Source organism: Mytilus edulis, chromosome 3, assembly GCF_963676685.1.
Source record: "Mytilus edulis chromosome 3, xbMytEdul2.2, whole genome shotgun sequence".
In the NCBI taxonomy this organism is placed as follows: Eukaryota; Metazoa; Mollusca; class Bivalvia; order Mytilida; family Mytilidae; genus Mytilus; species Mytilus edulis.
Genome location: NC_092346.1, coordinates 57,452,928 through 57,561,749, shown reverse-complemented (window position 1 = coordinate 57,561,749; position 108,822 = coordinate 57,452,928). Strand labels below are relative to the sequence as shown.

The 108,822-nt window shown below is 31.5% G+C and overlaps 5 protein-coding genes across 13 annotated transcripts; 3 read left to right on the top strand and 2 right to left on the bottom strand.

Moving 5' to 3' along the window:
• Nucleotides 1–4,447: 4,447 nt before the first annotated feature.
• LOC139514391 (leucine-rich repeat-containing protein 73-like) lies at nucleotides 4,448–9,105 on the top strand. The gene is made up of 4 exons (XM_071303570.1): nucleotides 4,448–4,854; nucleotides 6,594–6,754; nucleotides 7,101–7,324; nucleotides 8,420–9,105. The coding sequence occupies exons 1-4, from the start codon at nucleotides 4,586–4,588 to the stop codon at nucleotides 8,960–8,962; spliced, it is 1,197 nt and encodes a 398-aa protein (XP_071159671.1). The 5' UTR covers nucleotides 4,448–4,585; the 3' UTR covers nucleotides 8,963–9,105.
• Nucleotides 9,106–16,913: 7,808 nt separating this feature from the next.
• On the bottom strand, nucleotides 16,914–32,289 carry LOC139516925 (tryptophan--tRNA ligase, cytoplasmic-like). Of its 2 annotated transcripts, none has more exons than XM_071307394.1 (9): nucleotides 32,062–32,289; nucleotides 27,905–28,013; nucleotides 27,278–27,397; nucleotides 26,697–26,879; nucleotides 25,887–26,100; nucleotides 25,117–25,290; nucleotides 20,424–20,564; nucleotides 19,377–19,738; nucleotides 16,914–17,269 (listed from the first exon to the last, which is right to left on the bottom strand). In XM_071307394.1, the coding sequence occupies exons 1-8, from the start codon at nucleotides 32,192–32,194 to the stop codon at nucleotides 19,580–19,582; spliced, it is 1,233 nt and encodes a 410-aa protein (XP_071163495.1). In that variant the 5' UTR covers nucleotides 32,195–32,289; the 3' UTR covers nucleotides 16,914–17,269; nucleotides 19,377–19,579. The 2 variants fall into 2 exon arrangements, with proteins under 2 accessions (XP_071163495.1, XP_071163494.1); XM_071307393.1 differs by having other exon boundaries at nucleotides 25,108–25,290; nucleotides 32,062–32,269.
• Nucleotides 32,290–32,329: 40 nt separating this feature from the next.
• LOC139516924 (WD repeat-containing protein 25-like) lies at nucleotides 32,330–38,976 on the top strand. 2 transcript variants are annotated; one of them, XM_071307391.1, is made up of 6 exons: nucleotides 32,330–32,461; nucleotides 34,514–35,453; nucleotides 35,777–35,946; nucleotides 37,090–37,227; nucleotides 37,718–37,858; nucleotides 38,741–38,976. In XM_071307391.1, exons 2-6 carry the CDS (start codon nucleotides 34,514–34,516, stop codon nucleotides 38,960–38,962), a joined length of 1,611 nt encoding a protein of 536 aa, XP_071163492.1. In that variant the 5' UTR covers nucleotides 32,330–32,461; the 3' UTR covers nucleotides 38,963–38,976. The 2 variants fall into 2 exon arrangements, with proteins under 2 accessions (XP_071163492.1, XP_071163491.1); XM_071307390.1 differs by having other exon boundaries at nucleotides 34,490–35,453.
• An 8,846-nt stretch (nucleotides 38,977–47,822) lies between these two features.
• LOC139516923 (atlastin-like) lies at nucleotides 47,823–70,914 on the bottom strand. The gene is made up of 13 exons (XM_071307389.1): nucleotides 70,724–70,914; nucleotides 69,050–69,261; nucleotides 66,056–66,190; nucleotides 60,108–60,212; nucleotides 58,064–58,114; nucleotides 56,076–56,138; nucleotides 55,095–55,187; nucleotides 54,722–54,860; nucleotides 53,856–53,983; nucleotides 53,362–53,418; nucleotides 51,887–51,958; nucleotides 50,612–51,043; nucleotides 47,823–49,618 (listed from the first exon to the last, which is right to left on the bottom strand). The coding sequence occupies exons 1-13, from the start codon at nucleotides 70,746–70,748 to the stop codon at nucleotides 49,523–49,525; spliced, it is 1,608 nt and encodes a 535-aa protein (XP_071163490.1). The 5' UTR covers nucleotides 70,749–70,914; the 3' UTR covers nucleotides 47,823–49,522.
• Nucleotides 70,915–71,124: 210 nt separating this feature from the next.
• On the top strand, nucleotides 71,125–103,038 carry LOC139514387 (zinc finger protein 541-like). 7 transcript variants are annotated; one of them, XM_071303553.1, is made up of 23 exons: nucleotides 71,125–71,242; nucleotides 74,271–74,944; nucleotides 75,188–75,413; nucleotides 77,081–77,501; nucleotides 78,197–78,454; nucleotides 78,867–79,069; nucleotides 82,106–82,208; nucleotides 82,829–82,973; nucleotides 83,381–83,487; nucleotides 86,600–86,764; nucleotides 87,387–87,845; nucleotides 89,325–89,561; nucleotides 90,071–91,454; nucleotides 91,968–92,052; nucleotides 92,849–92,898; nucleotides 93,212–93,298; nucleotides 94,255–94,358; nucleotides 94,759–94,834; nucleotides 98,079–98,167; nucleotides 99,464–99,715; nucleotides 100,421–100,564; nucleotides 101,705–101,883; nucleotides 102,356–103,038. In XM_071303553.1, the coding sequence occupies exons 2-23, from the start codon at nucleotides 74,320–74,322 to the stop codon at nucleotides 102,495–102,497; spliced, it is 5,541 nt and encodes a 1,846-aa protein (XP_071159654.1). In that variant the 5' UTR covers nucleotides 71,125–71,242; nucleotides 74,271–74,319; the 3' UTR covers nucleotides 102,498–103,038. The 7 variants fall into 7 exon arrangements, with proteins under 7 accessions (XP_071159654.1, XP_071159655.1, XP_071159653.1 ...); XM_071303554.1 differs by having other exon boundaries at nucleotides 89,328–89,561; nucleotides 102,356–103,029; XM_071303552.1 differs by having other exon boundaries at nucleotides 86,600–86,779; nucleotides 89,328–89,561; nucleotides 102,356–103,029.
• Nucleotides 103,039–108,822: the final 5,784 nt, after the last annotated feature.

Genomic DNA, 108,822 nt, shown 5'->3' with positions numbered 1-108,822 from the left:
GTCTCTCTGACACATTCCCGGTTTCCATTCTATATTCTATAGAAATGGTATGATGTACTTTCTGTTATTTTAGCATGTTCAATACTGCTTTAACTTACTCTCACATGTGCACATGCTGAAATGTCTCACCTGCGTTACTGACCATTGATTTTATGTTGAAAGTTTTAAAGATAAAGGTTTTACTACAAGTATCACATACACTTATCATTTTTATAGATTCATGGCAATGAGTTCAAGGTCTATTAAATCCTGTCAGACAGACGAGTACACCTTACAATTATTTCATTCACTAAATATAGTTAACCTTTTGCTTTTGGTAATTGAAAAACAGTCTCAAACACAAAAACTTAACGCTAAACAGTGAACCCTGAAAATGAAGTCAAGGTCAGATGATACTTAATGGACAGACATGTACACCTTACTATCATTCCATACAATAAGGTCAGTCAATCTATTGCATGTATATATACATGATATAGTACTTGAAAAATAGATCAAAACACAAAAACAAAAATTTACCAATGAACCATGAAAATGAGGCCAAGGTCAGATGCAGACCTAATCACATCACTTTAGTCTCAATCTCTGATCCATAAAATTGGGTCATTGTCAGGTGAACTCTGTCTGACAGACATATAAATGTTGCAAAGGATGATGACTTCAAAACCATATACCAAATATAGGTATCTTACTTCTCATATTAAAGGGATAATTCGCGATTTTTCACTTATCATCTTATTATGTTCATAATACCATAAAAAACATATTCACCAAGTTTTATTTTGATATGAAATCTAATAAAGAAGAAAATTGGGAATTATTAATTTTATTTCTTGAAGCTTCCTGACTTATGTGACGTAGTTTAAGTCTTTGATGCATGCCGGGAGTGAAAATATCTCATTTAAGTCTTGTTCGTAAACAATCTAATTACGCGATTTAAAGCGCATCGACGACTTTTGGTGTAGCTATTAACCAACGAAAAATAAGTGATAGCCATGCAACTTTTAAAATTAGATCGTGTGGATATTTTAAAACGAATTTTAATAATAAAATTAATTCATACATAGAACATTTTTATGATTTGTTTTGTACAAATACTTTAAACAAACATATGAAATTGACATGATCAATAGTGTATTAAAAATACATGTTTGTATTCTGACGTTTTTGCTTCATTACAGCAAACATTTTCACTTGCTTGTAAGGTGGAAATAAAATGTGTATTGTTTTGTGACACCTAAAGAATGTTGAATGCGTAGGTTAACTCAAGGTAATTAAAAGATTAGCATTATGTAATTCTAATCCTTTGATCCTCATTCAGTGAAATCTATGCGTCACGGTTCACTGGCATTCAGGTGTGAACAACATAATTGTAAACGGGACTCCGACAAAATTTCAGACACATGAATGTAAAAAAAAAAATTAAAATTAATTAACGGGAATAATAAGATCGCACAATAACTGGATAGCTGTTGTATATTTTTATATTTTGCATAAGATCACTTTTTAATGAATTATGACTTTTGATTACTTTAGTAACGATAAAACACTGAATTATTTTAATTGAAGAATTTATAAATAAAAATAGCATTCTAAACACGAGTTTATGAACTAAAAATTGTACTATTTCAAATAAGGATCGGCAGCCTTAAATATTTCAAACAGATCATTAACAATTGCAATTATATATTTTAGTCCATCCAAAGTGATCTTTAATTACCTATTTAGAAATTAATGTGCTCATCAAAATATTTTAAATCTGACAACACATGAAGACTTCAGATATTTAAAAAGAAAAATGTTTAAAAAAATTTACAGGAAATTAAAGGATCTAATTGGAATGGAATCGACAAATTACGAACAGATATGCTTTTCAAGTGTGAAAAACATCAACAAAATTTATACATAATCGGGAATATGTCCTTAAAATACTCTTCGTCTCACACCGTAACTATATATAATACTTTAGCTATTTGACCAACGATGTATAAAAAAAGACAACGAATTTAATGTCATCCTTCCCTATTTTTTAATGTAATTATAAGTCTGTTTCAACTGGCAAGAATACCACTAAAGCGGACAAGCAGTTTCTTTAAATTGCTGTCATTGAATATCTAGAGAGAAAATAAATCCCGAAATTGATTTGAAACTTTGATACTCTATAGTTTTCCCGGAAAATATTCACATCCCTCGGTATAAGTGTACTTCCAGTGGCGTATATATTACATGCATTTTGGAACAATTGTGACGAAGACGAATTTCTTCCTTTTTTCGAGAACAATCTAATTGAATTATAAATGTCCATAACTTCGATGAGCCAAATAAAGTTATATATCGACCTGTGTTTAAATCTCTTCTTCTTCTCCTTCTTCGTTTGGTATACAATAATCTATCGACATTTGATGATTACTTACTGTTGGCATACGTGGACTTTTCATTTTACAAAACTTTTACCCCAATTTACGCAAAATATATTATTCTTTCTTATGTTCTATGTATAAATGTATATATTTTAATTTACGCTATAGTTCCGTAACTTATAATCCAGGCGTATATACGAATGGTCGACAAGTGCGTACCTTTTTTTAAATCAATATATTTCTGGTATGTTCCAATCTGTCCTTCACCATTGACAACGAGTTATCAGTATATATTACATTTTACCAAATTTACTCTTGGATTTTTTTTTTATTTCATCAGATCTGTTGTTTTTTTTGGTATTATTTATATTTTTATAAATAATTTTCTTTTAACCAGAAATGTTATTCATAAACAAGCGTATATGTTTAGTAATGACTATATATTATATCACTTTCGGACACGCAAGATAGAGATGTATATTATACACCTAATAGTTCAAAATGGAAAGTTATAAGTTATCGGCCGTGTACACTTATCAATACACTAAGAAGTGAAACGATGCATGAATTTGCAAACTCGACAGGAAATCGCTTGAATACCTGGACGTGTCACCTCACACCCCCTACAATACCTTTGGGAGTAATACCTTTAGCCATGCGGGTGATCAGTGGAGCGAAGATCCTAATTTATTTGAATAAAGTTTATTACATAAAAGAATTATGAACTAATTAGATTGCCGAAAACAATTCAAGTTTCACGGAAGACTTATTTATGATTTGAAATTTTGACTTTTTCACTAATTCCTATATTATCAGTCTTAAAATAACAGATATTGTATACCAATATTAAAAAAAAAAAGAAAATTTTCCGTATCAAGTTAACTAGTCGGATAAAACAACCGTACGATTGACGAGATATCGACACGCAATTACGACTACATCGGGTTACTGTAGTTCTGGTCCTTAGACATATCGCGACTGCAAATCGGACAAGGTGACAAAATGGCCGACCGTAGAGAATTGATACTCTAAATTTAAAATCGATGGTGATCTCTTATCTAGCAGAATAAAACTTTAATACCTATGAATTTGAGCATTTTTATACAGAATAAACATAATATCAATTTTTGATTTTTTTGCGAAGTTTCCCTTTAAGTTAAAAATACACATCACTAAAAACCTCAAGGAAACTTGTCAAAATAATAATATGATGATTGATAGCATTTTTATGTCCAGTGGCAAATTAAATGAATTTCAGGATGCAAAGGTGTTAATAGTTTATAATAGGAAAATAAATAAACCCTGTTTTATTCATGATTGATAGACTGAGCAGAATTTTAAAGGTACCTATAGTTCACAATAAAGCATAGGCAGATCCAGGGGGGCATGCCCCCCCCACCCCTTTGGTAGGAAAAATTTGATTGATTATGTTGGGAATCATTGAAGCATGACTGAAGCAGGCCCCCATAGGTCAGTCCCCCCTTTTTACAAAAAGTTCTGGATCTGCCACTGTAAAGGTGTAAGTCTGAAGGAAGACATGTCACCATACCAGGAGTCCGACACACAGTTTTCTGAGTCCCAAAGTTGACCATTGACAGTCTATGCTCTTTCTCCTAATTATATTTTGTGCACTTAGCAGTAAAGTTGAGAACACAAAGGTTCCCCCTTTTGTTAAACAGGATTTTGAACAATAAAATAGACAAATAAATTGGACTTTGTATTGTGTTTTTTTTGCCATAAAAACTCAAATACTATCTGAAGCTTTGGGTTCAACCTCTTAAAACTCTTTATCATTTTATGACTGTATTTATTTTTTTTAATGGAAGAAATGTCTATTTAATTATTTTTAAAAAGGTTGTCAAGTTCTCCTTTATACAATAATTTAATGATCAAACCCTTATACCTGGTAACATTCAACATATCTTACGAACTATTTACTTAAATGTGAAATTGGACTTCACAGTGAACCAGTGTTGTCTTGGTGTATTTCATATCCACCGCCTCGACTGTATCAGTGGTCATGTCGAACCAGTTTTATGATTACTACCAATCAGATTGTTAGAAAGTCAACTCTGCGAATCTCTTTTGTTTACCTGAGTGACACAGATGGGCCGACACAGATGAACGGGCACCTGTCAAAACAATTACTACCTAATTACTTCATATGTTTATTGTGCGTATTGTGGACGTATAACAAGTAATATCTGAGACTGATTGTAAAAACTATGTCAAATACAATTCTCTTAACAGAACAAACTTTAAACGATGAACATTTACAAGATGCATGTGAAGATATTCAAAATGATGAGGTGAAAATTTTATCAATTCGAGACTGTAAACTGACATTTGCAAAGCTAAAAAACATTTTGAAGCTGGTTGAATCTTCAGAATCTTTGTTGCAGCTATGCCTGTGTATTGGAATTATAACAGATCAACGTCGAATCGACTTGTTATGTAGAACCATTAAAGCCAATCGATCACTACATGCATTATTGTAAGAAATTAATTAATTATTTATCTATCACAGTTTCTTACTCGACCTATATTAATGTATATGCCTTCACATTATATTGTTTTCATTATTTAACGTTTTCATGCTGATATTTTTATATAACTTTAATATATTATAATAATGGGGGGTTGTTGATAGAAAAAAAACCCAAGAAAATTATAAATTAAAATAGCAAAATAAGGGAAGAAAATTATCTGAAATAATGTAGGGTCTGCTTTCACTCTTGCTTAACATGCTTAAATTTATGCTATACTAACATATATTCAGGAGTCCTTAAATCTGTTCTTAGCACAGAAGAAATTGAACAGTGATTCATTCTTAAGACAATGAAATTCTAAAATTATATATTGTTACAAGTAAAGTTCAATGTCATTGTAATGAAATTAATTACATTTAAATTCAATGTAATTGACATGCAGACATCTTATACCTTCAGGTATTTCACATCCAATCTTTTATGGTAATTACAAAGCACAAAAATGTCAGTATTCACCTCAAAAGCTTACAAAACCTTTAAACAGACTTATTAAGAAGGGATATAGTTACGATACTGTTGTCAGGTCATCAATGATTGCATATTTTGGCTTTAATATTGATTCACTTATAGGGTCTTTGCATCAGAACTAAACACATTTATTTAAAAAACAGTTGTTGGAATGACACGGTTATGTTCTTCTCATATATTTTATGATAGTATGATACTAAACCCCTAACGGGAGGGATTGTGCCTGATATTCATATGATGAAGACATAATCTTTCAATCAGTTTAATTGAGGTCTGGAGCTGGCATGTCAGTTAACTGCTAGTAGTAAGTCTGTTGTTATTTATGTATTATTGTCATTTTATTTATTTTCTTTTGTTTCATCTTCTGACATCGGGACTCGGACTTCTCTTGAACTGAATTTTAATGTGCATATTGTTATGTGTTTACTTTTCTACATAGGCTAGAGGTATAGGGGGGGGGGGGGTTGAGATCTCATAAACATGTTTAACCCCGCTGCAATTTTGCGCCTGTCCCAAGTCAGGAGCCTCTGGCTTTTGTTAGTCTTGTATGATTTTTAATTTTAGTTTCTTGTGTATAATTCGGAGTTTAGTATGACGTCCATTATCACTGTACTAGTATACATATTTTTCAAGGGGCCTGCTGAAGGACGCCTACGGGTACGGGAGTTTCTCGCTATATTGAAGACCCATTGGTGGCCTTTGGCTGTTGTCTGCTTTATGGTCGGGTTGTTGTCGCTTTGACACATTCCCCATTTCCTTTCACAATTTTAATTGTAACAAAATTAATTACTAATTAAATATATTACATTTAAAATTCATTGTAATTGTAATGTAATTGTAATGTAATCAATTTAAAATCAATGGGCATGTACCTGATTTCAGGTCATTCAAAAGTGATTTGATCCAGGTTTTACAAACACATTAAAATACTTAAAATATTTTAATCAAAAGAAGATATACAAACTCTTTGGTTGCTGAATATTTTACCAAAATATTCATACTGACCACCTATATACATGAACATACAATTCCTTGCATAATAGTTTATAGTATCTTATTTTGGGGGAAATAACTAAATAGACCAAAACGATAATGGAAGGAACATAATAAATATCTCATCTGTATAATTATGGATTATAAAATACAAATGTACATGTAAATAAATTGATTTATTGGAAGTTGATTAACCTTATCAATTTTTCATGTTTCCATTTAGTATTCATGGAAACAGTATTGGAGATGCAGGAATGAAGAAATTAGCCAAAACACTGCTTCATCACCCAACCATTGTTTCATTGGATGTTGGTGATTGTGACCTTAGTGATGATTCTATAGAGACCATTTGTAACCTTTTACCTCCTCATGGAAAAAAGTCTGGTATGTTTTGTCCATGATACTTACTTATTTTAAGAGAAATTGGCTTTACACATACATGTTTGTACTATAAATAAAAAGATGTGGTATTAGTGCTAATGAGAAAACTCTCCATCCAAGTCACAATATAAAAAGTTAACAATTAGAGAGGTCAAAGTATTGCCTTCAACACGGAATCTTGGTTCTCACCAATCAGCAAGATATACTAGTCTACTTTTGTTATTGGGTTACTGTCTCATTCTGTAATAGCAATCTGCAAAATACATGTATTTTTTTTTAATACTTTCTTATGTTATTACATATATTCAATGAAACAATTACAACTTGACTGGTCCATTTTGTATTTTAGGTTTAATTGACCTTACAATGAGTTCTAATCCAAAAATAACAGAACAAGGGTGGATCAAACTGAGTGTTTCCATGGCAGCCAGTAGTTGTTTACAAGAGTTATATTTAGATTATAACATGATAGGTGACTTAGCAGCATCCTCTATGTTGGTTGGCTTAGCATCTCATAGTCAGCTCCAGGTTCTTGATTTGGAAGGAACTTGTATCACTGATAGGTTTGCTGAGGTTTGTAGAACTTGTATCACTGAGAGGTTTGCTGAGGTTTGTAGAACTTGTATCACTGATAGGTTTGCTGAGGTTTGTAGAACTTGTATCACTGAGAGGTTTGCTGAGGCTTGTAGCACCATTTCATGTAACACTTTTAATCTAGCTATAGCTGAACTATCTGATATCTGATGTTAAAGCATGTATTCAAAACTTATGAAAAAATAATGAAACTTGGAGAGAAGCTTTGTTTTGATCAAATACAAGCATGCATCATAAGAGCAAAATTCAAAAAAGTAATGTCTTATTTTTCTTCTATTTTCCACATTTTATTGATAAATGGACTAATCATAGTTGTTTTCTCCAAAAAATTAGAAAGTCTGGTTTTAAAATTTTCAAGTCCTCAATAACTTTAAATTTTCACTAAATTTTGAAAAACTTGGACAGAATCTTCCTTATGAATAATAATGATTACAATAAAGTATATGGATCATTTATTTTTTTTCATAATTTTTCTGTATTATTACAGACAATGGACTTGTTTTTGCTCATTCATCAAAATAGAATTAAAAACTTCAACAACCATTTTTTTAAACCTTCATGGAATGTTAAAATAACTTTTACAGAAGCTTCTTCATACTCAAACAAAACAAAACATATTACCCAGAGCTAAATTTGGAATTTGGTCATTTTAATTTGTCGTTAAATTTTTATTCTACTAATATATGAACCTTTCTGGCAGGTCAATGTTACACTTTTACATTGACAGCAGCATAACCCTTTGCAAATTTGTATTAGGTAATCATTCACATTCTTTAGTAAAGTCATGAACCTTGTAAAAATCTTTTAAGTGGAAATATAATATTCTTATTATTTCAGCCTTGGATTCAAATAAATATACAATATAAGTCATATACAGTAAATTAAACTGCTCTTTATTAGGCTACCTCATTTAAATGGAACTATAAAATAATTAGAAATTTATCATCAAGCATCTGTGAGCAGATCTAACTTTGACTTGTAATATAGATCAAATTATTTGTGTTTGAAATTTTTAATAATCAAATACATTCATTATCTGGGAATCTTAACAATTCATTTAATTTCTTGTTACAGTTGCTATTGTATCTGATTGAGAACTACCCAACAAAACTACAGAAGATTAATTTAGAGGAAAATAATATCAAATATAGATTATTAAAGTCTATCAAGTCAAACTTACTAGATGGTGAAACAGAATCTGAAATGTCAGAAAAATTTGATAATGCAAGTTCAGTGAAATCATCACCAAGTCATTATTACGAAACAAGTGATGCTGAACTAGATGAAACTACTGATTCAACAACAGAAACTATGGTCCAAACAATTGAAATCAAAACAAACCCTGTATTGACCGCTAAAAAGACTACTCCTAAAAAGAAAGGGAAGCGTAAACCTAAACATGAGGAGACAACTAAAAGTAGTGACTCTTTATGGGATGGAGATGAACTAATCGAAATAACAGAACCACCATTAATAAGTGCAATACCAACATTTAAAAATTTTGCCGGTGTTAATCTAGGTCAAAAGGTCAGTGTGTCATCAGGTCGAGGGACTTTACCAGAACAAGACTATTCAGATGAAGAACTAAAGGAAGTTAAATTAGATTCACTTTGTTGAACATGGTTAAACGAAGGCCAATATATCTGTCCCAAAATGTATACCTTTCTAAAATATATAAAATATATGTATGCTCTGTGTTGCAGGCTGTACATTGACCTATAATGGTTTACTTTTTTTTAAATTGTTATTTGGATGGAGAGTTGTCTCATTGGCACTCACACCACATCTTCCTATCCCGTACAGAAATTGCTAACAAAAGCACATAAGTTTCACATGTGAAGCACATGAGATGCAAGTAAGAATTGTATGCAAATCAGGTTGCTCATATGTGCAGTTTAGTAGTTCATATGTGCCCACAAAAATCTAACATAATGCTCACATGTGCAATTTAAACCTCAGGTGAGCTTTTATCATCCATGTTAGTTTTATGTTAGTTTTGTACTTTGAAAAGTTTTTCCATTCTTCTAACCATTCAAAACTAACCTACATCATTGCTCATATGAGCTTTTTCAAAATGACATGCTCAGTCATGTACTTCCTGTAAATTCAAATACATGAAAAGCATGCAATAAATGGAGGTAGATGGATATGGAAAATGTTAAGTCCTATATTGTGCTATTTGAAGAAAGGCATTGTTGAAATCTGATAAAACCAGTGTGGCTGTGGTTAATTATTTGTAAGTTATCATTTCTATTTCATTATTTTCATTTTTGTGTCAGATTTTGAAATATATTACAATTTTAAGTCCTTTATGGGAATATATAATACAGGTTGCTTCAAAATAAGTACTACATGTATAAAGATTTTTCCTTTTTAAACTTTTTAAAATACAGTACTTATTAATCAAAGACATTTAGTTTCTTGTGTACAATTTGAAAATTAGTATGGCGTTCATTATCACTGAACTAGTATATATTTGTTTAGGGGCCAGTTGAAGGACGCCTCCGGGTGCGGGAATTTCTCGCTACATTGAAGACCTGTTGGCGACCTTCTGCTGTTGTTTTTTTTCTATGGTCGGGTTGTTGTCTCTTTGGCACATTCCCCATTTCCATACTCAATTTTATTGTGTATTAGTTTTATAATGTAATGTTATGTTTTTAGTCATGATCATGATTATTGTTTAAATAAAAAAAAAAAAAATGATATGAAAATCATAATTAACTGACAATAATTAAAGAATAACTCTTTTAACATGATGTATCAGTTATTTTATTTTCAACTGAATTATTTAAGATTTTCATTTAAATTTGAAAAATATTCCTTTTTTAAAGCAGCCATTTTGTTTTGGTCAACTATAATATTCATGTGTGCAACATGTGAGCAACTGCTCATATGAGCAATCTAATAAAATGCACATGTGAAACAAAAGCTCATATGAGCAGTTGCACGTGAGGTTTTTAACATGCAAATTAGGGTAGTTTCATATGTGCAATTTTTTTGCTCACAAAATGCTCACCTAATTTGCATGTTAAAAAACTCGTGTGCAATCATGTTAGTTTCTAACGTGAGCATCTTATGTGCAACTTATGTGCAACATGTTAGCACTTTTTGGTAAGGGATATCTATATATGTTTAACACTACAGCAAAATATATGTTTTAGTTTTAATTTAAGTGCTATCTTATTTTTCACATTTTTCAACATTTGCCTGTAAAACTTATTATGAGAAGAAACTACTTACAAAAACTGGTCTATAGTAAATATATCAAGATATTGGAATTGTAATCTTTTGAAAAATAAAGAAATGGAATATGCAGATTTTAAATAAAAAAAGATTAAATTTAATGTTAACTTTTGATAAACAAAATAAATTCATCTTAATAGTCTCTACTTAAAGGACTCAATGTTCTAAATTTAATATCTTATTTAACAAACATAAATCATATGATTTAAAATGTTCAGATCATGAGCAGTGAAATCTAATAATTGAAGTTTTATTTGGACTTGCACTTGTAAATTAGGCACTTGGCTTTCTACTTCAAATGAGTTCTTAAAAATTTAATTTCTTTTAAGTCAAAATTGGTTAAAGTGTGGGAACTGTTTGTAATAATACATTTTGCTTTTCCACTAGTCATAAATGTTAGCAATGCTGTTGAAGGTGATCACTGTTTATATCTTATTTGAACAATTGCCCAACTACAAAAATGTATAAGGATAATAATAATAATAATAATAATAATCTTTATTTCAAGAGGGTATGCTCAATTAGTACAAACACTATTCTCCCTTGAGGCCCTCACACTCCACTCACAATGCAATTCACACAATTTCTTCATATCAAAGATAAACGTAAGAAAACATAATCAAAATTGATACATAGTCATTTAAATAATTCCTGGATTTTCAAGCAGTTTGTTTCAAAATTATTTATGTTTGACATGTGTCTTAGTGCTTCTGGTAGTTTATTCCATAAAGTTGGGCCAGAATATGAAAAAGATCTTCTAAATGTGTTTGTTCTTGCCTTTGGTATATTAAGTAATTGGGTAGTATTTGATCTAAGTTGCATTCTATTTTTATTTGTAACATAGGAGATTTTGTTAGACAAATATTCTGGGACAGATCCATATAAACATCTATGAACATATAAGGTCTTGTGGTAAATTACACGATCAATAAATCGAAGCCATGATAATTTTTTAAACATTGTATTAGATGGGGTATCATAAGGAAGTTCAAGAATAATTCTAGCTGCTCGTTTTTGAAGTTTATCTAATCTATTTGTATTTTGGTCACTGGTGTTTCCCCAAATTGTACAACAGTAATCCAAAATAGGGAGAATATAACCATTAAAGTGTAACTTTCGTGTTTCTAGGGGGAGGGATTTCTTTATCCTAGACAAAAGATTTAGCCTAGTACTGATTTTTGTGCACAAAGTGTCAATTTGGGCTGTCCACTCAAGATTTTCATCAATAAAAACCCCAAGGAGCTTTTCGCAATTAACATCTCTAATGTGTGAGTTACCAACAGTCAAATTAAGAACATGGTCTGTTTTTGCTAGTTTCTGTCTAGAACCAATAACCATAGATGTAGTTTTTGTTGGATTTATATACATCTTATTTCCCTTGCACCATTCTTCAATTCTTTCTAAATCATTTGTAATGCTGTCCTGGATGGTATTGAGACTATGACCTGTGCAGTGAATGGTAGTATCATCTGCATAGAGGTCTGCTTGAGATGAGGTTATATGAAGGGGCAAATCATTAATGAACAATAAAAATAAAAGGGGGCCTAATATGGAGCCCTGAGGTACTCCAGATTTTATTTCTAGTGCCCTTGACTTAATTGTCCCATTTTCCACTTGTTGGAATCTATGAGATAGATATGATTTAAACCAGTTACATGATAAATTTGAAATTTTGTAGCACTGCAGTTTTTGAAGAAGGATAATGTGATCTACCAGATCAAATGCTTTTTTAAAATCTAGGAAGATAATACCTATAATTTCTCCATCATCAATGGCTTTCAACCACTGATCAATAAGTTTTAGTAAAGCAGTATTACAAGAGTGGTGGCTTCTAAATCCAGACTGACTTGCATGAAGGAGCTTATATTTTAATAGGTATCAGTATAGGTGTTTGCAGACATGCTTTTCAAAAATCTTTGAAAGAGTAGGCAAAATAGATATTGGTCTATAGTTGTCGACAGTATCTTTAGGACCCTTTTTATGGCTTGGCATGACACGGCATTTTTAAGCTCAGAAGGAAATATACCAGTAAAGGATACTGTAAATTCAGAAGTTAGTGCAAGGTTTTTATTAATGCAAAATAATGCCACTTGATTAGTATAGTAATAGTTTAAATGAAGTTGTCAGTGCCATCTAGTTTTACCCTTGTCCATCATTCTGAAATTCTGTAATTCTGTAATTCCGAATTCTGTCATTCCGCAACAAACCATTATCTAAACACCTTCAGATATTGGGCTGATTTTTGGTATGTGAGTTAACCATGATGAGTTATAGATCAAGTTTAAGTTTTGTTCCGCTCCACTAATTTTTGCCGAAATTACGGACTTTGGACTTTGAGAAATTTTTGTAAATCACAGTTATACAGACTTTTTTTCTAAACGTCTTCAGATATTGGGCTGATTTTTAGTATGTACGTTAACCATGATGAGTTACAGGTCAAGTTAAAGTTTCATTCCGCTCTACTAATTTTTGACCAAATTACGGGCTTTGGACTTTGAGAAATTGTTGAAAATTACAGTTATACAGACTTTTTTCTAAATGCCTTCATATATTGGGCTGATCTTGGTATCTGAGTTAACCATGATGAGTTACAGATCAAGTTTAAGTTTCGTTCCGCTCCTCTAATTTTTGCCAAAATAACGGATTTGGACTGTGAGAAATTGTTGAAAATCACAGTTATACAGACTTTTTTTCTAAACACCTTCAGATATAGGGCTGATTTTTGGTATGTGAGTTAACCAGAAGTTGCAGGTCAAGTTTAAGTTTTGTTCCCCTACACTAATTTTTGACGAAATTACAGGCTTTGAACTTTAATAAATTATTGAAAATCACAGTTATATGGATTATTTTTCTATATGCCCCCAGATTTTGAGACTACCATAATGTTTATGTCCACATGTGTTTATATTGAAATTGCAGATTTTCAACTTTTTGGGACGGGGCCATTCGTGTCGCTTTGACACATCTAGTTTTAATATTCTCTATAATAATTTCTCAAAATCACACAAAATCGCAATAATAAATGCACGCAATAATTTCTGAATTTACAGAGAAATATTATTGGTGAGTCAGGTGATGCCCTTCTTTGTCAGCTTAACCTGCACACAATAAATGATGTATGATAGCATTAAGATGGTTCATTAGTGAAGTACATTTATTTTCCAATACATTGTAAATTGTAATGGATTACCCAGTCACACAAGTAGAATTGCCATCCTTTACATTATACAGAAAAAGATGAATGAAATATGCATCATGTACATTATTACTACCCTTAAGCTGATGAAGAAAGGCATAACCCCTTAAGCTTCATCATTACCTTTCATGTATTTGCCACATTTTTAAGACTAAAATAATTACAAAATGTACAATTAGAATCATGGTTGTATTTGAAGTTTATGTACATGTATTGATTAATAGAATGTCATGGTACCCAATCAAGTCAGTCAAAAGTTCTTAATAAATATCTTATAAGGACAGTAATTTTATCATCATAGTACTTCCCGCTATATGTTATTCTATAATAAATGTTATTTTTAACTAGTATTAGTTCAAATAAATGCAAATTTTCCAGATCTACAATATATTTCATAAGGCATTTTACTATTTTTAAAAGGGAGTTTGCTTCTCAGTTTCAAAGTAATTAACTTTTCAAGACACAGGTTGATATACATAGTAGATTAATAAAGGAATCCAAAGAGCAAACAAAATATATAGGTCACTGTGCTTGTTTTCAAGATATAAGCCATTGAAATATTGGCGGGAAAATATTCTCTCTAGACTTTTCATAGCTTTATCATTGACAAGTTGAAGTTCTAAAAAACTGTTAAAAAGTAATTAAAAATTTTATACTACTTTTACAGATGGCTAATAATTTTACATGTAAAAGATTTACAAAAAGAAAAATGGGGGTCACCGGGCAAATTTTTCCAAGGCATTCAAATGAATAAAACCAGAGGATTCCAAAAATCTGACAAAAAATCTAAAACATGTTTCTCTTCTGATTTATCAACTGCACCTGCAAAGTGGAAAGGGATTAATATAGGTTGCAAAACTTGTTTCCCAATCCACTATAATTAAATATGTTTAAACTAACTGTATAATGCATCTTGTTAGATATATGTGATATTTACTCTGTTATATTTAATGTTGTTTAAATGTTCCTATGTTATTCTATTAATGTTTTAAGATCTTTAAAAGTAAAGTGTTGAAAATGTGTTCAGTGTTTCAATTTAATTTTCATGTGATTATGTATAATACCATCTGTTTACTAATTAATATACATAACATTAAATGTCATCAGTTTTTTTTAACTGTTTCCCACTATTCCACAAGGAAGAAAACTAAAGAGCACATGCTGAAATGTCTCGCCTTCTTACTGACCATTGATTTTATGTTGATAGTCCTAAATATAAAGCTAACTGAGGTCAGATAAACCAAACGGGAAATACATGTACACCTTAAATCATTCAATACACCAAATATAGTTGACCTTTTGCTAATAGTTTCTAAGAAACAGACTTGACCATGAAAACTAAACATTTACCAATGAACCATGAAAATAAGGTCTAGATCAGATGAACCATGCCAGACATTGTTTTTTTTCAAATCAAATTGTTACTTGGATGGAGAGTTGTCTCATTGGAACTCATACCACATCACCCTATATCTATAGACAGACATGTAAACCTTAAAATTAATCTGTGCTTTAAATATAGTTGACCTATTGCTTATAGTATCTAAGAAACAAACTGAATCAGGAAAACTTAAGATTGACCAATGAACCATGAAAATAGATCATGGTAAGATGATAATTGACAGACAGACATACATACACATTTTACAATTGTTCCATACACAAAATATAGTTGACCTATTGCTAAAAGCATTAGAAAAACAAGCCAAAACACAGCTACAAGTCACACTGCAGGACTGAAATCACACCATGCTGGTAACCAAGTTGCTATCCTGGACTTTTCAAAAGCAATCGACAGTGCCACACAACAAAGTATTGCACAAACTAGAGAAATATAGTGTGAGAGGACCACTGAATAAATGGCTATAAATTTTACTGACTCAGAGAGAGATGAAGTTTGTCATTGATGAAGAGGAATCTGAAGAAGCTACAGTGAACTCAGGAGTTTCCACAAGGAATCATACTAGGACCTCTTCTCTGTCTCATTTTGCTGATGATTGTCTGCTATACAAAAATATTAAAACACAACGGTACCACACACTTTTACAACAAGATCTGGTAAATAGCAAAACCAAAAGGAAAATCAATCCAACATGCTTTGTAGACTTTGAAAGCACAAATATAGTTAACAACTCATTAAAAAACAACTTAAAGGCAATCGAAACAACAAACTGTAAAACTGAGAAATTTAAGAACTCATTCTTTGTCAAGACTGTGATTCACTGGAACCTACTGGAAGAAAACAAAGTGTGTGCCAAGTCAGTTGAGAACTTCAAAACAGCTCTCCAAAGCCATCAAAAGGCAATCTCTCTCCCGTCGAGTTAAACCCAGTATTGGTTCCCTCAACGTAATGATACAGATACAGAGAGCACAAAAACTTAACTATAACCACTGAACCATGAGGTGAAAATGAGGTCAAGGACAGATGACATCTGCCAATTGGACATGTACACATTACAATCATTCCATACATCAAATAGGAGACCTATTTCTTATAGTATTTGAGACATCGACTTAACCACCAAAACTTAACCTTGTTCACTGATCCATGAATGAGGTCGAGGTCAGACAAAAACTGTCTGACAGGCATGAGGACCTTGCAAGGTACAAACATAGCAAATATATTTATCCTATTACTTGTAATAAGAGAGAAATTAAGGATAATTAAAATGTTAACTTTTTTCAAGTAGTCACTGAACCATAAAAACAAGGTCAAGGACATGGGACATAATACAGATAGAAACGTCATATCATGAGGCATCATTAAACAAAGTATGAAGGATCCATTTCTTCTACCTTCTAAAATATTAAGTTTATAAGAGTTAACACTGCCTCTACTGGACCACTATCCCAATATCGAGCTTTCTGCAAAAAAAGTTGCAAGCTCGTCAAAAAACATCAAAGAGGTTAACAATAACATTTTCATAAAAAAATAAGATGTGGTAAGATTGACCATGTTCAGGTCAATGCATATATCCTTCCATAACAATGAGCTAGATTGAAACATGCTTATCAACAGTGTCAAATATTACATGCATATTAACGTCAATACAAAAGGCTGGGGTGCATTAAATCACAAGATTTATCAATTTTAAATTAAAATTCTGACTGATTAAATAATGAGAACAGTGAAGATTATTCATAGATTTATTTTCATACAATTCCATTGACATTTATAAATATTTCTAAAAAGCTAAATAATCATAAAAGACCATAAATCAATTATTACTTAATCCATCATGTCCATTTGTGAACCATTGAAACATACCCTTAGTTTGTGAGGGTTATGCTAGTTAGCTTGATCAGAATATCTTCTATAGAGGGTATGTCAATATTTTAATCATAAAATAATGATTCACATGCAGTTGATCTAGGATGTAAACCTTACTTTTTACATAAATCAATCCAGTAAAAACCTATAGATGCACAAGTTTCTCTAACAACTGCTGATGTTTTGCATTTTTACAGATATTGGTTAACAGAAACTAATTTTAATAAACAGCTGCGCCATGAGCGCATGATACGCCCGACGTCTTGCGTGGAAGTTTTATGCAATAATCATAAATAGTTTCTGAGAAAGTTTTAAGCAATAACCATATATTGTTTTTGAGACACGGCGAGACATGTGAAACCCCCAATCCTGTTTTTTTTTACAAAAAACTAAATATCACTAAAATTATATTTTGAATCAAAACCAAAAAGTATACAGATCTTTAGATTAATATAACAAAGAAGGGTGTAAAGTTTTAAGCAATAATCATAAATTATTTTTGAGATACAGTGCAGCATGTAAACAAGAGTGCACACGCTGAAATGTCTCGCCTTCTATACTAATCATTGATATTATGTTGATAGTCCTAAGTATAAAGCTAAGATTTAATACAACTGTCACATAAACATAAAGGTCAGATGAACCATGCCAGGCAGACATGTACAGCTAACAATGCTTCTATACATCATATATAGTTGACCTATTACTTATAGTTTAAGAAAAATAGACCAAAACACAAAAACTTAACACTGTGCACTGAACCTTGAAAATGAGGTCACGGTCAAATAAAACCTGCGCGACTGACATAAAGATCATTAAATATTTCCATACACCAAATATAGATGACCTATGGCATATAGTATTAGATAAAAAGACCAAAACTCAAAAACTTAACTTTGACCACTGAACCATGAAAATGAGGTCAAGGTCACATGACATCTGCCCGCTAGATAGGTACACCTTACAATCATTCCATACAACAAATATAGTAGACCTATTGCATATAGTATGAGAAAAACAGACCAAAACACAAAAATTTAACTATAACCACTGAACCATGAAAATGAGGTCAAGGTCAGATGACACCTGCCAGTTGGACATGTACACCTTACAGTCCTTCCATACACCGAATATACTAGCCCTATTGCTTGTAGTATCTGAGATATGGACTTGACCACCAAAACTTAACCTTGTTCACTGATCCATGAAATGAGGTCGAGGTCAAGTGAAAACTGTCTGACAGACATGAGGACCTTTCAAGGTACGCACATATCAAATATTGTTATCCTATTACTTATAATAAGAGAGAATTCAACATTACAAAAAATCTGAACTTTTTTTTCAAGTGGTCACTGAACCATGAAAATGAGGTCAAGGACATTGGACATGTGACTGACTGAAACTTCGTAACATGAGGCATCTATATACAAAGTATGAAGCATCCAGGTCTTCCACCTTCTAAAATATAAAGCTTTTAAGTAGTTAGCTAACACCGCCGTAGCCGCCGTAGCCGCCGCCGGATCACTATCCCTATGTCGAGCTTTCTGCAACAAAAGTTGCAGGCTCGACAAAAAAAACCTCCCCTGTTTAACAAAATATTCAATAACTCCAAAATAAAGTTTTGAATCATCACAAAAAAGTATACAGATCTTTAGATTAATATAACAAAGAAGTGTTTAAAGTTTTAAGCAATAATCATAAATTGTTTTTGAGATATGGCACAACATGTAAAAAAAAACCTCCCCCTTTTTTACAAAATACTCAATAACTCAAAAATGAAATTTTGAACCATCTCCAAAAAGTATACAGATCTTTAGATAAATATAACAAAGACATGTGTAAAGTTTTAAGTAATAATCATAAATCGTTTTTGAGATATGGTGCGACATGTAAAAAAAAACCTCCCCCTTTTTTACAAAATACTCAATTACTCAAAAATAAAATTTTGAATCATCACCAAAAAGTATACAGATATTAAGATTAATATAACTAAGAAGTGTTTAAAGTTTTAAGCCATAATCAAGAATCTTTATGAGATACGGTGCGACATGTGTAAAAAACACACCCCTGTTTTAGTTACAAAGTGCCGTTACTCAAAAAGTTTTAATCTTATTTTCACCAAAAAGTATACAGATCATTTGACCATCATAAGAAACAACTATTTTAGTTTCATGAAATTTGGATAAGTCGTTCTCAAGTTACAGTGCGACATGTTTACGCCGGACAGACAGACGGACAGACAGACAGACAGACGGACGGACGGACGGACGGACACCGGACATTTGTATACCATAATACGTCCCGTCAAAATTTTGACGGGCGTATAAAAATGCAGAATATATAATTAATGTTTAATTTATAATGCCTTCAGATTGAAATAAATAGACACATATCTGTTTGATAGGTTTTGAAAGTTATAGAATGAAGTTTTGACAGCATTCACAGCATACAATTCAAACTGTTAATTCATTTCACTATTGCAAAGTTCTTTCAATAAATAAATAGACATAAATCACACATATGGTCAATAATCAAATTTTAATTTTCTAGGTGTCATAAACTGTTTAACAATGTCGTCCGTCAGCTGGGACCTTCTTTGTCTATGTTCACCTATTATTTTCTGTAATATTTCTATCAATTCTTTCTTTAAGTAACCAGTTAAAAGTTCTCCACTTGTGTAGGTCTGCAAAAAATACATTATTTTATTTTAAGTGGTAAAAAGTTAAAACAAATGTACATGCGTGATTAATCTTCCATGGTGTATATGTACATGTAGATTTTACCACTGCATTGAGTGTGATACAATAAGATGTTTTCTTTTTATGTAATGTCATCAGACACAGTTCCCCTTTTTTGCAGGATGTCACAAAAGCAATTTCAGGGACAAGAAAAAAATAAAACCTCTTTATTAAATTTCAACCTATTAAGAATTGGGACAAACTAACCTCACATTGAAATGAAGAAAGTGATCAACTTATTAGGGAAATATAACTATGCTCAGAATCAGAGAATTTTTGTTAATGTTGGACTTTAATTGGTGTTCTTGTGTATTGGCTTTACACAGTTTCAGTTTTTTCTGACTGATTTTAACTGTGTGTTCTTATATTCATGATATATTTTAGTGTCTTGTTTAACAGAAATAATTACTTATCAAAATAACCATTCTGAAATAAATTAATCAAAATACTTATAATTAATATTTGATAGATACAATGCTGAAATATTAAACTTATATCAAGCTTTATGACATTCATCAATAAGTTTAAAAGTCCCAGTTCATACAAATTGATGGGGAAATGGTGAGATCTACAAAATAATATTTTCTTTTTAAAAATGATATTACCAGAAAAAGTAAATCATTAACTTACTTTCCTAATTTCCTCTAGTCTATTGTCATCTTCCAAGAAAAATGTTAAGTACTGGTATGAAACATCCACATCACAGTTGCCTCCCTTCTCCTTGTGTTCTTCTGTTGTAGTGCCACCACCAGAGAACGCATATTTATTTACCTGTAAAAGGTATTAATGCATGCATAATAATTTGACTAAAAGCTAGAATAACACAGGATGATGCAAGTTATAATAAAAAGACTATAATTTAAATAACTGTTGATGATTAATTTAAACTGAAGAAATAATAAACAGCTGCGCCACGAGCGCATGATAATCCTGTCGTCTTGTGTGTGAAGTTTTATGCAATAATCATAAATAGTTTCTGAGATACGGCACAACATGAGAACCCCAAATACTTTTTTTTTTTACAAAAAAATCAATTACTATAAAATTAAAATTTTGATTCATCTCCAAAAATTATACTGATCTTTAGATTAATATAACTAGGAAGTCTGTAAAGTTTTAAGCAATTATCATGAATCGTTTTTGAGATACGGCGCAACGTGAAAAAATCATACCCCTGTTTTAGTTACAAAGTCCCAAAACTCAAAAAGTAAAAAAAAAATAATCTTATTTTCACTAAAGAGTATACAGATCGTTTGACCATCATAAGAAACAACTAAGTTCTGTTTTATGAAATTTTGATAAGTTGTTCTCAAGTTACAGTGCAACATGTTAACGCCGAAAAGCCAGACGCCGGACATTTGTATACCATAATATTTCCTATCAAAATTTTAACTGGCATATAAAAACTCATCTTCTGGTACTTGTTACAAATTTCCAATTTATCTTTTTATTGATATTATCAGATTATTACATGGCATTTTTCATATCGCATGTATTATAAGCCCTAGGTTCAATATCAGCCCAAGAGCCGCATGGCTCGAGGGCTGATATTGACAGAGGGCTGATAATACATGCGATATGAAAAATGACATGTTATGATCTTTTTATCATATGCTTCAACAATGAAGAAAAATAACAGATTCATATATTGATCCTTTTACGTGGTTCACAAAAGAGGTGTAAAGAGTGAAAAGTTGGACGTCGGATGGACTTGGACCCCAAGATTAGTACATTCAATATGAAATATCTCTAGCATATACCTCAACAGAGAAGGAAAATATCTTAATATGGACAAATCGACAAAAAAAAAATAATTTAGCAATATACATAATGAACACTGTTTGGAATAGTCAACTTTTTTAAAGTAAAATTTCTAAATTATGTGTGAAACTTTTAAAAATGCATTTATTTAATAATTTTTTTGTGTTTTTTTGTGTGTGTTTTTTTAAAATTATTTTACACAATATACTTTCAAATATACAAATAATTGTTTTGTACACTACTTTGTAATGTTTTTCACTGAAAACGTAGCATTGATTGCAGGAATTTTCCGAGTATCACCGGAAAGCCATGCGATAATATTACGGAATGGCACATGACAACAATCGAAGCATGTGATTAATTTTTCATATCAGTCCGCTAAGCACCAATTAGAAAAATTATGGAATTTACGTTAATTTAATGTTAAATTTTCAGATGAATATGTTGTTCATTTCTTCAAGATTTCCATTTTGGATTATTATTTGCAATATTTGAAATCTATTGGTATCATTGTGCATACAATATTGGATTTATCTTATTTGAATTCACCTCTCAGACTTTTTATTTTAATTTTGCTTCTTAAACTGTGATTTGTTTTTTTTTCAAGACTTTATTGCCATGAAGGTATCAAGGAGGAAATAATTCATTTGAAATAATTTTAGAGTATACCTTGCAGTGTTTTTTTTTTGAAATCTACTATTATATTAGTAGGACTTTTGTGTATAAAATGCTGTGTTCACTCAAGGAAATTCAATTTTCATAAGATGGGATTTAGTTATGTTAAAGATTAAAAAAAATCAAAACTGGAATTCAAGTAGGATATATAGTGTGAGTTCATCCAACATGTTTCTGTGGCTTTAAATGTGATTTTAAAAACATTCATTATTAATTTTGGGATCTATTTCAAACTTATATAATTAACCATTTAAATGGGATCTTGGAAATGTTGAATAAATACAGTGGATAAAGTCTAATCAAGTGATAAAGTGAAAAATGAAAGTAAATATTCTAAAATATTCCTAACGTGAGGATATGTTTTAAGTGAATGTGAAATTGGAAATAGTCATTATAAAATTCTGGATCAAATATTGTTTTAATTTGAAATTTATCATAGGAAATGAAATAAAAACTGTGGATATAGTAAAATCAAGTGATATAGTAAAAATATGAATAAAATAATATTGCAAAATATTTGTAAAGTGAGGATAACTACATGTTGTATTTGGAATATAGTAACGGAAATGATAAAAATTCTGAATAATGTAAAGATTCTGCACCTGTTTAATTGGGATGTTTATCATGGGAAGTTAATCAGGATCTATGGATTTAGAAAAAAATCTAGTGACATAGTGAAAAATTAATAAAATTGGGAATTATTTAAAATCTTTGGAATTCTGGATGAGATGTCAAATATCAGTGTCAATAAATAGATAAGGCCAGACTTTTTTTATTATCTGTTTAAAGAGATCCGCCGACTCCACCTTTCCCGATTTTAGAATAAAAATAAAAGTAGTGCTTCTTACTTTTATTATTATTTTTCCTGCCGACTGTTACGAAATCCTCAGAAAAAAATAAAATGTGTTGTTCACGATACTTGCTTTCAGTCAATTTCGTTATCGGTAATATTTGATTTTTACCAAGTCAATGAAACAGCAATTTTCATTTAAAAGTAAAGAAATTCAAGGCATAAACGATATATTTTCTTCTAAAAGATTTTTAAGCTGGTGGCATGCTTTTACTTGTTACACGAGAGCGTACTGTACATTAAATCATTCTAACTTTCGGCAAAATCAGTTATTACTTCATCAGAACTTGATGAAATTAGCCTAAAGTAAACTTGTAATCCATGCATTGTATTGGAAACGTCATATTCCTTTCCAAATAGCGTATCAAACATCGTTTATTTTTGTAAATTTTTCTTCGCCGACATTTAAATTTGTAGAACTACGGATCGGAATCGGGATTTCATCCGCTATGACCGAAATCTGGATTCTTGCGATAATGACTACAGACGCATGAATGGCACTGCTGACAGACAAAAATTGATACTAAAAGGGAAAATTACGCATATCACACGCATTAACATACTTTTGGTTAGATCTTCTTGATTAATGTATATATTTCCATGTATAAGCATTGTTTCAATTTATAGGTTAAAGTTGCTTTATTCTGGGATTATTACACCAGAGACATATATACACATGTGTATATATATGTCTCTGCATACACTAAGAGGTTCCTGACTGGGTGACTGGTATATATATACATAGTGTATATGCAGCGAGGTTGATATATTTGAGTGGTGCCATGGCTCTATATTAGTGGAAATACAGAATCAAAACATAGTTTTTATGTTTATATTAATAGAAGGGTTAACCAGAGACATATATAAACTATATGTATTTATATTTCTCTGGGTTAATATACTGGTCTGTTCTCATTTCATTGTTCTTGTATTTTGATAAATTCTAAAAAAAAAAAAAAAAAAAAGTCACTTATAATGGTTTTATTTTTATTTTTAGTGTCGACTGGACCAATTTTGCACTTTTTTTTTTTTTTTTATTTCGCCCCCTCGACCCTAATTTTTTACAAATTTTCTCGTTAAACAGATAAAATAAAAAGTCTGGCCTAAATATGTTTATTCAACTATGATTTTGATATTTCAATATGCATCAACAATTTGTACAAGGAACATGTCAATAAGTATTCATCAAATTATGGAAATAATAAATTTATAAAGATTTCCACAAGAGCAAAAGCAAATTATATTGAGTTATCTCCCATTAGAAAAGGCCAAAGAGAGAAAAAAAGGAGTTTTTTTTTCAACAATACAAATGAAATAATGTAGTGATTAAAGTGAGTGAAATATTATGACTGGATTATTCGGGGTATTAAACACTGCTAGTATCTGGCTATAAAAACATTGAGATGAAGTGTAGTGCATTTTGGGCCATGCAATTTTAAATACACTGCAAGAAAATAACATATAGACATTCTTGTTTGGCTTGATCACTCCTAATATTTTAAATGACAGTAAAATAAAAATTTCTCTATTTCCATCTGAATATTGTTTCTTTGGCAAATGTATGACCAATTACTTCTAGGATTACACTCATTTCAATAATAAAAAGATTGTAATTGCAATGTTTATTTGCTTTACTTGTTTAAGGATTCTCAAACGAAAAACATTGAAAGTGATTTTTTTTTCTTAAATCAGAAGTTTTCAACAAATATTTATCAAATCTTTTACTGATTTAGAATTTTAGGTAAAATATAGATAAATCATATATATCAGGGATTTAAAACAATGAAAACCAAAACTTTTTTCTTCCCTATCAATTTTAAAAAGAAAAATCTTAGATAAAGAAAAACTTCATGAAAAAAGCACACTGTAAGGTTGGAACTGGTAAATAAAAAACTACAGGTAGAATCAAGGTAGATTTAAATCTAACAATACCAACTGGTCAATTTAAATGTCCCTATTGTATTGTCAATTTCAAAAACAGGTTGAGCTATAGGTAAAATTTTACAGTAACACCCATAGTCAACTCACTGTAGTTACCTTCGTCTTTATTTGCTTGTCAGTATCTGTTAAGAAAATAGATGAATTGGCATCACTTGCGCTCATTTTAGTTTGTGCACCTTGTAAGGCTGGGAAGAAAGTAGAGTGCATTAAAGCTGGCTTTATATAACCCAATCTTGGTGCTACATCTCTGGTCATTCTAAAGTATGGATCCTAAAAAATAAATGCACTTATGTTTATATTAATCTTTTCCACAAAATAATAAATAGATGTTGTTACTTTATATGACTCCCTGGTTCATCAGTACTTAGATCTCTTGAAGTCTCTGTTATAAACCAATTTTATAACTAAGATCTATGTAAAAGCTAGTATATAGTTTGATCACCAGCCAATTTGGTACTTGTTGAAAGAATGCTCTTTCTATTTATCCAATATCTTTTGTTCATTTATGTATGGATTACTTTTTTCACTGAATAATTAATCCCAATTCAGCAATTTTTTGTCATCTTTCATTACCACATGTTTATATCCAGTTTCTTTAGCAATTTTTTTACATGTATTTTATTCAACCCTCTAAGTTTTCGATAAATAACATTAATAAAATGTTTGCCAGTTTTTATAAAAAATAATGGCAACAGTAGTATACCGCTGTTAAAAAAAAGGGGGATTTCCCATACAAAGCAAAAACAACTTGGATACCTACTTAAGGAACTCATGTTTAAACAAGGGAGATAACACCAATGCATAACCAAAATAAAGAAGTGTCTTTATATATGTTAATCTATAGTATATTACAAATACTTTTTTACCTGATCTATTGCACAAGGGATGAGACAAGGAATATTAGTTTTGTTGTTGAATATCTGTGGAAATGATGAACTGAAGCTAGGTGCTGCTTGTATGGAAGGAAAACTGATCTTTCCTATACATGTGCTGTCATCAAAACCAAAAATTCCCTTCACTTGATTATATGTCACTAGTTTCTGTGTTCTTAACATGTTTTTATAAAAAGCAGGACTTTGTCTGAAAAAAAGGAAAATTTAAATTTAAATCTGAAATAAAACTTTCCCAAAACAAATTGTTCTTTAAATCTATTTTTAAACAGAATAGCAGGTGTACAACAACTATAAGTCCTTTAGAAGAATCTGTATATGCTTAAACCAATTCTGGACAGCCATTTACATTGACTTTGGGATTAACAAAGTAAGGCACAGATGAAACAAACAATTCAAAAAGACAGAAGTGATCCCTATGTGTTGCTGCTGTATCTCTGTCTGGCTACAAAACAAAATATAATGTAACCATGACCCCTGACGCAGATAACATCGCACAAGAGCAAACTACCATTTAGAAAATGGAACCTTTCAGCTTTCGGTAGTTAACTTTGTAATAATGGAGATGTAATGATTTGGATGTCAGTGAGAATAACAGTGTAATGTTTCACAAACAGTGTTACTATTTTGCCTTTAATTGCTAGCATCAACGGTGGATAGTTGTCTCATTGAAAATCATACCAAATCTCCTTATTCTTATAATATATTGATAAACTACTTTAATAAAGCAGTAACCTTCTTATATTTAAGTTATAATTTTACCATCCTTATTTTACATATACTTACGCTATATATTCTAAATCACTAAATATAAAGGTTTTCTCAACATCAAAACCTAAGGCAATTATATCCTTGGCATTTTCAAAGGAAAGTCTGCTAGCTTCTTCTAAAGTCAGATCTTTCCATAAAAACTTTTCATCATCTGTCAGCTGAATAACTAATGGAACATCAAATGCTTCTTGAAGCCATCTAAAATGAATTTTAAAAATCAGTAAATTTGTAGAGGAATATTTAAACATTTAATTAAATAGGAATTTGCTACTATTTGCTACAGCAATCAATCTTCCTCATCCAACAAACCGCATTTCTGTGTAAGAGCAAAGACTATTTGGATCAGATAGCAAAATAATGCATTTGCAATGAAAGACCTGTCCCCAATGTTACCTCTGTACTAAGCATGTTGGTTAGGTGCCAAGCTGGGTATATTGATATGAAAATTAACATGATAGCATCCTGAAAAACATTTATCCTTCTTTCCTACATATAAGCTGACACATTGACAGTGTAATTATGATAATATTGTACATTTACAATCACACAAATGTTTTAATTACAAAATTGTTCTTCTTGAATGACTAATATCTTACTTTGTAAAGATAAATGGTATTAAATGTCCAAGATGCATTGCTTCAGATGATGGTCCACGACCTGTATACAGGAAAAATGGTTTCTTCTGTTCAGCCAAATTTAATATCTGGTGCATATCTCTGAAATATATAATTGTTTTAGTATCATTTTTCCATAAATAATCAGAAGAATTATATATTTCCAGTAGTCTATAGAAAAGAGTTGTTGCTGATGTTATGTACCGATATTGAAAATGTGAAGACAATTTAACAAATATTCCTACATTTGAACTGTTCACTGAAATAGTTGTCATATATGCATCAGTATTTTTTTGTGTTGTCTGCATTGAATGGTATGTGTAAAGATTAGTTTTCACTTCTCAAGTTTTTATTAAACTGACATTCATAATCATCTTTGAAATCTATAAAGTACAGTTTAAATACAAACATATAATTTAGTGGAATTTATGACAAAACAACTCATATTGAAAATCCCCTGTTAATAGATAAAGGCAGATGTGGTGTGAGTGCCAATGAGACAACTCTCCATCCAAATAACAATTTAAAAAAGTAAACCATTATAGGTTAAAGTAAACATGTTAAAAAAATGTTTCTTGATTTTGGGTGATATATATAATAATGTCCTACCTTTGAGAAAAAAACACTCCCCTTTTTAGAAAATGATGAGCTGGTTTTCCAGTAACAGTTTCTATTCTTTTAATTAGTTCCTCGTCAACCTTTGAACTCCCAAATCTCTCTGAAAATTAAATACTGTATACATTAAGCAATCAAATCAAATTAAAGGATATTTCACAACAGCAAATAATAAATTTTCAGGTAGGTTCCAACTCAAAGCGGAAAAATCATCATTTTAAGTATTTTTAATATGACCTTAGGTGTGAAAATTGACCAAATGGTGTTTCTTTCTCATTCCATTATTATCTTGTTGTTCCAGCACCACCAGCAGTCCCTCCATACTACATGTAACTGGAGGAACATGTGACTTGTCTTGCTGGGGAAGTATTAAGAAGGGATCCCTGAGTTTTAATTGGAAATATAAGGTCAGAGTTATAAATAAAATGAAACGTGAATACACATTCCAATGCTCAATGAAGTAAATAAGTTGTTAAGTATTTATTTATTAGAAAATTTGAAGAAAATATCAAGATCTATGTGAGACATACTTGGATTGTCTGTTTTAATAATACATACGTGTTATCAGTTATCTTTTGTGAGAATATAAAATCGTAACAATATGCAAATGAGTTCCAAGAATCCTCAATGTGACTTTTGTGCACAAGGAAACCATGTGGTAGATTGAAAACATTGACATTTGTTTTAAATTGGAATCTGATCAAAGTTTGAGACAGGATATTTTTTCGCACCTGTTTCAGCATTTCAAATAGTTATCTTACGTTTCAAATGGTATCTATGCACTTATCAAGCAGATATTATGAAAGATTGAACATGCAACATCGTTTATTCGACCCAACATGCATTTACATATAAACATATACGTATAGTGTCCTGAAATATGAAATTTATTTGTATGAGGCTTAGAAACGGGGGAAATGCAAGGTTCTCAAGACACTATACGTATATTGCTTTTATACTGAAATCGATAAAAAAATTAAAAAAAATATGTAACAAACATTGTTAAAAAAAAGTGTTTGGAATTTCCCTATGAGCATAGTCCAGGCGGTAAAACATTAACATTTTAAGGAATTAGAAAGGGAAAATGAACTTAATTAATAACATTCAATTAACATGGTATATATTAAATTACCAATTTAAAGACATAACAAGTTTAAATTCATAAAAGTTTGACCTTTGTTACTACACGTTGTCATGGTTGTGACATGACGTTTTTGATGAAATACAGTAGTTCCGGTAAGTAGGCGGGGCTTATAGGTTAGTTGAGGTCATTGACGTATAAAGCTAACGTTTATACGTATAGCTTTATCTGTATAGTAAAATAGCTGATTGCAGTATAAAACGTTTTCTGGTTCATTCAGTCCATTTATTGCCAAATTAATTCTACAATGCCTCAAGGCATGGTTTGGGATGAAAGGGTTATCATAATTTAGGGGTATTGATAATATTATAAAGGATTTTTTTTTCAATCCATTTTTTGTGTGACAATTTACCAGAACATATTCTAGTGAATTAATAATCAAAAGCATCCACACTTAAACAGAACGAACAGTGTTTACAAGGGAGGTAATATTTTGTCGTTAGATTTTCCACTGGTATATGAGAATGCAAGGTATACCAGGGGCGGATCCAGCCATTTCAAAAAGGGGGGTTTCCTATCCCAGGACAAAGGGGGGGTTCCAATAATATGTCCCCATTCAAATGCATTGATCGTCCAAAAAAAAGGGGGGTTCCGGGGGTTGGATCCGCGCCTGTATACAACAGAACAATTCTCATCCCAATTCTATTTTAACCTAACATATGTACATATATGTATTGCTTAACCTAAAACTGTTCTTAATTTTTTCCAAGAAATTTAAATTATACATTTTACTTTTAAATGTACTCCATAAAGCATTTAAAATAGTAACTTTCTAAAAGACATTTGAAAGAATGGGCATCTAACATGTCCAAGTCATCACTTTTTATTGACATATTTCTCTCAAAAAGCTTTCTTTTAATTTTATTTTGAAGATATATATATTTCCAGATTGTATGGAAAAAAAGTGTAAATCTTTTTGATTGTGGAATAAATTTTATTTAAACATGTTTTAAAAAACCCAGAGGAATTTTAAGGGAAATAACTCCATTTATATTTATTTTGAAAATCATCAAATTTACCCCAGATTAGTTCTTGTTTTCTCCACCTTTCCAGATTTATATTCAGTGTTTCCCCTCCCCCACTCAGGTCAAAAAAAAATTTGCCACAAAAATTTTTTTTTCTTCCTAGAAGTAATTTGTTTCCTTTTTTGGAAAGTGCTTGAATGCATGTTAGTCTTAGATGCATGATTTTTTTTTATAAGTTGTTATTGGCTTTGAACTAGCTGTCAGCTAACTGTGAGTACTCTCAGATCTGTTCCTAGTGTCTTTTTGTTGTTTGGAAGTATGAGTACTCGGCCATGTCCATTTGTATTTTTGTCCATCTGATGAGTTAAGCCTTTTTCAACTGATTTTTATAGTTCGTTCTTAGGTTGTACTGTTATACCACTGTCCCAGGTTAGGAATCCAGCTATCATGTTTAACCCTGCCACATTGTGTACATTTATATTTGTGCCTGTCCCAAGTCAGGAGCCTATAATTCAGTGGTTGTCGTTTGTTTACATTGTATGGTTACACATTTGTTTTTCGTTCATTTTTTTATATAAATAAGGCTGTTAGTTTTCTCGTTTGATTTGTTTTACATTGTCCTTTCGGGGCATTTTAGAGCCGACTATGCGGTATGGGCTTTGCTCATTGTTTAAGGCCTTACCGTGACCTGTAGTTGTTAATTTTTGTGTCAATTTGGTCTCTTGTGGACAGTTGTCTCATTACCACATCTTCTTTTTTTTATATTGAAAGCAAAATGATTGATAATCTAGATGATTACCCTCAAATTGAGCACAAATAACTGATAAGTGGCCTCGACTGGACAAGTTAGACAAGTCAGACCATTCATGTGACCATGCTATGACATCCAGTTAAAAAAAAGAACCTGCTTTCCTGGTCTGTTTACAAAGGGTAGACCCCGTGGAAGGGAAACAGACCTTCTTTTAAATCTGGCCCAAGCCCAAGGTAATTCATATCAAAAAACTTTTACCTATTTATGAGGGTCTGGATGGGGTTAACAGAATAGCAAATAATGGACTAAAACTGCAGAAAAATACATAAGGGTTCCACCGAACCCATTGTCTCGCTTACTTTTGCTGTTAGTCAACAAAATCAACAAAACAGGGGGGAAAATAGTAAAAGTTTTCCTCTAAATACTATTTATTGATTGTAACAAGCTTTTGTCCAAGGTGGGTAAAAATCAAGGATGGTTTATGAATCTAATTTATGTTTTAAAATCTTAACTGAAGACTTACATGTATCTTATCTGGAAGAAAAAATAAGTCCATTCTAATATAAGATATATATATATATATGTATATACAGAAAAATATTCCTCTAACTGATATCTTTTGATCATAAGCAATGCTTCTGTCCAAGTTTGATACTATTATTATACAGGATACATGTACAATGTGGTCAAAGATATACAGGATACATATACAATGTAGTCAAAGAAAGTTATTAAAATTAAGTTTAACCACAAAGTGAATGTTAATGAAAGTAAACTTGAAGAAAAACTGAGTCCTAATTAAATAAATATTACATCTTGTTCGGTTCAGAGGGGTCCTGATCCCAGGCTTAAAAACATGAAATCCTGAGGTCCAAAATTTCAAGAAATTTAAATCCTGACATCCCGAAATTCGTAAAAAAGAATTTCCGGATCCAGAAAGGATCAATCCCAAAATCATGAGTTTTAAAACACCTAATCCCAACATCCATTAAAAGGTAATGCCCCCTCAAGAAACTATTTTGATTGGTTTGATCAGGAACATATATATTAACATATATATATATAGATATACATGTACTGTTCCCAGGTTTGATTTTAAATTATGTATTTTCAATTAAAAAGAACTAAATTCTTAATATCTTCTTGGACCATGATGTCAGTTGTATGATTAACCCACAAACACTGCCAAAAATTTATTGACAGTAATCAACTTCTAACATGTCTAACACCATCATGACTATGAACACTACTTTTAACAAATAATAAAATTAACAGATGTGCACAGTTGACCTACTGATCAGTTTGTCATAATCTACTCCTTTGTCTGAAGAACTCGCCACTTCCCATGGATTGACAACATCCTCTTCCAAATTTTTGGTTGTCATATTTTCTACTTTTTTCTCTATATCATTTGTTTCTTCAGTCATTTTCACAAGTAAAATTCCCACAGATATGTGTTTACATTAGTTCCACGTGTAGTCCGTCATACCGGTGTAACGACGATTTTCATTGGTTTACAGTCACAAACTGCATGTGAGCAAAATTCTGATTAGTTCAACATTACTTCCGGGTTATGATTGCATCATCAACAATGAATACACAACTTACAAATTTCAATTTATTGCATCAAGTTGAATTTTACCAAATTAGAATAAGACAATAAACTTTGAACTCTGAAATAAGCATCTCATGAGGTAGTGTTTCATTTCTTAAGATTAATAAATACTAATATGTGTACTGTAGTCTCAGAAAGGTTAAAGATATCCACATTGCATTTCAGAAATTCTATCTCAGAAAGGTTAAACAACCACTAAAGTGAGGGATAACCCCCTAAATAAATTCATTTAAATGACTACCCCTTTTGAGACAATTGAACTTTAAGTGATAATAAAAAAAACAAGATTTAAAACCACAGTATGAACATAAGGGCAAATATTTATGTTATTGTATAGGGACATGTCCCTTATATTTTTTTATTGGGGGTCCCTAAACTGATTTATACCAGTTTAATAGACAATATACAATATTTTATTGGCACAAACACATTTACAATAAATGGTAATGAGCGAATGGATAAACAATTTACAATACATGGTAGTAAAATACAAACAATTATATAAGATAACTTTATTAGCACTAACACATTGACAATAAATGGTTATGGCAACAAATTAAAGACTAACTACAATAACATATATATACAATGAAGGAGTGACAGTGGATAATTATGAGAGAAATATATAAAAAATAAATGAGAAGCATATACATGATATACATTATTACAAAAATCAAGTACCTTTTAATAATGAGTTTCTCACCAACAAGCATTCATTCAAATAGTTGACAACAATTTTTAATATTGTTTGGGAATTACTATTTAGAATTGCATACCTGCCAAGTTCTCAAAATGCCCATGGGGGTTTCGCGTGGAAGATGGCTGCCATACTCCTAAAAAACCTTCAAGGGGGCCTTCAAATACAGTGTAATGTTGTTTTTTGGCTTCTTGGTACTTTTATAAGCCTAAATTCATTGTAAAAGTAATTGTTTTGTTAAAATTGTGGACATAATTGCTCTTTAAAAAATTCAATTTCGGAGCCTCCATGGGGGAAATCCCCCGCAAATAGTGACAGTTGGCAGGTATGGAATTGATATAAGTAAGTTATATGATAAGGAAGAAAATTTGTTGTTCAATAGAACATTATTTAATTTTTTAATAAGGTTATCTCTCACATATTTATAGGAGGAACATTTTAAAAGAAAGTGAAGTTCATCTTCAATGTCTCCATTGTTACAGCAAAGACATACCCTATTCTGCTTTGGTATTTTTAGATATCGCCCTCTTTCAATAGATAAAGTATGAGCACTTAACCTCAATTTACATAATGTTGATCTATCACTTTTGGATTTGCATTGATCAACATACATATCAATATATATGTGAATAAAAAATTAAAGGTATAATGAAAATCTATTGCAATAGATTACTTCTTGCATTTAAACAATTTGTTATGAAAGAGGAAGATAGTTTTTAATTAACACCAAGCAATTGTAGCATTTTAGCTTAACTGAATTAATTGATTTTTTTTAGTAACTTTAAAATATTATATTGGATTATACATGCAATATATCAACCATATAAACACCATGCAATCAATAAATTGTAGCCAAAAAATGTTTGTTGGTGACCTTCTGCTGTTGTTTTTTTCTATGGTCGGGTTGTTGTCTCTTTGGCACATTCCCCATTTCCATTCTCAATTTTATATATACCAAAGGCAAAGGCAGATCCAGGGTGGCCAAGGCCCCCACTTTTGTGGGAAAATTTTTGTTGATTATATAGGGAATCACTGAAGCATGACTGGAGCAGCCCCCCCCCCCTTTTATGAAAAGTTCTGGATCCGCCACTGCATACATATATAAGCAAGCAATTAAGATCTACACAAAAAACACATGAAGGTTACAGCAAAAGCAAAGACATGTATTATATGTCTCTGGCTAAAGCTTAGTATCTAAGGTACATTTTGACAGTTGCAAAGTGGAAGTTATAAATCAATATTGAATTAAATAAACAAATTAAATAACCCAGAGATTATTTCAATTTAGATATTCATTCTTCCATTTCATTGGGATCATCTTGTTAATATTTTATTTATTTATACTATATACATGTAAATGTTTTTAAGAAATACTGAAAATATTCCATTTTATTTTTTTTCTTATTTCAGACTGTATCATTATACATTTTGTAGATGGAAGCATTAAAAACTTACGATGATGACAGTGACGATAGTTCCTCTGATGATTACAACGATAGTTTCCAAACTAAAAATTGTGGGATAAGAATAAAAGATGATGCCCCTACCATTATAAAAGATTCGTCCAGGATACATGTGCAAAAACTAAAACATGATTTCTTTAACTTACAAGAATCAGAAAGTGACCAGGAACCTGAAACAAAATCTAAGATCAGAAAGAAGGAGAATATAGAAATTACTGTGAGTAGTGGTGAAACTATAACTGTTCCAGACGGTCGTTTCTGGGATCCATTACCTACAGAAATCAAACAGTCAAATGATTTTGATATGTCTGTAAAAAAAGCATGTTCTAGGGATAAGGATTTTAGTTATAATTATGATCAGATGTCCTCAGGTGATAGCAGTAAAAGACAGGAAAGTAAAAAGTTAATTAAAACTGATTCAAACAATATTGATTGGAACAACTCTGAAAATTCAAATGCATCTTATGCAAGAAATAAGGTTAAAAATTTCTATGAAGCGAATGGAGTAGTACAAAAATCAAATGACTATAATAAAAATTGTAACATGGATTGTGGGAACTCTGACAAACCAACTATAAAATTATTTGATATTCATGGAAAAATAAAACCATGGTTACAAAGACAAAACATTAGTTGTAAAATTCCAAGGGAATGCGAAAAATCTTGGAAAGCTCATTCTGGTTCTGTTAGCACTTTAAAATGGAATGTAAAAAAATTTAGCCATTTATTGTTGTCTGTTTCTATGGATACCACAGTAAAAATATGGAATGTTTGGAACAGACAGGAACCTTGTGTTCGCTTACTTCACTTACACAGTAAAGGTGTTCAAGATGGTGATTGGAATACTTCTGGAACACATATCTTTACCTGCAGTTATGACAAGTCAGCTGTTGTAACAGATATTGAAACAGGTATGTTTTTTCTCACTGTTGAAGTCTGTATGGTTGCTTATAATTGCTTACTTCCACTTCATTTGAACTTTGGTGGATAGTTGTCACATTGGCAATCATACCCCATCTCTTTATTTTGATATTTACATGTACTTTGACCTATAATGATTTACTTTTACAAATTGTGATTTTGACGGAGAGTTGTCTCATTGGCACTCATACCACATCTCCTTAATATAGCTATACAATAAAAGCGAGAATAAGTTCTTTCACCATATCTTATATGCCATATTTACACTTGCACATCACTTGACATTCATGTTTATTGCATTGTTCTTTGACAGGTGTATCTACTATGAAATGTAAGCATAGAAATTTTGTAACATGTGGAAAGTTTCATCCAGTCAATGACAATATTTTCCTGACTGGTTCACTTGATGAAATAGCAGCATGGGATACCAGGCAAGGTGAAGAACCAATCCACAGATATTGCTACAAAGACAAAATAGGACAGGTACAAATGTATTATCATATTATAGAACTATTACACCATTGTCCAAGGGTAGGGGGAGAGTTTGACACCAACAAACTAATTTTACCCAGCCGACTTCTGTATATGCCTGTAATTTAATGGTTGTCATTTGTGGCTGTATATCATATTTGTTTTTCATTCAATGTTTTGTACATAGATCAGTACATTAGTTTTATTGTTTGAATGTGTTATTTCAGGGCCTTTTTTTAGCCTACTAAATGGTATTTGTTTTGCTTATTATTGAAGGCAATACAGTGTCAAACCTATAGTTATCAATTTCTATGTCATTTGGTCTCTGATTAAGAGTTGTCTCGACATTGGTAATCATACCACATCTCCTTATTTTTATACAAATACATTTTTTTTTAATTATTTTTGCAGTTAGAAATTTATTATCTTCTTCTATGTAGTCTACATGTATTTGGGTTTGATGTGTACTATATGGAGGTTTATTCATATACACTTAAACTGGAACAAATGTATCATAAATTTATATATATCTAAACATGAAATGTAAAGGATATCTTTTAATTTATATTATTTAATTGTATGTGATTAAGTTATTCAAACAGTTTCGTTACATTTTTCATATTTTTCTAAAAGACTTGTCAAAATTACTGATACAATGTCCATGTACATTGTATAAAAAGTAATTTGGATAGATGTACCTGCAGCAAAATTCTAAAGATCTGCTTGGGATTTAGATCAATTATCAAAGGAGCACTTTTATGGTTGTTTTTCATCTTGTCAATTATTTTTTGGTTACCAACAATTGCCCAAGAACTTGAGATTTACATCAAGATCATAACTAAAACATGGGGAATTACTTTAACTGCTTAAGAACAGCATGAGCATTTACAAAGATAACATTTCAAAAATATACTGGAGAAAAGTATATACTAGAACTCCTAAGTTTTCATGAAAAAAATGTGTGATATTTTGCCATAATTGTGAAGATCAAAGAGAAAAAAAAACCCAACAGTTTAAAGGCAAATGCTGCAAAATAAGCATCAAAATGTGTGAGTCTCACTCTAATAATAATTGAATAACTTGGCAGCCCTGCATATACCCTATTGCAATCTTGGACGAGTGCTTTTATTGTGTGTGGTTTTTTTTAAATTTCAGATGCAAGATATAATCTTCAGTAAAGATGGTAGTGAGTTTTTTTCAACAGGGGATCTAGTTAGTCGTGATTCATCTGACAGAAATATCATGGCTTGGGATTTTGATAATGCTGTGGTCAAATCAAACCAGATATATCAGGTCAGAATATTGATTGCTCTCATGAAAAAAATAATGTTCAAAATAAAATACCAGTGAAAAAAAAAAAAATCAAATAGTAGGGACCATTTTAGGGCCTTATTGAAACCTACTTCTTTGGTTTCATTTGTTCTAATGGACTCAAATAAGATTTTTTTTTTAAATTTCTACACATTGCCAAATATGGTGGCCAATAGATAGAAGTACTGGAGTCAACATTATTGCCTAGAGTAATTTAATGTTGCTTTTTAATTTGCCACCTTTAATTTTTGACACTCAACCCACCTAAAATAGCTCTTAGTAGACTTTTGAAAAAATGATTCTGTAATGTTTTAAATAGATATATATTTCAACAGCATCAATATATTTCTTTGTAATTATTATGTACTAGTAATATACATATACAGAGTATCTGCTCCTCTATATGTGTATAGGTTGATATATGGATATAATTGAATAAAGCTTTTAAATTTTTTTAATTTTTTTTTTGTAGGAAAGATACAGTTGTACATGTCTGAAGTTGCATCCAACAGAATCCAACTTTCTAGCTCAGTCACATGGAAATTATATAGCATTATTCTCTGCTTCTAAACCTTACAAGATGTGTAAAAGTCTAAGATATGAAGGGCACAAAGTAATCACATTATTATAATTAATTTCATACTTGCAAATCATTCATATGTTGCCATAATGGTAAAAAAAAGTCATATGACCTTCAATAATGAGCAAATACATGTACCACATAAATTGCTTTAAAAGCCTAGACATGACAATGTTATTTTTCATTATGCTTGGTATTCATTTGGAAATTTCTTTTGTCAGCAGATGGTGAAAGTTTATAAATTCATCATTTTTAATATCACAAGATGTCAGAAATATGTGGATATCTTTAATTATTTTTATTATTTATTATCTATGTTCTCAAATGAGAGAAGGATTTGCAAGTATAGAAAGTTACACATATGTCAAATAATTTCTAATGTAATGAAATTCACAAATGCAAAATGCAAATACTTGAGGTATTTTTTTGCTCAAAAATACCCAATATTAGTTTACTATGAGATAGTTCAAAGAAGGCTCAATATGCATGTAGCATGTAAATTTCAGTTAAGTATTTGTCATAAAAACGTTGCCAAAATTCTTATGCCATACAAATTTTCTGAGGTTGTCATTATAACATCATGATTTCATCAAATCTAAATTCTCTCATTCATGTTTAGTGAAACAATATTATGAATTATACTAATAACAAAATAAATTCACAGTCACAAATAGGATTTAGAAACAAGCAACAAGTGCTTCTGTTAATCTGTCTCCTTGTTTTTGTTTATAGATTATACTGGCCACAGAACACTGAAGTGCAACTAAAAACAAACGACAATGCAACATACATAGAAACGAACTATTAGATAACAACCGCCATTTGTTTGATGAAAATCTTAAATTATGTCATACTTTTAAGCATGAAAATTAATGCTTCATTTAATATGATGAAATGTTTGTTTTTGTTTTACAGCTTGGAGGATACAAAGTGGGATTTGATATATCACCAGATGGACGATATATTGTTAGTGGAGATTCTAAGGGGAAACTATACTGTTACAATTATAAAAGTGGACATTTAATCCAGACTTTAAATACTCAATTAGATGTTACTCTTAATGTAGCTTTTCATCCATTATTACCGTCTACATTGGCCTGTTGTGGATGGAATGGCTTTATAGAATTATGGCATTAAAATATGTTTAATTATTAGTTTCTTTCTTTTTAAATTCAAAGGTTATATGAATATGATGGAAATTAATGGAAATTGGGTATCTTACTTAATATGCTATTAACTACAGGCTCTGAAAAAGCTGTTTTACTAACCTAGATGTGTGCAACTAAAACCAGTTGTTGGCATGAGGCGGGTTATGTTCTTCTCATATATTTTATGATGGTATAATACTAAACCCCTAATGGGAGAGATTGTACTTGATATTCATATGATGAAGACATATTTTTTCAATCAGTTATATTGAGGGGTGGAGCTGGCATGTTAGTAACTGCTAGTAGACCTTTGTTAATTTATGTATCTTGGTCATTTTGCTTAGTTTCTTTTTGTTACCTGTTCTGACATCAGGCTGGGACTTCTTTTAAACTGAGTTTTACTGTACGTATTGCTATGTGTTTCCTTAATCTACATTGGCGAGAAGTATATGGGGAGGGTTGAGTTCTCACAAAACATGTTCAACCCCGCCACAGTTTCACGCCTGCCCCAAGTCAGGAGCCTCTGGCCTTAATTAGTTTTGTATGTTTTTTAATTTTAGTTCATCTATATGTTTTGGAGTTTAGTATGACGTCCATTTTCACTGAGCTAGTGCACATTTTTATTTCGGGGCTAACTGAGGACAACCTCCAGTTGTGGGATTTTCTTGTTGCGTTGAAGACCCATTGGTGGCCTTCAGCTCTTATCTGCTCTTCAGTTGGGTTGTTGTCTCTTTGACATATTCCCCATTTCCATTCTCAATTTTAAAATGTTAACACTTACAATTAAGTGCTAATGATTTTTTTTAATTTCTCTTGAATTTGACTGTATAACAACTTTCAATAATTTTTTAACAGGAATTCCAATGGAAAAATACTATGGCAGGGGAAAGATCCAAATTTTTTTCATGCAATAACTTGACTGAGGTTCAACCAATCTTTTCAAATATGATATGTTGTTTATCATGATAAGATTTAGCCCAAATTTGAAATTGCAGATTGTCTACCATTTAGAAGTTATGAACCTAGAATAATAGAAAAATTGTTTATTTCTTGAAATAATTTAATTTGGTATGTAAAGTGTCTTCTGATTGGCTGACATCGTTTTGTTTATCATATAATAGACACAATTTTGTCATGTGACCATGGCGTCATCAATGTTTTTTCTTGATTTATGCCCGTTTAAAATTGAATTTAGAATTAAAGTAATAACTGTAATATTTTGTCAGTTTATTAGAAATAACATAAAAAATGTTGTGCACTGTTAAATAAACCCGCTATGCACGTTATTAAGTGTGCACCACATTTTTTATGTTATTTCTTCATAGACAGAAAAATATTACAGTCATTCCTTAAAAAACTTAGGATAATTTTTTTCCATTTTTAAGATATTGTTTCTGGTGTAAAAATGACAACTTTAATATCCATTATTTCACTTTTGCAGTACCAGAGTTGTGTTACTTGATTGATTGTATGTTAATTCTGTGTAGTTACGGTTCAGCCAATCCATTTCTACTTGAATATTTGGTTTTTCATTAGATTTGGGTGGAATATCACCAAATCATAGTATGTCACATGGGGTTGCATACAAAAAATGGTAGAAAAAAATATTTCCTCGATTTCGACAGTTGTAAGTAATAAATCCTACATTTCATTGCAGTAAATGAGTCATAAAACTATATCTTGTGTGTTTTAAGGATGCATCATTTTTTTATTTGGTGTTTCTATAATATATGTTGGAAACTTGAGGTTACATGGTTACTAAAGCTTTTGAGGAAATTTGATTGGTTAGGTTCAAGTGATGGTTATTTTCTTGTATGCAATGAAATATTATGTGAAATTTTGTCTGAAGCCCTGAACAGTATAAAACTTTGCTGAATCCAAATATTTCTTTTTTTGAAACAAAAATAAATTCTACACAATTTTTTGAAAAGCACAAAGACTATTCTGGGAAAAACAATGGTGGTACAACAAATGTATAACACCTACAACATAATGGTAAATTCAATTGGTCCTTGATTAGTTATAAAATGTTACAGTATGCTGTTTCTGTGCAATTGTTTGAGAATGGTTTAACCTATACTGTTTCCTTGTGACAAAATGTAAGTCAAATTCAAATTGGATGTTTTTCACTTTGCTGCACAGGAATTGGTAGGGGCATAAACATGAGGTGTTGAGCCTTCTTGGACAAAATTCACACACTTGACAAAAATCAAAACCCTGAACACATGCACACCTTAAATATATGTACAAACAGCCATCAAAGTGAAAAATTCCTAGCTGTAAATTGTAGAAAGAGGTATGCGTGAGAACTAGTATGATATGCACCTCTACTACTCCAAAAATGACAAAGTTCAACTATCTCCCAAAAGAGCAAATATAACTGAAATCAAAAACCTGACCACATGCATACCTTCAATATATGTACAAGCAGTCAGCAAAGTTAAAACTTCCTAGCATATAAACTGTAGGAGTTATGTGGAATAAATTTATACCCATAATGGGAGGGATGGACAGATAGGGGTAAAAAATATGTTCCCAACTTTAAGTTGTGGGGGCAATACAAGCACTTATTTGATTTGATTTATACCCATAATGGGAGGGATGGACAGATAGGGGTAAAACAATATGTTCCCACATTTAAGTTGTGGGGGCAATAAAAGCACTTATTTGATTTGATTCCCCCCTCCTTTCTATTCTTTCCTGTAGTATGCATCAAACCTACACTATAAAACGCAAAAGACAAATTTAATTTACTTTTTATTATTTTCCTTTCAAATGTAACATGCAAATATACATATAATTAAAATATGAAAAAAACTGGTCATTACAAATTAATTTGGGTAGGTATAAAGAACCCTGTCAATAATTTAACCTCATTTACAAATACTAAGTACAATTAAATGACCTATTTTCTGCACAACATATAAATCTATGAATATTAAACATTTAAAAATGTTTCTTGTCTTAACTCATAACCTTATTGACAAGGATCTTGGCATCTATTATCTACACAAACCACTTCACTCTTACAATACAATACCACATATAGGTTTGGGTAGTTTAGTAATGTTTTACATGAGCTTGTTACTGGCCATGCTTAAATCTTTTCCCCCAAAAAAAGAAGTCGGGGGACAAACTTTAAACAATTTATTCATTACTTAGATTAGTTTGAATTTTCAACCTGTAGCAAAGCATTACTTTGTTTAATTAACAAATTGACCAATCAGAGTCAGGAATTTCATAGAAGCATATTTTTTTAAATTTAATTTTGACAAAACAATTTATTTTTTATTTACCAGAAATCAACAGAAATAGTTAAATATCTTTGCTTCAGACTGATGTTTATCTACCTATGATATTTGATTTTTTGCTGCAGCAAAATTTTATATGGCTATCTTTTGGGTCTGAAGAAAATACCATTCTTTATTTATATACAATATAAAAATACACAAGTTGACAAAAAAAATATCATAACTCATTAATTCAGTCAGAGAAGTTTTTCTCTTATACTTGAAAAGATCATATTACACAGGGCAATCAATATAAAAAAGAAGATGTGGTATGATTGCCAATGAGAACAATCCACAAGAGACAAAATGATACAGAAATTAACAACTATAGGTCACTGTACAGTCAGTGAACCTTCAACAAGTTCACTTAACCAAAAACAGTGGATCACTATGAAATTCCACAAATGTATAGAAAGTGTTGTTAAGCAAAAGCAAAAAAATACATACCTAAAAATAAATATATATAGTTCCTCAAACAACTTGCCCTATACTTTTTATACTTGCATTTCAGAGTATATTACTTCCATAATTTTTTGGGGTAATACCAGAGAAATTAATTATCAAGTTTTCATATATATATTCCTTTTTATGATTTATGACACCCATAGTATTTTCAAACAAAATATATATTTCCCCCAAACAATAATAACAAAATAGCGTAGCAATACAAAATTTCTTGAACAATCTCTTTACACGCATACAATATTGCTGAAAACATTTAACCTAATAATCCTCAAAATCTGAAACTTTAAAAATTTGCTGTGCTACTTTATTTTTTTTTATTTATTTTAAATCAATTCAAATGTGAAAATTTTAAAAAACTAGATGTATGAAAATTAAATGTAGAAACCGGGAATGTGTCAGAGACAAAAACTTGACCAAAGAGCAGAAAACAGCCCATTTTACACCGATTCACAAATAATTTTTTTCTTTTCAGATGCTTATACAAAGGACACAAATATTATGGGTTGCAATGAAAAAATCAAATGAGAAAAAATAATACAAGGATTCTTAAATTAAATATACTGCAATATAATTCATTGGTAAAATTTACAAAAAATATTTTAGGTGCCCATTTTTTCCAACAAAGTGTTTTAGACAAGTACTTGTTGCTACCAATATTACCATCCGTACTTGGAGTAAAACAACAATTTTTTATTTTATATATTCCACTTACTCTTGATTTTAACATCATTTATCGGATTATAGGTTTATTGCTCCCCATTTTTTTATACATTCAACTTCACAGTATTTAGTTTCAAACACAATTGATGAAAAACAAAATATTTACCAAATGTGCATTTGATGTAATAGGATTCTGGATATAGTTAACAAGTTAGGGGGAAAAAGAAAAAGGGAATAAAGCTAATATATCAAGAAAAGAGAATATCAGATAAAATATATAAAGAAAGAAAAGAGAATATTAGATAAAATATATAAAGAAAGAAAAGAGAATAAAAGTGCTTAAATATCAAAAGAGAATATTAGATAGAATATACGAAGAAAATAGAAATATGGCCATATCCAACCCCTCTTATTATGTAATTTGTGATACAGGTTGGCAGTTGTATTAATGTGATGTGCAATACTTTTAGGACTATAACCTCAACACAAACAAATGAAGGCTATTCCATGCATATCTATGGAATGCTATGAATGTTGCAACAAATCACTGAAAGAGATACAATTTTGCAATAAACTTTAACACCTTGATTGCAAAAAGTGTGGAAGGACAGAAAACTCTGCTTCTTAGAAGCAGGTTTTTAAGTTTACATATATTTCTAAATTTTATGTGATGATATCTAACCAGATGCTCCGCAGGGCGTAGCTTTATACGACCGCAGAGGTTGAACCCTGAACGGTTGGGGCAAGTATGGACACAACATTCAAGCTGGATTCAGCTCTAAATTTGGATTGTGATTAAATAGTTGACACAGCATAGGTTTCTGACACAGAATGAATGTGTTCTAATGAACTTAAAATTTTTGTTTTCTCTTAGAGCAATTCACTATGCTGTTGAATATTAATCCTCTCAAAAAAATGTTTGAAGAAATTTTCTTTTTTATTTATGAAATTTCAAATGAGAAAAATTGAACCCAATTTTTTTAATCACATCCCCCTTTCCCTTATTCCAAAACTAATCTCAATTAAAATTTCTAATGGAGTTTGCAACAATAACTACTCATTTAAATACATCATAAAATATTAAGATGTAAAAAAACTGCTTGTTATCACTGAATGGTAAAAATTATTTTAATTTATCAGTTGGTAGTAAAAAGTGAATATACATTGTATATTGTATATAACAAAGATTTAAGTTGATTCTGGACAAAGAAAGATAACTCCAATTAAAATAAAGGGCTGCGCTTTAGCGCATGATACGCCCGTTGCTCTTTTAACTTGTCTTTTATGCTTTAAATGAATTTATATGATCAACTAGAAATATATCTACAAATCAAAAGGGATGTTACATTAATATATTCACCAAAGTTTCATAAAATCCCCCTTTTTAAAGTATAAAAATTCATTACCTGAAAGTGTTAGTTATTGTCCCAAAATTGGAAAATCCCCCCTTTTTTAAGCATAAAAATTCATAACACGGAAATGTAAAATCTGAAATTTATAAAAATTGAAAGGGAGCTTACATCAATAGATATAAACAATTCACCAAAGTTTCATGGACATTGGTGAAAGCCTTTTTGAGTTATTGTCCGAAGTGTTGAAAATCCCCCTTTTTTTTATGAGTAAAGCCCCATAAATCCAAAACTTAAAATCTGAAATTTATAAAAATTGTAAGGGAGCTTACATCAATGGATATAAACAATTCACCAAAGTTTCATGGACATTGGTGAAAGCCTTTTTGAGTTATTGTTCGAAGTGTTGAAAATCCCCCTTTTTTTTATGAATAAAGCCCCATAAATCCAAAACTTAAAATCTGAAATTTATAAAAATTGAAAGGGAGCTTACATCAATAAATATAAACAATTCACCAAAGTTTCATGGACATTGGTGAAAGCCTCTTTGAGTTATTGTCCGAAGTGTTGAAAATCCCCCTTTTTTTATGAATAAAGCCCCATAAATCCAAAACTTAAAATCTGAAATTTATAAAAATTGAAAGGGAGCTTACATCAATAGATATAAACAATTCACCAAAGTTTCATGGACATTGGTGAAAGCCTATTTGAGTTATTGTCCGAAGTGTTGAAAATCCCCCCTTTTTTATGAATAAAGCCCCATAAATCCAAAACTTAAAATCTGAAATTAAAAAAAAACGAAAGAGAGCTTACGTCAATAGATATAAACAATTCACTAAAGTTTCATGGAAATTGGTGAAAGCGTTTTTGAGTTATTGTCCGAAGTGTGGACGACGGACGGACGGACAGACGGACGGACGGACAACGGTATACCATAATACGTCCCGTCTAAAAGACGACGGGCGTATAAAAAAATCTTGCTATTGCACAATATTTTGCAATTAGATATTTCTTGCTTACTATTCTGGACAAAGAAAGATAACTCTAATTAAAAAAAAATTTGCTATTTCACAATATTGTGCAATTAGATATTTCTTGCCATTGCGCAATACTGTGCAATTGAAAAGACTTGCTATTGCACAATACTTAATATAATAATTTTAGATCCTGATTTGGACCAACTTGAAAACTGGGCCCATAATAAAAAATCTAAGTACATTTTTGGATTCAGCATATCAAAGAACCCCAAGATTTCAATTTTTGTTAAAATCAGACTAAGTTTAATTTTGGACCCTTTGGACTTTAGTGTAGACCAATTTGAAAACAGGACCAAAAATGAAGAATCTACATACACAGTTAGATTTGGTATATCAAAGAACCCCATTTATTCAATTTTTGATGAAATCAAACAAAGTTTAATTTTGGACCCCGATTTGGACCAACTTGAAAACTGGGCCAATAATCAAAAATCTAAGTACATTTTTAGATTCAGCATATCAAAGAACCTAACTGATTCATTTTTTGTCAAAATCAAATTAAGTTTAATTTTGGACCCTTTGAACCTTAATGTAGACCAATTTGAAAACGGGACCAAAAGTTAAGAATCTACATACACAGTCATGACAGTTAGATTCGGCATATCAAAGAACCCCAATTATTCAATTTGGATGAAATCAAACAAAGTTTAATTTTGGACCCTTTGGGCCCCTTATTCTGTCTGGACCAAAACTCCCAAAATCAATACCAACCTTCCTTTTATGGTCATAAACCTTGTGTTTAAATTTCATAGATTTCTATTTACTTATACTAACGTTATGGTGCGAAAACCAAGAAAAATGCTTATTTGGGTCCCTTTTTGGCCCCTAATTCCTAAACTGTTGGGACCTAAACTCCCAAAATCAATACCAACCTTCCTTTTGTAGTCATTAACATTGTGTTTAAATTTCATTGATTTCTATTTACTTAAACTAAAGTTATTGTGCGAAAACCAAGAATAATGCTTATTTGGGCCCTTTTTTGGCCCCTAATTCCTAAACTGTTGAAACCAAAACTCCCAAAATCAATCCCAACCGTTCTTTTGTGGTCATAAACCTTGTGTCAAAATTTCATAGATTTCTATTAACTTAAACTAAAGTTATAGTGCGAAAACCAAGAAAATGCTTATTTGGGCCCTTTTTGGCCCCTAATTCCTAAAATGTTGGGACCAAAACTCCCAAAATCAATACCAACCTTCCTTTTGTGGTCATAAACCTTGTGTTAAAATTTCATAGATTTCCATTCACTTTTACTAAAGTTAGAGTGCGAAAACTAAAAGTATTCGGACGACGACGACGACGCCGACGACGACGCCAACGTGATAGCAATATACGACGAAAATTTTTTCAAATTTTGCGGTCGTATAAAAACTATGGATGATCCCATTAAATGAGTTTTATGATTAAAATATATTACATCAAATTTTATGTTCAACCGATAGTAAATACTTTCAGGTGAAAATACATGTAGGGTAGCTTTTAAGTTTAAAACAAATACTTTTTTCTCTAAACTAAAAAAATGTCTTCAAAATCTCAATTTTTGAACACGAATTGTAGGACAGAAATATGAATATGATGTTTCTATTCAAATTTACTGATAACATTGATTTGTTCCATAAACATAACTTTCCAGTCATTGAACACTGTTTAGAGAAAACACATTAGTTTTTAAAGATCCAAACTCCTTATTTACAATAATATGCACCTCATATATAATATATACAGTGAGCAAATAAACAGTCGTGGTTGTTATATCTACCTGAGAAAATAAAGTAATGTGAGATTTTATTTCCACCAAATGTATTTACACAACATATCACTGGTGTTTTCACAGTAAAACCACTTGGGTACTGATGGTAAAGATGGCATGATTATTATCTGCCCTTTAAGTATCCAATTAAAAGGGGTAGGTTTCTTACATATGTTTTCCATCCATGCAACTTGATAAAAAAAACCACTCTGTCCCAAGTTGGCAAAAATATTTAAAATATTCTCGTTCCAAAAAATCAGTTAGCCCCAATCGTTATTTTTCTTCTAAATACATGTTTCTCTTTTTCAATTGTAATGCCCATAGAAAAGCAACTGCTAGGATACAAACATAAATTCTATAACATAATTTCATGTTGTGTTTTTTATTTAATCCAGAAAGTACACACAAAAATCTTTGCCTGCTTTACTGATAATGTCTGAATTTTACATAGTAAAAACAGTTTCACAAAAAAATATAACAAAAATTGATTGCAAGTTATACTGAAACAGTCATGACGAGTATTTTTCCAAGATTTTTTGTGAAATTGATCCTTTGGTTTTACTAAAGGTACTACAGAAACTTAACATTGATCAGTTACAGAGAAAAAAAAAGTCCAGGTCAGATGGACACTGACAGATGAATAATACAATCATTTTGTCGACAAATACAGATGACCTTTGCACATAGTTGGAGAAAAAGATGCTATATGTTTAAAAATGATTATCTTACAATTAATCTACAAATGCTGAATTATATATGGTTATTCACACAAATTATAGCACCAAGTCATGAAGCTCTAAGGTAAGAGTTTATAAGCACTTTATATGATTGCTGGAGACCCCATCAATTAAATATCTGTTATAATAAAAAGAAAACATAACATTATAGTTGAAGCTAAATTAATTGTTATAACGAGAAATGTGTGAATGTCTTCACATAAAACCAAATGCAAATACCTGCTCTGTGATTTTTGGTTCTCAAAACTTTCTAATATATTATGCCTGAACTTCCAGTTATTATCTTATATTAACAATGTGTAAAACCCATCAAACTTCAATATGTTTTCACATTTCATATTTACAAAAGCAGGGTGTCTCAGTTCAAAGGGATACATTTTGGAAAACTTAAATTGTTCTACATCTAACTCTTTTGCAAGGTGGTTAAAGGGAAAACAACATATTTATTTTTTGGCCACCAAAATAATGAATTTTCAATTTCATTCTAACTTAGTGATACTAGTCTTGTTGAATAAGTACTAACCAATATAAAGTAACTGTTATCCAATAATTCAGAACAAGTTTTCATTCATCATTTTGTTCTTTCCATTTTCATAGAAAAGCAGAATGATATGAAAATGAACATAAGAACTATTTTTTAATTAGTGATTTTTTTCATCCTAAATAAATTACAATAATCAATATTTACAATTTAATTACACAAAAGTCTGTTTTTCAAGAAAACAAAAATGACAATGAATAGTAGATTTACAAAAATAAAATTTGAAATAATCACATATTACAACCCTAAAAATAGGCTGTGTTAAACATATATAACAAATAATTAAGCTAGGTGAGGTTATAATAGGAAAAAAGAAGAAGCGTCAGAATGCTTTTTAAATTCAACCCATAATATGTACATATTATAACTTTTTTGTTCTTTAAGCAATCCCAATAACTTTTTATTACAAAGTTGTAGATTTATTTCCTTAGTTTAGTTTTTCTTTGAAAAATAACTTCCAAGATTGGAAAATATCCTCACTACTTGACAAAACTTATCATTCAACATTTCAAAAGATTTCGCCATCATATACAAATTCTGATAATGGTAGCTGAATAGAATGATACTTTGTGAAAATTGAATCAAACAGATAAAATTATACACCTGAGAGTATTCTGACAAAATTAGTACTATAAATTTAATCAACGGGTATCGTTATAAAACCATTCACCATCTCTATTACATTTGTATAAAGTATTGTATAAAACAAGTTTATAAAAATTTTCAGTCACTTTTAGGTCTTGAATTCTGTCGTACTGCTTGTTTCGCTGTCTGTTTAATACCTTGCTGTACTGCTTGGGTATAAATTTGCATTAACGCCTGAAATAAAAAAAATTATGAGATCATATATATGTATTTTCAACTGTATTAAGATTTTTTTCCCAAACATTTTAGTCATAGCATAAAATATGCTTTATTTTGTGATGTTACACAATTGTTTTAGGTAAGGATGAAGGTTGGTACCTAATTAACATTTAAACCTGCTGAATTTGTTTGCACCTGTCCTAAGTCAGGCCCCTGATGTTCAGTAGTTGTCGTTTGTTTATGTGGTTCATAAGTGTTTCTCGTTCTTCATTTTTTTAAATCGATTAGACTGTTAGTTTTCCTGTTTGAATGGTTTTACACTTGTCCTTTTTGGGGCCCTTTATAGCTTGTTTTTATTGGTGTGAGTCAAGGCTCAGTGTTTTGAAGACTGTACTTTGACCTATAATGGTTTACTTTTACAAATTATGACTTGAATTGAGAATTGTCTCTTTGGCACTTTTACCATATCTTATATCTATTTCATCTAAATGAGGTTAATGCATGATGGATTTACATTACACAAAAAGGTTCTATCTCATGGAGTAGAATAATGCAACACCAACTACCAATAGTCAAATAAAATTACTTATTTAGTTTCTAAGAAAACTTAACAGCTATACAATTTAAAAATTAAAGTCAATGAAGAATAAGCAGAGCCTCATACTCATTCTCTCATAGCTTAAATGCAAGGGTACTTGTACAACAGCATATCAAATATCAATGGTGTAGTTGTGACCCCTATAAGTCGTTTATTGTAAATAGGGTCATAAACAACATAAAGAAGTCTTTAAGAAACACAAAAAAGTCTTTAAGAAACATAAAGAAAAAACTTCAATATCTTCAAACTCACTTGTTAATAATATATATTTTGATTTGATAGATTTTAAACATTTTTTGGTCTCAAAATCAGGGTGACAGTTCTTTTGCCTAAGTTATTAACCTTAGTGTTATGTTACATGTTTAGAGAATTTTACAACAAAAATGTACAGTAGTAACAAAACAATCTACCTTGTCCCAAATAACATTGGCAACTTGGTCAATATGTTGTCCTATCGATGCATGATCTCCGCTGTATCTACAATATATCCATGTTATCAACAGAATCAAGAAAATTCCAAGGGCCCAGTTCATCAGGCTGGCAAATGATTCTATTCCTATAATTCCAAAAAATCCTGACAGAAAATATGCAATTGCCATCACAGAGAACAACACAGCTGGTGTCCGTGCAGAACTGAAAATATTTTTTCCTTCATTATGACTTTTAAAGTTATCATTGGCCTCTTCAATGTCTTTCTGTAATTGTTCTTTATATATTGAACTAAATTCCTTGCCACCCATTTTCCTGGTGTCGTCAAACAAATCCATGGCAATAGTAAGGCATCTTATATGTTCTCGTTCTAGCTGCTCTGCATGTAAGTAAGGTTTGTCACCACCACATATCTGAAACAATGTAGGCCATAATCAGAAAAAAATCACATTTTACAGAAATTAATGAGTTGCATTATCTGGACAGTGCAAAAAATAAAACATGTATGTCTAAATCTTAAGCTGGTTAAATCAGTTATAGGAATAAGATTTTAAAATATCCCTTCATTAAGTTTATGTTATTCTTTTGTATAGAAAATATTTTTCATGTAAAATATGAATGAAGATATAGAATTGACCAAAAATGACTGATAAATTCTTATCTTTATAGAAACAAGAATGTGTCCTCAGTACACGAATGCCCCACTCGCACTATCATTTTCCATGTTCAGTGGACCGTGAAATTGGGGTAAAAACTCTAATTTGGCATTAAAATTAGAAATATCATATCATAGGGGACATCTGTACTAAGTTTGAAGTCGATTGGACTTAAACTTCATCAAAAACTACCTTGACCAAAAACTTTAACCTTGAAGCGGGACAGACGGACAGACGGACAAACGAACGGACGGACGAACGGACGCACAGACCAGAAAACATAATGCCCCTCTACTATCGTAGGTGGGGCATAAAAATCAAACTCAACCTAAGCACATTGATACAACATACAGGAAATGATTTCCTGGCAGATCTCAAAATCTCTTCCAACAGTACAACTGACCATCTTAGAAGTTCAAAGCGAAATATCAAATTGATCCTTATATAGATCCTAAGGAAAACATGACCAAAGACAGGCAGTAAAGATCATTGCAGAGTACCACCCACTCTGTGATTTGGTTTATACATTTTTACATTTTATAAAGTGGTCTACTAAGGTAGCATATTTTTCCTTTAGTATTTAGTCATTCTCCTTCCTACCTTTTCCATTTCTTTGGTATACCGACTCTTTGAACTTGAAACAGCTGCTAGATTATTGGCCTCTGCTGTTGCCTAAGTAATAAATAATGCATATGAATAGTTTACACAGATATTTGGAAGATATATAAATGTTTATTTGAACATCCAACAAGCAATCAACAATAAACAATATTCAGGACATGTTATGCAATATGAACACAGGTGTTGAGTACTCGTTTAAATCTTTAACATCCAGTGAAAAGTTTTGATTTTTGTTGGGATGTTGTATTTTGGTAATTACCTTCCAAAACTTAATTACAATGTATAATATATTGACATCGCTACATATCTTCATGAATATACATGTGAATAGATATTATTTTCATTAGAATTTCAAAGGATATTCAAAAGAGAACTTAACCCTTTCAACGCTATACATGGCATATGCCACGATTATGTACACCGTTTGCCACTGCTATTGGCGGCATATGCCGCGATGACAATGGATTTTTCATCAGGACTCTTAAACCATTTGGTTTTCATTCCGGTCCTCTCTAATTTTTCCTCGTATGAATTGAGGATATACAAGGTCTCAATTGCGCTTGAAATCCCGGCAATTTTTAAAATAAAATCATGCAGTAGAAGGAAATGAGAAGGAAAACAAAAACAAATATTTTGACAAATGCAAATGGCGGAAATCGGAAACGAAACTGTAAATATGGAAATATTTCAGCATTTCTATAGCGAAACTGACAACCAGGATTAGTTAAAAGGTTTCTTTTTACCTCAATGTGTTTATTACATTATTACATTTAATTCGTGTGGGAAATATGATTTGATTGATCATTATGAGACGTAGAAAAAGGGGGGAGAGCGGAGGTTGACTGAAAAATTTGAGGAAGGAGCCACTTATTTGTGCCACGATTACATAATTCATTGTTTACAGTGCAATATGCTACAGAATCGAGCAACTGGTGTCTTCTTTCTTATATAGCAGATAAAACAACAAAATAAATGAAGTCGAAAAGTAGTTTTTATTCAAAATTCAACACAAATGTAATAAATTACACCTTTTACCTGTTAATTACCTGAAAATGCAGGTAACCTGATAAAATTTTCACTGAAATAATTGCCTAACATTACAGTTCATGCTCTTCTGAGCATTTTTCATGCAATAACTTTCTCTGTATCTCTTATAACAAAAAAGATACAGCAGTCTGAAAAGAAATATACTGTTCTAAAGAATGAACACAAAAAAAAATGCAGCAGCAGCAGCCATTTTTCTATTTTTTTGTGTAGCATTGAAAGGGTTAAGTCAGGGGAAATATATATGATTCTAAAAGGCAAGCAAGTATCTGAGTACTAAAAGTGTACTCAAGTACTCAAGTACTCCTTGCCATCATTAATATTTATGATTAACTTTGTAAAGCATTCCGAAATAGAATATGAATCCATCCTTTACATTACCATATTGTTTCCAATCTTTGTATACTTACCAGCAACATAGATTTGGGCTCTGGTAATTCTTCTCCTTGGTAAATTTTGATATAAGCCTGAAAAAATATTAAAGAATAGAATAATAAAGAAGTGGCCAATATTAGAGATAAAAACCTGCTTTTAAGACCTCTATTCCTCTCAAGTTCTTAATTTTACATTCATATAATCATGTTTTTTTTGTACTTTAAAGACTTAAGGCCAACTACAACAAACAATTTAGCCATTTAGAATCAATAATTTATTGATTGATGGTGTTTAGCACTATTGGCTACATCATGACATCCACTTTGAACTGGTTAAGAAAGCTTGAGTGAACGGAGAAAACCACCAACCTTCAGCAGGAAAACTAACAATCCTAGTCAACAAAGCGGAACACACCTTTTTACATGCAGAGTTTGAACTCATAACCTCAGTGGTGTCACAGACTTGTGATTGCTATAGATAAACTATTTAAACCATTCAACCACTGAGGTCCTCAAGAATTGAAGATTACCTTGAAATATTCTACAAGTTCTCTACAGGTAATCTTTTGTCCATTCATTTCTTTTATTTTCAAGTTATCTTCATCCAAGAGCAATGGCACTAATATCTGAAGTTTGTCTTTAAAATCTGGTTCAATATCTATAATGAAAGGGAAACATTTAAGAAAAACTATATTCAATTAGATAGAAGGCTTCATTATAAAATACTGTAAACCAACTAATTTTTGCGAGCAATTTATTTTCGGGACATTTGCAAGTAGAAAAATAACCCAAATTTAAATGTTGCAAACTTGTAAAAGTTAGTTCTTTCCTTATTGAATTATATCAAGTAAATTTGAAAATCGCAAATTAAATTGCCGTGAAATTAGCATTAAAGGACTGAACGCCAAATATAGTATCCACGAAAATAATTTGGTTTACAGTATATAACATAAATCAATGAAAACTGTGGTATGCATTCCAATGATCCCTAAAGGACTGGGTGAAATAAGTTGGTAATTATAAGGTTTACATTTACATCTGTTTTGAAGTTGAAGAACTGCTAAATTAGAAAAAAGTAGTTTTATAGCAATGAGGTCACAATAAGAAATGAAAGAGTGATTACAAAGAAAGGATTTTCTATGCATTTCTTGAAAAAATACTTAATTTTTTTTCATTTTTAATAGTTTTGGACCAATAAATATTGAGCACATGCAAGTACCAACTTGACCATAACACAGCCTCAAATCATAAGCAACATTTTATTCATTAATTAATTTGCAGTTTCATAAAATATCTCATTTAATCAAACATGAATAAGAACATCCACTACGTAATCACTCATATGAAAAGAATTGTCATTTTCACTATTTGACATCAATCTGTTCTATTGTCTTACCTTTCAGCCTTCCATCAAATTTAGGATTTGTGGCAACTTTAAGACCAGGATGTGGCATTAAGAAACAACCAATATTTTCAAAACAGGATTTTATGTGCGACCTCAATTGTTGTAACTCGTTATGTTGCTTATCTGAAATCTGAAGAAAAAAAAGATAATTCAACTTCTTTTGCTTTATACATCTTTTTTCAACCTTTCTGTGATTTTGAACAAGAAAATGAAACTTAACCTTTGGAAAATGATAGAAGTTGCATTGAAAGACTTCACTGACAAGTACTTTGAAGTCTTTTATTGCTCATCATTTTTAACTGACTACCAGTAAACAAGATCTAAATCATGTAAAATTGGTTTTAGAAATAAATCAATAACTCACTTGCAATCTTCTTTCCAGTATTTTTCTTCCTCCAGCAGCCCCATAATCTGCCTCATAGGGAAAACTCCAGTCCCTCACCAAAAATTCTAAACACTGATAATACACAAAAAAAATAACATACAATAAACTATATAGTCTTAAACATTGCACTAGCACAGCATCTTTACATTAACTTTAAGAACAAGTGTTTTATGTTGCGGAAAAAACATACAGTTATTTAATCTCAATTTAAAAATAAAAGTGCGAGTATTTTTATTATTATCATTTTAATAAAAAAAACAAGAGTTGATATCAAGCGATATCAAATTCTCAGAGAAGTGAAACATATTATTTAATAGTGTCTGATCCATTTGTCATTTTGAACAAAAATATGTTTACCCAGAGCACAAAAACCTATTTCTCTTACAGTAAATTGTCTTTGTGTTTAAAAGAAATTTCTGGTTTTATAAATTTCAATTTTGAAATCTTCACTACAAATATAAGTACATCTAAGCTTACAGCTTTGAAAATATATGTCAGGAAAGTCGACTTCTACTTACATAAGACAGTTTCAAGCTTTTAGTATGCTTCAGAATGGAATTAAATTTAACTAAAAGAATACTTTGACAAATCTGTGTTGTCAAGAGGTAGAAAATGTTAGTTGAGATATTTAAGTCATCATTGACCTAACTAATAGAAACTGGAAATGTTGCAATATTGTAACATATTTCAAGATATGCCAGCAAAAGTAATACTTTTTAGGTATCACTTACTGATATCACTCTCCTTTCAGTATAACAAGAGATAATATCTAGATATGGGATAAGACATAACAAACCACCGCCATTACAGAATTATAGATCGTTTTTCAAATAAGAATGAGTTTATCTGCTACAATCTCACCGAAGGACAACAGCCCTGAGATAAGATGTTGATGAGGAACATCCTTAAGCTTAGATATTTCTTAAAGAGGGGTTATTATGTAAAATATTTAGTACATACCTGGAATGGTTTTGATATATTGTCATTAGCTTCTAGAGCAAGTCTTCCATACTCTGTAAACAGCTGTCAATACAAATAAGATCGATATATTAAATAATGTTTCTAAGAAAAAGTTGCAACAATTCAAAAGAACCATATTAAAAGCTAAAACTTTTGCCTCAATGCATGACTGAAAATGAGAAAGCCAAGCATAAATGTTAGAGATGATGATTATTTTTTTCAAGAACAGCAAATAGTTAATATTTAGATAATTCATGTCAAACATATTAAGAATAAATGTGTTGTAGTGCTTACTTTAGCCCCACTCTTGTTTCAAAGAATCAAAAACAGAAAGTAGGTACCTGACAGATTGGAAAAGCACACTCATGATACACATGTTACAACGCATCCCTGTTATGCTGCTGATCAAATATGAAGCCATTCTGTTAAGTTACAGGAATGATGGATAAATATTTGATCCAAATTTTAAAAGTTCATTGGACATATTAATTTTTTTTTAAAGTATCTAAAAAATAATGACACATTACAACTTGTCATTATCAAGCTTCTGATAAACGGTGTGTCAGAAAAACACATTTACTTACTGAAAAACAAGCATTTTGAAGGTATTGCATTGCAATACATATAGTCCCCTCTCGGCTACAAATGAATTGTACTGGAACAAAATGATATAGTCCCCTCTCGTCTGCAAATGAATTGTAATGGAACAAAATGCTAACTTGATCTATAACTTGTCATGCTCAATATCTTCAAGCATGAAGAAAAAAGTGTTGAAAACTGATTATCTTAATCAAAATCATAACTCTGCAGAAAGTCATCAGACCAGAACAAAATTTGAAATTGATCTGTTACTTGTCATGATAAAACAATATACCAATTATCAAATCAATTCCTTCAAGCATGAAGAAAAAAAATGCATCAAACTGAATTGCCAGACTGAAGGATGGATAGACAGAGCGCAAACCTTAAGTCCCCTACAACTTCATCGATCGAGGACTAATGAGGAAATGGGGTATGGTTATCAAATCCACTATAAAAATAGAAGAGAACATCTACAGAAATTGAACTTGCTTAGTCTGATGAATGATATTTGGCCTAAATTTTAACACCGAATCAATAATTGTGAAGAAGATTTAAGAGGTTGACAATAATTCCAAGTGCAAGAAGTATTCATAGCTACATCTGCATTGTGTTATGTTGTAAAGCAGGAAACCACTAAACAAATTAGTTTGCCTTACCTTAATGATGGATAACAAACCTTAAAATGTATCACTATTATCAAAAAAGATTATTTCACTTTTATATCTCCACCAATAAGATCAAACTCCTTGCCAAACACATATTTTTAAAAAATAAAAATATTTGAACTGTCCTACACATTTCCAGTGTCTGTGACAGTGAAATATTTATGAAACAATCAATAGATCTTGACAAATTCTTAAAGCATCAAAGTTTAGATATATATGAAAATGCAAAGGTCCTTTAATCTAATAAAACAACAAAAATTGTAATTTTTATAACCAGTTTATAACTTTTACAAGACTTTTGAATAAATAGAACACAAATAAAATACCTTATAACCGGTATTCATCATCACTTTCCTTACACAGCATAAGAAGTTTCATACATCATAGAACTATTAGAAATAGATTGTTTTTCTCATCCAATATACAGCTCATATTAATATTTTAAAGTTTTATCAAAAATCATCTTTTAACAATCATCCTCCTCAATTCCCAGTATATCTAAACCATTAAGTGTTGATTGCAGAACCTATTCTCAGTTTATTAATTCATACCTTGTCCAAAAACCTGGACAATTCATATTGTGACATGTAGTATTAACACTTGTCCATTACTGAAGACACCAAGTTCACCTATGGATGTCTCTTTGGGTCTAATTGTCTTGTTGGGTTACTGTCTCATTGGCATATATTTCACATTTCATTTTATTCATACTAATGAAAGAAATTGATTTTATAAGTTTACCTGTAAATGTTGCAAATCATCTTCCTGTATATTCTGTGTTATATTGTAAACCTAAAATAATTGAAATATTAAAGAACCTTAGTGAGCACGCTCACATACCCCACGTCCCCACATTGTCACAGTCTTCACGCTGAACTGCTAAATCTACAGGCCCGCAGCTCAATTTTTGAAAATTTTTAGTTAGATTCTGTTGGCCTGTAGGTCTGATTTTTACAGGCCCGAGAGCAATTTTACCAGCCTGGGCTGCCTGGGCTGCCACTCGGCGTGAAGACTGTTGTCATTGGAGAAATTAAATAAGTATAAGAAAAAAAAATTGTATAAGAAAAAATACTGAATAATAATTTCCTGTCAATATACACATCTACATAGTATGTCCTTATTATCTACAAAATTTCATGAAATTCTGTTGTGTGTTTTCAGAGGAGTTGAGATGACAAACTGTTGCAGAAGTACATTGAAGCAAATAAGTTCAAAGGGGCATAACTCCTAGAAAAAATTTGAATCGTAATTTCCTGTTGATATACACATCTACATAGTATGTCCTTATTATCTATAAAGTTTCATGAAATTCTGTTGTGTGGTTTCAGAGGAGTTGAGATGACAAACTGTTGAAGTAGTACCTTAAAGCAAATAAGTTCAAAGGGGCATAACTCCTAGAAAAAATTTGAATCGTAATTTCCTGTTGATATACACATCTACATAGTATGTCCTTATTATCTACAAAGTTTCATGAAATTCTGTTGTGTGGTTTCAGAGGAGTTGAGATGACAAACTGTTGAAGTAGTACCTTAAAGCATATAAGTTCAAAGGGGCATAACTCCTAGAAAAAATTTGAATCGTAATTTCCTGTTGATATACACATCTACATAGTATGTCCTTATTATCTACAAAGTTTCATGAAATTCTGTTGTGTGGTTTCAGAGGAGTTGAGATGACAAACTGTTGAAGTAGTACCTTAAAGCAAATAAGTTCAAAGAGGTGTAACTCCTAGAAAAAAAATTGAATCGTGATTTCCTGTCGATATGCACATCTACATAGTATGTCCTTATTATCTGAAAAGGTTTCATGAAATTCTGTTACGTAGTTTCAGAGGAGTTGGGATGACAAACTGTTGAAGTAGTACATTGAAGCAAATAAGTTCAAAGGGGCGTAACTCCTAGAAATAAAATTGAATCATAATTTCCTGTCGATATACACAACTACATAATATGTCCTTTTCATATAAAAAGATTTTGTGAAATTCTGTTGTGTGGTTTGAGAGGAGTTGGGATGACAAACTGTTGCAGTAGTACATTAAAGTAAATAAGTTCAAAGGGGCGTAACTCCTAGAAAAAAAATTGAATCGCAATTTCCCGTCGATATGCACAACTACATAGTATGTCCTTATTATCTGAAAAGGTTTCGTGAAATTCTGTTGTGTGGTTTGAGAGGAGTTGCGACGACAAACTGTTGCAGTAGTACATTAAAGTAAATAAGTTCAAAGGGGCGTAACTCCTAGAAAAAAAAATTGAATCGCAATTTCCCGTCAATATGCACAACTACATAGTATGTCCTTATTATCTGAAAAGGTTTCGTGAAATTCTGTTGTGTGGTTTGAGAGGAGTTGGGATGACAAGAAACAGGACTGACGGACGGACTGACGGACGGACGGACGGGTCAAAAACATTATACCCTCCGCAACTTCGTTGTGTGGGGTATAATAACATTACATTCATGTAAGTCACCAAGAAACTAATATATGCTCAGATTAAAACTGAAGAAAGTCAATGGAGGATAAAATGTAGGTCACAGTGCAATAACTATTGAAAGGAATCCACAAGATACATCAATACACCAAGTTCATTTCTATACTGTGTATGTAAATAAATGGACTTCATTCTTACAGTAGTCTATCTCAAGTAAACCAAAAATGTAGATCACTTTGTGTACAAATAAACTGAACACATATATTGTGTGAAAAAAAATCCATTGTAAAGGGAAACAAATAATTTGAACAGATTAGTGATTAAAAGTAGTATAAACCTTGAAAAGTTCGAAAACAAACCTGTACAGAACTAATCATGGTACTAAGGGCAAACACGGTGGCACAATCTCTAACTGTAGACTCACTGTCAAACGCTCCTTGGGTGTCCATGAGTAATACAACAATCTAAATAAAAATGCATGATGATTAGTTTAAGGGTTTCAATCACAGTTTGAAGTTTTTTTAACTATAAAATGTTTAAATAAGCGATTTTTGTAATTATATCTTAATATATACAATTTGCTAAACAACACACTTTTATAACTAACTTTTCAAATTTTCAAAAAATCCATGAATAACGGGTTTATTATAACAAATCTATTAGTTTGTTTTCATCATTTCCTTTGTATTTTTCCAATTACTTTGGATTATGGAAATATTCAATTTATGTGGATACTTGTGGTTTACCCAAGTCTGTATACAAGCCTTTATCAAATTTGTACTACTCTTTTAGGCCAGGATTTTTTAATTTGTTGGTTTACGGATCCGCCGACCCGATTTTGCCGATTCCTAGAATAAAAATAAAATTGACTTTTCATGCTTTTTTATTCCCGCCGACCCAAACAAATACATTATCCCTGAAAAATAATTAAATGATTCTTTTTTTATGAAATGAAATGCATGAATCACTAACAAAATTGATAACACTCTCTGTTGTGAAAAAATAAAACTTCCAGTTTACGTTTCTGAAAATAGACAAATCAATTATAACTGACCTTGAAATGTCGTTTACGCAAATAATTTTGCGGAACGAAATCTGTGTTTAAAACCCATTACACAATAAGTTCGTTTCCCTTATTTGTCATCAGTCTGTAAGATGCATAATCTCATAGAAATAGACTTGTCCAAATGTGGACAGGTGGAAAGCACCTTGGAAGTAAAAGTTCTGAATATCAACAAGTCATTTAGAATTTTCTTGTTTCATGGATAATAAAAAAAAAATATCGTCCATTTGGATTAAAAACGGGAATGCATGACACTAGATTATAAACCCGATATTCTCGTTTTTTCCGTGGACGAGTCTATTACGTTTTTGACACGTGTGTTGAAACTTATTTTCGTACGACGTTTTTTACATTTTTTTCTTTATCAGTTTTCGTTTTTGAAGATCATTACTCACCAAGTTTTCTGGAATTGATTAAGAGCTACGCGAATTTGTTTTTCTTGTTTGTGAAAAGACGATTTAATTTCGTCTTTGTCTGTGAACACCCCCTTTTTTACGGCAAATCATTAGACAATGTCATGCGAAATTTATGACAGCTGAGCAAGAATATTTCATCGAACTAAAATTTGAAATGATGACAAAATAGCATAAAAAACATTTTGTTAGAATGGTGAAATGTATATTTATTTTGCATTTTTTTTTTTCTGTCTTGAAAGATATTTTTTTTTCTTTTTTTTCCCGACCGACCGACCCGACTTTTTCATGGGGAAAATCCGTAAACCAACAAATTAAAAAACCGTGGCCTTACATTTCATTGTTAAAATATACCCATGGAATCACAGAAATTGGTTTCCCACAAATAACAAGAGGCTCTCAAGAGCCTGAATCGCTCACCTTAATTTTTTTGGTTAAATCTCTCATCAATGATTATTTTGGCTTTTCAATTTATTAAAATGTTCTTTGAATCGTCCTATTTTCTTCAAAAGCAAAAAAAAAATCATTTTCTCCTATGTTCTATTTTAGCCATAGGAGCTATGTTTCTGACATACAAGGAAATGAATTATAAAATTTATACTAGATACTCTGAAACTCATTCAGCCTAAGTTTGGCTGAAATTGATACAGCAGTTTTAAAGGAGAAGATTTTTTAAAGTAAGTCAACATGATGAACAAATTGTGAAAAAAGTCTTTAAAGGGCAATAACTCCTTAAGGGGTCAATTGACAATTTTGGTCAAATTGACTTATTTGTAGATCTTACTTTGCTTAACATTTTTGCTATTAACAGTTTATCTGTATCTATATTAATATTCAAGATAATAACCAAAAACTGCAAAATTTCTTTAAAATCATCAATTCAGGGGCATTATACCTGAAAAACCAGTTACCCAATTCGGCTGAAAATTTCAGGACAGGTAGACCTTGACCTAATAAATACTGTAACTTCTTGTCTTATTTGCTCTAAATGCTGGAGTTTTTGAGATATAAGCCAAAAACTGCATTTTACCCTGTGTTCTATTTTTAGCCATGACGGCCATGTTTTTTGACGAAATAAAAATAAAGCACAAACTTTATTTTATACACCCTACTGATCATTCAGTTGAAGTTTGGTTGAATTTGGTTAAGTAGTTTTAGAGGAGAAGATTTTTTAAAGTTAGCAAATATGATGAACAAATTGTGAAAAATTGTCATTAAAGGACAATAACCCCTTAAGGGGTCAATTGACAATTTTGGTCATATTAACTTATTTGTAGATCTTACTTTGCTGATCATTTTTGCTGTTTACAGTTTATCTTTATCTATAATAATATTCAAGATAATGACCAAAAACTGCAAAATTTCCTTAAAATTACCAATTAAGTGGCAGCAACCCAACAATGGTTTGTTTGATTCATCTGAAAATTTCAGGGCTGATAGATCTTGACCTAATGAACATTTTTACCCAAGTCAGATTTGCTCTAAATGCTTTCGTTTTTGAGATATAAGCCAAAAACTGCATTTGACCCCTATGTTCTATTTTAAGTAACAGCGGCCATGTTTTTTGACGGATCAAAAATCGAAGCACACACTTTGTGCAGGATAATCTAAGGAACAATCATGCTAAGTTTCATCCAAATCCATTCAGTAGTTTCAGAGAAGAAGATTTTTTAAAGTTAGCAAATGTGATGAACAAATTGTGAAAAATTGTCATTAAAGGACAATAACCCCTTAAGGGGTCAATTGACAATTTTGGTCATATGAACTTATTTGTAGATCTTACTTTGCTGATCATTTTTGCTGTTTACAGTTTATATTTATCTATAATAATATTCAAGATAATGACCAAAAACTGCAAAATTTCCTTAAAATTACCAATTAAGTGGCAGCAACCCAACAATGGTTTGTTTGATTCATCTGAAAATTTCAGGGCTGATAGATCTTGACCTAATGAACATTTTTACTTCATGTCAGATTTGCTCTAAATGCTTTCTTTTTTGAGATATAAGCCAAAAACTGCATTTGACCCCTATGTTCTATTTTAAGTAACGGCGGCCATGTTTTTTGACGGATCAAAAATCGAAGCACACACTTTGTGCAGGATAATCTAAGGAACAATCATGCTAAGTTTCATTCAAATCCATTCAGTAGTTTCAGAGGAGAAGATGTTTGAAAAATTGTTAACGACGACGACGTCGACGACGACGGACGCCAAATGATGAGAAAAGCTCACATGGCCTTTTAGGCCAGGTGAGCTAACAATGAATTCCCAGTATGATATGTGCAATACTAGCTCAAAATGTCCTATACAACCTTAAACCATCAACCCTGGTTGTGGTGGCAATGAAAAGTTTTGGGTCAGTTGGGGGAATGATAATTTATTTGTAAAAGGATAAAAACGAAGTCAGCGCTGAAAAAAATCAACACTTATAAATAACCTGCAGTTATTGCTGTAGACTATAATGTATGGCCGTGTTCACATTGACATAAACTCGGTGTTGTGTAAATGTAACTCACACGTAAACTAAACAAAATTACGTTCCCATTGATAAAACTCAATGTTTACATGTAGTGTAAATCATGTTTTGTCTACATGCAGTCGATACTCGATGTAAGCCTTGTGTAGATTAAGTGTACACAAAACTAGGCATTTAAAACATAAGTTTCACCGTGTATATTTAAGAAAGAAACAATTTTTGAATAAAATTGATATTTATAACAATTATTAATAAAGTTCTTAACAGAAATATTTATCTAAACTTGATATATATATATTCTTTTTTAAACTTAACGTAGCTTTATCAAGCCCTTATCAAGACTCAAAGCAGCATCATTGTCCAACACATAATTCATTTGAAAATTAAGGTCTTTCCGAATCGACTTGACTTGCACAGAAATGTTGCCACTGGTCTTTATTCAAACAACGATTCACTCATAAATGCATTACTTAAAAAGTGTGAGATAAATGTATTGTTTGTATAGTACATGTATCTCGGATCCGTTAAATTACCCTTAAAACTAAAAACAAGAGGCCGTCACAACGACAGCAAACCGGATTTATTAACATTTGTTTGTGTCCTGGCAATATCACAAGAACCATTACTGATGAATGGTGAAAGTGAAAATCGTCAATATCAAATTTGACCTCCATTTTGTCATCAGTATCAACATATTAAAATTTGAAAAGCTTAGATTGAATGGTTCATGAGAAAATGCAACAACGTGAATGGAAACACCATTTTACGATCTTTCAAGAACCATAACTCCTGAACAGTAAAAGTCAAAATCGTCATTATTGAACTTGACCTCCATTTTGTCATCAGTAACAACATATAAAAATTTCAAAAGCTTTGGTTGAATGGTTCATGAGAAAATGCATGGACACGACTGGAAACACCATTTTTCAATCTTTCAAGAACCATAACTCCTGAACGGTAAAAGTCAAAATTGTCATTATTGAACTTGGCCTCCATTTTGTCATCAGTAACAACATATTAAAATTTGGGAAGCTTTGGTAGAACAGTTCATGTGTAAATGCACGGACACGACTGGAAACACCATTTTTCAATCTTTCAAGAACCATAACTCCTGAACGGTAAAAGTCAAAATCGTCATTATTGAACTTGACCTCCATTTTGTCATCAGTAACAACATATTAAAATTTGGGAAGCTTTGGTAGAACAGTTCATGTGTAAATGCACGGACACGACTGGAAACACCATTTTTCAATCTTTCAAGAACCACAACTCCTGAACGGTATAAGTCAAAATCGCCATTATTGAACTTGACCTTCATTTAGTTGTCAGTAACAACATATTAAAATTTTAAAAGCTTTGGTTGAACGGTTCATGAGTTAATGCACGGACAACATTTGATTGCCACCCGCCCGACCGACTGGCCGCCCCCCGTACATCCCCAAATCAATAACCAACATTTTTGTCACAAAAATCCGGTTAAAAATATTACCCTCTCCCTTTGCCAAATACTCCTTGGAGAAGAAATACCATTTGAAACAAACAGAAAAGATAGGAATATAGTTTTCCCTAATAATATCATTCCTTCTTCTCCTTCAATCTCTGTACCGATGTAATGCATTGGCTTTATGAGAATAAAAATATATATTCTTCGCCTGTAAGCACGCTTCTGCAGCCTTCATTTTCTAATGCTTAATCGAGACATCTTTACTATTTTTAAACTACTGCAAATCATCAAAATTGCTTTTAAAAGAAGCAACTACTTAACTTAAAAAAGGGGGGGGGGTATTTTGTTAATTTATCTGAGCCAGAAATTTTTCCGCACAAACGTTTTTTTCCGGTTTTTTTTTTCGATGCTGGTAATCAATTTTTTTACAATATTTAACGCTTTAATGTATGGGGAAACTCTTGGATTAGAATGTTTTTGTATCATCTGTAGCCTTATTTTTTTTGTATCCAATTGGGGTTCGGAATAATTCCATCAATCCCCCCCCCTGATTTGAAGTCAAATGGTCGTTCCCTTACTCCTAAGTTGTCCGAAAATTTTGCAATCGGTTCTACGTAATGAACATTTAAATGACATAGAGTTTACAAGTGTGAACAAATCTTATGTACAGGTAATTTAACAAGGTGTATAGATGTGAACAAATTTAATGTGAAACCAATGTCCAGTACATTAAACTAATTGTAAACAAGTTTACTGTACATGGCGTTTGGTGTGAACACAGCCTATGTCTGTATTAAAATAATTTTGAAAACATTGTTATTGAAAATAATATAGTTTAACATCCCATCTGTATGAGCTTGTCACATTCAAAGTGTAAGACATCATACAATCCATCAAACTAAATGTTTACCTCTTCTCCAGAAGATGTTTTACATACAAAGGGTTCACTCCATAATAATATTCCTGTTGTTTCCCTCTCTGAGCCTCCTCTCCAAGAAAATCCCTCTAAAGGTGATTCATCATCTCCAAGCCAATCAGAATCACCCTGAAATTATTTAATATGATATATATGTAACAATACAAGTTTGTTGAATAGTAATATATAGAGACAGGGTCCAGTCTATAGATTTTTGTAGATGAATTCAGTGATAAATAACTTGAAAACTGTGTCTAACATTTCAAAGAACCAGATGCTCTGCAGGGCACAGCTTTATACGACCGCAGAGGTTGAACCCTGTACAGTTGGGGCAAGTATGGACACAATATTTAAGCTTGATATAGCTCTGAATTTGGATTGTGATTAAATAGTTGACATAACATAGGTTTCTGACACAGAATGAATGTGGTCTAAGAACTTAAACTTAAAACTTAAAAATTTTAAATTGGACATTTACCTATTATGGTCTAATATCCAAAATCTAAATACATGGTTAGATTCAGCATATCATAGAACCCCAAGAATTCAATTTTTGATGAAATCAAATAATGTTCAATTTTAGACCCTTTAGACCTCAATGTGGACCAATTTGATAACCGGGCCCAAATATTAAAAATCTAAATACATGGTTAGATTCAGCATATTGAAGAACCCCATATATTCAATTTTTGTTGAAATCAAACAAAAATCAATTTGGGACCCCGATTTGGACCAACTTGAAAACTGGGCCCATAATTAAAAATCTAAGTACATGTTTAGATTCAGCATATCAAAGAACCCCAAGAATTCAATTTTTGTTAAAATCAAACTAAGTTTAATTTTAGACCCTTTGGACCGTTAATGTAGACCAATTTGAAAACAGGACCAAAAATTAAGAATCTAAATACACGGTTAGATTTGGCATATCAAAGAACCCCAATAATTATTTTTTTTATGAAATCAATTTTTGACCCTTTTGACCCCCAATTCCTAAACTGTTGGGACCAACATCAATCCCAACTTTCCTTTTGTGGTCATCAACCTTGTGTTAAAATTTCATAGATTTCTATTTACTTATACTAAAGTTATTGTGCAAAAACTAAGAAATATGCTTATTTGGGACCTTTTTTTGGCCCCTTTTCCTAAACTGTTGGGACCAAAACTCCCAAAATCAATCCCAACCTTCCTTTTATGGTCATAAACCTTGTGTTTAAATTTCATAGAATTCTATTTACCTATACTAAAGTTATAGTGCGAAAACTAAATGTCTTCGGACGTCGACGACGCCAACGTCATACCAATAAAAAAATTTGCGGTCGTATAAAAACAATATCAATGCCATAATTTCTTAAATGTAGTGTTCGTGACAAAAAAGATAAAGGAAATAATTTTTATTCAAATTAACTTTTATATTTTGCAATGAAAATGATAACCTGAGCCAATTGATACAATTTTGCTGGATCTTTGGGCTTTGATTCATAGAAACTCTGTTTCATAAAAACTCAAATTTTGATATACAGTGTTGAAAATGTACTATAAAGGGGACTTTAATGTGCAAATATCATTTGTATATAATCATAGAGGGCCTCAGAGAAGATAAGTGTTGTAGCTAACTGTTTAACCCTCTTTAAATAAAGAATTATTATTATTATTATAATTATTATTATAGATTTCTAAAAAATTGACAGAAATTGCAAAAGTTAACCGAAACAGAAGAAGGGAGCATGGATGGACAAGATTTCATCATTATGTTACACCACATGGGTGCCTGATAGTAAAAAGCAGGAAAAGGCTGACTAATAAAATTCCTTCACCAGTTGTTTCAATAATAACTTATAAATGCAGAGCTTACACTTTAATTGTAAGCCTTCAGCCTTTTAATCTATAAAATAATAAAAGTCCATGGCCAGATACCACTAGAAATATAACACAAAAGGATATTTTCCTGACTAAGGTTTTAAATTTCTTGGAATCTTACCACTTTCACTGTTCCCATTTGCTTGTTAAAGGAAGTAATGCTATTCAAATTGCAAACACAGTAATGTTTATGTTAAATCATTAAACAATATATATATAGACAACCATTGTCAAAAATCCTTATTTTATATAATATAAAATAAGGATTTCTGACAATGGCCATCTATTCAATCTATCTATCAAGCGTACAATGAATCAGCTATCCTTCCCTTATAGCAATCTCACTACCGGTAGGTGCACTTCTTTTTTCATTGTTATTGGTCCTTCATGACAAATACATGTATTTGTGTAACAATATTTTTAAAGCTTTAAATATTTTTGTGCTTTTTTTTTTACTTTTCCACTTCCAGTGTTTTGTAGGGTGGATTGTTGTTGTTGTTGGCCTTTTGTATGATTAATATCTCTCAGGATATGAAATAAATTTGTCAATTGATAATTTTAAGCCTTATTTCTCTCAGTTGAGGAATTATAAACTCAGCACATGTCTCAAAATTACCAAAAAATCATTCCAGCAGAACAATATTTAGAAAGGACATCACAGTGTGCAGACCCTGTCTTACTTTTTCCTCATTTTTAATTACACAACAGTGAAATATGAGATACAATGTATGCTACCTGTCTGGTTATGAAATATTCACAATATTTAGTTTTTGAAATAGTTGTGAGTGTACATGTGTTGGTGTGTCTTTCAATCAGGTGTAGGAAGACCATAACCTATGTTACTCTCCTGCAAAGCAGTCAGCTCTAGTTTCACAATCAGTTGCAAAAAAAAATATCTTTTCGTCAGAGTGACACTCTGAATTTGCTATAAGTTTTAAATGATTGTCCAATCTTCATAACAATTTTTTACTTTCGTAACCAATTTAAAGAGTAAGAACCAGACAATTTTAAATACACAATTGTTTCACTTAACTTAAACCACCAATCAACTGCATGGTATGGGACACTACCATAACATTAACATTTTACTTATCACTGTTCTAAATTTGAACTTTGTGTACCAATTCTTACTTTTGCATTCAGGTATCTAAGAAAGAAATCTAGGAGAAATGATTTTCCTTTTCTAAATGCCCCCGCCACAGAAACTACAGCAACTTTCTTGTCCTGTATCTCAGGATTTAACAATACTCTCTCTAAGGCTTCCTCATTTAGCTTAAAGGTGTGCTCTCCTGCTTCTACAATCTGTATAGGATGACCTTTTAAACGCTCACCATGAGCAGACACTAAAAATAAAAAATGGAAATGTAGTTTAAACATGTTAAACAATTTTTAAAATATATATTTACATGTGTAGCAATAGCTAAACTTCAGACTGAAAATAATTTACTTTTATCTATTTCAATAACTTTATATAGATTATTGGTTTTATATTTCAGGTACAGGACCAATTACATAGATTATTAGTTTATATTTCAGGTACATGACCAATTACAAAAAAAAAATGTAATCTTAAAATTAAAATTAACTTCATGCACTGTACTGCACGGGCATTACAGGAGTATCACCAGTTTAATTTTTGTTTTTATATGTCTAATTCGATTCTGCCACCAACAGCTGTGACTATAGCAGGGTTTGACACTGTGTATACCTAAACTTATGTTCCTGTATTAGCAAGCACATTTTGTCCCTGCTTTCAAAGCTATGTATTGCCTTTTGATTCCTTGTTCCAGTTAATGGCCATCCTGATTCTTTTATGATAGGGTATAATATAATAAAGGTATATTTTTCACATCAAGCGACTGTGAGGATGTGCACCAGTTAATAATCAAAAGTGACATCATTGACATTGAACAATTGTTTCTTATATTACTGTGATACATAATAACATAATCATTATGACAGGATACGTACAAGAAAGTGTCTGAATTTGAATGTTGTCTATAATCAAATCTCAAGTTATCTTTTTTAAGAATAGGTTTCGCTGGGTAACTCGTGGTGAATCGGTGTAAACTACATCATACTAGTATTACTACAATTGGTTGTTACTGTGATATAATAACATAAATGTGCACGAAATTTAAAATTTGTCTACTGCTATATAATTCTTAAATTGCCTGTAAATCTTATTGCTGTTTTTCAGCCATTACTGGACATGGCAAAGTTAAAGGTTCCCGTAAAATTTTGATGTCACAAAATGAAAATATATGATGCCACAATGGAAAAGTGATTTATTATGACATCAAAAGTTCAACTGGAACAGATTCTAAGTGTCAAGCAGAACATATCTCCAAATAGCGATTTGGTGTAATTGACTCAAACATATTATTATAATGTTAATAATGACCACCACTCGGCACCAGGCAAATAGGATCCTTGCCAGTTGGAGCAAATAGTCAAACATCAAAGTCTCCCACTAAAGGATAATTTACAACAATAAGAAAAAGTGAACTCAACTGTAAAACTAACTTCACACATTCATAGAAACCTGGGGCCAGGGGGGTCAGAAAGTTAACATCAACCAGTGATGTATGATGTTTTTTTACTGTATATAAAGAAGAAGAAGAAGGTTAAAGAGTTATCGAAACTGTAATTCAATGAAATTGAAGATTGAATTCAAGAACAAGAACGATCTGTCATCTGATTATTCATTCAAGAGTGATAAAAATTAAAATTTCATTTACTAGAATGCACAATAAATTAAGTGAAAGTGGAAACAAATGATCTATAATGCTATAGATCTTTTACCTGGTGCCAAAATTTCATGATCCATCTGGCTACTTGTTCAGAAGTTTGTTGGCAGTTCAAAACCGTGAACTTCAAAGGTGAAAGTAGAGAATATTAGGAATTCGGAAGCTTCCGTTTGCTGTCTCAATGTACATCGAAGGTAAAGCTCAGAGGTATTCCAAAATGATTTCCGGCTAACTCGCGCACTTTCTGACGTCACGAACTATTTCTAACCCTTATTACCATCCGGCTAATTTAGAATATTCAAACGCGGCTTGATCCTTAAACGTTCGGTTAATGATATTTGAATTAAATTGAATGAACTGGTATATTTAAATCACTTGAAGCATATTTGTGATAATTCATCGTGATAAATGAAATAAAGTTATGCTCTTTCTACATGAAATAGTCCCCCTCCTTCCGCAAATAAATATATGCAATTAGGCACCGAGTAAATACGTACAGTTACTTGGAATACTGTGTGTAAAACAATTTTCAACAATGCCTTATTTCATATCTGACAATTAAGATACCTAAAAGGTGAAGTATGTCAGAGCATGAATGTATTAACTTGAAGTTTGTTGCAGTGTTAGCATAGATGCATTGAGTTTACACAAATAGATTTGATTAGAAACCAAGCAACACCATCAAAATGAAACCCACAACATGTGTCAGTTGAAATTATAAATACACAACTATTGGACACAAACGGTGTTATACCCCTAAATTTCTGGTCAAGACAATCAACAGAGCATTGCACTACATGCATGATAATACTGAAAGTAATGACACTTTACACATACATGATGTGATACAGTGAAGTGTTTTCAGATTGAAAATGTTGAACAAGGATACACCTGTACATTTTTGTTTGTAGTTTAGCTACTTTTTTACATGATTGTCACACCTCTACAATTATTTTGAACCAACAGTATCGCCTTATGTCAAAATGAACATACTGTCAATCATTAGTCCAATAGATAGAGTATTAGCCTTAGATCAATGTAGATTTGTTATTGCATTATTAGCCCAAGCCGCCCCCAGATCAATTTAGATTTGTTATATAGGATTGCTTCCCTTAAATAGTAAATGCTTGGTCAGCCATAAGCAGCTTAGCTAAGAAAGTACTTCTTTAGCTCAGTAGCTCAACGCTCTGCCTTGTAACAGGAAGATTACAGGTGTCTCATCTGGATATAAAACAATGATATTGTAATATGAAAAATGCACTCCCATTACAGATATGTTAATGATGATTTCAACAGAAGTACAATGTATGCTGTGACATTGCTGTTCCCAAGGTGTACTTTATGTTTTGTCATTTGTAAATTTTATGTCTTTTAAAATGGTTAATCTCAAGCACATTTGAAATCAAATTGAACATTTTTAATTATAATATGTAGGAAGAAAAACACTGCACTATGGTGTATAGAAAAGGATGAAACACAAGAATCCACCAATGAATCCACAAAAAAAACCAAAATAAAAATAAAAAATAAATCATAAGATTAAGCATCGCTTACAAATTTCTTTCTGATATCAAGTGTAAACTTGGGTGCTACAGAATGTTAAGCATTTCCTGTTTCACAAGCCCTACCTGTGGTTAGAGTTGGCAAGACAAATAAGCAAGGGTTTGAGCTTTTGAATCAATCCTTTGATTTATTCAAAAAAAAGCTGTGAAAAAAACATGGTACATATTTAAAAAAAAACTAGCAATCTAGTTCTGCTTCTTCAGTCATGTCAGTGTTTTAGGAAAAAGTAAGATTTTTTTGTATCCACTGAAAAATAACTTGAGGTTTAGATGTGTCTGTTTGAAAATGTAATCAAAGTACTATAATAGTGATAATACATTTTAATACATGGACTATGAAATTTCCATATTTCATAAATTTTCTGTGTAAAAAAAAAAAAGCTAGAAAATATATCATATTTCTCTGTTTAACTCATTTCTAGGAGAACAATTGCCAACTCTGCTTGCAAGACATCTTAAAAAATTATTTGTCAAATTACTTTTCTACTGGTCTGGGCCATAAGGCTTATATGTCTACTTGTGAAAACCGATGTCCTAATCCAATGACAAGTTGTTGTTTATTGACGAAACATGCAGACAACAAATAGTAGAGAGGTAATCAAATGGTTTACAGGCACCTGTCATGATGCAGTAAATATTTTTTTATCATTTCATATTTCTATCTTGAAAATAAATACTTATTTTGTATTTGGCCATAAAAATATATAGATGTATATCTGTTTATGGTTGCATAGTTTAAAAAAGGATGGGTACAATGTAGGTGGTTATTTCCATTTTAATTTTTGTGACATGATTTTGAGTTACAACCATGTAAGTGGTCTATCTTGGTGTTGTCCATGGGCAGAGTTTACCCTTATTTGTAAAGATTGATTACTTCCCTTGGTTATTGAGCTTTTTTGGGGGTGGGGGGATATGGTGGCAGAGTGCTTATTTCATCTCACGAGTCACAAGTTTCCTTAAAACAGCTGTACAATTCTTGATTGTAAATATTGAAATGTATCAGGAAATTGATTTATTTTATTGGCAACACTTACTTCCCTTTTTGACACGAGTTCAGTTTAGTTTTTCACTTTACAACAGAAATAATATGCCTTAGGGTCAGGTATTGAAGTAGGGTCTGTCAGGTAACCTAAAATAGACATATACTTTTTTTAGCTCACCTGGTCGTCGTCGTTAACTTTTTACATTTTGAACTTCTTCTAGAGAACTACTGAATGGAATGAAACCAAACATGGCATAAATGTTACTTATGAGGTGCTGACCAAGTGTTGTTACTTTGTAGCCGTATCAATATCCAAGATGGCCGCCAGCGGGGGACTTAGTTTAACATAGGACCCTATGGGAAATGTATACAAATGACTTCTTTTAGAGAACCAGTGAATGGATTGAAACCAAACATAGCATGAATGTTACTTTGTAGCCAATCCATCATCCAAGATGGCTGCCAATGGGGACTTAGTTTAACATAGGACCCTACGGAAAATACATACAAATTTCTTCTTTTAGATAACCACTGAATTGAATGAAACCAAACATTTTTGTTCCTTTCCTTTTGAGGTGCTGGCCAAGTGTTGTTACTTTGTAGCCAAATTTTATCTTTTTTATATAATTTAAAAAACCCAAGAAAAGTCAGGTGGAGCGATACAGGCTCTCGAGAGCCTCTAGTTTTATTTATACCAGAAGTCATCATGTTCGTTCTGCATTACTTACATTTGTACCAAAAATAGTCCTGGCATTATCAGGGCACAGTGTCTCTAAGATACCCTTGCTAAATATGTGGAGGAGTAATACTAAGTCATGTGCTAAGTTTCAAAATAAGTTAGTGATAGCATTTTTTTGGCAAATTTATAGTTTTGACTTCATCCATTCTGATGGTCGCAGATACTGTTTACTGTCTCCACTTATGTGTCACTAGTAAACTTACTTTGCAACTATCAAATCACCTATGCTGCTGTCTGAGCTTAAAGTTTAATACAGTTATCTCCCTAATGGCAAATGATTTCATTGAAGCTTCACATTCATATTAATAATCTTTTGTAGGTCTAAACAATGTAGCTACAGAAATTTAAACAGATGGTAGAACATAGCAATGACAGATGAGAAGCAGTCCCCATACACCACATCCTCTGTCACTATGTCATCCAATTTTCTACAGACCTCTGGTGGCCTGTCAGACCACAGAAACATATCATCACCAGTGTCAAGTTCATATATGCCTGGCACAGGATACACTTTTGGCGACCTAGGAATTGGATCACATGGTTCTCCAAAATCAGGACATGAAGACATGGATGCCAAAGAAGATTCTAAATTGGACTTGTATCCTGATGTTAAAGGGTTGAATCTTGCAATCACCTTGCCGTTTCAGGATTCAGACCACTCTTCTACAAATGCACCATCACAATTTTCCCAAATTTTATCCTTCAGACAGTCAGTACCAACAGGTGATGCTATGTTAAGTGCCATAAACTCGTATGAAAATGACATTTTACCAGAATCTTTAGATGTGAATCTGGCTGGACCATTACCACAACTTGATGATGGTATTCTGTCAAACATGGGTGCCCCTGGAGATTTGTTTGATGGTGAAGGTAATGTGAATGACCCCTACTCAATGGACGATTATTCTCCACAGACGTCACATGACTTTGGCGGCTTCAGTAGTGATGGTTATGGTGGTATTGATTCTGATCATGGTCTTTCAAACCAAGCAGGTAAATATTTCATGTCAAAAATTATCCAAAATTGTCAGCAACTTTAAGTATATACTAATACTCGAATTGGTCAAAATGATGCCACATTTAAATTGAAACATTTAGGTTTATTTATTTTGGCAGTTAAATATTCTTAAATATTTATAAGCTGGCATCTGTGTTAGATGTAACAGTGAAAGACATGTATAAACTTGATGCTTAAGTTTTTACACAACTTCAAGAAAAATGATATTTTGATTTTAGATACCAGTCAAGGTTTAGAAGGATTAAAACAGCAGAAGAAACCTAAATCACACAAACCTGCCAAAGGACAAACTTCACCGGCAAGACTGGGAAGTTTACAGTGTCCAACTTGCAGCAAAACTTTTACAAATTCTAGTGCCTTGGCCAAACACAGATTAACGCATAGTGATGAAAGGAAATATGTTTGTAATTTGTGCCAGAAAGCCTTTAAAAGACAGGACCATTTGTAAGTTACAATACAAAAGACTTTATTTTAGAAAGAATTTAAAAAAAATATTTATCTTCATGCATGATATACATTTTAGATAGCTATATAGATGCAAGCCAGTTATTCATGTCATTCAAAATATGTATGCTAGTTCTTACCTCTGTTTTTCTAAAGATGAGGTTTGACAGTTTGGGAGGTCAGACATTTTATTTTTCAGTCCCCCCTTGCAGTGGTCTTGTTAGCCCAAAATGGAAGGGCGCCGCGCCCTTCTGCCCTGACGACTTTTTCAAAAAAAAAAAAAACTTAGGCTGTTTTGGTAAAATTGCCTTTTGTTTCATCGATTTCATGATTTTCATATCACAAGTTAAATTACATATATGACACCTGGTGATTGCCCCCAGGTTAATCATATCATTACAATCAATTACAGTGGATAAGACTTCAAAGATGTTATTGACTAGGTAATTTAATTAATACAATGTACGAGGGTCTGGACAGGGGGGGGGGGGTCTGTTATCTGTAAACATTTAATTTTCACCCCTTTTTTCTCTAATATCTTCATAAATTACCCCTTTTTTCTCTAATCTTCAAAAAATTAGACCATGCATTTCTCTAATCTTCATTTTGTTTTGCCCGTTATTGTCTAATCTTCATTTTTTAAGGGCATTATTCTTTAATCATTTAACCCCATCCAAACCCTCATTTATCTTTTTGTCATAAATTTGATGAATGTGTCATCAATGTTTTTAGCTTGGGTCCAGCATTTTCGATCTCCCAAGTCACAATGGAAGTGTACAAATGAAGACTTGCAAGACTTAAGAATATATAGAATATAAGTCCTCAAAATACAACTATGCCTTCACAGAAACACTGTCCATCTCAACTTGTGACCGACAAGCAAACAGTTATCAATTACATGTAATGTAAACGTGTTGGAAATTAATTTTGGAGTAACTTCCCCTGATTTAGCTTATTAAAAATTTGTGCTAAAATATTATCTAGTGTTAAAGATAGGAATAAATTACCAATCGAATACAAAATTATAAAATAATGTTACCTTAAGGATATTAACTGTCTTTAAACATACCAAAAAAATTATATTGCACTTTATTTTTGATAATTATACTTTTTGCAATCCAAGTTCTATACATGTTCAATATAGAAATATACAAAAAGAAATGATATACTGATGTTTTATCTAAAATCCTACACAAGTGTGTAGTGTGAAGTTATACTATCAGGTCAAAACAACTAGATGAAGCTATGAAAAAAATATTGAGGGTCAAAATCTAAATAAAAATTTTAAGCGGGGAATAGTATGTTTATTTTGCCTCTTTTGGTTATTAATAGTGATGGTATGTATGAATGTGTATTATGAATGACTTTTCTAATGCAAATTTAAAGAATAAATAATCAAAACAACTTATGCATCTTTATTAAAAACATATACAGTAAAAAAAAGAATGTGAACTCGTGATACACACAGAAACGTAGACAAAAGAAATGAGCAGTGCCTTTTCCATTCATAAAAAAAGTGCCCTGCCCTGCACTGGCACCCTGCCTCTTTTGATTTCTAGCTGGAGCACTGCCTTGTATATGGCTTGGACATCTTTAAAACCTAACCAAGTGGAAGTCTTTATGGTCTGCTATATGGAAATATTCTATTTTTATTTATTCTTTGTTAGGAATGGTCATTTGATGACTCACAGAGAAAAGAAACCTTATGAATGTACCGTAGATAATTGTACGAAAAGTTACTGTGATGCAAGATCACTGCGACGTCACCTAGAAAATCACCACAACCAGACTCCAGAACAGATACATGGAGCCATTGCGTTGGTAGCTTCCAATGCTGCTGCTGTTATTGCTGCTGCTGCGGCTACAAACTCTGCTCAGAATAAGGCAGCCCAGGTCAATGTTTCCACTACAGGCAACACTGTTCCCATTATGGCTAGTTCTATAGTATCTAATGAGAGCTCTCAGGGCAGTGACATCAAACCATTATCATTCAGCAGTGGTGACTCTACACCAGTTACTAGTCCTGTCTATGGTGATCAGCCATTATTTCCAATAGTTCAATCTCCAGCAGGCAGCATGGAAAACCAGGTACTATTCTAAAAAAAAAAAACTTGTCTTTAAATTTAGAATTTTTAAGTTAACTATCTTTCTCTTTATATATATAACAACCACATGTTATCCAATAGAAAATTTCTGTCATAAGGTTATCACATATTTAGAAAAGTATAATAATGTTTAAATTTGATGTGGCAGACAAAATAGCTGAAATGAAAGGTTTCTACTTTCCACTATTTATTCATTAAGTACTGTGTTACAACCCTAGACAAAACAGACATTGTAAGGCATTACATCAACCACCAAAAGCTAAATTTTTTGTAGCCTAGCTAGGTGGTCCAGTGTTCTAAGGCACTGCACACACTGGCAGGGATGTTGCCACCATGTCACAGAACCCAAGGTTAAAATCTTGCTGAGGGAAGAACAAAAATTTGTTGGTTTTAAAATTATTAAGATGGACCAAAAATATATTAAGCTTGAATACCCTATCATACATTGTCATATTGAAAAGAAAGCACACTGTTCAACATATCTAGAGTTTACACAAATGTCATACAGTATTTAATGCATTTCAAATTGAGGAAGACACACTTGACCTCACATGAGTCGTTGTGAGTCAAACTTTGGATAAGACAAATACTTCTGTCCAGTCCCTTCTTCTTAAAGATTTCGACTGTACTTGCACTTTTTTTTTACATTTTATAAATATTTGAATTATTCTTTTCAAGATTATTACAAAACAGACAGCTACTGCTAAAGTGCGGTCTTTATCAGAAGAAGAATCAGTAGGACAAAAAGTACAGATGTTACTGGACCAGGCTGCTGCTGCTTCACAGACCAACACTGATGAGACCATCACACTTCACAGTGCTCAGGGCAATCAGACAGTAACTATATCAGCTGACAATTTACCACAAACCATAGCCATAGAGTCAAGTAATGTGTTAATGAAACACATGCAACCAGGAAGACAGTGGCAAGACCAGGTAAATATGTGGGATTCATTCTAAACCTGCCTTTCCCTTGTTGCAGATTGTGACAAGAATAGATCAATAAACCAAAGCTATGCTGATATGTGTTGAAAATTCAAATCATTAGAATTATGCCTGGATAAAGTAAAAAAAGATTGAAAATTTTTATTTAAATCCTTCACATGATAATTTTAGTATGTTTTGTTGCCAGAAGTGTTAACATTAATGCCGTAAGGTTTAGTATATGATGACTCTTATATATATACTCAATTGTTTTTTTTTTTTAAATTTCAGAAACATCATTTGCTGTTGCGCTTACATGTTTTGTCTCATTCATATTTTATATTTCATCTTGCATGTTTTAGATCATTTATAAAATATTGATAATCATTTCAAATATATTTTTTACATGCATATTTTATTTCAGAATGTTAAAGTAAACAGTGTTCAAAGTGCCCATTCAAGCTCTCCAAGAAGTGGAGAACCTTCACCAGGTTATTTGCAGCAAGTTAGTCCAATTAGTCCTGTCCCTAATACACAGTTGACACCTTCAAGTCCAGTGATGCAGCCACATCCCCAACAAAGATCATGGACTACAACTGTTTCTCCTGCAAATGTGGATAAAAATGGGTATGGTCTATAGTAGTTGTTAAGATATACTTATTAACTATTTATTCCCTCACACAACAGGAGAAGATCAACAGGTTGACCAATGTCCAGTAAGCTAACTGTCCTTAACTTATTCTGTCACATTTTTTCAAGGCAGGTGCAATTCATACCACCTTTATATATGGTAATAAGCTTCATTTGTTTATGCAATACTGTGTAACACGTTTTTCCATTCCTTCAATATTCTTCTTCCTGTATGTTAAAATATAGCATATATCCTTGTTTTAATGTCATGCGTTTATTTGAAAGTTTCATTGCATTAGAGTCAACAACTCTGAACATGATTTTATTATTGTGAAAGAACTCACAACTACTTGCACATCTTGTATAACATATTTACAAAGCACTTTTACAAAAACTACCTGTGTATTTACTCAATACTTTTGATTTACTTAAAATAAAATAAAAAGAGGTCAAAATAAAGGTCTATTTGATAAACTATATCAATTGTAACATATGGGGAAAATCAATACAGCCACCATTCATAGAAAAGACACATTGTAAGTTGTTCAGATATAAAGTTTGTAATGAGTTTTTAGTCTGCAGGTAGTTTTAAAAATGTTTTATCCATGCTAATTAGTACATATTAAGTACCTTGCATATGTCTTTGAAATTAATCCAAGGTTGACATAGAAATTTGTGTTCAGTGGTTACAATGGGGATTTCCTCCATAAGATTTAAAAAATAACTAGTCAGAAATTAAATTTTAAATTTTTCATTAGAAAAACAACTGGATAAGAAACTGAATATCAAGTTATTTCCTATTTTCAGGTGGAAAGCTACAAACAATGTCTGTAAGCTACATACAATGTCTATTTTCTCAAATTTGGCTACATTTGTCATTTCTTAGTTTAAAAATGGGTTTATTGTATTTGAAAATGAAGAAAATATTCATTTTTTAGAGAAGTTGGTGTTTAGGACTTCTTTTAATCATTTTTATACGACCGCAAAATTTGAAAAAATTTTCGTCGTATATTGCTATCACGTTGGCGTCGTCGTCGTCCGAATACTTTTAGTTTTCGCACTCTAACTTTAGTAAAAGTGAATGAAAATCTATGAAATTTTAACACAAGGTTTATGACCACAAAAGGAAGGTTGGTATTGATTTTGGGAGTTTTGGTCCCAACATTTTAGAAATTAGGGGCCAAAAAGGGCCCAAATAAGCATTTTCTTGGTTTTCGCACTATAACTTTAGTTTAAGTTAATAGAAATCTATGAAATTTTGACACAAGGTTTATGACCACAAAAGAACGGTTGGGATTGATTTTGGGAGTTTTGGTTTCAACAGTTTAGGAATTAGGGGCCAAAAAAGGGCCCAAATAAGCATTATTCTTGGTTTTCGCACAATAACTTTAGTTTAAGTAAATAGAAATCAATGAAATTTAAACACAATGTTAATGACTACAAAAGGAAGGTTGGTATTGATTTTGGGAGTTTAGATCCCAACAGTTTAGGAATTAGGGGCCAAAAAGGGACCCAAATAAGCATTTTTCTTGGTTTTCGCACCATAACATTAGTATAAGTAAATAGAAATCTATGAAATTTAAACACAAGGTTTATGACCATAAAAGGAAGGTTGGTATTGATTTTGGGAGTTTTGGTCCCAACAGAATAAGGGGCCCAAAGGGTCTAAAATTAAACTTTGTTTGATTTCATCAAAATTGAATAATTGGGGTTCTTTGATATGCTGAATCTAACTGTCATGACTGTGTATGTAGATTCTTAACTTTTGGTCCCGTTTTCAAATTGGTCTACATTAAGGTCCAAAGGGTTCAAAATTAAACTTAGTTTGATTTTGACAAAAAATGAATCAGTTAGGTTCTTTGATATGCTGAATCTAAAAATGTACTTAGATTCTTGATTATTGGCCCAGTTTTCAAGTTGGTCCAAATCGGGGTCCAAAATTAAACTTTGTTTGATTTCATCAAAAATTGAATAAATGGGGTTCTTTGATATACCAAATCTAACTGTATGTAGATTCTTCATTTTTGGTTCTGTTTTCAAATTGGTCTACACTAAAGTCCAAAGGGTCCAAAATTAAACTTAGTCTGATTTTAACAAAAATTGAAATCTTGGGGTTCTTTGATATGCTGAATCCAAAAATGTACTTAGATTTTTTATTATGGGCCCAGTTTTCAAGTTGGTCCAAATCAGGATCTAAAATTATTATATTAAGTATTGTGCAATAGCAAGTCTTTTCAATTGCACAGTATTGCGCAATGGCAAGAAATATCTAATTACACAATATTGTGAAATAGCAAATTTTTTTTTAATTAGAGTTATCTTTCTTTGTCCAGAATAGTAAGCAAGAAATATCTAATTGCAAAATATTGTGCAATAGCAAGATTTTTTTTTAATTGGAGTTATCTTTCTTTGTCCAGAATCAACTTAAATCTTTGTTATATATACAATATACAATGTATATTCACTTTTTACTACCAACTGATAAATTAAAATAATCTTTACCATTCAGTGATAACAAGCAGTTTTTTTACATCTTAATATTTTATGATGTATTTAAATGAGTAGTTATTGTTGCAAACTCCATTAGAAATTTTAATTGAGATTAGTTTTGGAATAAGGGAAAGAGGGATGTGATTAAAAAAAATTTTCTCATTTGAAATTTCATTAATAAAAAAGAAAATTTCTTCAAACATTTTTTTGAGAGGATTAATATTCAACAGCATAGTGAATTGCTCTAAGAGAAAACAAAAATTTTAAGTTCATTAGAACACATTCATTCTGTGTCAGAAACCTATGCTGTGTCAACTATTTAATCACAATCCAAATTTAGAGCTGAATCCAGCTTGAATGTTGTGTCCATACTTGCCCCAACCGTTCAGGGTTCAACCTCTGCGGTCATATAAAGCTACGCCCTGCGGAGCATCTGGTTTTAAAATGTTTAATTCACAATAACAACTCCACAGATATGAATAGAGGCAGGATTTCCAATGTTTATAAATGTTTTATTCTTCAATTAATTGCTTTTCTTTACAGAGAGGAAGTTAAGCCAGCAGAATGCACAATATGTGAAAGAACGTTTAAAAATGTACAAGCTTTAAATGGTCACATGCGATGTCATGGAGGATATTTCAAAAAAGTATGAATGCATAATGTTTAAATTCAATTGTGAATAACCATTTAAAGTGCCAAAATATAGATTTGTCTCACATGTTCAATTCTGGGTTCTATCTGAGACAAATTAATTGGACACATAATTAGACCTCCTTTTCGCCCAAATTTGTTAAATGTAATGCTCTTATAAAATTGAAAGTTATAGAATTTACTATAAATCAATTATATAACCAAGGGTTCAAATCTTGCTGAGGGAAGAACAAAATGTTAATTTTTAGGTGATTGTGCAGTACAGATTATGAAAATGTACTGATATTCTATTGGGATATACATGCACAGAACTGAAATGAACATGAACTTTGAAATGGTAATACAGAACAGTGGTGAAAAAGTTGAAATGAAATGAAATAAATCTGTTTAATTAACCGTACTCACCATTTTGTGATGGCGTGAAATGCAAACATTATTTTACAGGGAATTTTATTTGTAAATTATTGAAGATATAAGTTATAAAACAATATTATATTTTAGTTGTATGCATGAACAAGCAAATTAGGTGTTGCATAAAAGTTTTATGATTTGTTTCATGAATGGCAATATTATATGTATAGCTAATCCTAAACATTACCTGATTTTACTTCATAGGAACCAAAGGAAGATAAAAAGACCAAAAAGAATTCCAAGGAGATGGCACCTCCCAAATCAGTGGCACCCAAGGGAAATAAATTGATAGCCAGTATGCCTCATCCATCCCCATTAGACAAAGTAGGATCACCACAGTCAGGACAAGGTTATTATCACATATGTTTATAAATATTAAAGAATGAACTTGAGGAAATCAGTGAAATTTTGATGACCTGTAGAAATCACCAGCATCCACAAAAAAGAGTATTTTGGAATAACACACAGATTTCAACCAAAGGAATATTTGATTTTCTAAATTATTTGAACTACATTTCAAGGATAGTGGACATGAATATTATTCAGCTATGATTTTACAGCTTATAAAAATGTTTATACAATAGATATGATTAACTTACAAAAAACAAACAAACCCAATACTTGTTACAAATTAGTTTTGCTTGATAATATCATACCGTTAGACCACTGGTAATTTTGGTAAAATAAAAATAATGAGGTTAGGGAATATTGAATATTCATATTATTTAACAATAACTTGGATGTTAAATTTTTCAGGTTCTGCTTATGGAAGCCAATTACAGTCCCCTGTTTCAGGAGATTCACCAGTAGGGATTGATGGATCAGCTATGGTCCTACAACAATTTGGATTGGATCAGTTACAGGTTGGAGAACAATTCTGGGTAGTCATCATATTTACATTCATTGACATCATCTAACACTGATATAATAACACATTACTAATTCATCTGTATTCACTTAGCATTTTCGACACTTAACTAACATGAGAAATGATCTTTATAGATCTCTTAGAGCTGTAGAGCTTTTTTTACTTTTATTATTTGTATATAAGATTTTCAGTCTAATTTCAGATGGTCAAATAAGACTGTACAAGCACTACTGTTTCATCTTGCTTGCTTCAAGGTTATTTCATGATGTGTACTTTACAGCCAATAATTCTTCATTAACAGTCAGGGGTGCTACTTAAACAAGTGATTTCATTATCACCTGATAATTTCAGTGATTTTTTATATTCAGTTATCACCTATTTAAGTGATTTTGGTGTTTTCTTTGATCTTTAAATGCTAATTTCATTGATTTTCCATATTTTCACAAACTTTTCTATAATTTTTCTACATAAATCAATTATCCCTTTATCTTTTGATATCAATTTCACCAGTGCGCTTGGGCAGTAAGTTAGTGCGCTAAAGCTTATAAAAGTACCCTTGGGAATTGTTCTGTAATCAAATATTCATTAACTACTCTTACTATCAGACAAAGGTCAACAGTATTAGGTGACCTGATTGGTTTTCTTTAGAATTAGAATGATTTATTTTAAGGTTATGTCCTGATCTACAAATTATTCCAGTTTTTGCATATTCAAATAAACTGTAAACACTGGCAGGCTTATCAAGCAAATGACAATTTCTGCATGTACATAGTTGTTTTTTCAATGGAATTCTGGTCTTTTTACCAATAAAAAAATCAAGCTTGTGGGAAAAATATCAAAAAAATGTTATAAACACTTATTGAAGTGATTAAATTTTAACTTCTCAAATTACTTGTTTCAGTGATTTTGAAAAGTCTGTGCAAAAATTGTAAATATTTCACAGCCAAAATCACTCAAAGAAGTGATTTTGAAATCACTTGTTTAAGTACCACCCCTGACTGATTAATTTTCTCTCTGAAATGTCTTCGAATTTTTGTGTAAATGAATCCTGTAAAAATGCATACCATACAAGATAACTACAAACTAATATTTTCATTTAGAATAACATAAAATGTGTGGAGATCTGATCTAGAGCTAGGCTTAATTGACCTTAACTAGCAGAATTATACTTCAGTTAATTATTTCTTCACATTACAAATTAATACTATAAAATGTAGATTTCAGTTGTATAATGAATTTGATGCAAAAAATAATTTTTCTATTTTTTTTTGTATTTTCTTGACTAATGTTAAAAAAAAATAGCTAGACTTGGGTGGTGCTGTTTCTGGAGTTATTGGCATTAACAATGTATAGTTTGTGATTATGTCAGTTTAAGCACAAAGCACTAACTGGTAGATCAATAATATTTCCCCTTCAGTCATTGACTTTTAATCTTTTCCATATATAGTGTACATGTCAAGTTTGTGGTTAGGACATATTTAGAAGAACACTAATGTCAATGATATTTGGTATGCACTTGTGTAATCATTTGCATGTCTCATTTCCATAGAGATTATATGGCAACGCTTCCTCGTCATGAAACTTTTGCATTATAGTTAGTATGTTAAAGTAATATTTTGGTTTGCAGTTGTATTAGGAGGTAATTTGGCCCTTCACCTTCCTTTCATGGTTCCTTAATATAGATGGTTTGAATAGTGTTTAAATTTCAACATGCATCACTGTGAAAGTACTTTAATTTGTGGGTATCAATTTTCGTGGTTTGAGCAACATTTACGTATTTGTGAGTTTTTAAATTCGTAGATTGTAGTTTTTTTTTAAATAAAAAATTGAAAAATTGAAGCCATTAGAAACGAAGATTACAAATTGTCTGGATTTAAGAAAATTGCAAAGTAAACATTAACCTGTGCAAATCGTAGTGACTACAGTAATTAACCCGAGATAAAGTGATCAATAGATTAAAGTCATATGAAACGAGTGACTGGTGAAAAATAATGTTTATCCAATTCTTGAACCAATGCATGTATATATCATAAACTTAGTTGCTCTGTGCACGATTTTATCACTTTTTACGGAAATATATCGTATAATCGTCAATTTTTTTCTCTCTGTCTGATATGATTTAACAAATATGGCTGCTCATTAAATGCAGTGTTTTGAAATCGAAGTCTATCGATTGTCACTTTATAGTAAGCAATCAACAAAAAGCATGGGTATTGAGCACATGTTTAACATGTACAATCAGATTATTGTATATTTTAATGGCCGATCCATGTGTATTGCAATCACCGTATTTTGTGTTGTTGAATTGCTTCCTGGAAGCAAGCAATTAAAATTAAGTAAACTTCTAAATGTGCACAAATTAAAAATTTTCCTCAGAAAAAAATATATGTACATAAGTTGTATAATGATAACTATCCATTTAGTTATAAAAAACATATGCATAATTTTTTTTTAATTTGAGGTTTCATATGACTTTAAAGACCATCCAAGGTGTTAATTAGGCCATAAACATGTCACCCAAAGAAAACAGTAACATAAACATATGCTATAAACATATCTTGTATTGTAAAATAATTCTTACCAAATCAACCCCAGCATGAAATTATTATTTGCCATATGTACGAGAACTATGAGGATATAAAATGAACACTTTATCATTCTAGTATATCAATACCGGAAATATGACTTTTATCAATCAAAAATATTTTTAATGAGAATTAAAATATCAAAAGTTTTACAGTTTAGCTAGGTTATTAAAGATTAAATGGGTATAATCCTGCATACAGTTGTAGTTCATAGAACTTTTGCCCTGTGACTACTATTATAGTATTCTCAGATTTGGTGATATTCAATATATTCTCTAGATCATATCAGTAGTCAAACCTACATGGTGATCTTTCCATGTTTTGATTTGGATAATGGTTGTTTTATTTCCTTTGACACTTAAATTCATGGATAAAGTCATCCACGAAAATTGGTACCCCACAAATAAAAGTACTTTCACAGTATACTACCAAAGTTACATAAGGTGCAACAGATTTCTGTGTCAACAGCCTATTATATTTTGAAATTTGCTATTTATTTAATGCATTTCTATACATATTTAGCAACAGATTCAGATACATCAGCAACAGATGCAAGGGGAACAACTGCAGCAGCAACTTCAGCAACAGTTAAAGGGCCTTCAGATGGAACAGACTAATGTAGAGGTCAAGATACAGCAACTTAAAGATCAACTACAACAACAGAATCAACAGCTGACACAGAAACAGGTCAGACACCAAATGGTAATCAGATACTGAACAAAATAAATACTATTTTTCATGCTGTTCACAAATGTAACATGTTTTAGATGCATACTTTTAAATGAGAAAAAAATAAATCCTTGATAAAATTGATGGCATAAGGCAATGTGAAATGTAACTCCTTGGTTAACACATTAATATAAATTCATACTGTTTATTTTACAAAAGGAGACACTATTTTAAAAAACACTTTATATGTTACGATCTTCAAAAATGTCGAACTCAGAAAGGGATGATTAGGTTCAGATACTGGCTTTTCTTAAGCCCTTGAATGGGTCAAACGAGGAATACACCAAAAATAATAGATATTATTTAAGTAAGCTAGAAAACAATAAACAAAACAATAAAGTATATGTGAAAATGAGTAGTTAAAATAAGAATGGAAATGGGGAATGTGTCAAAGAGACAACAACCTGACCAAACAGCAGAAAACAGCCAAAGGCCACCATTGGGTCTTCAACACACGGAGAAATTAAAGCACCCAGAGGCATGCTCCAGCAGACCCCTAAACAAAAATGTGTACTAGTACAGTGAAAATGGACAGAATTATTGTTTACAGTATAATGATGATAAAACTTTTTTTTTAAAGGAACAGACCATGCAACAGGAATTACAACTCCAGTCAGCCCTTCAACAACAAATACAACAGCTGCAACTACAGAACACCCAACAGCTCAAGCAACAGGAGGCACAGAATATTCTTCTGGGATTAACCCAGGAGAGCCACAATATGAAACAAGAACACCACTTACAGGATCAGAAAATGGTACTGCCACAGGATACAGACGGATCAATTCTGCATAATCTACAACACCCTACAGGGACACAATTGTTACAAGCCTTTCAACATAACCTTGCTGCTAAACAGGAAGCTGATAGGCAGTTATATGATATACAAGCTATTTTAAAGCAGGAAGCAGAAAATCAGGTTAATACTCAACAAAATAGAAAACAGCCAATCAGTAAAGAAGATATGGAAAAACATCTGATACAAAGACTGTTCTTACAAGGTGGAAATCCTTCCACAGAGGTAGCTGTCTCTTTACAGGTACTTTACTTCTTTAATAACTTTGAGAGGTGTGTTCATTACTACATTACAATTTTATATTATAAATCAGTTTTGCACACCCAACAAATAAGAATTTAGAGATAACTGTATTGTATTTTAGTCTTTGTCAGCAGTTTTATGTTGGAGATTTGGCGAAACACTTGGAAGACAGGTATATGACTATTTACAGAACAACTACTGATTGACATCTGCAAAGCTTCAAATATGATACAGTTATCTCTATTCTTATTGAAAATAAATAAATCATTCAATTTAAGAAATTATTTCAGTGTAAAATATTCATTACCCGTAAACAAAATTTTTTCCAAAAAATGTTATCTTCTATGGCACCTAAGCTAGATGATATCATAAGTATGCTTCTGGTGTCAAATTAAAACACTGAGTTTTCTGGCTACTTGTCAACCACAAATTGTAGTAAGATTTGGTAAAAAAGATATTTTAGGTGTAAAATGAGAGTTTTTATGCCCCACCTACGATAGTAGAGGGGCATTATGTTTTCTGGTCTGTGCATCCATTCGTTCGTTCGTTCGTCCGTTCGTTCGTTCGTCCGTTCGTTCGTCCGTCTGTCCCGCTTCAGGTTAAAGTTTTTGGTCGAGGTAGTTTTTGATGAAGTTGAAGTCCAATCGACTTCAAACTTGGTACACATGTTCCCTATGATATGATCTTTCTAATTTTAATGCCAAATTAGAGATTTTACCCCAATTTCACGGTCCACTGAACATAGAAAATGATAGTGCGAGTGGGGCATTCGTGTACTGAGGACACATTCTTGTTGCCTATTCTTTTTATGCCCCGCCTACGATAGTAGCGGGGCATTATGTTTTCTGGTCTGTGCATCCGTTCGTCCTTCCGTCTGTTCGTTCGTCTGTCCGTTCGTTTGTCCGTCTGTCCCGCTTCAGGTTAAAGTTTTTGGTCAAGGTAGTTTTTGATGAAGCTGAAGTCCAATCAACTTGAAACTTAGTTCATATGTTCCTTATGATATGATCTTTCTAATTTTAAAGACAAATTAAACTTTTTACCCCTATTTCACGGTCCACTGAACATAGAAAATGAAAGTGCGAGTTTCAGGTTAAAGTTTTTGGTCAAGGTAGTTTTTGATGAAGTTGAAGTCCAATCAACTTGAAACTTAGTACAAATGTTCCCTATGATATAATTTTTTTAATTTTAGTGCCTAATTATATTTTTGACCCATTTTCACGGTCCATTGAACATGGAAAATGATAGTGCGAGTGGGGCATCCGTGTACTTTGGACACATTCTTGTTTGCTAGTGTAATGATATATGAACTCAAGTTTTTTTACATCCTCAGTTTTGAAAAAAAACAATAAATTTTTTAAGATGACAATACTTTTGTATTAAGAAAACACAAGACTTTGTATAATTTCTGTTTTAATACACCATTGTTTATTGTTATTCTAAAATCAGATGCTTGATCTTTATTATTGGCTATTTTATCAGCAGCAGATTGAGCAACAGAAAGCCAGTCTTCCTCCCACATCTCAGCCACAGCATGTAAATAGTATACTTTTGGAAAAGATGAAACAAAAACAACAGCAAGAGAGACAGCAGCAACAAATGTTAAAGACAATACAACAACAGCCATATAACCCTGGACAGTTACCAACTCTGATACATCATCATCCTCAGGTGAAAGAAGAAACCAAAATAGATACTGCTTCCGTCCCTACTTCTCAGGTGAGTATCTGTCCTTACACTAACCAAAATTGATACTGCTTCCGTCCCTACTTCTCAGATGAGTTTCCTGTACTTACACTTCAAAGGTACAAAATTGAGAATGGAAATGGGGAATATTTCAAAGAGAAAACAAACCAATCAAAGAGCAGATAACAGCTAATGTTTCCTTCATTACAGTTTTCCCCTCACACTTGTGCTATGCTGTGGCTGAAGTTCTATCTAGAGGTCTCTTGGTTAGGTCACTGCATACATGGATCTCTGGAAATAATGGGGAATTTGTGTATGGGAAGACAAAATTTAGATAGCAGAATATTCCAAAAGATTTTGATAATATACAGGATTTTCTTTTACAATAAAGTTCACATACTCTTGTTCTCTATAAAACTTAGCCGTTCAATTATATAAATCATTTTGAGCTAATTTTTTTTAAATTTGAAGTTTCATATGACTTGAAGGTATTTACACTGGAGTAATAATGATGTTTTACTATTTATCTTTAATTTTTTCAGGTACCCAGGCCATTGCATTTACAAAGACAGGTGTCTTTTGAAGAATTGCAAAATCAGGCACAACACAGTATTGAATTAACAAGTCCTCAACAAATAACTCATCAGCAACTTCAGCAATTACTGCAACAAAGGAATGACACTCTTAATAGTCCGCATTCTTCAAACAATTTATCTGATTCTCATGGCATGCAACATATGGACTTATCTCCACCACCTTCCTTAACTCCAACATCAATTCAATCAAATCTTCAGACAGCTATAGCTCAGATACCTCTGTTTGCATTAAAAACTCCGACTGAAATGGGAAGTATGGGACATTTCAACCAACTACCACAGTCAAAGATTGTCACAACTTCTGCTGAAAGTCCTGACTTGTCGCTTATCTTGGAAACAATCGACAATGACCAAAAGACTTCATTGTCAAGTGCTAATACTTTACCTCAACAATCACAGCTAAATCAAGATAATTTATGGACTGCCCTACCTAACATGCCTAAAACTAATCATGGACATTTGACTGATGCAAGAAAGTCAACTGTGAATTATTCACAGATATATAATGATAAGGTGCCATATTTAGATTCTGCTTTACATAAAATGGGAACTGATCCCCCATTGTATAAACCTGAGGCCAGGAAACTTGAGAAGGCAGCTGAACAAAACCCCTTTGCATTCCCTATTGGGAATGGGGCTCAAAATGACTTTGCACATCCTGACACTATAAAAAATCCTAAACACCACAGACACAAACCTATCGCTAATCAACATACAGAATTGAAACGTAGGCTGTCTGTGGGTAGTGAATGTGATCTGAATTCTAGTGTTTTACCAGGAATGATCAATAATAATAATAAGGGCTATAGTGCTAAATTCCCTTCAAATAGTGCTCAGAATATGTTATCTGTCAAACCAAGGATGAGAAGTAAATCGGGTGACGATTTTAAATATTTTAGATCTAAAAGTGAGGATCATACATTCATGAGACCGAGAAGTCAAACGGAGGAATGCTTATGGAAATACAAGCAAAAATCTGAGGATTCATGGGATCAAGCTTTGTCAAAATCAGATGGTGCTGGACTGTTTAGAAATCCTAATTCACTCACAACTCCTGTTCATTTACGAATGAAACGTAAACATCGACCTGCACCGCTATTCATTCCTAGACATGGGTCACTACATGGTGGATTTCAGAGTAGATTACGATCTCCGCGAGTATTAACAGCTAGTGAACACAAGGGTAATACACCGCCTCCGTACACTCCACCACCAATGTTGAGTCCAATACGTAGTGGTTCGGGACTGTTTTGGTCTATACAGAAACCACCAATGACACCCATGACAGCTCCTCTTACTCCAAGGACTAGCATTCTAAGCATGTCCAGAAGTAAGTCAAATTCAAAATTTAATACTACATGTACTAAGGAACATGTATTTATATATACCTTGATCTTTAAAAAAACATATTTATACATTTTGAAGGTGACCGTCAAATGATTGTCCTGAATTATGCTTGAAATATTTTCCACTTTATATTCAGTAATTAGCACTCATATGAATAAATCTTTCAGAGTAATTTTTGAACAGTGAGCTAGAAATAACTTCATGAACTTACATCACAATAAAAATGTTTTCAAATTAAATTACAGTACAGCATAGCTGTTGATATAGTTTTTGAGACAGACAGTCAGTTTATACAGTTAAATTTTGCTTTAACAAAACAGTCAAGAAGTTCAGTAAAAATTTCATTATCACCCTCAATTAGTTATTTTGCAGCCTGATTTTCTGTCAGTTTTTGACATTTTCCGTATATGACATGATAAGGTAATACCTAACTAGTACCATTCAGGGGTTAGGGTCATTAAGATAAACAGAAATTAACATTATGTTTATGTAATAGATAGCAGTATTGGGAGTGCTCAACCAGATGTTCCCAAGCAAGAGATACCAGATGATGAAGAACCACCAGAATCTGATATTCTACCGTAAGTTAGGTCAAATAAAGGAATACTTTGTAAAGATAAATAAGAAGATGTGGTATGAGTTCCAGTAAGACAAGTCTCCATCCAAGTGACAATTTATAAAAAGTTTACAATTAAAGGTCTAAGTACAGCCTCAACACTGAGCCTTGGCATGTTAACAACATAAAATGATTTCATAAAATAAACTTACAGCAGAAAAGTAATATACTAGCATTCAAACTTTTGTTTATAAAATATTTTTGTCCTTATTTTCATTTTCAGTACATTTTGAAATCTTTAGATAATTAAGGTTTAAGAATAGAACATATTATTCCCAGTCATGATTGTAAATGTAGTTTTTATGCCCCCGCTGTAGCGGAGGGGGCATGGCATTAAGTTTAACCCTGGTCCATCTGTACATACGTCCTAAATTGGTTTAATTCTCTAACTTTAGTTTGCAACAACCAAATGTTATGAAACTTATACACAATGTTTATTACCACCAAACACAGATTATGTTCAAATTTTGGCATTACTTTTACCGTTCCAGAGTTATGCCCCTTTACAAATGGAAAAAATGCTGAATTTTTCGTTTCAGTTCTCTTAAGGTTGCCTCAAATAAATGTTATGAAACTTATAAACAATGCTTATTACTGTAAAACTCAGATCAAGTACAATTTGGGTAGCGTCACTTTTTTCAGTTCTTGAGTTATGTCTCTTTATAAAGTTATGTGCTAGCGGGGGCATCATCTGTGTCCCATGGACACATTCCCAATGTATTTATCTGTTTTTATACACAGACATTCTATGTTTATTGCAGACATGTAAATATTGGATCTCAGTACCAAGCAGAGATTCCACCATTTAACAGTAAGTTTGTATTCAGACTGCCATTTAGCATCCTCAGTACAATCCATTCATTCAATAATAAAAGTTTTCATAATATCTTAAAGTCATTAAATTAGAAAATTTTATGATATCAAACTGCTGTACTTCAAATTTTATAACCTGAATATATTGAGAGATAAAATGAAAAAAAATTGTAAATTAGAAGACTTGTTTAAAAATGTTAAATGAGTAGGAAAAAGTCTATAGGACTATGACACAGAGACACTTGTATGATTTTAAACTAGACTAATGGCAATAATACATGATATGATAAAATTTGTTTTTGTATATACAGGTCATAAAAAAGAGGCATTAATGTGTATATCTAAAGAAGATTTGGTGTTTGATCCAGAAAAAATTAAAGACTTTTCTGATAATGAAGGTGAGTCATGGAGCATGATTTATTTAACAAATTGGATCAGCTTTAAAATTAACTCAAAATTTTTCATATAATGTGGATCCATTTATTTTCATGGGTATCAATTCTTTGTGGATTGAGGAAAACTTGCATTTTTTTGGGAATTTGAATTTGTGGTTTTGACTATCTCTGCATACTGAGCCTATAAAAAAAAATCATAGAACATTCAAATTTGTGGTTTACCACAAAACCATAGAAAATTGGTATCCTATGAATAATAATGAATCCACTGTAGTCAAATCAATATGATCAAAATACTCCTATTGTTTGATAATGTCAGTCTTAGATAATGATAGCATAGTAAAGTGCATCACAGGCATTCTATTAAAAGAGAGGCGGAGGATACCAAAGGGACATTCAAACAAAGTTAAAAATAAACTTGACAACACAATGACAAAAAAGAAAAGACAAAATACATATATATACAAAACACAACATAGAAAACTAAAGACCGAGCAACACAAATACAAACCCAACCAAAAACTGGGGCAGATCTCAGTTTCTCCGGTAGGGTAAGTAGACCTTGCTCCACAGATGTCACCTGTCATATTGCTCGTGTATCTACAAGTCTAGGGTAAGTAGACCTTGCTCCACAGATGTCACCTGTCATATTGCTCGTGTATCTACAAGTCTAGGGTAAGTAGACCTTGCTCCACAGATGTCACCTGTCATATTGTTCATGTATCTACAAGTCTCGTGAAAAGTTTAATTCAGTAAGTCATGTATCTACAAGTCTCGTGAAAAGTTTAATTCAGTAAGTCATGTAAGTCTATGAAAAAAAAAACATCATTGAGTTTTGTACTGCAGACTTCTTAAATTAGCTTATGATGTTCCAATGTTGTGTATTTTAGAGAATTAACACCAGCTTAATTCCAATAGGTTTTGTAAAGAGTTTAAAATGTTTTTTTTTCTTTTTTCAGTGCAATATTTTCAAGAGTTTGCCAATAGTGCAGCAATAAGGGGTAATGGTTGTAATACAGAATATGCTCTCCATTTACTTCACTTGGCAAAGGGCAATTTACAGGTATTTATAGTTAGAGTTTTGTCTTCAATGTAATATTAGTCAGTCAAAAGTCAAGGAAAAGACACACTGTGCTTGAAACATCAAGAGATTAATAATAAAAGACATTATAGTCCTACAACTTACAGAAATTACTTGAAAAAATGTATCGTTATTATACCATGTGCTGCCTGAGAATGGTAAAAAAAACTTCAATTAAAACCATATTTTTCCATCAAATGTAGTCAAATCATATGCATCTTCTCCTCCTTTTCTTGGTCAATGATAATGATAGTGAAGTAGATCAGTTAAAATGAAAATTCAAATTCAACAATAAACAGTTGCAAGCAATTATTCAACATTTACTATATTAAAGCCATTCCAAAATTTCTTAATTTACAGTGTATATTTTCTTTTCCTGTAGAATGCCATGCTGATGTTAATGGAAACTATAAAAGAATTACCTGCTCACCATACATTACTATCTTTTACATATCAAGGTATGAATATATTTCAGATACAATGTATATTTAGAAAATAATTCTTAGTAATTTTTATGTTTTGCAAGTTTTTACATGTTAAAATTTACTGTCCTTATATTGTCTCAAGCCATATTATGTCACCTGACCTTGACCTCTTTTGAATGCTTCAGTGATCAGGTTAGGTTTCAGGATTGTATCATATCTTTTTCATTGTAACTATTCATGATATCTCAACAATTTTTGCATGTACCAACAACAGAAACAACATCTGTTATGTAGTATTGGCATTATTGTCATGCTGGATTGGCCAAGTTATATTTTCAGTATTAGGTTTGATCTGTAGTGTTAAAGGAAGATATATACCAGTGGAGTTTTTGGAAATGGTGAAAATTATAATCCAAAGTTGTTATTGTACAAAGTATGGTTTGAACTAACCCTACATTTCAGTAACTTTTTGAGGAAAAATGGAAGTAGGTTAAGAAGAGAAGAATTGAATATAGCTAAAATTATTTCTGTGATGAGTATTCAAGATAAGGCTTTTCATAGGTAGCAATGCATGACTGGTCAACAATATTTGTGATTTATTTTTGTGGTCCCTGCAACTTTTGTTTCAGAAAGCTCGACATAGGGATAGTGATCCGGCGGCGGCATTAGCTAACTTCTTAAAAGCTTTATATTTTAGAAGGTGGAAGACCTGGATGCTTCATACTTTTTATATAGATGCCTCATGTTACGAAGTTTCCGTCAGTCACATGTCCAATGTCCTTGACCTCATTTTCATGGCTCAGTGACCACTTAAAAAAAAAAGTTCAGATTTTTTGTAATGTTGAATTCTCTCTTATTATAAGTAATAGGATAACTACATTTGATATGTGCGTACCTTGCAAGGTCCTCATGTCTGTCAGACAGTTTTCACTTGACCTCGACCTCATTTCATGGATCAGTGAACAAGGTTAAGTTTTGGTGGTCAAGTCCATATCTCAGATACTATAAGCAATAGGGCTAGTATATTCGGTGTATGGAAGGACTGTAAGGTGTACATGTCCAACTGGCAGGTGTCATTCGACCTTGACCTCATTTTCATGGTTCAGTGGTTATAGTTAAATTTTTGTGTTTTGGTCTGTTTTTCTCATACTATATGCAATAGGTCTACTATATGTGTTGTATGGAATGATTGTAAGGTGTACATGTCTAGCGGGCAGATGTCATGTGACCTTGACCTCATTTTCATGGTTCAGTGGTCAAAGTTAAGTTTTTGAGTTTTGATCTTTTTATCTAATACTATATGCCATAGGTCAATTATATTTGGTGTATGGAAATATATTATGATCTTTATGTCAGAGGCGCAGGTTTTATTTGACTGTGACCTCATTTTCACAGTTCATTGCACAGTGTTAAGTTTTTGTGTTTTGGTCTATTTTTCTTAAACTATACCGTAAGTAATAGGTCAACTATATATGTTGTATAGAAGCATTGTTAGCTGTACATGTCTGCCTGGCATGGTTCATCTGACCTTGACCTCATTTTCAAGGTTCATTGGTCTTTGTTTACTTATCTTGGTTAATGTTAAGTTTATGTGACAGTTGTAATAAAGCTTAGCTTTATACTTAGGACTATCAACATAATATCAATGATTACCGTCTTTTGGTATGTATAGTGCGCATTTGTGTATAGTGCGCACCCCCTTTGTGGTCCAAGAAACGAGAGAAAAAAAGTTTATTGGTCATATTATACTCCTAGACATTTTCGGAAAAGTTACAGCTCCAAAATCGGCAAACAGGAAGTTTATCGGTAAACAGGAAGTTTTTTAAATGAACACCAATGTCGGAGAATTCTGTACGGAATACGTAATTAATATGAAATTGAAAGTATTCTAACAAATGAATAAGAATTTTATTAGATTGAGATAAATATTTTAATCCAAATCTAATAAATTGTTTGAGTATCAAGGACAAGATTAAATGTCCAAATTATTGTCCTGATTCAAACAATAAAATAATTATGAATCAGTCTAATAATTATAATTATAATTAATGTCATTAGTGCTGTAATAAAATTGTTAAAATCTTATTGTTTTTATTTTTTGTTTGATGATTCTAGCTGTTAATCCGGATTATCACACCTCTATCAACGGGTCTAATCGATGACAAAACAAATCAGTGACAGGTTGACCATGTTCCTAATTAAATTCGTTCAGGTTACAATTATGGGATTATCATGTTTTCAAACATAATTTCTTGAATGGTTTTAAACAGTTGTTTAAAAGTTTAAAAGTTTAAAAGTTACAAAGTAAAAACGTATTTTTCCTTATAAAGTTTTCATAGAGTAAATCATCACTTTACAATATTAAGTCACATGACTGACCCACATGACTTGCGATCACCTGATCAAAACATTAGGAAAAATGGCGGTTTATCTTTTCAAAACGAGCGTGGTTTATTCAATTTTAATACACTTTTCTTCAAATCTCTATGATGAACACATACAAAAACAGTAAGTTATGACAACAAGGAACACAGAGGCTAATTTAACCAACAACAAAAGCTTTATTGTGTCTATATTAAGACTTGGCAAATTACCCGATTGCAAAACAGATGGACAAATTTACACAATAAACGTTACAACAAAGATATCAAATGTATTTTATTTGAATAAACCATGACAAATCAAGAACAATACGATACATATTACAATTATAACATGTAAAACATAAAAACAATCGAGGTTTTAGCAAAAATATTCCGTACTCTTCACTTCACTTGGAAATTTCTTTGTCGGAGTTTGGACCTGAAAAAAAGACTAAGAAATTGTTTGTAGTAATGTATAACACGCACCCCTCTTACAAGAAACATGACCTAGGGTATAAATGTGCGCGTTATACATACCAAAAGACGGTAGTATAGAAGGCGAGACATTTCAGCATGTGCACTCTTGTTAAAGGATACATGTATGTCTGACATGTAATGTGGCATTTGCCTCCTTTTTATGTGGTCAGGTTAAGTTTTCTTGATAAGATCTGTTTGTCAGCAATGTATGACACATAGCACATGGTCTTGACCTAATTTTTATGTTCCATTTGTCTGGTTTCATATGAAGTCTGTGTGTCGAGATTGAATATGCACTTGTAGATGATGTTGATGAACAAGTTCATTTGACCTTGACATAATCATACCCTTGTCAGTATAGATATTTCTCTTGGTTTAATGATAGTTAGTAAGTAAAAACTTCTATAAAAATCCATTTCACTATATTTGTATTACAGAGAATGATGTTTGGACCACAGAGGAAGCTGAAAAATACCTTAATGCTTTATTAAAATGTGATAAAGACTTCTTCTCTGTTTCCAAAGAAGTAAGTATTTTGATATATTATTGTCGAGCCTTCAACTTTAGTCGAAAAGGCGAGACTAAGAGATCCTATATTTCGGCGGCGGCAGCATCCACAAATATTCACTCTGTGGTTAAAGTTTTTGAAATTTTAATAACTTTCTTACACTGTTCTGGATTTTTACCAAACTTGGACAGAAGCTTGTTTATGTTCATAAGATAGTGAGTGTCCAGAAGTAAATTTTGTAAAAATAAAATTCCATTTTTTCCGTATTTTACTTATAAATGGACTTTGTTTTTCTGCCAGGAAACAACACATTCACTGTGTGGTTAAACTTTTTACAATTTTGATACCTTTCTTATACTATTTTGGATTTGTACCAAACTTCGAGAGAAGCTTGTTATGATCAAATGCTAGTATCTAGAAGGAAATTTTGTTTTCTTCCAGTGATTATTACATTCAGTCTGCAGTTAAAGTTTTTAAATATTTATTAGATTCATAAACTGTCCTGGATTTTTACCAAACTTGGAAAGAAGCTTCTTACAATCAAAAGATAGTATGAACAGGAATATTTTATTGATTTATTTTCTCATTTTTGTTGAGCCTGCGATTAACAGAAATATTAGACGAGACACTGGGTTCTGTGGAACCCTTACAAACTTTTATACGACTGCAAAATTTTTGCAATCGTATATTGGTATCACGTCGTCGTCAGTGTCTCCGAAGACGGATGGTTACCGGATAATAACTTTATTATAAGTAAATAGAAATCAATAAAATTTTAACACAATGTTTATAACCACAAAAGGAAGCTGGGGGTTATGGTCCCTAAGGTTTAGGAATTTGGGGCCCAAAGAGCCAAAAACAAGCATTTATCTAGTGTCAGGACAATAAGCTGTGTATAAGTATTTCAATTGTTCTGAAATTGTATCTCAATGTTTAATACCATAAGTAAAAAGTTGGGATATATTTTAAGGGTTATGGGGCAAACAGTCTAGGAATAAAGGGCCAAACAGGAGCCCTGAGAAGCATTTGGTTAACAAAAGTTGTTGGATATTTTTTGCTCAATCAGTACACAAATGGTTGACAATATCAGTTACTGGAGGAAGGCAATCTGTTTAACTTCAATTACATTTAATTTTGCTATGTTTTAATTATTGTAAAAAATTACCATAGAAGGAAGTAATATATGTGAGCAAAGGAACTACAATATTGACAGTTTTCATTTCAAAAACCGTAAACAACTAATTTGATTAAAAACTATAATCAGAACATCAGTTCACATGATTGGAATTTTTTTAACCATATTTTACTTTGTAGATTGGAAGTAAATCTGTGAAAGAATGTATTCAGTTTTATTATTTATGGAAGAAAGTGTGTCCAGATGAACACAAACGTTTACGTATTATGCGTAATAAACGAGAACGTGAAAGATTGTATAACTTAAGATCACAGCAGCAACAACAGCAGCCAGCCACACTTCCAGAGCAGCCTGAAAATGAGATGGAGATTAATGATTATGATGAAGACTCCAGTAGTTCTACTGACATGGAGGATAATTCTGACATTATGGTATAAAATTATCACCATTGAATAATACTAAAAGCTTCTTATTCCATAATTTCATGCAACAAATGACTGTAATTTCAAACATTGGACTTTTATAGTGGTATGGGTAATTGGTGAATAATATTCACCAACACCCAAAGTTCAAATGCAATCTGTTTTCATATTGAAACACATTTTTACTTCCTTTTTCTCTTTTTAGCCTGAGAATTCAATAATTTTTTTTTATTGATAAAATATTTTGTGCAAAATTCAACATCCTATTAATCAAATAAAATTGCATACAAAAAAGTCGGTTTACAATGATACCACTTTAAAGATTGGACATAAAAGGTGAGACATTTAAGCATAAAGTTGAAATAGATAAAACAGATATGGGTAAGAAGTTTCAAAATGAATTTACGACCATTAATATAAAAAAAAAAATGAATTTTAAAAGTTTGTTGCGTCATCTGCAACTGATTTATTATCATGATTTTGTCATATTCAATTCAAGTGTTTCAATACCAAATATTTTTTAAAAAATTTTAGGTGTTCATTTGTTCCCATATAGTGTGAAATTTTTTGATTTATAATTAGTTTTCAAATAATGCATATTTTCAAAGTTTCGAAGATGTGTTGATTTCTTTATTTTAATTTCTTTTTATATTTAACCAAACAAATTTTGGAATGTGTAATTTCATGATTAATATGGCTTCTTTTATATTGCAGTTAAATAATAAAGAGGACGATGCTTCATCTGTAAAATCTTCCTCGTCTGTAAAATCTGTAAAGACTGTAATTACACCTGCCCCAGCTTCCAGAGCTACATCACCTGCTCCTATGTTTACCTGTGATTACCCAGAATGCAATGCTGTAAGTTAATTTTAATTACATTTTAAGACATCTAGTTGTTAATATGTAATACATGATTAATAATTTAGAAAAAAACAGCAACAACAAAAAAGGATTTTTTTGTTGAATACTTGTTTATTAAAGAACAATTTTTTTTTTTTGTGCAAATAAAACCTGTTTTGTTATTTTAAGCAATAGTGAGTTATATGACAATGTTGAAACAGTTCAAATCAGTACATTCTTGGGAAATTTAGTCTAAATGTATTCTTAAAAAGTTAGAGACACAAAATAACTTTGGATAATTTGGTTTGACACAATGCTATTTACAAGTTGATTGTAAAAAGAAGATATCCTTCTGTCTAAAGTAGGTCATCAGAAACAAAATTATAAGCTTGCCCTTGCCAGTTACTATATATATATACAGGGGTGGAATTTAAGCTTTTTAGTGTACTGGCCAGCCGGACCAGTGGACTTTAGATCTACTGGTCCGGCTCAAAATTTACTGGTCCTGCAAAAATGACATTCATTTGATAACCACTAAAAGATATGACAGATGTTTAGTTTTATTTTACTCAGCTGCTTTCCTCTTCTTTATTCCAAAAATAGCACCCCAATATCCTAAAAATAATTTCTCAGATTTATTTTTTTGTAAACAAACCGAGATAGAGATGCAATCATTGATTTTAACGAAAAATTTCTGCTGGTCCGCCGGACCACCAGCTGACAAAATCTACTGGTCCAACACAAATTCTACTAGTCTCGAACCACTGGACCAGCGCCAATTTCGACCCCTGTATATATATATCTTTATTCTCAATAAACCATCATTTTGACAAGGTGTAGAGAAATACATATATGTACAATGCTACTCCAGGTGGAAAAAACTTTAAGTTAGCCATTGTCTTTTAGAATTTGATAGAAGATGAATATCTGAAACATCAAAATAATTTACAAGAGTATTTCATTAGGGCTTTTCCAGAAAAAAATACTATATTTGTATGGTTTGGAGCAGGACACAAAGTTCAAATTGTGTCACTATGTATGGAAAGTAGAGTGCAATTGTATGGCTAATAGCAATTAAGAAAGTGCTTTCTATTCTTGTTTTTTTTCTTCTTCTCAATAACCCTAATTTTAATGTTGAGATTGATTGTTATGTTTTAGGCATTTAATTCCAAGCAAGCATTAAATGGTCATATTAGAGTACATGGGGGAGGTTCAAAGAGCAATTCTCCTGCTAGAGAATACAGACCTCCAGCAGCAAGACTTCCTAAACCACAAGGATCACCTGCAAGTTCAGAGGATCTAAATGGAGAGGGCTTCCCATGCAAACTTTGTGGCAGGTTGGTAGATCAAAAAAAATTATTTTAGGGACGAGATAAAAACCATGTTACAATGTATCTACATAAAGTGGCAACATTAAAGTCTAGAAATCATATATTACCTTATAAATTTCATAAAAACTTTAAAACTAACTATCTTCTGTAGTTATTTCATCTTTATTTACCACTACACATTTTGTTAGCATGTGTCGAAAACTTAAGATTGCGAATGATGCCATTGATAATAGTAAATAGGATATTTATTTATTTTGTGACACCAGAACAAGTTTAAACCACCTAAAAAGATTATTTATAGATAAAGAGTCATATAGTTGAAGTTAGCTCTTTGTAATTTTTTATTTGGAGTACAGGTAAAATATGTCAGTTAAGTCAAAAAAAATTTAATATTTTTTTTTAACTTAATTGGTTATGTTAAAAATATTTATATCTGTCAAAGTTGTGATTCAGTTTTCTTATCTTCATTTCTTTTCAGGGTATTTGCAAAAGTACGTAGTAGAAGTGCTCATATGAAGAGTCATAGAATGAACGAATCGGATAAAAAACCAGTGAACAAGAAACCAGTGCCAGTACCAATGTTAGACAATATCATGCCTAAAATGTCACCTAACGGGTGATGATTGGTGCTTAATTATATTCTGTATTAGGGCTTTCTTAGAAGGCAGAAATATATTTGTATTTATAAGGCAGCTTATTAGTCGTGACTTCTAAAGAAGAAAGAATCTGTGATGTTGTAAATAAAATTTTGATCGTTTTAATGTAATGTTTGAGGGAGTCCATTCAGCAATCTTCCAGATCTCAGTTTTGCATCAAATACCTCCTAATTACATAAAATTTCTTTATGGTCATAATAGCCAGATACCTGTTCACATTCTAACTTAATTCATTTGACATTTCCTGTTATACATAAAGTACTGAAGTTAAGGTGTTTATGAATGACTGTTACCTCTTCTTGTTATGTTTGTTGATTTTAGCAAGATATGTTATTGCTTTTTTCTTCTTTTTTTTTTAATCAAAAATTTTATTTTTTCCCCATTTTAAGATGAACTATTTGTTTTCTTCTAAAGTGCTTACTTTCAGTTGTTCAGTGTTGTAGATTTTAAAGATTTAATGAGTTCTTACTGTAAGCTGAAAAGAATAAATTAAAAAGAAGGAATATACAATTTGTCTATTCAGCTACTCATTCAGGCAGCTAAGGTACTTATGGACATTTTCATTCCAAGATAAGATGGTAGTTGTTTAACATTTTTTACCTTATCAGCCCAATCCATGATTTAAAGTGGTCTGGTAAATATTGATTTAAGAAAATGAGAACAGATGACTGACATGCATAAGAATCTATTTACATAGATTATCCAGCATGTGTTACTTAATTATTCTAAATGACAAGCCACAGAAAACTCAAAGTTCAAACAATTCTTTTTTTCTATGTTGTATGCAAAAAATCAAGTTAGCATGTATGTCAATTTGCAGTAAACTTAATCTATCAAAAAAGACCACATTTATTATCTTTCTTTTGGAAAAAGTCGAGTCATAAAGAACTTTCCACTTTTTGTAAGTGGTATGATGTTTTATTGGCATGGTATCAGGATTGGAGAACATTCAGTTTCTCTTCCTTATTCTTTTAATGGTGCAAATCTTAATGTTCTGAATGGACTAGTTATGACTGAATCTAGATGAGACGTCCTTTGTTTTGTTTTAAGATTTATATTTTACCCTATTATTATACAATGTGCAATCATTTGTTATAAATGTGTAAAAATTGTTACTTCTATGTAAATTACTATCAGACAGTGCTCAAATACTGGTCTTAAAACTATATCATTGTTCATACTAAGATATGTAGATTATATATTATTACTTATATTGTAAATATTGTTGTAAATTCTCATTATTTTTTTTTGCTTGTGATATAATGGCTTAGTATTAATTGTGATTCATGAACAAAATTTTATAAATGGTTTTCATTTTATGTAGTCAAAATTTTATATTAATGTAAAAAACCCAATTTTGTTATTAAAGAAAAAAATCATATTTTATAATGAAGAATTATTGCTGTTAAGTGTATTTACATCGAGATTGTTAAGACATTTTTATCATCTACTTCTGTTATACTTACATTATATTCACAAAATGTACAGACATTGAAGCTTTGAACACAGATTAACTATCATTTTTCACATGACAATCAGATGTCAACAAGTTATATAATTCAAAACAAAATCTGTTGATTCTTTTACTTCTCTGTTATTTTTCGAAACCTTCAAACTATAAGCATTTTCAGGTGGAAGATCTGCAGTTCTGCAGACACACATTTTTGTTCTCAAATAATCTAATATTTTGGTTTGGGCAGTCAAATTCAATTGCACCAATGTGCTAATATTTCAGTAAATATAAAAAATTAAATTGAAAATTGAACATTGTATTACTAATGCAATGTTGCTTGATCAATTTGAAGAAAATTGTTATTCCTCTTGATGACAAAATATTTTGAAACTAGTACAATGAGAAAAATTTTAACACTATAAAACTACTTTTGTTTGTTTGTACATGATAAGACAAAAACAATCTTTTTCATAACTGTTTCATTCCCAATTAGATATTTAGATACACTATGGTTTCCATATAAATCTACAAAGAACATGTTTGGAATACAGTCCGCTTTGTCGTTGATTAATTAGTAAAACACAAAATATATTTACTTTTAAGTGACATGCATATCAATTTGCTCTGCATGATATACTCAGGATTTCAGCCCTTGACCATGGTAAATCTAATTGCCAGTCATGTCATTTAAGAGGCTAAAATAAAAACTGCAACCTGTTATCACATGTGATTTGGTAATTTGGATTGAAGTAGGAGAATTTAGTCCCTTTCAAAAAAAGATGAAACATTTAGTTTTTGATTTGCTCATTTGTTGGACTGTTCCAATGTTGAGATACAATGTGTTAAATGTAAATCCAGTCACAAAAATTATTTTAGATATTACAACTTAAGGATGTACTTAGGTGAGGTTTTCAAAATTGTGTCAAATGTTCGGACTCCTTGGTGTTTTTCCATAAAATACAATGTAAAATATTTTGCCCCACAACACCCATTTATTTTTTCATATAAGATTTAATAGCTCATGAAAGGTCATTCACCAAAATTTTAGAAGATTCTTGATTTTCTTTCTTTTGTTTTGAGACCCAAATAATACCAATGCAAATATAAGGTAAAAGTCAGAGTCAGCCTTTTCCCGCCATATTTTAAATCTCAAATATCTCGAAAAGGAGGTCCATGACCTATCAATATGTTTAGCTTATCATTATCCTTAATTGATGCTCTACCAGCTTATAATATCAATTTTAATTTCTTAATTTCTTAAATTTTGCCTAACCTCACCTAAGTACATCCTTAATTTAAAGGGAAAATTTGACAATGTTCAGATTTAATTAAAAGATCTCCCAGCAGTTTCAGAAAAGTTTGCAGCCGTAAAGAATTAATCCTAGGATGAAATTTTTTTTATAGGGACTTAACAGAGGTATAAAGTTTATGTAGCCTCTATACCTTAAATGATTTTTTTGCAATTCCCTATAGGGATATAATGTAAGGATTTTAATAATCATGCAAAGATTTCTCTAATGACAAGATAATTATGAAGAAAATCATATTTAAATTAAATGTTAACTTTATTCTCTGTCAGAATAGGTAATCATGAAAAATTATTTACACCGACTTGATTATTTTTTTGTGGATGATAGAATATATATGGAGAATTAATATAGCTATGGTGATCTTGTATTGTTGTATATGCTCATTTCTGTACAGAAATATAAAATGTACTAAATTGTGAATGACATGGGTCGTTTTCAAAATACCGGTTAAAAGGTTGTTTAAATATATTGCAAAAATCTCATTGTAAAATATTCATGTTTCGTCCTATTATTTTATGTCAAATTCTCATTGAAGGATATTAGGTTGTGTAACCCAAATTATTTGTTTGACTTTTTTTGTGCAGAGGTGCTGTTTTGTTAGGGCTATACTGTCTCATGCATTTATAAGAAATTGAAAGGTTTTTCTATCAGTGTGACAATATACATGAGAATGTGTTCAGAAGTAAAAACGTATATCTAAAAAATCTAGGAAAATGGGTTACAAATAATTATATAAGCAGCAGTACTTTATACATGCGCATATTATTATAACAAAAAATCTGATGCTTCACAGCTTCTAACGGTTTGATTTATTTATAAAATTGATATTATATTGGGTAGTAGAAGTAATATTACCTATTTAAGCAGGGTGTTTAACAAGTTATAAAATTGAGAGGTATAGCCGTAACAAAAACATATTTTTATCATGATAAAATTGAGAGGTATAGCTGTAACAAAAACATATTTTTATCATGATAATTTGTATATTTACAATATACATTTTAATAGAAATAAAACCAATGAAAAATACACACTTTTTTTTATAGATATTGAGAAAAAAATAATCTTTTTATATCAGAATCTTCATAATATGAGCATAATTTGAATGGGGCATTATAAGTTACAGTTTATATGGGATGGTGCTTTCTGGGAAATTTTAGGGACAACTTCCATTGATGCACATTTTCAGATAATTGACAAAATAATTGTGATTAATGTTTCAAGTTACTATTTATACTTAACCACACATAATAATAACAAGATGTGGTATCATTACCAATGAGAAAAATATTGGAATGATAATATTTTAAATATGTATTGACTAGAGGTTGAAATAGTAAATCTACAATGATGCCTGTCCAATCCCAGGTTGTGAAAGTGAACCTAGTTTGTATGGAGGTGTTTAACACAGATAAATTTAAAAAGATAGCCAGTTTTCTAACCTTAGGTCGTTAGTTGTCCCTGTTTGCACCTGCTTCCTCCACAAATAAAACTGATAAAGCCAGGGTCGCTGACGGTGGCGTTTAACGCCAACTTATTGAAATCTTAATGTATGTTTTCCTTAAACAATTCAGAACAGAATTAGATTTAAAATACTAAGATTTTTAATACTGAATTATTTAGCTGTGAAAAAGACAATAAAATTATATTTATTAAGAACAGGTATATAATTTAATGTACAGTTGTGCACGTAATTTCATCATTGTTTCAAAAATATACATAAAATGTCATTGTCATTTATATATATGCCTACAAAAGAGTGTTTATTCATAGTCTGTTTCATTATTGTCATTTCACTATTGGAACCAAATTAAAGACATATTTTTACTGAATAAATGCTCAGATGAGCAAATATAATGAAGTATTGTTATTTTTAAACAAGTTGAGAGAGATACTGAAGTTCAGTGTCTGTTAATGTATATGTACACAATGAAATATATTAGTAAACAATTTAAGACTGTTAAAAATTGCACACGAGATGTTCCTGCTACTGCTCTCCATCTGGGCGCACTACGTTTGTGGGCATTTGGGGATTAAAATGTTTTACGTTTGCGCGCAGCTTTTGATTACATTTGCGCGCATTTATCTTACTGGTAAACTCAGGTAAAAAAGGGTATATAATGAAATATAAATAATATAAAAATTCATTAACTTTGAAAATATATTTCAATCATATGTTGTTTATATTGTCTTCTAAGACAACATATAAAGTGTGCGTGATAAATTCTGGTATAACTTAAGACATACATGTAACTTCATTGCGAATTTTTCAGGGTGAACAAGTACCCCGAATAGTGATCTCTTTAAAATTCGTAAATAATCTAAGTTAGTTTGTAAAGTGTTGCCAAGGCACGGACATTTGAAGCTTTTTTTTTAATATAGCAAATCGAAGGGAAAATCATTAGTATATGATGAGTATTAAACTTTCCGCATTGATAGAATATAATGCAACCGACTTATCCTGCTGGTATCTAACTTCAACCTCCTTGTGGGTGAGTAGGTGACTTAGACTAACGAAAAATGTACTTTTACCTAAAAATAATTGAAGAAATTTATAGATAAATAAATGTTATTGCCTAAGCTTACATGTGTTTACCTGTCAAATAAATGCGCGCAATTGTAATGAAAAGCTGCGCGCAAACGTAATGCACCGCTCCATGTACACGACGTCACCCTTGTGACGTTAGCTATTCAGATTTCCAATACAAGTATCATTGCAAACAGACGTTCTTTCTACTAAGCCTTAATTTGTGTCCGATACAACCACTCTACAATAAAGACAGAGGCAAAAATAAACTGTCAACGCCATGGCTAATAAAGAAAAAAGACCAACAGACAAACAATAGTATACAAAACACAACATAGAAAATTGAAGACTAAGCAACATGAACCCCACCAAAAAATGGGGGTTTCTTGCAAGATTCAAAACAAAACACTTTTGCGAGAAATTATTTTCTAAAAAATGGAAAAGTGTCAGATAGTAAAAAGACACAATTTTCTCTGCAGACTTCTGATTTCTCTCACAAATGAGAGTACAAAAAATTACAAAAAATATTTTATGACCAATACACGATATTTTAAAAATGCAAATGAGGATATAGATATGGTATTGTAGACTTTCTCAAATGCTGGACATTCATACAAATAAATGATACAGATCCTTGGTTACCTTTCTTAAATAATGTTTGTTCTATATTAAGAATACTGTTGGAGAAAAATGATACTCAGAATGATTTTAGGTCACTACTAACAAAGATGTATTATTTTAACTTTTAGTTTCTTGTGTACAATTTGGAGTTTAGTATGGTGTTCATTATCACTGAACCAGTATATATTTGTTTAGGGGCCAGCTGAAGGACGCCTCTGGGTGCGAGAATTTCTCGTTGCATTGAAGATCTGTTAGTGACCTTCTGCTGTTGTCTCTTTGGCACATTCCCCATTTCCATTCTCAATTTTACATAACATTGGAATTTCTACCTTTGAAGGTAAAGGTTACAAACAGCTTCCAAAAGGCACACTCCAGGGC

Coding starts and splice junctions, on each gene's coding strand:
- LOC139514391 (XM_071303570.1), top strand. CDS start 4,586: ATGTCAAATACAATTCTCTTAACAGAACAAACTTTAAACGATGAACAT. Junction 4,855..6,593: donor CGATCACTACATGCATTATT/GTAAGAAATTAA, acceptor GTTTCCATTTAG/TATTCATGGAAACAGTATTG. Junction 6,755..7,100: donor TCCTCATGGAAAAAAGTCTG/GTATGTTTTGTC, acceptor TTTGTATTTTAG/GTTTAATTGACCTTACAATG.
- LOC139516925 (XM_071307393.1), bottom strand. CDS start 32,194: ATGACTGAAGAAACAAATGATATAGAGAAAAAAGTAGAAAATATGACA. Junction 26,101..26,696: donor AGTGATTTAGAATATATAGC/GTAAGTATATGT, acceptor CCTTTTTTTCAG/ACAAAGTCCTGCTTTTTATA. Junction 20,565..25,107: donor TAAAGACGAAGGTAACTACA/GTGAGTTGACTA, acceptor TACCTTTTACAG/GTAAATAAATATGCGTTCTC.
- LOC139516924 (XM_071307391.1), top strand. CDS start 34,514: ATGGAAGCATTAAAAACTTACGATGATGACAGTGACGATAGTTCCTCT. Junction 35,947..37,089: donor ACAAAGACAAAATAGGACAG/GTACAAATGTAT, acceptor TTTAAATTTCAG/ATGCAAGATATAATCTTCAG. Junction 37,859..38,740: donor TAAGATATGAAGGGCACAAA/GTAATCACATTA, acceptor TTTGTTTTACAG/CTTGGAGGATACAAAGTGGG.
- LOC139516923 (XM_071307389.1), bottom strand. CDS start 70,748: ATGGATCATGAAATTTTGGCACCAG. Junction 58,115..60,107: donor CCATGATTAGTTCTGTACAG/GTTTGTTTTCGA, acceptor CAATTATTTTAG/GTTTACAATATAACACAGAA. Junction 56,139..58,063: donor ATGATTTGCAACATTTACAG/GTAAACTTATAA, acceptor TTGTATTGACAG/CTGTTTACAGAGTATGGAAG.
- LOC139514387 (XM_071303548.1), top strand. CDS start 74,320: ATGACAGATGAGAAGCAGTCCCCATACACCACATCCTCTGTCACTATG. Junction 77,502..78,196: donor CAGGCAGCATGGAAAACCAG/GTACTATTCTAA, acceptor ATTCTTTTCAAG/ATTATTACAAAACAGACAGC. Junction 100,565..101,704: donor ATTACCCAGAATGCAATGCT/GTAAGTTAATTT, acceptor GTTATGTTTTAG/GCATTTAATTCCAAGCAAGC.